At 41.1% G+C, this 144179-nt stretch overlaps 5 protein-coding genes across 5 annotated transcripts in view; 3 read left to right on the forward strand and 2 right to left on the reverse strand.

Annotated features, from left to right (window-relative positions):
• The first annotated feature begins 8379 nt into the window (after positions 1 to 8379).
• NDUFB6 (NADH:ubiquinone oxidoreductase subunit B6) lies at positions 8380 to 19828 on the forward strand. The gene is made up of 4 exons (XM_081238306.1): positions 8380 to 8677; positions 11019 to 11111; positions 16196 to 16240; positions 19650 to 19828. Exons 1-4 carry the CDS (start codon positions 8498 to 8500, stop codon positions 19716 to 19718), a joined length of 387 nt encoding a protein of 128 aa, XP_081094432.1. The 5' UTR covers positions 8380 to 8497; the 3' UTR covers positions 19719 to 19828.
• A 331-nt stretch (positions 19829 to 20159) lies between these two features.
• SMIM27 (small integral membrane protein 27) lies at positions 20160 to 21174 on the reverse strand. The gene is given in 3 exon segments (XM_081236321.1): positions 20160 to 20406; positions 20408 to 20487; positions 20796 to 21174. Coding segments are annotated over 3 exon segments (159 nt in total). The 5' UTR covers positions 20841 to 21174; the 3' UTR covers positions 20160 to 20372.
• Positions 20682 to 31017, forward strand: TOPORS (TOP1 binding arginine/serine rich protein, E3 ubiquitin ligase). Its single transcript, XM_081236320.1, has 3 exons — positions 20682 to 20841; positions 22334 to 22528; positions 27750 to 31017. Exons 1-3 carry the CDS (start codon positions 20839 to 20841, stop codon positions 30684 to 30686), a joined length of 3135 nt encoding a protein of 1044 aa, XP_081092446.1. The 5' UTR covers positions 20682 to 20838; the 3' UTR covers positions 30687 to 31017.
• Positions 31018 to 42645: 11628 nt separating this feature from the next.
• RIGI (RNA sensor RIG-I) lies at positions 42646 to 86366 on the forward strand (the record flags this gene model as incomplete). The annotated part of the gene is given in 26 exon segments (XM_081236626.1): positions 42646 to 42784; positions 48554 to 48688; positions 52981 to 53162; positions 54720 to 54864; positions 55896 to 56018; positions 57499 to 57600; positions 58367 to 58520; positions 59098 to 59356; positions 61618 to 61726; positions 61729 to 61776; positions 63431 to 63503; positions 63505 to 63548; positions 65907 to 66002; positions 66005 to 66060; positions 66998 to 67133; positions 67879 to 67886; positions 67890 to 67988; positions 67992 to 68027; positions 70574 to 70664; positions 73244 to 73411; positions 75110 to 75234; positions 75238 to 75261; positions 82797 to 82927; positions 82929 to 82938; positions 84504 to 84797; positions 84801 to 86366. Coding segments are annotated over 26 exon segments (2829 nt in total), but the record flags the coding sequence as incomplete, so codon positions are not given.
• Positions 86367 to 91259: 4893 nt separating this feature from the next.
• ACO1 (aconitase 1) overlaps positions 91260 to 144179 on the reverse strand; it is a 58951-nt gene continuing 6031 nt past the window's right edge. The window contains exons 2-21 of the mRNA XM_081237692.1: positions 129583 to 129701; positions 128380 to 128548; positions 127222 to 127359; positions 118842 to 118911; positions 118532 to 118715; positions 117864 to 118003; positions 116039 to 116210; positions 114989 to 115089; positions 113537 to 113653; positions 112283 to 112442; positions 110864 to 110999; positions 108374 to 108458; positions 107435 to 107591; positions 106130 to 106254; positions 104400 to 104504; positions 103547 to 103689; positions 100921 to 101068; positions 96359 to 96481; positions 92904 to 93089; positions 91260 to 91522 (exon numbers count right to left, since the gene is read on the reverse strand). Of these exons, the coding sequence (XP_081093818.1) occupies positions 91409 to 91522; positions 92904 to 93089; positions 96359 to 96481; positions 100921 to 101068; positions 103547 to 103689; positions 104400 to 104504; positions 106130 to 106254; positions 107435 to 107591; positions 108374 to 108458; positions 110864 to 110999; positions 112283 to 112442; positions 113537 to 113653; positions 114989 to 115089; positions 116039 to 116210; positions 117864 to 118003; positions 118532 to 118715; positions 118842 to 118911; positions 127222 to 127359; positions 128380 to 128548; positions 129583 to 129679 (2670 nt within the window). The 5' untranslated portion in view covers positions 129680 to 129701 and the 3' untranslated portion in view covers positions 91260 to 91408. The remainder of the gene's footprint in view (positions 91523 to 92903; positions 93090 to 96358; positions 96482 to 100920; positions 101069 to 103546; positions 103690 to 104399; positions 104505 to 106129; positions 106255 to 107434; positions 107592 to 108373; positions 108459 to 110863; positions 111000 to 112282; positions 112443 to 113536; positions 113654 to 114988; positions 115090 to 116038; positions 116211 to 117863; positions 118004 to 118531; positions 118716 to 118841; positions 118912 to 127221; positions 127360 to 128379; positions 128549 to 129582; positions 129702 to 144179) is intronic.

Here is a 144179-nt window from a genome sequence, read left to right on the forward strand (position 1 = left end):
GAAACAATAAATGCTGGAGAGGGTGTGGAGAAAAGGGAACCGTCTTGCACTGTTGGTGTGAATGTAAATTGATACAGCCACTATGGAGAACAGTATGAAGGTTCCTTAAAAAACTAAAAATAGAATTACCATACAACCCAGCAATCCCACTACTGGGCATATACCCTGAGAAAACCATAATTCAAAAAGAGTCATGTACCAAAATGTTCATTGCAGCTCTATTTACATTAGCCAGGACATGGAAGCAACCTAAGTGTCCATCATCGGATGAATGGATAAAGAAGATGTGGCACATATATACAATGGAATATTACTCAGCCATAAAAAGAAATGAAATTGAGTTATTTGTAGTGAGGTGGATGGACCTAGAGTCTGTCGTACAGGGTGAAGTAATTCAGAAAGAGAAAAATACCATATGCTAACACATATATATATGGAATCTAAGAGAAAAAAAAAGTCATGAAGAACCTAGGGGTAAGACGGGAATAAAGACACAGACCTACTAGAGAATGGACTTGAGGATATGGGGAGGGGGAAGGGTAAGCTGTGACAAAGTGAGAGAGTGGCATGGACATACATACACTACCAAATGTAAAATAGATAGCTAGTGGGAAGCAGCCGCATAGCACAGGGAGATCAGCTTGGTGGTTTGTGACCACCTAGAGGGGTGGGATAGGGAGACTGGGAGGGAGGGAAACACAGGAGGGAAGAGATGGGAACAGATGTGTATGTATAACTGATTCACTTTGTTATAAAGCAGAAACTAACACACCATTGTAAAGCAATTATACTCCAATAAAGATGTTTTAAATAAAAAACTCGAACAGAAGACAGCTGCATTTTCATAATGATGAACGGTTTTAATGTTAATTAAAAATTTTAAACAATACTTTTGCTTTTTAATAATAATAAGAATCTTATGTCAGATCTAGTAAGTAAAAAGTGAAGACAAAGTTTACCAATTATTATGTAAATTTGTGTTATAATCCATTGGGATGATTCACATTCCACCTCCCTCCCTTTCTCCAAAGCCATCTCTTTCATCCAAGAAACCCAACTAAAGTTATGGAGGAAAAAGACAAAATTAGTTGGGAAAAAAGAAAAAGAAAGGAAGAAAGAAAAGAAAAATTGTCCTGGCAGACCTCAGAAAATCTTGGGCTTAAGCACTTTGCCCTGATATTCTGTAAGATATATCATTTATGAAATGTAATTTACTAGGTTTAAATTAAGGAATGATCTCTTATATAATAATACTAGATCTTACAAAAACCTAGTTGTCACTCTAGTCCCCAAAAAGCACAACTGTTCTTATGACTACATGCTTACTCTGTTTTTTTCCTTAGTTTATTCCCTGTTGGTCATTATTAACTTTATAGTTTATATATATTAATAATATATTTTTATATATTTTATAATTTATATATGTTAATAATATACAGTTATTTATTATTTTTAAGAAATAAACCCGTGGGACTTCCCTGGTGGTCCAGTGATTGAGAGTCCACGCTTCCACTGCAGGGGACACGGGTTCCATCCCTGGTCGGGGAACTAAGAAAAAAAGCAGGGTGGGGGAGGGAAGAAATAAACCCGCATGATGTTACAACAGCGTTTTTCAATTTTTTTTTCACATTTTTTTGGACCTGCTGCGTGGCTTGTGGGATCTTAGTTCCCCAACCAGGGATTGAACCTAGGCCCTCAGCAGAGAGGCCTAACCACTGGACCGCTAGGGAATTCCTGTTTTTCAAATTTGAGTAATGTAATAATCCCTTTTAAAGGAGAGAAAACAAATTCTTGCATATTCCTAGAATAAAATAATTTTCATTATAACTTTACTTAAATATTCACAAACACGAATTACATATAACCTCACTGTCTATATTCTGCTTCAACTATGAAACAGAAATTAACTTACAAATTAAATGAGAACAAAAATATAACATGAATAAGATTCAAATAATGGATTTGTTTTAATAAAACAAAAACAATGATGTTGTGTTGAAAAATGGAAAGATGTGTTTTGGGGTTTTCTGCTTCATTGTATATTGCCTTGATTTTGAACATGCTGGAACACTGAGTTATTGAGTGTTGCTTTTTATTTTTCCTTTCAAACAATGATATTAATTTTAACCAATTTGTTGTTTTGTTGGGCTGATCTGCTTAATAGCACCCTTCAAATTGCAATAGTAACATAATATTCCAACAATAAGAAGGCATAATGAAAACTTTTTCATTTCGTCTATTTATTACCTTATTTACTGAATGAACTGTTGCTAGTCAATATATACAAAGATGGGATCTGTGAGGTGGCCCCATTTACTACCTCTCTACACATGGTTGCCTTTATTTACATAGTGTGTCATAATATCACATGGCCTCCACTTGGCAATTGTAAACACACATGCAAATTTAGGTATTTGGTTATAAGGTGGTTATTGAAACGATCTAGATAGAGTATGCTCACACTACGTTTTAAAAATTATCATTAAAATGAAAACAAAATTTAGAAACTCTTGTAGAGAACTGGAGGATACCTTCTTTGTTACAGAGATAATGATTTTCATTAATCACTCTTTCTAGGGTGATTTCTGATTGGCATCACTTGCCACTGAAAGTGCAGGCATCCAAATAGAAGTACAAACTTGAGCAATGGACATTGTGGTGGACTACTAAATGCTTAAGATGTCCAACAACTTAGTCTGCTCTACCAGTCTCAGAAGGAAATTAAGACGCTGTAGTCATGCCAACCATGCTCCATAGATGGAAACTATAATGTTAAACTAAGGTTTCAGCTCAAAGCTTTATCTGTGGCATACTGTGTGTGATATTCTGCCTCTGTTAGTAATGAACTTCACCATGAAGTTGCTCATTATATTAGTTTCTGTACACCCCTAAAACATTGGTTTTTTAAAAAAAGCTTCAGAATAGGGATTTGTAGGAGAATGCCCCCTCTTAAGCAGCTTCACAGATTTTTCTGATCAACATAAGCAAGCATCCTTTTCCCCTTTGCTCTTTTGGAAATAATGATGCCTTGCATGGTAGGATGATACAGTGTTTTTCTTTAAAGCAGAAGTACAAGATGAAAGAATCTTACTGGGAGATAAAGGAATTTGTAGGGAAATTAAATATTTTTTCAACAGTAGCCTTAAGCAGTACTTAAAATGAAGACAGCACAAGGGTTTTTAAATTTTGACTGAAGGAAGGAAAGGGAACTTTGATGTGGAATGCTCATCTCAATTCCTGCTGGCAGACTCAGACTCGTGTGTGTGTGTGTGTGTGTGTGTGTGTGTGTGTGTGTGTGTGTGTTGGGAGGGAGGGGAGGTCCTGCACACAGTTCAGCCTTCTGTCCCACACCACCTGAAGTCCATGGCCTCAATCTCATGTCTGCCCCAACTAGTGCACTCTTGCAGGGGTCAAACTGAACTGGCTTATAAAAACACAGCTGGAAGTATACACCCTTATTAGGCAGATCCAAAGTTGAAGAGGTAAGTTTACTGACAGAAGACAACTTCTCGCTTTATCCCCTGGCCCCTTCTTTTCCCTGTCCACCACACCTTAGCTCTTTCCAAGTTTTATGCGCTGGTTAATTAGACCTTATATAAAACCCAATTTAATTGATTTTATGATTTTTCAGAAAGTTAGAGTGGCCTCTTGTGGGAATATCAAGTAGTTAATTCAGGTGCTGCCAACCGTCTGATTTAGTGAGTCCATTTCCCAGGTGTGCTGAGCTGGACATGCTCCCCAGTTGTGCTTTATTTTTCTTCAACTCATCTTGATGGATTTCACAGCCATAGGTAAATGGGAAGGGGTGGAAATATGGTAGGCAGTAGCCAGTGGTATAAGAATATATTTTCAAAAACAATGTTGATTTCATTTCTTTGTTTTCCTTTTTAAATGTGGTGATGGTGGGAAGTGGGGGAAAGTGTGGTAGGGCTCCAGAGCAAGTCAGCATGAAGGCCCCAGATTCAAGAAACTGCCAGGGGTCTTTAACTCTACTCACAAAGGAAACGCTTATTTGGGCTCTCAAATGCCTCACTGCGGACCTAAACACAGCCCTTCTGGGGATAATTAGCACTCAGGGACTTACACTTGTTTTTTGCTGTTGTTGTTTGTGGCTTTAATTCTCTCTTAAAAACTTTTTTATTGGGGTACAGTTGATTTACAATGTTGTGTTAGTTTCAGGTGTACAGCAAAGTGGATCTGTTATACATGTACATATATCCACTCTTTTTTAGATTCTTTTCCCATATAGGCCATTACAGTGTATTCAGTAGGGATCTCATCATGACAGAGTTGAGAGCCTAACCTAAGTCGGCTGCATAAAGGCATAAATCTTTAAAATTCTTTTATTTGGAAGAATTTCAAACATATGCAAAATAGTATATGAGAGGAGAATAATCAACCCCTACTTACCTATCAGTAGGCTTCAAGAATTACCACTCATTACTAATCTTATTTCCGCCATACTTCTTTCCTCCCTCTTCCGTTATTTAGAAGTAAATCTCAGGCATCATATCCTCTCATTCATAAGTATTTTAGAAGGTATCTCTAACAGATAAGAACTCCCCTTTAAAAATATAACCACAATATCACCACCCATAAAAATGAACAGAAATTTCTTAATATCATAAAAGATTGAGGTAGTGTTCAAATTTCTCTCATTGTCTCCATTTAAAAAAAAAATTTTTTAGAGCAGTTTTAGGTTTACAATAAAATTGAGAGAAATGTATAGAGATTTCCCACATATCCCCTGTTCTCACACATGCGTAGCCTTCCCCATTACCAACACCACTCACCAGAACAGTACTTTTTTTTAAAACAAGGATAAACCTACGTCGACACATCATAATCACCCAAAGTCACCCAGTGTTTACTCTTGGTGTTGTGAATTCAATGGGTTTGGACAAATGTATAATAACATATCCATCGTTATAGTATCATACAGAATATTTTCACTGCCCTAAAAATCCTCTGTGCTCTCACTGTTCATGTCCCCACCACCCCCTTGGCAACCACTAATCTTTTATTGTCTCCATAGTTTTGTTTTTTAGAGAATGTCATAGAGTTGGAATCATAGAGTTGTAGCCTTCTCAGCTTTGCTTCTTTCACTTAGCTGTATGAAATTAATAGTCCTCCGTGTATTTTCAAGGCTTGAGAGCTCAGTTCTTTTTGACACTGAATAATATGCCATTGTCTGGATGTACCACAGTTTATTTAACCACTCACCTACTGGAGGACATCTTCGTTGCTTTCAAGTTTGGCAATTATGAATAAAGTTACTGTAAATATTTGTGTGCAGGTTTTTGTGTTGACGTAAGTTTTCAACTCCTTTGGGTAAATACCAAAGCACAAAATTGTTGGCTTTTATGATAAGGGAATGTTTCATTTTGTAAGAAGCCTCCAAACAGTCTTCCAAAGTAGCTGTGCCATTTTGCATTCCCACCAGCAGTGAATGAGAGTTCCTGTTCCTTCACATCCCTCTCCCACAGCATTTGATGTTGTCAGTGTTCCAAATTTTGGCCATTCTAATAGGTGTGTAGTGGTATTTCATTGTTTTAATTTGCATTTCCCTGATGACGTATGACGTGGAGCATCTTTTCATATGCTTACTTGCCATCTGTATATCTCCTTTGGTGAGGTGTCTGTTAAGGTCTTCGGCCAATTTTTAAATTGGGTTGTTTGTTTTCTTATTGTTTCTCTTAATCTATAGGTTCTCTCTCTTTCTCTTTCCCCTCCATATATTTTTGTTTAAGAAACTGAGTTGGCGTGTCTGAAGTTTCTACAGTCTAGATTTGTCTGAATGTATCATTTTGGTGTCATATAAGAAGTTTCTCTCTCCCCTATATTTCCTTTAAATGAGTGGTTAGATTGAGAAACTTGATCAGATTCAAGTTCAATTTTTTGTTTGGCAAGGCTACTTCACAGGCAGTGAGGCAGTCTTCCACCAGGAGGCGCAGTTGCTCTCTTTTTGGGATGTCAACTGCCTGATAATCAGGGGCATTGATTCATTAATAAACCAACGGTTGCAAAACAGTGATATTCTAACTGCATCCATTCTTCTTTTATTAGGTTTTTATGTTCCTTTGAATAAATTTCCCCTCATCAATTATTTTGTTACTTTAAGATGTTACTTTAAGATATAAAGAGGACTGAAAAATGCTTGATTTTTCCTGTACATATCAGTTTTCAAAATAATGAGTTGGTTCGCTAACACTATCAAGAAGTGACCAATAAGTTTTTTAAAAATCGTGAACTTATGTATGTGAATGTATTTGATATTTTTCATTCCACTGAAGTCACTATACTTATTGACCAACGTAAGTCTATTGAAGTTCTCTCCTGAATCTTTTTGACATGACCCTACTAGTCTTTAAAAACTTCCCTCCTTCCTGCTAAGACAAGCTGTTCCAGGCTTATTTTATATTTCTTAACTTGAACCTGAAATTAGCTATTTCTCCAAGGTGATGGTTCTCACAGTGTGATCTGGGAGCCCCTGGGAGTCCCTGTGATCCTTTCATGGGGTTTGTGAGGTCAAAATTATTTTCATATTAATACTAAGGGCTATTTGCCCTTTTTAACTTTCATTCTCTCACAGATATATACAGAGTTTCCCAAAGGTTACATGATGTGCAATATTATGATTGAATGCAGAAGCAGTTCTAAGAATTCTGCTGTCATTTATTAAGCCAGACATTAAGCAGATTTACAAAAATGTAAAACAATTGTACTCTTCTCACTAAGTAATTTTTGTTAATAGATACTTTGTTATTTTTAAATGTTTTAATTTCTAATTCAGTCAACATCAGTAGATATAACCCACATAAATAAAAACTCTTTGGGGCCCTCAACAATTTTAAGAATTTAAAGAGATTTGGGGGGCAAAATGTTTTGAGAACTGCTGCTCCGAAGAATCTTGGTTCCTTTTAATGGAAAATGGTATTTAGAGATCACAATCTAGGAGCTAAAGATGTTCATGGTTACTGGGTTGGCCATAGTTTTTAGGCCATTTCATAGGCAGAGTTAAGATAAAATTATATATTTATTTAAAGATAAAATACATCATGAGTTAATACTGTTTATTCCTGTCCAAATTTAGGACTACAGAGTTTTTATTTAAACTCATACAATTTACATTTGTATCTCCTTTCTCCCATAACAAAAGTCCCGGCATAAATGTTTATTTTCAGTGTCAGATTAACAATAGCACCACTACCATCACTAGCAACAATATGATCACTTAAAACAGTTTGACTTCTTTCTTTTTTTTTAGTTCTTTTTTCTTTGAGTTATATCTCTCTATGGATGTACAGTAATTTGATGGTTTAAAGTTACCTGAAATGGTGTGTGTTTTTGAAATTATGCCAACAAGCAGATCAGTTAGACCCATGTATTTTTTCTTTTGATTTTTAAAGGCTGCTTTTTATAAATTCAGAGAAGTTTAGGTTCTATCTCTGTCTCTTGTAGCCTACTGCCTTCCTCTCCCTACAAGTAACATTTTAAAAAGTCAGTAATTTTCCTTTCTGTTATTTTTAAACTTTAAGCAAATATATATATATATATATATATATATATAGTATTATTAGATATATTTAGTATATGTATATATATATATATATATACTTTAGTATTATTACCACCCTCCCCTTTTTGGATGAAAGGTAGTATACTATACACTTCTTTCCACAGCTTTTTTCAATTAACAATATATGTATTCAGGAGCTCACTCCAGTTGTATATAGGGCTCTTCACTGCATTATTTTACCATAATTTATTCAAGTAGCCATTTACTGAGGAACTTTGCGGGCAATTTCCAATTTTTTATTACATATGGTGCTGCAGTGAATAGTCTTGCACATACTTTTACCACGATATCTTTAGGATAGAGTTCTAGAAGTGGGATTGCTGGCTCAAAGTGTGAATGTGTATAATTCTGCTAGATATTGAGATTCTTTTTACTTCTGCAGTACAGATGAAGGAACAGACTGAGACAGCTGCTCAAGGTCACCTTACCAGTCACTGACAAGTCTGGGGTTTAAACTTAGATGTAACGGGTCTCCACAGACTCTGTAGGTCACGGGAAGAGGATTTGCAAAGTGGAGAGGCAAATGAATTTTGCATTTGGACGTCACATTCATTGAATCACATATTCTCACGCTTCCAACTCCCAGCACACCAGTTCTTCCTTATCAGAACCTCTAGTCTCTGAGCTCTCATACTTTCTCTCATTCATCACTTCCCTCCTCATCCGGTAACTGAGGCGTCACTGCAGCCACTGGTAATCTGGGCCAGTAAACCCGGAAGGCGTGTGGAGGGCTTTGCGCATGCCCAGCCACTACGCGCAGATTGGAGCCGCTCGGAGGCAGGACCGGAGTGACGTCACAATGGCGCGCCGCTCCCTGGCGTCCTAGCAAGGTCGCTTTGCAGAGCGGGAGCGCGCGTAAGTGACAAGACCCTGGTTTGGGGGCGCGCCGTATCCTGCTGCCTTGGTATCAGCGGCGACATGTCAGGGTATACGTCCGACGAGAAACTGCGGCTGCAGCAGCTGCGAGAGCTGAGAAGGCGATGGCTGAAGGATCAGGAGCTGAGCCCCCGGGAACCGGTGCTGCCCCCGCGGAGGGTGTGGCCTATGGAGCAATTCTGGAATAAGTTTTTGCAGGACGGGGCCTCCTGGAAGAATGTGGTGAGTGACGGCCCTCTCCCACACCCACCCTGACTCCCGCCCCGTCGCGGTCCCCGGACTGGCTGCTGGGACGCCTGCTCACTGTAGCCACATTAGGGACTGACTCGCTCTACCCCCGAAAGTTCCGGTAGTTCCCCAAGGGAGAATCAGATTCTACCGAGACTTAGGTTTAGCTGGGACGCTCTCTGGTCCCAGGAATCATGGGCTGGGAGTCAGGAGTCAGGAGTCCGGAGCTTGTATGGCTTCGGGATGGTCTTGCCCTTTGGCTGTCAAGTGTGATGAGAAGGAGGCGAATCTTCGCCTGGGTTTTACAGGACACTGCAGGCTTGGTTCTCTTTTGACTGTGGAGACCTTCCCTCAGAATGATGGCCAAGGATTCACTAGAGTTAAAATTCAATGATTTTAGTATTTGAAGACACTTGTCTGATTTTTGAGGTTGAGATTATAGAGACCAACTAACACTGCACTCGACTACCAGAAGGCACAATGAGCCTCTAGCTGGTAATACAGCTCTATGTAATGACCATAATAGAAGGGGTCCTATTGGTATGCTGAGTGAGTCATATTCAAGAGCCCCCTTTCTTAACCGCTACTACGTACGTTGAACACACGCTTTCATTTAAGAATGCCATTCCTGGACTTTGCAGAAAATCACTCACTCAAGTGCTGTCTTTATTTTCAGGGTCTCCTGACATTTTCTTGAGGTCGTTAATTAAATCACATCAATTATGAATGATGAATGCTGTATCTCAGAATTCCTTGCAACTTTGGCTAATAGTAATGGTAATAATATAAGTAACACTTCGGTGCTTACTTTGTGCCTGGCACTTTGCTGAGGGTTTTACATGTGTTACTTTATTTATTTTTTTTTACTTCCATAAGGTAGAAACCATTCCTAATCCTCGTTTTAAATATGTGGAAACCGAGACCTGCAAGAATTCAGTGATTTACCTGTGGTTCCAGGGCTAGGAATTGAAGAAGTTCACTTTGAAATCCATGTGTATCTTATTGTGCTACAAAGTCTGGTGCAAATTTTTCTAAGAAAGTGGTATTAGATACTTATTTATGATGGTAAAATTAAACTCTAATTCAAATCTTCTCTCTTCTCACCCTTTGTATCTCTGGCATTACTTAACTGATTTGGCAACCACTGGTTGAAAGTTGACATCCCACCCGTCAGCCAGTGATGTAAGGAAGTAAATAATCATTTGTTGGGCTTCCCTGGTGGCGCAGTGGTTGAGAGTCCGCCTGCCGATGCAGGGGACACAGGTTCGTGCCCCGGAGCGGCTGGGCCCGTGAGCCATGGCCGCTGAGCCTGTGCGTCCGGAGCCTGTGCTCCTCAACGGGAAAGACCACAACAGTGAGAGGCCCGCGTACTGCAAAAAAAAAAAAATTATTATTATTATTAGTTGAAATCTCTCTTACCTTACTTTGAGTTAACTTTTTTTTTTTTTTTTGCGGTACACGGGCCTCTCACTGTTGTGGTCTTTCCCGTTGAGGAGCACAGGCTCCGGACGCACAGGCTCAGCGGCCATGGCTCACGGGCCCAGCCGCTCCGGGGCACGTGGGATCTTCCCGGACCGGGGCACGAACCCGTGTCGCCTGCGTCGGCAGGCGGACTCTCAACCACTGCGCCACCAGGGAAGCTTTTCTTTCGTAATCATATCTGTTACAACACTTAGAATCTAGATTGTCTTTTCCCTGACAGGATAGGTCTGTTTCAGTCAAATTGGCTGCCATGGAAAAGTTCCATTTTTAGCTGTCTTTTGTCTTTCTTTTTAAAAATACTGTGTCTGAAGGCACCTCAAAGTGAGCTTGGAACACCCTTATCCCAGTATGTAAAATATTCTTTTTCCAGCATTAGTGCACTCAAGGTTGTCTGCCCTACAGCTAGAATAATACAAGTGTTGTTGATTATGGGTATCTGAAATTGATAGATTAGGGAAATGACTTTACCTGAAAATTCTGTAGTTCTGATTACTCTGGTTAAATTGATTAGAATTATTTCATTATTTATGCCATGTTTTATCTTAAACAAACTTATAATAAGGGTATTTTTAGAAGTCTTTTTAAAAACATTTATAAATACAGTACTATAGTTTTGCAAAATGCTGCTTCTCTTAAGCCTCCTTTGCTTTGAACTCTGTAGGTGTCACCTAGCAGGCACTATGTTTAGTAAGAATATTCGGTGTATGAGGTTAGCTACAGACTACATGGAAATACGTAGCATTTAGAGATTTTACAATAATAGTGATATTTTTATATCACTGATGCTTTTTTTTCCTGCTACAAATGTATAAAAAATAAGATATCTATTTTGTGTATGTTTTTTTCCCCCCAGATCTATAAGACATACCGACACAGTATCTTTGCTTTTACTCATGTACTGATCCCTGCCTGGATTATTCATTATTATCTCAAATATCATGTGAATGTAAGTGTGCTTTAAGTATGTATTTTTCAGAATTTATTTTTAATATTGTACAAAATTATTTCCTATGTGGCTATGCCTTACCCGGCTCTACTTAGTGGAAATAATCTGCCACTTATAACTGATTTTGAATTACTTTGAATCTTTTTAGGTAAAAGGTTTAATGAAACTTAGGTAATGTATGGTTTTTCAAAAAGTTGATCTTTATATTAGTTGTTTACAACTTGAATTGCATTTCCTCATGAAACAATGTTTAAATGATCAGAAATGTAGTTGACCTAATAATACTGGTGCAAACTCGGAGTCCTGAGTTGTAAGGGAGAAAATAATTTCTGCTCCTTTTTTTTGAGCACAGATCTGGTATAAGATAAAATTCACAATAGATAAAGGTTATCCTTGTCATCATTTCCTTTTCCTATGCTCTGTCTGGTTTTTCACAACTTACTTTCTTTAGAATTCAGCATGTCCAAAAGCTTGAATTTTTTTCACTGAAAGATCTTGCATTGAATTGAGTCTGTTGCCATATTTTAAAGGCTAGGGATACCCTGGTGTAGGGTGTTAAATCCCAGGCAGGCTGAGGAAGGAGTGCATTTTGGGGAGTGGCATGGAAGGGAGAGTGGTGGTAGTTGCCCAGCATGGAGTTTTGTAACCCAAAGAGTGAGGAGGGCATTCTTGTACCCAGTGAGGAGGCTTCAATCCTGAGTGAGTTGCTGAGTGGGTAAGGGGACAGGGGATTGGTGAGTGTACCTGTTTGGAGGGCAGCAGTGTCAGCAACCTGGTGTAGGATATTGGAACCTGAGCGAGGGGAGGAAGACATCAAGAAGGAGTGTGGTTTGGGGCAATGATGGAGTTGGCAACCCAAAGTAAAGTGTCAGAATCTGAATGAGGTAAGGAGGTTATTTATACTGGAGTGTGGTGGTGGAGATGACAGGAGATTGGTTATATACAGGAAGGTTGATCAAATGAGAACATATGTTGATGATACTGGAACCCTGAATTCTCATTGTCAGAAAAGGGAGTTATGCATATGGAATACAGGGAGAAAACCTTGTACTGGAATGGAAGAATTGGAAGTATTGTTGTGACTCATGATTTTTAGTATGTATTGATAAATACAGAAATAAATATAGCTGTAAATGCAGATTTACCTAGCTCTTTCCATTGATAGGGCCTGTGAGCATTGCTACCCCATGGTATCAATAACTAGCACATCTAGCAGCTGGGCTTACTTTCTAAATGCAGTTTTCCACTGAAAGGATCCAGAGCTCCTTGGAGAAATGGCTGATTCCAGGGCTGGGGCAGGGAAAGTACAAGATGAGCTTGTGCCAGAAAGTAAAGAAGTGTGTTCAAAGAATGATGGAGATGAATCAAAAGGACAGAGTCAGCTTGAAAAGACTCCCATTGGAACAAATTTGAGCAGCAAAATAAATGATAGTAATAGATGAGAGCCAGCTGGATAAATAAAATGCAAATCCATGAGTCCATGCTCATATAAATTAATTAATAGATGGATAGAAGAGAAAGCTTTTTTTTTGTACAGTAGAGTAAATAAGAAATGGACAAGAAAAGTCACCATTTGAGAATCATCATAGTAATATTTTATTCAGCCAGGGAACATCAAAAGTTGCTAGGGCCTCCCTGGTGGCGCAGTGGTTGAGAGTCCGCCTGCGGATGCAGGGGATACGGGTTCGTGCCCCGGTCTGGGAGGATCCCATATGCCGCGGAGCGGCTGGGCCCGTGAGCCATGGCCGCTGGGCCTGCGCGTCCGGAGCCTGTGCTCCGCAACGGGAGAGGCCGCGACAGTGAGAGGCCCGCATACCGCAAAAAAAAAAAAAAAAAAAAAAGTTGCTAAAATTAATCCCCAAATTCCTACCTTCAACATACTTATTTGTTACAAAGGGAAAAAGAGTAACTTTGTAATGGAGGAAACCTGGCAGACATCATCTTAATCAAGGAATCTAAATTACATTACCAATAATGGGACAGACTGAAATTGTGTACTACTTGATAGGATGCAATAAGAAGAAAACAATATGTTTTGCGATGTTCCTGCCAAAAATGTATAAGCTGAATCTAATTGATGGACTTTTCTGCATAATAATTGGCTTGTTACCTTCAAAAATGTCAAGATCATGAAAGTTAAAGAACCATGGAAGATTTGTTCCAGATTGAAGAAGACTAAAGGGACTTGTCAACTAAATGTGAACTTGATTCATGGGCACAATCTGCTTCGTCAAAAAAAAAAAAAAGAGATGACATTGGCAGTCAGAACTTTAAACAGCCTACACGATGGATGGAGAACTGGTTATATAAGGGGGGATTTTTTGATAACTCCAAACAGTTATGGAGACAAGTGATAAAATTTGAATGGGTTCTTCAGACTAGATTGAAGGTATTAATATATCAATGTTAATTTCCTGATCCTGATGGCTGTATTGTGATTATTTTAAGAATATTGTCCTTATTTGTAGGAAGTACACACTAAAGTAATAAACCAGTCAGCAATTCACTATGAAGTGATTCAGTAAAAAAAAGTTTGGGACTGCCTAACAAATTGTAGCTAATCCAGTTGAGGTTTGCTTTCCTGTAGCCTGATGAAAGGAGAGTGAAACAAATAACTGGGGTTCTCAGAAAATTCACTCTTATGTCACTTGTTCTCTGTTGACTGTGTGGGTTCTTTAAATTTCTGATTGCTGACAACACCTTTGTTTTCTTCACTAAGATTACCTCTGTTGATCATCAACTATGGAATGCCTAGTATGTCTTCCTTTATTGCTGTGGAAAGAATATATAAGACGAAATTCCTGACCTCAAGGAGTTTATAATAAAGTTGGAAGATAGGTATGATTTGGGTAAAAGTATGGAGGAGAAAATCTGTTCCAGTTAGAAAAACAAGGAGTTAGTAGTTAGCATGGTCTTGTTTACCGAAGATAGGATTGCCTAGAACTGCGAGTCTCTTGGCTTAGTAGGGTGGAACAAATAAATGGAAGGTCCTGAAAGCTAGGCAGAGGAGGTTGAACTTTACGTGGTAGGCAGTGGGAAGCTTTCCTTTTTTTTAGCTTTCCATTTTTAAGTAGGAGAGTGAGTTGATAAAGTGATATATTTAAACATAAAAAACATTGATATGTAGGGTGAATTGGAGGGAGGAAAGTATTGACATCAGGCAAATCAGCTGGAGGCTGTTGCAGTTTAGTAGATATTAGTTGATGAGAATCTGGTAGGGCAGAGATAACAGGAATGAAAAAGTAAAGTGAAGCCAGAAGATACTTTTTCAGGAAGAAATAACTCAAATTAAGTCGAGTTTTATTTTTAAGTATTTATAGGACTTATTAATGACCCTAAAAAGGAAAATCTTTTTAAACTTAAAAATCATACATCTAAATCAATTATGCATTTTAACTAGAATCCTAAAACTAATCTTTTAGAATCTCTAATAGCCTGATGATCTTAAACATTACAAATACTCTATATCAGAATATATGGATTGTCCCAGTGTTTTCAGAACTTACTAAATTTGACATTCATCTGTTTATACCCTGGGTTAATTTACCTTGTCATATCTGTATTTAACTAAATATTTCTAGGATTGAAAAAACACTTATCTCCTAAGAGAAGAAAATTTAACAAGCTGCAGTTACTGGGTTGACAATTCAAGACATTAATATGGCTGCTTATCTGAGGGATTCATACTTCCAGGTGATTTTTCCTGAGCCACAGATGGATATAGTTAAAGGTTTTATGTCAGTAGATGTCCCAAAGTCTCTCTTTTACCTTATTCTTTGTCTTGGTTTGGTTAGGCCTGCATCCTCTACTGTTGCACCTAGTTTACTTCAGCTAATACCTTTATGCTTAATTGAATTTAACATTCTCTCTGAAGACATTTCAGTATCTTCTTGCCTCTGGCCACAGTTTTTAGAGACATTTGAATGTCCTCACATTGTATTCTGAGTTTCTCTCCTGCTTTTGGCTCCAATTTGCCTGAGCCTTACATCATGCCAATAATCTTTTAAATTTTTTGGTGTTATCTTGTACAGATGTGTATGCTTAATAAGTACATTTATTTAGCACCTCCTATGTGCAAGGCACTGTTCTTAACACAGGGATATAGCACTGAACAAGGCAGATTGAGTTCCTGTCTTCATGAAATGTTTAGGGAGACTGGCAATAAGTAGATAAGCAAAGAGGTATATAATGTTATAGGAGGTGATAAGTCTATAGAAGAAAAACTAAGGGTAAAAGACTAGAGAATGACAGGGGCTGCTATTTTTATTAAGCTTCTTTGAGGAAGTGCTATTTGAAAAACACAAATGAAATGAGGATCTGGACCAAGCAGGTATTTAGGAGAAGAGCATTTCACGTAGAGGAATCATTAAGCATAAGGGCTCTGAGGCACAAGCAGGCCTAACTGATTGTATTAATACAAAGGAGCCACTGCAGCTACAGTTCAGAGAGAGAGAGAATCAGAGAGGTAGCCAAGGGCCAGATCATGTTCTTAGAGATCACAGCAAGGACTTTGGCTTTTTTTCTTTTTTTTGTAAGAATTATGAAACTTTGAGCAGAGGAGTAACAGGAGTGATGCATCTTGAAAGAATCACTCTACTCTGCCTGCAGTGTGGAGAATAGACTGTAGGGAGAGCATGAGCGGAAGCTGGGAGACTAGTAGGTGAAAAAATGATAAAGGCTTGGACAAGGGTGGTAGTACTAGAGGTGGTGAGAAGCAGTTAGATTCAGGATAAAATCTCCTCCTGCTGAGGAGTCAGGGTTTTGGGCCTTCGTAACTAGGAGAGTGAAAGTGCCATTTACAGAGATAGGGAAGAGTTTGGCACTGAGGGACATTAAGTGTTGGACCTGATTAAGTTTGCAATGCCTGTTTGATCAAGTAGAGATCTTAAGTAAATAATCGGATGTATGAGTCTGGAGCTTAGTGAAAGTTTGGGGCTTAAGTTAAAAATTTGGGATATGAGGGGAAAAAAAAAGGCAAAAAAATTGGTGCCAGCGTTTCTACTGAAAAAAAATCGGGATATGATCTATTTTATTTTAGAAGAAACTCTAAAACTATAATTAACAGAGCATTACTTTTATTGCAGACAAAACCGTATGCCATCGTTGAAAGGAAGCCCAGAATATTCCCAGTAAGTCTTAAAACATCTCTGGTTTTTCTTCTGTTTATTATATTTCTCTTTCCTTTCCCAAGTGATCATTAGACTAAAATTCTCCTTTCTTCTCACTGAAAGTTTAAGTGCCTGTTTTGTATATTCTTAAAAAAAAATAGGAGGAAATAATGTGAGGTAGCAATTACAGTTGAACCTGGGATATGGGCACATTTCTTTTCACCCTGGCTGTAAAGCTTGTGTGACCTTTGTAGTCCTAAAGTGAATTGAAGGTACCAACAGTTTTTCACTGGTGCCATTTCACGTAGGGTTAAGGACTTAGGGCACTAGCCTGTGCAGATACCTGAGCATTGTAACAGCAACTAAATTCCTCTGTTATTATTTCCGAACTATCATTTCCTATGGCAGTTAGACCATAACCTCTCCATCTGTGAATTTATAATGTCAATGTGTGCTTTAAATTTTATGTTATGAATATGTAGGCTATTATCCTAATTTAAAATAAGTCTTCATCATTAAAAGATTACTTATTAGTCCGTTGGTATTTTACTAGCTGTTTGTGAGGTTATTGGTTAGCAGAGTCAAATACATGTTATGTTCTTGTTCCATTTCTAGTCACAGATAATGAACTACCATCAATCTCTAAGTCATATAATTTTAGAAAACAAAACTCGATGTGGATTCTTTCTTCTATCACATGACATGGTCACAATAATCCATTGACGACTGCAACAGAAGGGAATTTTAGGGAGAACTACCAAAATTGGCTAACTCTTCCAGTTGGAATTCTGCTTTAGGAAATAGTAGGGGATTTCTTCTATATTTCATTGTGTATAATTGATGTGTGTCAGGGCCTAGGTAGGCTCAATTATCTTGTTGGTTTCAACAAGTTAGGTAATTTATTTATTCTTCCATTTATACATTTGTTTATTGTTTATTTTGCCATTACTGTTCAAAGGAAAAGAAGGAGGACCCTCTTTAGAAGACCATATAGTGATTCCATAGTATCTCTCCTACTTCCATATTTTTTGCCACTGTGGTTCTTTCCTGTTTCTGTACCATTGAGAAGCTGCCCCTTTGAAGACCTGAAGAATGCTCATCTGTACATACCTTAGAATAGGATAGACAGTAACAAATAAACCCCCAAATCTCAGTGGCTTAACAAAAGTTTATTTTCTATTGACATCACAGACTAGCATAGGTCAGACAATTATAGTGAGGCCATTGGGACTATGAGGCTCCAAGATCATAGGGAAAGAGAGGGCTGGATGTCTCAGGGGATGATTTTAAGGTCTAAGCTTGGAAGTAGCTTACATCACTTCTTTTCATGTCCTGTCGGCCAGAACTCAGTCTCATGATCCCACATGTCTTCCTGCTTTTTTATGTTTCTCAGCCTCCCATACCTGGAGTCTCTGCCACAGTGTATCCTTCTAGTCAACAAATAGCTCTTTGCTTCCTTCTTCCCACACATGTAACACAAGTCCCTTTCCTAGGGAGAAACCCCAAGGTCCCATTACATCACTGCAACCTAAGATCTTCAGATGATGTATAGTAATATCCATCAGGATTATTCTTGGAGATTCTTCTCTTGGAGATTTGAGGATCAATGGCAAGTGAACTGTATCCCTTGCCTCCCAACCACGCCCATTATTCAGCGATGGAATTTGGACAGCATAGCAGTCACTTGGCTCTGAAACCCCAGTGGTCAAACACTGTAAAGCCTCCTAACCCCTGTGTGTGGGAAGTTACTTGAACAGGAACTGATTTTGCTTCTGGAAAGAACACCTTTGTTCATTGTTCTTCCTGGTCCCTGGCTCAGTCTAGGGGGATTCTTTCTTTTCCACCATCAACCTAGACCACATCTAAAATGAGTACTGGGAAGTATGCCCTCCTTAGGGTTGTACAGCCTTTAAAGTCTACCTCCTGCTCACAGAAGTTTGAGGGCCAGAGGTTGTTTTAATCAGAAGCAGTCATAGGCTTTTATTGTCTGTATGTTTGGTTTCTTTGACCATCTAGTTCTCACATTTGGCAGGCATGGAAAGAAAAATACTTGGTAGGAGTCTAATCTTTTTGCTTCTAGTCAGTCCCACATGCCAGTATCTGTGGTTTCTATACATAGTTATCAAGTTGTTTCATTTCTTTATCCTTATTCTACTGCCTCTCTCAACTCAGTTGAGAGGCAGCTATGTGGAGGCCACCAGAAACACACTCTAGTTAAAGGCTACCTTTGTTTCAGTCTGATCTTTGCCACGGTGCTGGGTCTCTCTGTTTACTGAGTTTTATTGGGTTTCTGTTTCTCAGAATCTTTTCAGTGTTGTTACTATTTAGAGGTTCAGAAACAATCGATCTGATTTTCTAATATTGCAAGGTCCCGAAATTTTAGATTCTTATTTTTATTTCTCCTCTCAAATCAGCCACTTCTTACCTGAGCTTATGTTTCTTAAAATACACTAAGGCAGCCACTAGTAGTTAAACACATACTATAACGTTTTTTCAGGTACTTCTAGAACCTCAAGTTCATTAGACAGTCTGCTTCTAAGTTATTAGTGCCTTTTGTTTCCATCTTATAGCCTCCAATGCCAGTGTCCTTGTAGCCCCACTGCTAAGCCAGTGCCATGTGGTTCAATTTTTATTACAGCAGCATTAGTACCACTTCAAGTTATTAATTTCTATGTTAGGGTAATGCTAGCTGTGGTAACAAGTTTTCCCCCAAGTATATAATGGCTTAAACATAATACAAGTTTATACAGTCCTGAGCTGTACCAGGTCAGGGAATGGTAGGTGGTGATGGGGATAATTCTACTCTACTAAGTCAATTCATGGACTATCAGGCTGCTGTCTTAAACAGAGAGCTGAAATTAAAGCTAGGTACTTTGCCTAAAATTATACAGCTTGTCAGTGGAGGGTTCCAGGATTCACACTACTTGGTTCTGGCTTTAAAGTCCATGCCCATTCTGCCATACACACTGCATCTAGGTTTGGAGAGACACCTGAACCAGCTGCCCAAGGAAAGTTTGCATTCTGTTTCTAATATCCATTCTGAGCCAAATGGTAAACTGGTGACTGCCTAACACATTCAGTTGCTGGGAATACATTACCACCTTATATTGAAGTGAAGATGTTTACCTGCAGCTTTCTAGGGCTTCTATTTCTTGGGGCCAAGCAAATAAAGATTATCCTTTTATCACTTTGTAAAGACAACTTTCATGTCCTTTCTAGTCATTTTTGAGTGCAACTTCCCCTATTCTCTCCCTTATACCTTAAGATTTTGAATACTGGTTGCTCATCTTTAGACAGCTTCTATTTTGCCTGTGTCCCTTTTAAAGTGTGAATGCCAGAAGTGACCTCGATTTTCCAGATGAGGTCTGACCAAATGGAACTATCACCTCTGTAGACAAGATTTTTCACTAATGCGTCTTTGTTTTTCTAGGGTGATACAATTCTGGAAACTGGAGAAGTAATCCCACCAATGAAAGAATTTCCTGATCAACATCACTGAAGATTACTTTTAAAATTTCAAAGGTGTTTGAGCCCAAGTTTGTTGCTACATTACCACTTATTGAATCTATTTTCTGGAAAAGTAACTTTAATAAAGTTTACTCAGATATGTGTTGTCTGTTTCTTCCCAAACTGTACGATTCTCTCTGTACAATTTGAGACTCTTCGACTTATCTAACAATAAGTAAAAACTGGACATGCTAAAAAAATGGTATGGGCAATCACCTACTTTTTCTGGCCATTTTTAATTTGGAAAACAGCATGTAGAAAATTCTTTAGTCATATGACAGTTTTTTCTTAAACAGTACTTAATCTACTGTGATGTGAAGGTATACAATGTAATGAAATGTTGCAATAAACAAATAAAAGAACAAGTTCCACACACTTTTAAAGAAGGCTTTCTGAAGCATTTCAAAAGAAGTATTTTAGAAACTCTAGATTAAAAAGCCTAGATGTAGGTTGCTTTGTTATGTGAGAACGTAAAAGACAAATCTCTAAGTATATGAAAAAGTAGCATATTAGTGTTTATTATAAAGGACGGTATACAAAAATGAATTTCGAAGCTTTTTATTAAAGATTTTACTTTAAATCGAGACACGTGTCAGATAAGCATGAGGTAAAGAATTGTATATGCATGGAATCAAATCCAGAGGAATTACAAATTTTCATTCATCCCGAAGATTTTGTATATTCCTTAGCTGTCGTCGTGCAGCTACAGTTGATGCATAGATGACGTATCCCCAGGAGAGCAATACGACCGCGAGGAGCAACTAAGAAATGCAAGAGGAGGAGTAAAAGCAAAAACAAGTGAGTGGCACTTCCTCCTCCCCCCATCAAGTTGGTGGGAATTTTAGTGACAAACTCGTATAAATGTGGTTCCGGAAGCGAGTACACCAAGCCGCTATTACGTAAGGAGCGGAAGAGCGTGTCCTCCCGGAAGAGGCGGAGTCGAGGTGAGGGAGTGAAAGGCTTAATTCAGCAATGGATTTTGGAGTTTCTGGGCGCTGAAGAAATAGCGGGCTTTACCCGCGGGCCTCAGGAGTCGACCCCGTGGAGCCCCTCCAGGCCCGAGACCTACCGCTGAATAAATCCGGTCCAGGGTGCGGCGACTCATTGGCTTCATGGTAAGGAGACGGCGGTAGTCCGCGGGCAGGGGCGGAAGCCGCAGGCCCTAGAGTAACCTCCGGGGCGGTGGCTGCCGGGCGGCGGCGGCCATCTTTCAGCCGGGCGCGAGCGCCCGCCCACTCGCCTTCCGGCGCGTTTCCCCTCGGCTGGGCCGGCCTCTTCCGCCCGGAGCTGTGGGCGGTGTCACGTGACCCGGGGCCAAGCACGCGTTTCGGGAAGGCGGTTAGAGAAACGAGAAAGTACGTTCGAAGTGCTTTTTGCCAGTTAGAAGGATAGGCTTGACTCGTCAGCCGGTCTTCCTTCAGTTCCAGAGCAGTATTAATACGAGATAAGGTAGCGTCGTGTGCATTTAAAAGTTTATTTGGAAAAATAATCCACGTTTTAAATACTACGCCGACCTCTCGCGCTCAAAGAATTAATGTTTCCTCCCGGTTCTGTTCCCACAATGTAGGTAGTTCGTGTATTCATCTTTGATGTAAACAAGAGTACCACCCGCTTTTGTATAACTGACGAATCGTTGTGGGCATCCCTGTTAATTGAGCTTTTCTTCAAGAAATAAGTCTGAGAACGCAATGGCTTGTTGATGTCAGTGATACTCTTAAGAAGAAATAACGTGGCATGAATTACTCGGCAGAATGTAGCTGCCAATAAACAAGTGTTTATTGAACGTTTGTATGCTTAGGACGGTAGCACGAGCAAATATTAAACCGAAGGACAGAGTTTGGCACGCGGAGCCAAGTTCAGCCCTAGAATGTTCGGGACACTCACATTTGAGGCGAAGAATGGGGCAGAGCGCCGCTTTAGGCACCAGCCGTTATATCTCTGTAATCTCAGCTGTCGCCTAAACAGAGTTTTAATGCAGATTTCGGAGAGTGGGGAAGGGTAAAAACGTTATCTGTTTTGGGAAGATTTCAAGGCCCTATTCTCTTAGGTTGAATCCCTGTTTATCCCTATACTGGAGTTGATCTTTCTCTCTGAAAACTGTAGGCCTCTGATTTGGGTATTCCATGCGAATCCCAGTGTTGTTTCCTAACTCTGCAGCCGGAGGTAGTCCCTTAACCTTCGGGTAACTCAGTTCCTTTAACTATACACCAGATAGAGTTTTAGTAACTTCTCACAGAGTTTGGTGAGGTTTAAATGAGACCAAGCTAGTTATCGTGTCTTCCGGGTAAATTAGAAGCGAACTTTAAACTAGTGCCCCTGTAATCCCCAGAGATTGGCAGCAACCAGAGTAACGGCATAATAGCGATTATGCCTCGGTGGGTCAGGTCGCTCTCAGTCCAGGAGTGGAGGGGGTTGGGAGAAGGGCCGGGCTCGGGCCGAGCGCGCTAAGCCCCGCCTTAAGTGCCGGCGTCTTCTACCGCGCATGCGTTACGCAGGCGGGTGCTGTGTTTTGACTTGCTGGGGGTCGCGGAGTGGGTTTCGCTTTCTGCCACCGCTTTCTGCCGCCGCCCCCAAGCAGCCATTGGTAATGAGCGCTTTTCGTCACAGGGGTCGCAGCAGCCGCCGGGGTCTCCGCTGTCTCGCGAGGAGGGTGAAGCGCCCCTGCCTACTCCCGCTCCTGAGGGCCGGCGGAGAAGTCGCCGGGTTCGCCTTCGCGGGTCCTGCCGTCACCGACCCAGCTTTCTGGGCCGTCGGGAGCTTGCCACGAGCTCCCCAGCCGGGCCTGCGCCGGTATCCTCCGAGGTGAGTGAGATCGGGAACAATGGGGCGCCGGGGTCGGAAGGGCTGGGCGATCTGGAGCTCCCGCCTGCAGCTAGGCCCAGGGTCGAGGGAGCTGCGGTCCGGGCCTGAGGCGCCGTGGCTGCCTGGCAGGCCGGCGTCCCGGCGGCTCCCGCCGCGCACCTGTGGATCCGTGCCGGTGGGCGGGGGAGGGCTGCTTTCCGAGAAGCGCTCCCGAGGGCGCGAGCCCAGCCGTGTACTGGAAGGAGATTGGTCTCCGGGGGAAAAAGCCGACACAAAACACATAACGTTTGAGTCTGAGTCGTGGCATCGCCGCTGTCAGAGATGTGACCTTGGGCGGGCCCTTAACCTCTCTGAGTATGTCTGTAAAACCGGAGTAACGGTATTTTAGTTCGTTGTGATTATGTAAGGCACGCGGTGCTTACCTTAGATCCTGGCAGGTGGCAGTTCTCAACCAAAGGACTGTCGCCGTGACTGTTGGAGTTTGTACACTGTTTACACCCTGTAAGCCTGTGACTTCTTCATCCATCAAGTCAGCGCCGCTTTCCTCACGGCCTGCTGATTGGTAGACTGGAAGGGGGCAGTACTGAGATGAGGCAAATAGTGATTTGAGAGGAAAAGTGAATAGAATTTTTGGTAGGTAATTTTCAAGATTGTTTAAGATAAATTCAGAAAGAGTTACCGAAGATTTAAGTTAATAGCGGTGAGGGTTGGGCTTTTTAGCTTGTTTTTAGTCAATGACTTTGAAAGCTAGAGAGTCAGCCGAAGCAGTCATGCTTATCTGGAATGAGTGGCTTTAGAGGGGAATGGTTCCTAAGCAGTTCTTTTTATTGCTGCAACTGGAATTAAATTTCGTAGGGTCTGGTCAGTATTTAAGTTTTCTAGGGTCTGGTTAGTAGATCCTATAACTTCTGTTTGATTTCTTGGAATTGGTGATTAGATTGCAGTTCAGAGACGTACGTGATTTCTTTAAGGTCACAAGAGCTTGGGCCCAGATTGTTTTTAATACTTGGTATATTTCTAGTACATCCACTTGTGAATCCTTTTTAGCCACTTTGCTTAGATATATTAAGTACAATATTGATATTAATATGAAAATCATTTAGTTGTTATAGAATGTCATCTTTCTGGGCATTTTATAATCAGTTATGGATGATGGAAATGATCAAAATTAACTTTATTTTCACATAACATAGGAAAACAGTATTAAGTTCTTACTGCCCACCACGCACTTTGCTACGGGTTTACGTGGAATATATCCCTTCACACAGCCACTTTTTCAGGTGGGTACTGTTACTCAGCCTGTTTTAGAATTGAGAAAATGTAAGATTTTGTGAAATTAAATAACTTCCTCAAGATCACGCCACTAGTAAGTAAGTGGTTTTGATTCTCAGCCCTGGCTCTACATTAGAATTAACATCACTCCGTCAATGTAATCAGCCAGTGATTAAATTGTATATACAGTGATAATTTAAGGAATGCCATAGAAGAAGTCTGGTTTTATTAAATATTTAATTATGCAGAGCATTCCTACTTTGTATCCCTGTGCAGTTTTTTAAATGTCCGGTTTGTGGTCTAATTTAGATTCTAGCCTCCCGACACTTTATCACCCTCCACCTGTCCACCCCCACCCCCATCCATTTTCCCTAGATATTTTTGCTCGTTGATTATCTGAAATTTCCCCCAACATGTGATATGGAGGGTTCTTATCCCTGTTAAAGCCAACACATTTGAAGATTTGGGGGAGGGAAGGTTTTGCTTAATCAATTTATTCTAAAGATGGCAAACTTTATTTAGAATTTGGAAGGCAGTTAAGGAAAAGGGTTCAGAAGAACTGATTAACTTATCCCCTATGGGGAAATTAATTTGAAGTCCTAATTCCTAGAGTGCTCGGATAGAGAAACTTTTTTTTTTTTTTTTGCGGTACGCGGGCCTCTCACTGTTGTGGCCTCTCCCGTTGCGGAGCACAGGCTCCGGACGCGCAGGCTCAGCGGCCATGGCTCACAGGACCCAGCCGCTCCGCGGCATATGGGATCTTCCCGGACCGGGGCACGAACCCGTGTCCCCTGCATCGGCAGGCGGACTCCCAACCACTGTGCCACCAGGGAAGCCCGGGATAGAGAAACTTTTATCACAGGCTTCTTCTAGAACCTGAAGCACTAAATCTATCATCAGGTCCACCTTTGCTACCTGACCCGGAACTCTCCCGCAGACCTACAAATCTTAAATCTGTCTGCTAGCCATCCCTGTTCTATGCCTTAATTTGTATTTTTGAAACAGTTTTGTTGAGATATTTATATTTATATTTCACCCATAAAGTTCACTTCTTTAAAATACAAAATACAGTGGTGTTTAGTGTATTTATGGAGTATATTTGTGCAACTCTAATTGAACATTTTCATCATCCTAGAAAGAAACCTCAACACCCCCCCCCACCCCGCAACCACCAGTCTGCTTTCTATCCATTTGCCTATTCTGTAAGTTTCCTATAAAATACATACAACATGTGATCTTTTGTGATTGGTATTTTTTCATTTAGCATAATGAAAAAACGCATCCATATTGTAGCATGTGTCAGTACTTTATTCCTTTTTATTGTCAAATATTCCATTGTATGGAGATTCCATATTCATCAGTTGATGAGCATTTGGGTTATTTCCACTTCTAAGCTCTTAGGACAAACACTGCTATGACTCTTCACTTACAAGTTTTTGTGTGGGCATGTTTTTGTTTCTCTTGCATGGATAGGTGTGGAATTGTTGGGTCATGTGGTAATTCTACTTCATTTGAATTAGCAAATATTTTAATTTTAGTATTTAGTGATGATTTTGAAAGAGTAAATCCTTTATATGATGATTTATATTCATTGCCATTATTTGGTGTTTCCGATGAATACCATTCTTTGTACCGAAAGATATTCCTGTATAGAAATACAAAACAGGACTAATAATTTGTTCTTTTTTACCTACTGTGGATGATGTTACTCATCATTCTTTAGACTGGTGCTGTCAATTTGGTTAACAGACTTATAAAACTAGGGAAGGGAGGACTAAAGTTCCATTTAAAAAATTATAATTAGTTGAGATTTTGTTTTATTTGCACTTCAAGTTATTACCAAATAATTTTTTTAATGGATGCATTCTGGGTTGTAATTTTTATGTGAACTGGAAATATTCAGTAAACACTAAAATTCTGTATTCCAAAGAAACAAATTAAGATTAAATGTATTAACTTGAATTTCACCAGTCTTTTTAAAATTCTAATTACCCCTTTCTTATATAGAAGGGCAAACTAAAGTCCAGAATTAATGTGGATTTCTCCAGTTGACAGAGTTAGTTTTAGGTGAAACCTGGTCTTCAATCCAGATCTGATAATCTCTCCAGTGCCCTGTTCACTCTTCACTCCTTCCCCTAATGCACATGCACAGTCTCTTATCCTAATGGTTTTTATTTTAAAGATTTTTTTCTCCTGAGTAGGAGAATTTAAAAATATTAGAAGTAGGGGGAAATGCTGAGAAATTTATGTAATATTAAGGTTCCAGACTTTAAATATATTAGCAAAAATGCAATTAGTATTAATATATTTATAATTCTCTTCTATTTAAAAACAATGGTAATTTTTACATTTCCACTCTAGAAACAGGACTGGAAGTATTTGGAACCCCCTGAAGAAACTTGTTCAGTGTTAATTGGTTTCCTATTAAGTTATAGCTCTGAGAAAGCTAAGATGCCCTAGATGAGCAAGTTTAATTTGAAGTCTGTGGTGAAGTACTTATATTTTACAATAATATTGATAGGTTTTTATCGTGGGCTTTATTTGTTTTTGTTAGACCTAGGTATGGCCAATGAGTTTCTTGTTTAGAAAATTGCAATTCTATTATTTGACTAGATAGCAGTTGACTCATGATGGGCCTTTCTGTGATGGTGGAGAAAGATCAGTAATAGGCCCAGGAAAACATAAAGGAAGAAACTAATATTTAACATCTATAAAATGTTTAGTATAGAAAGCAGCTAAAGAGGGATTTTTAAGATAACAAGGCCAAAATGTAATGCAACTAGATTTCAGCTCTGGAAAATTCATTTTGTAAGTTATGGGTCTATATAAACTGACAAATCTAAAGCAAATTAATCTTTAAGATTCTAGTGATTCTTGTGAGAAAAGGTAAGGAAGGAGACTGAAAACATGATTTCAAGGTACTTAGTGACTGACTGGATTAAATAAAAAGGCGAAGAAAAGCTTCTTAGGGATGCTGAAAGGAGTCAGTGATGAACTGAATATAATAGTGTAGTAAGAATAGTGTAGTATAACAGCAGTGTAGTAATAATAACAGCAACTAACATTTACTCAGCAGTTGCTATAAGCCAGGCACTGCCCATGAGTGCTTTTATATTTTGTTATTTCATTTAATCTTCACTAACAGATCCTTTTTTGTGTGTGAAAGAATCTTCCACTAAAAACCACAGAATTGGTTCAAATAGGTGAACTTTCTAGTATGCAAATTTTCTCCCTAAAGCTATTTTTAAAGATACATGTATAATACTTACTCAAACAAAACAATTGAGTAGTCCGTAGTGTTTGGGGCATATGTATGCAAGATATAAAACCATGTGTAGAAATAACTCCAACTGAGAATTATGATATTTTTGGGTTTTGTTTTCTAGAGAAGGATGGCAGGGGCAGCAGGGAAGCACATAAATGGACATTTAAAAAAATCTGGAAAAACCATGAGAAAATGTTAGCTGCTAACTCTTGAGTGGAGGATACGTGGGTACTTGGTATATTTTCTTTTGCACTTTTTTGTACATATCAAATTATTTTTTAAAAAAGAAAAATAGAATATTATATAATATTTGAGAGCTTACTGTGGACCAGGCACTTTTTCTAAGGGCTTTTTTTTTTTTTTTTTTAACATCTTCACAAATCCTGTGAGGCAGGTTCTAGTATCAGTGAGCTACAGATGAAATTGAAGCATAAGGACGATAACTAGTAACTAATCCATAGTCACACTGGTAATGTGGCAGCAGGATTCAAACCCAGGAAATCTGACTTTAGAGCTTGTGCTTTAAGTACTGTATTACTATGCTATACTGCCCCTTTATGTTACAAAGACAATAAACTACTTAACTATTTTTACCAAAGTATGTTTCACAGTCATTTGCATTTTTTTCAGATTTAGTCATTTCTTTTTTATCAGGTTACTGATGTATTTTTTTCCCTTTTACAGATAATGGCATCAGCCGCTAAGGAATTTAAAATGGACAACTTTTCACCTAAAGCTGGCACTAGCAAATTGCAACAGACAGTACCAGCTGATGCATCTCCTGATTCTAAGTGTCCTATATGCTTGGATAGGTTTGATAATGTGTCTTACTTAGATCGCTGTTTACATAAGTTCTGTTTTCGCTGTGTACAAGAGTGGTCAAAAAACAAAGCTGAATGTCCACTATGTAAACAGCCCTTTGATTCTATTTTCCATTCTGTGAGGGCAGAAGACGACTTCAAGGAGTATGTCCTAAGGCCTTCATACACTGGTTCTTTTGCTACCCCTGATGGTCAGCGATTCCGCTATCGTACAACTATGACAAGGGAACGAAGTGCTTCTATTTATTTACCTAATAGTACCATGAATAGAAGAACAACAACTCCACCAGATAGTGGAGTAATATTTGAAGGGTTAGGCATTTCAGCAAGACCTAGAGATGGTGAAATTCCTCCATTTATGAGACAGATTGCAATAAGGAGGCCAGCTACTGCAGATGAAAGATCTTTGCGGAAAATTCAAGAACAGGATATTATTAATTTTAGGCGAACTCTCTATCGTGCTGGTGCTCGAGTTAGAAATATTGAAGATGGTGGCCGCTATAGGGATATTTCAGCTGAATTTTTCCGTAGAAATCCGGCTTGCCTTCACAGGTTAGTCCCCTGGTTAAAACGTGAACTCACAGTTCTCTTTGGAGCTCATGGATCATTAGTGAATATTGTCCAGCATATCATCATGAGTAATGTTACTCGCTATGACTTGGAGAGTCAGGCATTTGTGTCTGATTTAAGGCCATTTTTACTTAATCGGACTGAGCATTTTATACACGAATTTATCAGTTTTGCCCGATCTCCATTTAACATGGCAGCCTTTGACCAGCATGCAAATTATGATTGTCCTGCGCCTTCATATGAAGAAGGTAGCCATTCTGATTCTTCGGTCATAACAATATCTCCCGATGAAGCAGAGACCCAAGAGCTGGATGTTACTGTAGGTACTGTTAGTCAGGCACCATGGGATGATGAAACTCCAGGGCCATCTTATTCAAGCTCAGAGCAGGTACATGCTGCCATGTCTTCCCTTTTAAATACTTCTGACAGTTCAGATGAAGAACTTGTAACAAGAAGAGCCACATCTCAGATGCAGGGAGTACAAACCAATGACGACATAAATAATGACAGTGATTCTTCTTCAGATAATTGTGTCATTGTTGGGTTTGTTAAACCACTAGCTGAGAGGACCCCAGAACTTGTTGAACTGTCCTCTGATTCTGAGGAGTTAGGTTCCTACGAGAAAATGGAGACTGTGAAGGCACAAGAACAAGAGCAGTCTTACAGTTCTGGTGATAGTGATGTTAGTAGATGTTCATCTCCACACTCTGTCCTTGGAAAGGATGAACAAATAAATAAAGGTCATTGTGATTCTGGTACAAGAATCAAATCAAAGAAGGAAGAGAAACAGTCTGTATCATTGTCCTCTCCCAGAGACCTGAGCTCATCCATCAGAGGAGACAGAGTATATTCCCCATATACCCGCAGACACAGAAGGAGGGGAAGATCCAGAAGTTCAGATTCATGTTCCCAGAGTAGGAGTGGGCATGATCAGAAGAATCGTAGGAAGCATCATGAGAAGAAAAGAATGAAAAGCAAACGATCCAGAAGCAGGGAGAATAGCAGACCTAGAGGTAGAAGAGACAAAAAGAGATCAAGAACTAGAGATAGCAGCTGGTCAAGAAGAAGCCAAACTCTATCTCTAAGTAGTGAAAGCACAAGCAGATCAAGATCTCATAGCAGTGATCGTGGTAAAAGAAGATCACGGAGCAGAAATCGAGATCGTTACTATTTAAGAAATAATTATGGAAGCAGATACAAGTGGGAGTATACTTACTATAGTAGAAACAAGGACAGGGATGGCTACGAATCATCTTACAGGAGGAGGACTCTGTCCAGAGCTCATTATTCCAGACAATCTTCAAGTCCAGAATTTAGAATTCAGTCTTTTTCTGAAAGAACAAATGCTAGAAAAAAAAATAATCACAGTGAAAGGAAATATTACTACTATGAAAGGCATAGATCAAGGAGCCTATCTAGTACTAGATCAAAGACTGCATCTACAGGGCCTGACCGGGTGAGAAATGAAAAGCCTGGCGGGAAACGAAAATACAAAACACGGCATTTGGAGGGTTCTAACGATGTGGCTCAACCATCTCGGGAATTTGCTTCTAAAGTAAAGGAAGGTCATTACTCAAAATCTTCATCAAAATTGGATGGAAGCTACAAAAATGAGAGTGACAGCTTTTCAGATAGCCCATCATCAGACAGAGAGACAAAGCACAAGAGAAGAAGAAGGACCCGGAGCCTAAGTGTAGAGATAGTTTATGAAGGGAAAGCTACCGATACAACTAGACACCATAAAAAGAAAAAGAAAAAACATAAGAGGAAGCATAAGAAACACCATGGCGATAATGCTTCATGTTCCCCAGTTGTGATTACCATTGACAGTGACAGTGATAAGGATTCTGAAGTAAAGGAGGATACAGAATGTGACCTTAGTGGTCCTCAAGACCCTCTACGAAACGAATTTTTGTTTCCTTCCTTGGGACCATTTGAAACTAAAGATGTAGTTACAATAGAAGATGAATTTGGTGTCCTGGGCAAGGAGTGTGATATTACCACACTTAATAACAACTTGAATAATGCGAACAAAACTGTAGATAATATTTCACCCCAGGCAACTTCAATTGAACAGACTCTTGATGTAAGAGAAGAGAGCACCTTTGCCTCTGATTTGGAGAGCCAGCCCAGTAATGTCTCTTACCAAACTGAGTCATCAAGGCGATTGCCATCTCCACGGATATCATTAATGTCAGTGTCTCTTGGTAGAGACCATGATATGTCTTAAAACTGCCAAAGCGTCTCATTGAGAATTCTGGTGGTATAAAAAGTAAAAAAAAAAAAAAAAAAAAAGTCATCTACTGCAGTCTGTTTAAAGATGACACTTGGTGAAAACGCTTTTCCCCCTTAAAAATATTTTGTGATTTTTTTTGTGTGTGTGTGTTAAAAATTTGTAAAAATCATTATTTGTTCAAAAAATATGTATGTCCCACCCTCTGAGATATGCACTTTTAAGTGAAGAAAATGATATGCTAGCAGTTTATTTAAAACTTGGGATCCTTTTTAAATAAAAAATATAAAATTTAGAAGTAATTTCATAAAGCCATACGGTATTGACATATTTTTAAAGTAGTCGATGAGTATTTTTGAATTTTTTGTTGAGAGTTATTCTGGAAATGTGCTATAAGCTAGGAGAATCCCTTTGGACAGTCTTTATTTTTCTTCTTAAAAATTTGTATGATTCAAAACCATTTCTTCAGGTTAAATTGAGGAATTTTATCTGCACAGTTTATCTTGACATCTGCCAAAAGAAAAATTTAAATATTTCCTTTATATACTTGTTTATCTGGACTGCCAGTAAAGCAAATGTGTATTCAACAAAAGAAAAAATAAAACAGTAACACTTTAAAACAATCCAAAAATTTTCCTTTGCAGTATTGATTGTTTTTTAAATCAAATTATTTTAGTGGAGCTAAACTGTTGTAAATAGTTAAGGATATCCTTGTGTTATAAATACTGAATTTCACAGTTTTAATGGGAACTACATTTAACCTCACAGTTTTAATGATTATTTTAGTTCTTTAATCTGATTATGAAGAGTATCTTAATTTGCTGTCTTCAGCAAAATGCAGTTATGTAGTGTGTAGTATGTAGCTTACTAAAAACAAACCCTTGCCTGACTTCTTTTATATTGGTAGTTCTTTTACACAAAGTGGCTGTGTTTGTTTATGTTTTATTCTGGTTTAGAGATGATAAAAACTGCTGTACCTCTATAGCCTGACGTAGGATTGCCAGTGAACAGTAGAGCATGGATGAGATCTAAATTTAGCCGTCACTTTGCTTTGCTCCCATGTTCATTCATTGTTGAACAGAAATTGGAATGTCTGCTGTGTGTCTGCAGGTTTTTAGGGATTCAGTGATAGAACAAAGCAGGTATGTTCCCTTTCCTCATGGGAGATATATATATATATATATATATATATACATATATATATATAAACATTAAAAACTATAAGCTCTCTGGAGACAAAGTATAATTTCCTGTAAGAGCACACAGTGGGGGCCTAATCTCAGGTGGAAGTAGTGGTTGAACTGAAATCCAGAGAACAAGTAGATATTAACTAGGAGTAGAGTTGTCAGCAAAGGGGATGTGCAGAGATCCAAAGGCAGAAAGGGAGTCTGGCATATTCTAAGGACTAAAAGAAGCAGGCTTAGCTAAAGGACAGAGAGTGAGGGACCAAGCTTTGTAGGCCCCACTAAGAGTTTGTGTTTATCCTAAGGGCAGTAGGAAACTGGTTTGTAAAGTAATGAGAATCTAAAGTTGACACAATTTTAGTAAGCCCAGATGTGGAGAAATTGTGGGATGATTATAGCTGATCAAAGAATATACTTTGAAATTATGAAATGACTGTAGTTTTTCTTAAGTGCTAAAAATGTAAGAATGCTGTTGTATTCCACATTCTGCTTTTGCATGGTATTTTAGTGAACACCCATCTTAATACATGGCACCATCACATCATCCTCTTAGGTGTTCAAGCCCCAAATTTCCAAGTCTTTGATTCTTCGTTCTCCTTCAGCCCTCTCATCCAGTCACTAAATCTTGGTCACTAGATATTTTTCTAATATTTCTAATGTGTCTGTACCATCATCCAGTCTAGGCAGCCATGATCTCTCACCTGTACTACCATAATGGGTCTGCCTGCATCCACTGTTTACCTCCATCCATTCTTGATGTAGCTTTCAAAAGACCTTTAAAAACATTTTTTTCCCCTTTCATTCTACTTAAAATCCTTCAGTAGCTTCCTATTATTCTTAGGATATTTATTAAAAGGAAACAAAAGTCCAACATAATATGGATTACAGATCTCTGCTTAATTAGACTCTAGTCCATCTTTAGCTTTTCTCTCACTTCATTTGTGCTCTGGCCACACTAGCCAGCTTCAGGTCTGTGGAGGTGCTGCTCCCTACTAATTCAGAGCCTTCATGCATAGCGTTTTCTTCTGCTGGGAACTGAATTCTCTGGCTAAACTAGGTTAATGTTAAAGTGTTCCCCTCCACTCCATGATTTCCTCTCAATTACTTCCTCTTAACAACCCTGGACTCCTTTAGGGTATGCATCACAAGTTGCAGTTGATTACTAATGTCTTCTCTCTCACCAGTCTGAAAGTTCTTTGGCAACTGTATGTGTTCTACTATATCCCTTCTCTATTTTCTTTCACATAGGATATGCTTAAAGCGCTTATTGGGTGGACGTATAGGTGCTAGAGATTTTTAAAATTGGCTAAGACCTGCTTTCTGCTTTCACAGAGCTATACTTTCTATAAACTTTCAACCTAACTCTGCATTCGTTTAGCCTATTCATCCAAGTTTGTTGTCCATGAGACATTTTATTTTACCTCAGGTTTTCAGTGTTTTTGCGACTTATTTCTGTAAAGTAAATGCAACTAGGCATTTCCACTTGCTCATTCATTGGGCGAGCACTTGCTCAATCTCATACTCGGATTCACAACAGGAAAACTTGTTATTATTACTTCTTTGTCTAAATAGTCAAATTTGGCCTTAGTTCTTAGGGGAGGCAACCCAAGGGAAGCCCTAACCCATCTAGTCTGTAGTAACAATAGGTGGTGTGTACAGAGGAGCAGAATTTATGCAAGGTCAGCTGATGGCCTGTACTTGCTGGGGATTATTTTTACATCATGGGGAATAATTGCAGTCCCCTCTACCGTAGGCTGTGGACACCTGAGCCAGTCGGTAGTGCATCTCTGGACTTGGAAAAATTTTTCATAAGGTGCTTTGGGGTACTGGAAACCACCAGCAGCCATTGTCCCCATGAATTGGGGCAGGGGATGAGAAATGGAAAGGGGTTCCTCCACACAAACCAGATTTCATCAGGATTCAGAGCATGGATCCATTTCTGTTGTTTGTTTGTTTTTTAATTTATTCATTTATTTATTTTTGGCCACACTGCGCGTCATGTGGGATTTTAGTTCCCCGACAGGAATCAAACCCGGGCCAAGACAGTGGCAGCGTGGAGCCCTAATCACTGGACCACCAGGGAATTCCTGAGCATGGATCCATTTGTAACATTAAGCTCATTAGACCTGTGTACTATCGAAATGGTGACATTTTAAATTACTATGATAATGTAGAGACCAGAAATTGTATAGACACGTCTGGTGATTGGTGCTTTTAGGAAAACCCACACGGACATGTAAATCATAATCATTATGTAACCTACTCTCAGATGGTTCAGAAGATGCGTATATAGTTGGAGAGGAGTAATGATAAGTTGTGGTACAATTTAAAAATTGGTGAACGAGGGTAAAACATACAGAAATCCTTTGTACTCCTTGTAATTTTCATGTAAGTTTGAAATAGTTTCTTTTTTTTTTTTGCATTACGCAGGCCTCTCACTGTTGTGGCCTCTCCCGTTGCAGAGCACAGGCTCCGGACGCGCAGGCTCAGCGGCCATGGCTCACGGGCCCAGCCGCTCCGCGGCATGTGGGATCCTCCCGGACCGGGGCACGAACCCATGTCCCCCGCATCGGCAGGCGGACTAGCAACCACTGCGCCACCAGGGAAGCCCGCTATGGGTCATTCTTGTGCGCATTAACGTTTGAGAAGCACTGCCTGTGGATAGTTCTCATCAGCAAGCAAGCGAGCATGTTCTTGATTTCTTCCTCCAAGCTTGCCTCTCTTCCAGTGTCCCTGTTAATAGTTGGCACCACCATTCGTGCAGCGCCTCAGGTTAAACAAATGGGAGCTCTCCTTGACTCCTCTCTCGCATATCCTTCATCCAGTTCAACAGCAAATTGTGTGGGATTTTAAGGTTATATATCCAGCAACTTCACCACTTCCACTGCTTTGATCCTAGTCCGATATGCCATGTCTCGCACTGGGACTAGTGCTGTAGCTTCTTACCAGGTCACTGCTTCCCCCTTCCCCCTTGCAGTTTGTTTTCTGTTCTCCCTCTCAAAGTCCTGCAGTGGTACTCCAGCATATTTAGGATCAAAACCGTTGTCCTTTATCTTGATAAGTCTGTCAGGCTTTATGTGAACGGCCTTGGCCACCTCTGTCTTCCCTCTCCCCAACCCATTCCACCCCACAACCCTGCACACCTTTTCTTTTGCGGACCCAGTTCACTACTGCCTTCCCGCCTTGGCACCTTCTCTTGTTTTTAGGTGGAATGCTCTTCACCCAGTTGGCATGCCCTCACTTTGTTTGTGTCTTCCCTGATCAACTCATGTAGTATAAGTAGCCCCCGTTACTCTTTATTCCCTTATTCTGCTTTATTTCTCCTCATTGCCCTTACTACTACCTGGCATCTACCAAGACTTTCTTATCCAACTCCCACACTAGAATGTCACAAGCTCTAAACTTAACTTTTCCATTTTAGTCATGGTGCTACCATTTTCACAGTCATTCAAACCAGATACCTGGACTGTAGCCTTGATTCTTTTTCCTCTTCTTTCCTGCCGCCGTTCACACAATCCTATCACTAAAATATATCTCTTCTTCTACTCCCACTGCCACTGTCCTTATCTAAGCCCTCCTCTTCTCCTACTTGAGTCACCTCCCAACCGAACTACTCGTTTTGTGTAGGAGCCAGAGAGTTCTTTCAAAAAATGTGATGAGACTATGTTATTCTTTGCTTAAAACCCTGCAAGGTGTTCCCAGTGCACTTCATTCCTTGTATTACAAGGCCCCGTTTACCTCTTCAGCAGCACTGCCTACCATTTACCCCTCGTTCTTGAAGTTCCAGCTACAAGTGTCTTTCACTTTTTCTTTTTGACCTATTTCTGTTTCTGTCCCCCTGCATGGAATCCCCCGTCCCGGCTTTTTTTGAATAGTTGATTCCTTCTCATTCTTAAAGATTCAGCTGAAATGTGACCTACTCAGAAAAATATTCTCTTACCATTGTATTAAAATAGTTTTTTCCAGTGTCCATTATTTTCCATGTCATGACTCTGCTTGCTTTCTTTGTATTATTTCACATTTGGCAATTTCTTTATTGTTTACACTTTTACATCTTTATTGTCTGCTCCCTCCTCCAATCAGACTCTAAGCTTCTGAGGGAGACTGTTTTTCACATATCTCCAGATACCCAGTTCTTTTCACAATACCTGACATACAGTAGATACTCTGTAAATGCGTTGGATGAAGTAATGCCCAGGTGAGGTAGAGAGTCTGCTGAATCCTTTCTTCTCACCATTCTGTGACACTTCCCTTCTTCCCCGACCTTGGTCAGATTTTACATACAGATCTATCACATGACTCTATCTCTGGGACTTCAGTTCTTTGAGATTCTACACTATAATTGTTGATGTTTAATAAATCCACTGTTATTCAAAGCTCTGTTGTTTCCTACTGGTAACATAAAAGGAAGCGTGTCTTTTTTTTTTTTTTTAAGGAATTTTGGATCTGATTTCTTTTTCTCAGTTAAAAGTCTAAACCCAACTAGTGGCAGAATAGCTTGTATAAGTGATAAAAATGGACGAAATATAAAGAACAAGTACTTGAAGGCACTGAAAAAAAAATCAAAAGGCAGAAACTAGAGGGAATTAGACTACTGAAAGACAGGAACTGTACTGCATGAGAACTGCATTTATTTGGCTTTTCTTCTAAGTGTTCCCCCACCAGTCCACATGGAGGTTTGCAGACAAGCAGAAAATCACAGGCATTGAATTAGAAGATGAACCCTGGGGCTGCCAAAGTGACGATACTGAGGGGGAAAATTCTGAAAGAAAGGAAACACAAAGGGGGACCCCTAGAATTTGTATATAACCTTCACTCAAATCCTTAGCTCTCCTTGTGATGTATACATGGAGGGGAGAATCCAAGGGGCCCAGGTAAGCAATAGCTGGAAGGCTGGAAAAGCTCAACGGATATCTCAGCTGGGAAGGGAAGGCAGAATTTGGAATCTGAGTCCCACCAACTTGGAAAGGCAGTGGAAACATGTAGGGCTTTTCACTTGAAACTGCTCAGGGCCCTGCCTTAGCAGAAAAGACTATACCCCTGAATAGGGGAGTCACCTTTCATTAAAGGCAAAACTTTAATAGATGTGTGAAACCCAGCACAATGTGTGAAACGAGGCCTCTGTAATTTCAAAATGAATAGCTGGTAAGTTAGCATGCTAGAACAAAAAGCAACACCCTCCAGAGAAAATAATAGAATCCAGAGATTCTACAGCATATCTGTAATGTCCAGTGTAAAATAAAAAATTATTAGACATGTGAAGGAATCCATAGGCAAGAGAAAAAACAGTTACAAAAACATGCCGTGAGATAATCCACATGATGGAATTAGCAGGCAAAGACTTTAAAGACACTATTAGAAATATATACATGAACTTAAAGAGAAGATAGCTATAATGAACACAGAGTTTCTCAGCTGAGAAATTGAAAGTAGAAAAAAACAGTAGAACTCTTAGAACTTTTCAAAATAATACTTCAAATAAAAAATTCACTGGAAGCCTAAACAACGTATTGGAGGAGCCAGAGGGAAGTGACATCAGATGGAAAGAAACCAGTATCTACAAATGGGAATGAATAGCATCAGAAATGGTAAAAAAGCACAGGAAAATAGAAAAGACTCTCATTTTCTTATTTTATTTAAAAGACAACTGACTTTTTACAATAAAGCTTATAACATTGTATTATGTGGTTTATAATAAATAGAAGAGTAAAAGTTAGGACAATAGCACAAATGATGGGCTGGGGTGGATGGAATTACATGGTTGCAAGGATCTTTTACTTTATATTTACTTGATCTTATCATATTGATTATAAGTAGACTGATATAGGGGCTTCCCTGGTGGCACAGGGGTTAAGAATCCACCTGCCAATGCAGGGGACACAGGTTCGAGCCCTGGTCCGGGAAGATCCCACATGCCAAAGAGCAACTAAGCCCGTGTGCCACAACTACTGAGCCTGCACTCTAGAGCCCGCGAGCCGCAACTACTGAAACCCGCACGCTTAGAGCCTGTGCTCTGCAACAAGAGAAGCCACCGCAATGAGAAGCCCGCACACCGCAACCAAGAGTAGCCCCCGCTCACCGCAACTAGAGAAAGCCCGTGCACAGCAACGAAGACCCAACGCAAAAATAAAATAAGTAAATAAATTTATTTTAAAAATTTTTAAAAAAGTAGACTGATATAAATTAAAGATGCATGTTGTAAACAACAGAGCAACCACTATGTGTACACATATATGGGTGGGGGGAGGAAGAGAAAGCTAAAAGAAAAAGAATTTATAGCTAAGAAAGATAAAAGTAAAATATATATATTTGATTAACCCAAGGGAATAGAGCAGAGGAACAAAATCAGATGCAACGAACAGCAAAATTGCAGTTTTAAACCCATATAATAATTAAATGGAAATAATTTAATGCTCCAATTAAAAGGCAGAGATTGTCAGACTGGATAAAAAAGGAACACCTAACTATAAGCTATATACTAGAGGTACACTTTAAATATTAACAGGGAGGTTGAAAGCAATAGGATGGAAAAAGATGTACCATGCAAACAGTAAGCATAAGAAAGGTGTTACGGGTTTTGTAATAACACATGACGTAGACTTTGATATAACAAGTATCAAAAAGACATTTCATAATAATAAAGACATAATTATCAGGAAAACAACAATCCTAAATGTGTATGCATCTAATAACAGCTACAAAATTTATAAAGGAAAGGGCTTCCTTGGTGGCGCAGTGGTTGAGAGTCTGCCTGCCGATGCAGGGGACATGGGTTCGTGCCCCGGTCCAGGAAGATCCCACATGCCACGGAGCGGCTGGGCCCGTGAGCCATGGCCACTGAGCCTGTGCGTCCGGAGCCTGTGCTCCGCAACGGGAGAGGCCACAGCGGTGAGAGGCCCGCATATCGCAAAAAAAAAAATTTTATGAAGGAAAAACTGATAGAACAAAAGGGACACGTGGACAAATCAATAATCATAGTTGGAGATTTTAACACCCCCTCTCACTACTTGATATAAGAAGTAGACAAAATTAGTAAGGGTATAGAATACTAGAACCACACTAATAAACCAACCTGACGTAATTGAAATTTATCAGACATTATACTCAAGAACTGCAGAATACACATTCTTAAGTGTATCTAGAAGATACTTGATATATCAAGATAGTCATTATATGCTGGGCCATAAGGCAAGTTTCATTACATTTCAAAAGACTGAAATCTTACAACATATGCTTTTGGATCACAACAGTTTAAAATCAAGTCAATAACATCAAGCTGTTTAGGAAATTCCCAATATTTGAAAAATAAACACACTTCTAATTATCTCATAGGTTAAAGAAGAAATCACAGGGATATTAGAAACTATTTTAGATGGAATGACATTGAAAATACAATGTATCAAAACTGATGGGATGTGAGAACTTAGATGAGAAAAGGGAAATTTATAACTTTAAATGCTTATATTAGGAAAGAAAGATGTATAAAATTAGTGATCTAAACTTCTACCTTAACAAGCTAGTAAAAGAAGAGCAAATTAAACCCAAAGGAAGTAGGAGAAAAGAATAATTTTAAAAAGGGTGAGACATCATGACCAGATGGGATTTATCCCAAGAGTTCTAGGTTGGTTTAATATTCAAAAATCAATCAATGGGGCTTCCCTCGAGGCTCAGTGGTTAAGAATCCACCTGCCAATGCAGGGGACACGGGTTTGAGCCCTGCTACGGGAAGAAACCACATGCTGCGTAGCAACTAAGCCCGTGCGTCACAACTACTGAGCCTGTGCTCTAGAGCCCACGTGCCACAACTACTGAAGCCCGCGTGCCTAGAGCCCATGCTCCGCAACAAGAGAGGGCACCACAATGAGAAGCCCACACACCACCACGAAGAGTAGCCCCCGCTCACCACAACTAGAAAGAAAGCCGGCACATAGCAACAAAGACCCAACACAACCAAAATAAATAAATAAATAAATAAATATCAATGTTTAGTATGTTAACAGAATATATGATCACCTCAATAGATACAGAAAAAAACATCTGAGAAATTCAACACCAATTCATGATAAAAACTCTGAGCAAACTAGGAATACAAGAAAACATTAATCTGATAAAGGGCATCTAAGAAAAAACAACAGCCAACTTGTTTACCAAGTGCAAGCTTGTACTGCTTACCAAACCACAGGCCAATAAATCAAGAGATGAGGTGTTGGGGCAAGGAATAGCGACTTTATTCGGAAAGACAGTGGACTGTGAAGATGGTGGACTAGTGTACTAAAGAACCATCTTGCCTGAGTCAGAATTCAGGCTTCTTTTATACTAAAAGGGGAAGTGGGGCGTGGCTGGTTGCTGCAGACTTCTTGGTGCAGGAATCCTTTCTTCTTGCAGCTGTCAAGGTAGGTCTGGTCACATGTTCCTATAAACCTCCAACAAGACAAATGTTATTCTCTGTTCTGCAACTTTTAATCTCTATATGAATGGGAAAGTGTTGTACCTTTAAAGGTCAGAGCCTTGAGAATGGGCTATCCTGTGTATTTCAGGCTGGAGGCAATATTCTTTTTTTTTTTTTTTTTTTTGTTACGTGGGCCTCTCACTGTTGTGGCCTCTCCCCCCGCGGAGCACAGGCTCCGGACGCACAGGCCCAGCGGCCATGGCTCACGGGCCCAGCCGCTCCGCGGCATGTGGGATCCTCCCAGACCGGGGCACGAACCCGTGTCCCCTGCATCGGCAGGCGGACTCTCAACCACTGCGCCACCAGGGAAGCCCGGCAATATTCTTTTGAGTTTGAGGAGCCCTTGGTGCAGAGCCAGCATGACTAAGCACAGGCAACAGAGCACAAAGGTTAGAGCTAAAGGAATAGATTCAATATGGAGTCAGGTTTGTTCTTCTCTGTTACAAACTTTGTAATTAAAGTGAAACATTGTTTCCCTGCTGAGACAAGTAATAAGGGTGTCAGTTCTCACCAGTTTTATTCAACTTTCTGTTGGAAGCCATAGGAGGTGCCATAAGGAAAGGAAGCAGAATGAAAGGCATAAGGATTGGAAAAGAAGAAGTAAAAAACATGTATTCAAAAATGACATGATTGTTTACCTAGAGATTTTTAAGAAATCTATAGAATAATCACTAGAACTAATAAGTGAATTAGTGAATTCTATATACTAGCAACAAACAATTTGAAAATGAAATTTTAAAAATTCAATTTACAGTAGCATCAAAGAACATAAAATAGTTAAGAATAAATTTAACAGATATGTAGAAGATCTGTACTCTTAAAACTATAAAATATTGCTGAGGGAAATTAAAGACCTAAATAAATGAAAGTTTACGTCCATGGGTTCAAAGGCTTGACATTGTTAAAAATGTCACTTCTCAAGTTCATCTGTAGGTTCAACGTAATTCTGATCAAAATCCCAATATAGGGCTTCCCTGGTGGCGCAGTGGTTGAGAGTCCACCTGCCGATGCAGGGGACACGGGTTCGTGCCCCGGTCCAGGAAGATCCCACATGCCGCGGAGCGGCTGGGCCCGTGAGCCATGGCCGCTGAGCCTGCGCGTCCGGAGCCTGTGCTCCGCAGAGGAAGAGGCCACAACAGTGAGAGGCCTGAGTACTGAAAAAAAAAAAAAAAAAAAAAAAATCCCAATATAGTCAAAATCCCAGAATAGTCAATATAATCTTTACAAAGAAGAATAAAGCAGTATCAGCAACTAGATAAGTGGATCAGAATAGAGTTAGAAATAGACCTGCACACATACAGTCAACTTTTTTTTTGACAAAGGTGCCAGAGGCCATTCAATGGGAGAAGGAAGAGTTTTCAACAAATGAAACAGTTTGTGCGGAACAATTGGAAGTGCAGGAATAAAATGAAACCTTGACCTCTGCTTCACACCACAACAAAATTAATTTGAGATGGTCATAACCTAAACGTAAAAGCTAAAAGCACAAAGACTCTTAAAGAAAAGACAGAATATATTTATGACCTTGGAGTAGGCAAAGATTTACTAAAGAGGACACAAAAGGCAGTAAACAAAAATTTTTAAAACCCTATAAATTAGATTGCACCAAAATAGATTTGTGCTGAAAAGACACCTTGAAGAAAATGAAATGATAAGTCACAGACTGGGAGAAGATATCTGGAGTATACATATATTTGACAATAATGCACCATTTCACACCTGGCAAAAAACCAAACCAAACCAAGCAAGCGAACAAAAAAACTGACCGACGCGTGTATTTCCTGGATGTGCATCACCTGGAGCTGTCTCACCCTCCAGGAGGGAAGGGACCATGGGACGGCCATTTTGGAAGACAGGTGACAGTTCCCTGTAAAGTTAAGACACTTGGCCAGAGGACCCACACAACCTGGGGAAGGTGGTTACACACGCATTCATTTTCCAAAACTCAGAATTGTACATTAAAATCTGTGCATTTTATTTAAACTAAATTTTATCTATGTAAAAGCAAAATAGAAAGTAAGATGAATAAAATGAACATCAGAAAGCAATTCGCAGGGGTCCTCTTGGGTCCCTCTGGATCAGCGTGCGCCCGCGGGTGGGCGGACCCGGCAGCCAGAGAGGAAACGAAACCGCGCAGGGAACCTGCGCGAGCGGAGACTGGACGGCCGCCGCCTCCCACCCCTGATTGCAGTTTCGATTTTTCCTTGGCAGTCCTGGTTTCCCTGCAGCTCCGCCTCTCGGCGCTGGGTGCTTTTCTTGGACAATCCCTCCCGGCTCGCGGGGCTTTCTTGGGAGCTGAGCGCAGGGAGCGGAGCGCAGGTGAGGCGAGGACCTCGCGGGGAGCGGAGCCGCCGGCAGGACCGCCGAGCAGCGGCAGAATCTGCACACCTTCCGGGACCATGTCAGGAACATCGTGGACTCTACCTACGTCCTGAGCTACGTGACCCCCTGGTTTAGGGACGGTGAGTGGTTCCCAGCGGCGCTTGCCCCTTGGGGCAAGAAAACAGTTCAGGACTTATTTCCGCCTTGCTTTTCCCCTGTTTTTCAATCAATACATGTAGCTTGCTGGGAACACCGGGTTTGTGGCAAGATCTCCACAGCATTTTAGACTAGAGATTGTCAGAGTTTGAGGAGCACTTGGAGGCCCAGATGGGGAAACTGAGTCCCAGAGAGGTGAAATGACTTGCTTAGGGGGGCACATCTATTTAGATTTAAAGCTGGGGAAACAAGTCGCTGTCCATTTCATTTATTTCTACTAATACCTAGCGTCTCCTGTGTTTGTCTTTGGGCTGACATCAGAGATTCAGAATAAGATACAAGCCCTTCCTTAAAATACTTTAAAGTCCAAGGGTTTGGAGATGGAAGACGGTTGAGGACGAAGTACACAAATGATTGCAAAGTGCTGTCAGAACTCAAAGGAAGTTGAGACTTACTCTGCCGGATCTGGATCTTATTTGCACTACCAAATAACTGGAAACTTAAAAAATTTTTAATTTATATTTTATATTGGGGTATAGTTGATTTACAGTGTTGTATTAGTTTCAGGTGTACAGCAAAGTGATTCAGTTATACATATACATATATCCATTTTTTTCAGATTCTTTTCCCATATAGGTTATTACAGAATATTGAGTAGAGTTCCCTGTGCTATACAGTAGGTGCTTGTTGATTATCTATTTTACATGTAGTAGTGTGTATACGTTAATCCCAGACTCCTAATTTATCCCTCTCCCCTAGGGTTCCCTGTTGGTAACCATAAGCTTCTTTTCGAAGTCTGTGAGTCTGTTTCTGTTTTGTCAATAAGTTCATTTGTAGCACTTTTTAAGATTCCACATATAAGTGATATCATATGGTATTTGTCTCTGTCTGATTTACTTCACTTAGTGTGATAATGTCTAGGTCCATCCATGTTGCTGCAAATGGCATTATTTCATTCTTTTTTATGGCTGAGTAATATTCCATTGTATATATGTACCACATCTTCTTTATCCATTCCTCCGTCAGTGGACATTTAGGTTTCTTCCATGTCTTGGCTATTGTAAATAGTGCTGCTATGAACACTGGGGTGCATGAATCTTTTTGAATTATGAGAGGAGCAAGACTCCCTGGAGTGAATGGCTTTAGGCTTCAATTCAGGTGTTTCCATGTGGTTTATAAGTCCCTTGATGATGGATAATGGCCATTTTACAAATTTGTATTGAAGTGCTTTGTGGCAGAGGTGAGCAGAGGCTTGGGGAGAAGAGAAGGGAGGTGGTGCCTGGAAGGGTTGAGATGAGAGAAGGAATCTGCTCTAAGTGCCTACGTAGCTTTCCTGATGTGAGGTGGTTTTTGGAAATTGCATTAAAGCAGACAGGTAACTTGAGTGCTAATTGCTGTGCAAAGCCAAAGCACAGGTTGTGGAGTGAGGAGTGAAAGAATGCCACCAACACAAATAGACCCCTACTTTCTAGTTGTACTCAGAGAAAAGTAACAAGAGTAGCTTGGGCCCTTGGAGAATGGTAGCCATGCAAGACATCTGTCTCTTCTAGAAATCCTTGGGATGAGTGAAACCCTAACAATGCTAGGAATCCCATTCTTTCATGCACTCATGTATTGATTCAATTACCAGCAACTTAACCCCAGTTAAGGTGTGTGTTAGGCATTAGGCTAGCATTGGAGATAATTAACACATATTACTACACATATTATTTAATAGGAAGCATCCTGTTAGGAAATGAGGGTTCACTGGTGAGCTCGATAGAAATGGTTCCTGCCCTAAGGGATTAGAGTACACATGTGAAGGCAAGTAACAGAACAATGGTAATAAAGTGTGGTGAGTGGTTTGATGGAAAACCGTAGTGTGCTAAGGGAGCACATAAGTGGGATAGCTTTTAATATATATTAGTTTTAATTTATAGTTACAATACAATCACAATAAAAATACCAAAAGGTAAGTTAGAAAAGCAAGCTGAAGAACACTGTATAATATTTTCTTATTTTTGACTCTTAACGATACCATAGAGTTTTTATTTCAAGCCCTTCCCTGGAGGCAGCTGTTTTCATTTAGTTGGATTACATCTTTCCTGTTCATTTCTTTATATTTTATCACATAAACTCTGCTTTCTCCCCATCTCTTTTGGTTTTCTGTTAGATTGATAAAGTTCTCTATCCCCTATTTTTTTTCTTTTTTTTCTTGGCTGCTTTGGAAGCTCTGGATTCTATTGGTTAACCTTAACTGTGACAAATATATTTTATCATCAGGATTCAGTGAAGGAGCACAGACACTAAAGAGCATTATGGCTGGATAGAAGCTTTTTGACTCATTTTTTTTTGCCCTCATTAGAAGGCAGTGGGAGCTCATCCATACTCTCCTTATGCCCATACATTTCCCATACACACACACACAAATACACCAATATGTTTAAATTACACTAGCAACATCCACTATCTCTTACTATAATCCTTCTCTCCACATGTTGGATATTGTGCATGAGTTGCCTCTTGCGAAAGGAGCACTGCAGCCATGTTTCTTCTGGAGAGCTTGCTTGGTTACTGGGGTACCTCAGGGCTTTGCTTATTCACAAGTTATCCAGGATGTTTCAATGTAGACCTGGGTGTGGGCTACAGATTTTTTGCAATATGCCTTTGGAGTCAAGACTAACCCTTATCCTGGAAGGGTGCTGGTGGGCAATATTCTAAGCATTTGTCCATTCCTTCAGTAACATATTCTGGACACATGCATGAGCCGGACACTTTGTTGATGATTAGAAGACAAAGATGCAGATAAAATGAGTACAACATGCTCATGGTCACGGTCTAAGGGAGAAGACAGGCCTACACATGATTACTATATACTATGCAGTGTCAGCACTCCAGTCAGAGGCATGTAAATTAACTGAGAAAGCACAGGGAAAGACCAAGAAATTGGTCTGCCTTGGGGAGCTGAGGATAGCGTCACAGAGTGGCCAGGATGGCAAAAGGAGTGAGAGATACTGCCTGCCAAAAATGCAAGTTTCCATGCATTGAACTCCCAGTGCTTTTGAGGAAAGTAACACTACCTAGTAGCAGCAGATATTGGGGCCAGGCAGCATCACAGTGGGCCCAACCATGTGCAGAGTAAAACTCAACTGCCTAGGATATGGCGAGGCAGTTTACCTGGGAAGGTCTCAGTTGTGACTAGACGAATCTGGACCTCCATGTGGACTATCCATAATGGCTCATAGGTAGCACGTCTAGCAGAAGAACAAACAGCAGCGAAGCCTGGGAGCAAGAACCCAGCTGTAAGGACTAGGTTTAGGAAAAGGATTAACTATTGCAAAGGGTTGTGTGCCCAAGGATGCTGGGATAGGTGACAAGATAGGTTACTGTTATGGATTGAATTATCCCCCAAAAAAGATATATTGAGGTCCTAACCCCAGGCTTCAGAATGTGACCTTATTTGGAAATAGGATCTTTACAGAGGCAGTTAGTTAAGATGAGGTCATCCTGGAGTAGGTTGGGCTCCTGATCAAATATGACTGGTGTCCTCCTAAGAAGACAGCCATGTGAAACATAGAGGAACAAAGAGAATGGCATGTGAAGGCAGAGGCAGAGACTGTAGTGATGCGGCTGCCAGGCAAACAGAGGGGAAGGTAATGTGAAGAAAGAGGCAAAGAGTGGAGTGATGTGGCCCCAAGCCAGGGAATGCCAGCAGCCACCAGAAGCTGGAAGAGGCAAGGAATGCCTTGTCCCTTACAGCCTTCAGGGAGAGTGTGGCCCTGCCAGCACCTTGGTTTCAGACTCTGGCCTCCAGAATTGTGAGAGAATAAGTTTCTATTGTTTTAAGCCACCCAGTTTGTGGTAATTTGTTACTGCAGACACAGGAAACTAATATAGATGGCTAAAATTAAAAAGGTAGTAAAAAGTGTTGGCAAGGATGTATAGAAATTGGAATCCTCATAAATTGCTGGTAGGACTGTAAAATGGTGCAGCTCCTTTGGATAACAGGTTGGCAATTCCTTACAGTGTTAAACATGGAGTTACCATAGGACCCAGCAATCTCATGCCTAGGTGTATACTCAAGAGAGATGAATACATATGTCCACACAAAAACTTGTACATGGATGTTCATAACATTACTATTCATAAAAGACAACATGTAGAAACAACCTAAATGCCTATTAACTGATGAATGGATAGACAAAATGTGGTGTATCCGTACAATGACATATTATTTAGCAAGGAAAAGGATTGAATGATAAATGATACACAATAGATGAACCTTGAAAACATTATGCTAAGTGAAGGACCACAAGGACCACATATTATATGATTCCATTCATATGAAATGTCCAAAACCGGCAAATCCATAGAGACCCAAGAAGATTAGTGGTTACCTGGGGCTACGGGGAGGGGAAATGGGGATGACTGCTAATGGTACAAGATCTATTTTTACAGTGAGGAAAAGGCACTAAAATTAGATTTAAAATTCTAAAAACTATTGAATTTTACACTTTAAAAGGGTTTGTTTTAGTGTTGCTGAGAAGGAATGCATTCTTTCCTTTCTTCTTTCATTCATTCAGCATACCTTTGTTAAGTGTATATTAAGTACTAGGTCTTCTTCTAAACTCTGAAAATACAGAGGTTAACCAGCCAGACAACTGGCTTACTCCATTGGAATTTACATTCCATTGACAATGGGGAAAAAAATGGAAAATTATAAAATGTCAGGTCATGCAAAGGCAGAGGTTTGGTCACCAGCCCAGACGTGGAGTTAGTGTACAAAATCAGTATGACCACCAGCTGGTTGGTGGATAGTTTTCTGTTACCTGACCTCGCTGTGTTTCTCTTTAGCTTCTTTTGCTTTCTCTTTTCTGCTATATTTCCTACTCTCTGTTGACCTGAAGTGAATAGACTGACAGATATTTCTCCAGCAAAGATGGGTTTTTTCAGGGTCATCAGAGAATTGCGATCTGGGGTCTGCAACCGTGGCAGCCATGTGCAAGTCCCTGCAGGGCAAAGGGAGGAGAACCCTTTTTTTTAGAGAGGAAAAGGAGGCTGGGAGGACTGTAGTAAACAAAGAGTCCATGGCTTTTCATTGGCTGAGTCGTTGCCAGGAGAGAAGAGTCTGTCTTCTTCCTCTTGGCCTCTGCTATGTTCACAGGGCATGAGAGCGCCCCCTTCTGGTCTCCTGACTCTATTTAATTGAGATTTCTGTTTATTAATTTTTTTACACGTCTTAGCAAAAGCCTGGAAAAAGGACCATGAAAGTATCTCTGTTTATCCTAATTCTGCTTGCTGTGTCCTCTGTAATTGTTACTGATGGCATGAGTGGTCCTATCCTCACACTCTTTTAGTCCTGTAATTAATTTAGACTTTTGAACAAGAAGCTATCAAAATGTTAGAAGAAGCCTTTGTTCTTCACCTAACCCAGTGCTACCCTGACTTCTCCCTTGTTATGGGGAGACTCTTGCAAACATCTTTAAGAAACTCCTTTTCTTAAGGATTGCCCTCCAGCATGTTCCCAAACTTCCACAGCAAACTATTGAGAAGTTTCCAGAGAGGATGGGGGTGGGGGTTGGTCAAGAATGGGCGTGATTGGCCTGGGCAGAGACTTGCTGCCTTCCTGCAGTTGCTTTCGTTGCTGTGATTTGTTATACTCCCCAGTCCCATTTGAGAAGGTTGGTCTGACAGCCAGCCCTTCCAATGATTAATGGTTTTACTTCCAGTGATTCGTTTCTGCAGTTTGATGTCACTCTTGCTTCTGTTTGTAGATGAGGTGCAGCATATTCAGGCTGAGAAAAACAACAAGGGCCCAATGGAGGCTGCCTCACTTTTTCTCCAGTTCCTGTTGGAGCTCCAGGAGGAAAGCTGGTTCTGCGGCTTTTTGGATGCCCTTGACCAAACAGGTTAGTTCATTCTTTTTACTCACAAATCACAGTATATTACTCAACTGTTTCAAAATGCTGTAAAAGTGAAATACTATTAATTTATAAGTATCATAACATTTAGTTCATGTCTGTTAATCTAAGGCAATGTAAAGACTATTTTCAGGCAGATGCTATAATTGTCTACCTGAAATATCCAAAGGAATCTACAGAGAGATTATTATAACTAACGGGACAGTTTAGCAGGTTTATTGGATGTTAGATCAGTATACAAAAATTAGTGGGCTTCCCTGGTGGCGCAGTGATTGAGAGCCCACCTGCCGATGCAGGGGATGTGGGTTCGAGCCCTGGTCAGGGAAGATCCCACGTGCCGCGGAGCAGCTGGGCCCGTGCGCCACAGCTGCTGAGCCTGCACTCTGGAGCCTGCGAGCCACAACTACTGAGCCCACGTGCCACAACTACGGAGGCCCGCATGCCTAGAGCCCGTGCTCTGCAACAAGAGAAGCCACCACAATGAGAAGCCCGCGCACCACAACGAAGAGTAGCCCCCGCTTGCTGCAACTAGAGAAAGCCTGCAAGCAGCAATGAAGACCCAGTGCAGCCAAAAATAAATAAATAAAATAAATAAATTCATTAAAAAAAATTAGTTGTATTTCCACCCACTGGAAAAAATTGAAAATGTTATCCAAAATGAAATACCGTTTATAACAGTAACAAAAGTTATATTTAGGAATAAACCTAGCAAAAGATGTATAGAGTCTGAATGGAGAAAATGATAAAAGTTTATTGAAAAATATTAAAGAAGTCCTAGGGAGTTCCCTGGTGGTCTAGCGGTTAGGATTCTGTTCTTTCACTGCCATGGCCTGGATTCAATCCCTGGCTGGGGAACTGAGATCCTGCAAGCCGTGTGGCATGGCCCCCCCCAAAAAAGAAGTCCTAGCTAAGTGGAGATATAACCTATGCAAGTGGAGAGGAAGACTTGATACCATAAAAGTATCAATGTAGTATACCCTACATTGATCTATATATTCAATACAATTCTAAATAAAAATCCCGCATGCTTTTTCATGAACTTGACAGGCTAATTCTAAAATGTGTGTGGGGCTTCCCTGGTGGCGCAGTGGTTGAGAGTCCGCCTGCCGATGCAGGGGACACGGGTTCGTGCCCCGGTCTGGGAGGATCCCACATGCCGCAGAGCGGCTGGGCCCGTGAGCCATGGCTGTTGAGCCTGCGCGTCCGGAGCCTGTGCTCCGCAACGGGAGAGGCCACAACAGTGAGAGGCCCGCATACTGCAAAAAAAAAAAAAATAAAATGTGTGTGGAAGAATTATGACCCAAGAATAGTCAATACACCCCTAAAGAAGAAGAATTAAGTAGGTTGGAGTTTCCCTTCCTAGATATCAAGATTTATTAAAAGCCATAGGCATTGAGACAGTGTAATGCTGGTCCTGGCATTGAACAATTGACCAGTGAAATAGAATAGAGAGCCTTCAATCAGACTCATATATTTATAGAAACCTGATGTATTGAAGATCACTGGGAAAGGAGGATCACTCGGAAAGGAGGGGCTTTTTGATAAATTACAATGGGCCATTTTAAACAGGATAATGTTAAAAACCATGCAAACCCTAACTTTCGTATCCATGTGGGTACAAGTAAATTTGTATTCCTTACCTCATTCCATGCACGCACACCCACTCGCACACACACAATAAATCAAAAGAATTAAAATAAAGACTTAATTCTTCTTAATGGCAAAATTTTAACAATTTTATTTATTTTCTTTTTAAATAAATAGGCATATGGTGAGATTTGCAAACACAGAAATTATGGTTAGATGGGACCATATAGTAAAAGGATCCAAGTTTCCATTCAGAGAATTATAAACAGCAAAATATTTGTGTGAATTGGGTAGAAATGACTAACCTAGATTTCTAACAGAATTTTTCATAGGCTGTACCAATATCATTCCCAGGCACTCAATCATTTTGATTGCTGCAGTCAGGAGGAATGAGTGGATAGACAGATTTGGGCATTGTATAATAAGGGCTTACTGCATGCCAAGTCCTTTAAATGGATTATCTCATTTGATTCTCATAACTCTGGGATGTAGGTACTGTTTTCATTCCCATCTTACAGATAGGGAATTGAGGCTCACAGATTGTGAATTGTTTGTGCTTATAGCCTGTAAGGGCAGAGCTGGGATTTGAATTCAGATTCTGTGCTCATTTTACTACACCACAATGACTCTCAGTGGTACCTATTAACCTCTGATTATAATAGCCAACATTTATTGTTAACTGTAAGAACAAAAGAATGGAAAAGTGGATATAATCCTTCTGCTTTATAAATAATAGTTACTATTTACTGAGTGCTAGACATGCTGATAGGGGCTTTACAAAATTTTTACAATTTTAGAAAAGAATACGGAAGAGCATTTTTATGACCTTGGGATATGGCAGGATTTATGAGATAAGACACTAAAGCATTAACTATAAAAGATTGATAAATTTGATGACATTAAAATTAAGAACATCTATTTATCAAAAAACACTATACAGAAAGTGAAAAAACAAGTGACAAACTGGGAGAGGGTGTTTTCAAAATATATAATCACCAAAGTAGTATCCATAATATATTTAAAGGCTTCAAAATCAATTAGAAAAAGAAAGAAAACATTTACAAGGCAAAAGATGTGAACTGACACTTCAAAGAATAGGGAGCATGAAAGGTTAATAGACATATGAAAAGAATCTCAGTCCAGTTAACAATTAGGAAATTGTAAATTGGGAACACGATGAGATAGCATTTTATAAGTGTTAGATAGCAAAATTTAAGAGGTCCAACGGTGTGAAGTTTTCTTTTTTTTTACAACTTTATTGGAGTATAATTGCTTCACAATGGTGTATTAGTTTCTGCTTTATCACACAAAGCCCCGAGCTGATCTCCCTGTGCTATGCGGCTGCTTCCCACTAGCTGTGACAGAGCGAGAGAGAGGCATGGACATATATACACTACCAAATGTAAGGTAGATAGCTAGTGGTGTGGAGTTTTGAACAGGATCTTTAATAATGGGAAATCTTAAGGATCACAATAGGGAGTGTAAATGCTTCCACTGTTTTGAAAAACAACTGTCATCATCTTGTATGGTTCAACTCTCCTGTATCCTGTCCAGCAGTTTCACTCTTAAGTATTGATATATGCCCTAGAAAAACTCTTAACACATATATTCCAGAATACACATATAAGAATATGCATAGTATAATCAATTTGTAATGCCAAAAACAAGCAAGCAAACAAACAAAAATGGAAGCAACCCCAGTATCCTTCAAGAGGAGAATGGATAAATAAATTTTATGATATTCATTAGAGTCTGTTATACTGCAATGAAAATGTACGAGCATAGCTACAGACGACAACACAGGTGAAACTTAGAAATGTAATATTAAACTTTTTAAAAAGTCAGAGAAAATTGCATTTAGTAGGATATAATTATAAAGTTTCAAACAAGCTTAAACTAAACGTGTATTGTATAGGGAACTGAACATAGGCCATGCAACTATTCAAAAAAAAATCAAGAGTGATAAATCAAATACAGGATGGTGGTATCTTTTCAGGAAGATAGAAGGGTGGGAGAGAGGAGGCATACACCCACAAAGGTACTGGAATATTCTAGTTCTTAAGTCTGGTAGTAGGTTCATCTGTGCTCATTTTGTGGTTATAGTCTTTATAGCCTAATGAAAAGCGTGTGGGCCTTATAGTCAGACAAGCCTGGATATTCTGCTAAGACAATCTTAGGGCCAAGCATTCTTGGATTATTACAGTTGAAAATAATTTTTTCCCCTCAAATTTCCCATTATACTTACTATTCTTTTCTTGGAATAATGTAGGAGGTAAGCCCCTGAGGGGCAGGAATTAAAATTTCTATTTCTTTTTGCCCTTTTTACTACTTTGCACTGAGGAGATACTTAATAGCGTGACGGTTTGACTCATTTGAAAGGCAAATCAGAGGTTGAGGTGAAGTCCATGGGGTACCTTGGAAGGAAGATTTCATACTAAGACCAAATGTAAGACTTCAAATTTATCCTTAGTACTTTATCCTAAGAGATGGTAAACGTTGTGAGAGGACCTGAAATGTGGGGTGCCTAAAAGGAATACTGAATTTTCTTTTTGGAAGATCATAAATAATGGAGGTGATTTACAGATATGCTTTCAGTTCTCTCACTGAATATTCAAACATGATTTCTATGATATTAATCTCAAAGTATTTTTTAGTTGGTGTTCTAAAAGCCCCATTTTCTTCCTACTTTTCAGGTTATTCTGGACTTTATGATGCCATTGAAAGTTGGGATTTCCAAAAAATTGAAAGGTTGGAGGAGTATAGATTACTTTTAAAACGTTTACAACCAGAATTTAAAACCACGATCAATCCAAAAGGTATCCTTCCTGAAATATCTGAACGTTTAATTAATCAGGAATGTGAAGAAATTATTCAGGTGTTTTAATTAATATTAAATATTGAATTTGGGGGAAAAATTTAAACATGGGGAATGTCTTCTATTTTCTATGCTACTTTAGACCTGAGCAAGATCACTGAAATCTACAAAAGTCCTCAAATCTAAGGCATAATTACCTAGAAGAGTACTTTTAATTGTGATCTGAGTAATTTTTGTGTCACAAGTTTTTTTCAGGTTTGCCCTATTTTCAGGTAAAGTTATTTTATTACTTTTGAGAATAATATGTTATGCAAACTTAAATACAACCAACCAGTTTAGCAAATAAAAAGAAAAAAGTGGGCTTCCCTGGTGGCACAGTGGTTAAGAATCCACCTGCCAATGCAGGGGACATGGGTTCGAGCCCTGGTCCAGGAAGATCCCACATGCCATGAAGCAACTAAGCCTGTGTGCCACAACTACTGAGCCTGCGCTCTAGAGCCCGCGAACCACAACTACTGAGCCCATGTGCCACAACTACTGAAGCCCACGCGCCTAGAGCCCATGCTCCACGACAAGAGAAGCCACCGCAATGAGAAGCCCGCGCATCTCAAGGAAGAGTAGCCCCCGCTCGCCGCAACTAGAGAAAAGCCCACGTGCTGCTGCACGAAGACCCAACACAGCCAATAAATAAATAAATAAATTAATTAATTAAAAAAAGAAAAAAGGCTATGGACTCCAGTGGTTAAGTGTTCAGGCTCTGGACACAAATACATTTTGTTAATCCAAGCTCAACCACTTATTAGTGGTGTGATCTTAGGCAAGTTATTTAGTTTCTCTAAGCCTCTGTTTCTTCCTGTATACAATAGAAATAATAATAGTACCTTATTGGGCTTCCCTGGTGGCGCAGTGGTTGAGAGTCCACCTGCCGGTGCAGGGGACACGGGTTTGTGCCCTGGTCTGGGAAGATCCCACATGCCGCGGAGCGGCTGGGGCCGTAAGCCATGGCCGCTGAGCCTGCGCGTCCAGAGCCTGTGCTCCGCAACGGGAGAGGCCACAACAGTGAGAGGCCTGCGTACCGCAAAAAAAAAAAAAAAAAATAGTACCTTATTAGTACGGTATTTTTATAGGAATTGAATGAGATAATATATGTAAAGTGCTTACATATCCTTGGCACGTAATAATAAGTGCTCAATAAATTTTAATTATTGTGATTAATAATAAAAGTCATGTAAGTCCCACTACCCAGAAAAAAGCATTTGTTAATATTTTGTCATATCCTTCCAAATATACCTATGCCAATATACCCATATTTTGAATGGGTGTCAGATAGGTTCATTGTCTTCCTAATATAGCTGATGATGGTACATATAACATCTCAGAGGTGGTAAGAACACATGGCTTGACATGTTGATATCACATGTAGAGGACAAGGATGAAGGAAAGGGTATCTTAAAAGACTGAGTTGGATGGGGCAAGAACGGTCATGAAGGAGACCTAGTGAACCAAAGTACACAATGATTTTAAATTAGATAGTAGTTGAATTGGTATTTCTTCAGTAAAAACTCATAAAATGAAAACTTTTGAACTTGATCAATCAACTGCATTTGTCTTGCTTAGATTTGTTCCAACAAGGGGCTGATGGCAGGTGCAGAGAAAATGGTTGAATGCCTTCTCAGATCAGACAAGAACTGGCCCAAAACTTTGACACTTGCATTGGAGAAAGAAGAGAGCAAGTTCAGTGAACTGTGGATGGTAGAGAAAGGTAGGAAGGGTGGGAGGGTCTGAAAACATGCCCTTCCTCATAGTTCTACTTAGGGCTTCCTTCAGTCCTGCCTATTTTTCTCTCATTGTCAGAGGCATTTTCCCCTGCAAATACTCATGGTTACATCTCTAGTGAGAGACCAGCATGAAATTGAGTTCTGGAAGGCAGGTGGTTTTTTAATCTACAGAATTAGTTAGGTTGTATATAACCCCTAACAAACCACTCTCATCCAGAATTAGCCCATCCTGCCCAAAGCATCTGGGTAAGGCAGAGTCTGAGCTCGCCGTCTGGGTTTAGATTATCAGAGAAATAGCTTGAAAATTCTAGAGTTAAAGGTTCAAACTCCAGGACTCACCCCCTTTTCAGAGTAGAATCATGATGGACATTGCCTGGTTCTCTTGCCTGGAAGCCATCTGGAACTGAACTAGAACAGGATTGGAAAAAAGTATCTGTTGTGATTAAGTATCTGAGCCATCATTTGGCTTCCTGAAGCTAATAACATCTTCTCAGAGCATTATTTTAAAGGCTGAGTTTGGTAAACCATCTGAGCATCTGGTCTTAGCCTTTTTGTAGGCTTCTTTAAGATCACAAATTGTTCCAGAAATTATCTGTCTAAATACACATCTGATTTCTTGGGTCGGGTCAGGAATGGAAGACATGAGTGTCTGCTAAATCGTGCTTCTCTTTGGTTTGATTGTAAATCACGGGGGAGCTTGCTAAAATGCAGATTCTGATTCATTCGGGGCTCAAGAGTCTGCATTTCTAACAAGCGCCTAAAGAAGTTGCTGGTCCATGTTTCACACTTTGAATAATAAAGTTCTAAATGATACTGGAGTTCAAATTCCAAATTGAGATTTCAATTTGAAATCAAAAAGATTCCTTTGGCTGTTTTAAAAGGTGGAGGGAGTAGTTGTGAGAAATCTTAATGGAAGTTTATAATTTTAGTATTATGATCTCTTTGTAGGGCTTTCACCATCAAGATCGTAATCAGATAATGTAAAGATTCTAAGATGTGTCTTGGTCTCATAAAGGTGCAAAAGATGTCAAAATGAAAGATCTTGAGGATGATGAAATGAAAACTTTGGATGTACAGATTTTCTACAGGGAAGACCCAGAAAACCAGAATCTTAGTCAGAATTCATGCCCTTCTTCAGGTACTCAGCATCATTTGTTCTTTTCCATAACGATGCTCTTTAGGTATTTTGTGTGGGGTCATGTTTTGCAGTGCCAAAAGTCATAGCCTAATGAAAAGGTATTTAAGGAAAAGTAAGAAAGAAAAGAGAATTTATATTAAAATGGATACTTTCTCTGTAATTAGAAATGTCATTCTCTCCCTTCCATAGCTATTGCTAGCTTCTTCCTTTTTTTTTCCTTCTTTTTTTGTCTTCTTTTATCACTAAGTATTTGCATGCATACATTGAAAATGCAAATAGAGTCCTCCCAGAAACTCAATGTCTATGAAATCCAAAATCAGCCCTGCTTTCTAAAGAAATACTTCTACTCTTTGTGAGTCACTTGCTCAGTTTCCTCTCAAGATCTCAGGGCTGCAGTGTATGTTGATGAAATGTGTGCCCTGCACAGACGTGTGGAGCTGAGAGGTTGACTGGGGCTGAGATCCAGCCTGTGTTGTTTGGCAAACAATACACTGAGGGGCTGTGTCCTCCAAAAGGGGCTCCTTTCTCTAATTCTTACATAAGTTAGCTACGACCCTATAAGGCCCACTTTATGTTTCTTGAAGCATATTTTCATGAGGAGACCAGAAAGTTGCATAATAAGCCATAGTAAAGAGTTATTTAGAAAAGGGCATCAGGGAAACAATTAGGATCAATAATGAATAGTGTTAGAAGAAAGATGTGATTTGGGGATAACAACATAAGGTGAAAATTTATAGATTACTTCTGCAACCGAATGATACACATTTTTTTGTTATTCCAGAATAAAATCAATGAATGTAAATTGCTTTCATCTTTTCTGACATGTAAAGGTCCTTAGTGAACTCACTTAGCCTTTTAGAAATTCCCATTTTCTTTAAAATGGGTAGGTTGGACTCAATAGATGATTTCCAAGGTCTTTTCTAGCTCTTAATATTCTGTATGCTTATCTGTTAGTGAGAAAAGCCTCTGATTATTTTTTAAAACTTCTGATTCTATGAAGAGAGAATACCATGTGAGAGCCTGCAGAATTACAAAGCATGGTTGTTCGTCAATAAGAGATTACTTTGGGAGTTCAGTATTCACAGTTAGGTGTTTTTCAAAGATCTTGGAGGGGTTTGTGGTTGTTTTGTCTCATACAGCATTTCCTTTAACTGGTGGCCATCTGTCTTGCCCTGAATTAGGCCATTCTTGCTTTACTTTCTCCTTATTAGGCTTCCATGATTGTTTCAGAAAGAAATCTTTGTGGGTTTTTTTTTTTTTTTTTTTTTCCTTTTTGCCATTGGTACTTTGTCATTGGGGGAGAATTCTGTACTTCAAATCAGTGCAGAGCTGGAATGGTTAATTAGAGACAAGGATTCTAAACTTTCTTGAATGAGGCCTTTCTTTCTAGAGACAGAATTCTTGTCTGTTGGACAATACCTGTTGCCTTGATTCCTCAGAGCAGTCACTGTTTGGTAACTTAGTTTCTTTTGTTTTACAGAAGTGCCTCATACTTACAGCCCATTGAAGCCAAGAAATTACCAACTAGAGCTTGCTTTACCTGCTCAGAAAGGAAAAAACACAATAATATGTGCTCCTACTGGTAAGCCAATTGCCATTACCGATATAGTTTGTTTCTCTATTTGCTTCCTTTTTTCCCCTTTATTGAACACTGGGACACAATGGGCAAGTTTCAGTTTTTTGATTGTTCCATTTGTCTTTTGAGACAACCATTCTATTAATATAGTCTCAAGGTATTTAAGGAACATGAGGAAGGAAAGAAAAATGCCCTCTTTTATTTATTTTTTTAAATTTATTTATTTATTTATTTATTTTTGACTGTGTTGAGTCTTTGTTGCTGTGCGGGCTTTCTCTAGTTGAGGTGAGCAGGGGCTACTCTTCATTGAGGTGTGCGGGCTTCTCATTGTTGTGGCTTCTCTTGTTGCAGAGCACGGGCTCTAGGTGTGCGGGCTTCAGTAGTTGTGGCTCACGGGCTCTAGAGCTCAGGCTCAGTAGTTGTGACGCACGGGCTTAGTTGCTCCACGGCATGTGGGATCTTCCCAGACCAGGGCTCGAACCCATGTCCCCCTCATTGGCAGGTGGATTCTCAACCACTGTGCCACCAGGGAAGCCCCCCAAAAATGCCCTTTTTTAGCTTCCTGCAGGCCCTGACTGTCTGAATGCATATTAACTAGGACACAGCTTGGTTTTTCAGTCATAGTGTAAATTCTGCAGTCGTTAACCTGCCCACATCACCAATTTACTAGTCAGCTCAGTGGGTTTAGGGGAGCCTAAAATAATGTCCTTTCTACAGAAGTAGTTTAGTATACTATTAGTTACATGTTGTCTTTCTCTTTATATGTTAAAAGGTTGTGGAAGAACTTTTGTTTCACTTCTTATATGTGAACATCAGCTTAAAAAATTTCCACAAGGACAAAAGGGGAAAGTTGTCTTTTTTGCTATTCAGCTCCCAGTGTATGGGCAGCAGAAATCTGTGTTCTCAAAGCATTTTGGAAGACTTGGGTAGGTATAAGTTGGTCCAGCTTCTTTTTCTCTAGCTTCATGTAACTGATGTGTTTTCTGCTTTGTGTTGCTTTTGGAAAACCATGATTCAAAAATTTTATAGTAGATTAAGCTTTTAGATAATCTAGATGTAGTTCCTTCAGGGATTCAAGCCTTTTTTGTTAGATAGACCTGAAATCCTAAATTCCTTTGATTAGCTCTTGTCAAATGAGTAAATGACTTAAGATAACTTTTATATTTAAATGGCACACTTAACTTTTTAATGATTTTATAATTTATTTAATATTACTCTTTTCCTTACTATTTTCTTTCTCAGTGGCTTACAAGAATTACAGTCAGCCCTCTGTATCCGCAGGTGCCACATGGAATATATTCTACTAGCAATTCTTCCTAGCTTACATTTATTGATCACTTACTATGTGTCAGGCTTTGTGCTGGCACTTAACTTTTCTCCAGATCTGTTCCTTTTGGACTTAGGGAGAATTTAATCCCTCGATGTTCTGACCTGCTATTTCATATCTTTGTGGTTCCTCATTCACATCATGGTTGGTAATAGGAAATTTCTGTCATTTTCCAGGTACAAAGTTGGAGGCATTTCTGGAGTAACATATGACAATGTCTCAGTGGAACAGACTGTTGAGAATAATGGCATCGTCATTTTAACTCCACAGATGCTTGTGAACAGCCTTAAAAATGGGACTATTCCATCACTCTCCATCTTTACTTCGATGATATTTGATGAATGCCACAACACTAGTAAACATCATCCTTATAATATGATCATGTTTAATTATCTAGATCAGAAACTTGGAGGATCTTCAGACTCATTGCCCCAGGTATCTCTAAAGTCAGATGGATTTCTCAGAAGAGTTCTAACCTTCCTAAATCCTGTTTATTTACCCTTGTGGCCATATTGAGGATGTCCTTCTGAGATCCTGAGTGCACATTGTACAACTCATTCGTTAATTTTGATTGATGCATTCATTTATTCACTTAACCAATATGTATTAGGTGCCTCCATGTGTCATGCACTGTGCTAGGCACTAGGGTATAAATATAAAAAGACATAGTCCTTGCCCACAAACAGCTTAAGTTTTGTGGGGAGCAAAATATGTGAGAATTATGTTATAATTTATGGTGATGGCACATGATGGAGTGGTACAGAACAGAAATGACAGAGATCCTAAATGTGCTATGAAAGTAAGGCAAGACCTAACAGAAGTTAGGATAGGCAAAAACTAACAAGAGTTTACAAGGTAGATAGCTAGATGGTTTTCAGTAAAGGCTACTGTATGTCCAGAGGCAGAGAGTTATGGAAGAGCATGGGGTGCTCAAGAAGCTTGAAGTTCTTTTTTTATTCTTTGGCCGCACTGCATGGCTTGCGGGATCTTAGTTCCCTGACTGGGGATTGAACCTGGGCCACAGCAGTGAAAGTGCTGAGTCCTAACCACTGGACCGCCAGGGAATTCCCAAGAACCTTGAGGTTCTTGATATTGCCTGAGTGCAGAGCGTGAAGTAGTGAATAGCAGCTGGTGAGGCAGGATGGGAGAGAGGGAATGACTGACAGAACAAGATTCCAGAAGAGACCAGAGGGTATGGGATAGTCAGGCAAGTAGATGCATTAGTACGGGAGAGCAGATGAAACACCATTTTTGGTGTCATCAGAGAGGAGTGGCTGAGAAGAGTCAAGACAGAGAATAGATAGAGGCAGGAAGGGTAGGGAATCCCTGGCGTATAACCTCTCTTTTCTCTCGAATGTAGGAGAGAGAGATCGTTCACTGAGGATAATCAAGATGGGAATGGAGGAGGGAGCTCAGGGTGTACAGAGAGGATTTGAAATGGGAGACAGAACTGAGAGGAACACAGAAGAATCGCCTGGTCATATTGGGGCCAAATGAGGTTGGAAACCATGACTATGGTTTACTGATCTCACATTCGAGTTATGTTCTCTAACCTTAATAATAACCCGTTTAGGAAGCACAGGTTAAAAGAAATTCAGTATGGTGCCCACAGACAAAATTCAGTAGAAATCACATTTCTTACAGATTTTTCTTCTAGAACAAAATTGGTAGTTAACTAGATTCCTTGCTTGATTGAATGATTCAGTCATTCAATATTTGAGTGGCTATGAGAGGAAGGAATAAATACTTATTAGGAGACCATTAAACTGAATTCTTTACAAATGTTATCTTACTGAATTCACACAGCTACCGTTTTTTTAAAGTTGAAGTATAGTTGATTTACAATATTGTGTTAATTTCTGCTGTACGGCAAAGTGATTCAGTTATACATAGATGTACATCCTTTTTAATAATCTTTTCCATTATGGCTTATCACAGGATATTGAATATCGTTCCCTGTGCTATATAGTAGGACCTTGTTGTTTATCCATTCTATATATAATAGTTTGCATCTGCTAATCCCAAACTCCCAGTCCATCCCTTTCCCACCCCGCCTCCCCCTTGGCAACCACAAGTCGATTCTCTATGTCACACAGCTACCATTTTTTTTTAAGCTTTTTATATTTTGGCTGCACCACATAGCATGTGGAATCTTAGTTCCCCGACCAGGGATCGAACCCATGCCCCCTTCATTGGAAGCATGGAGTTGTAACCACTGGACCGCCAGGGAAGTCCCACGGCTACCATTTTAAATGGTTGTTGTTTCCCAACTTTACAGACAGCTGAAGATACTTGTCCAAGGACACACAGACAGTGTGACATGGCTGAGATTGGAATGCAAGCGTGTCTGATTTTAGTCCTTTTCCTTTTCAGTATGTTGTTCTACACATCATGGGGGAAACAAGGGTAAAGAAAAGTCCTGCCTTGAAAGGGTTTCCTCTCTTGGCTTCTATGCTGATTTGTGTTTAGCTTCTGAGTAGTGACTCCTGCATTTATTCAGTGCTTTGCCTAATGGGGACCTTTCCATTTTTGATGTCATGGAGAATGTCAGAAAAAAAAAAAAGTTCTTGCTCTTTATCTGAAGTTAGTTTAAAAAACAGAACAAAACCTACTTTAGCAAGAAAGAGTTACATGAAGGGTTGTGGAAACATCATGCTATTTCCCAGACATCTAACGGTTTGGAATGCTTCTCACAGGTCATTGGGCTGACTGCCTCGGTTGGCACTGGGGATGCCAGAAATACAGCTGAAGCCACAGAATATATCTGCAAATTGTGTGCTTCTCTCGACACATCAGTGGTAGCAACAAAGACAACTTGGAGGAACTGGAGGAGATTGTTTATAAGCCCCAGAAGTGTAAGTGGGATCCAGTAACAAGCCCTTTGGGACTTTGTTACTCGCTGCTATTCTTAGTTCAGGGCCATTTAGATGAACCCTGAATTTTTACCCTTCCTCTGTTTAGTGGAAAATATTTAACCCCAAACTTGGGAAGTAATCACATTTCCAGCTTCTTTCCCCAACGAAGTTCAAGAGTGGCCTGTAGAAAGCAAACATTCTTACTCTTCATCCCTGCAAAACTCTTATAAACCTACTGGCAGTGAGAGAGGGGTGCTTAGAAAATCATGTAGATGGCTCAGTCCTTCCCTGCTTTCCGTGCCTGAGGCAGACACTGAGTTCCCATTCATCATTTGAAATGTATCTGGTAATTTTGGTTGAAGTGAAATTATCTGAACTCATCATATTTTCCCTCAAAAGATCAGAATATGATTTTATTAATAAGATCAACTAACAAATGTTTCTTGAATACGAATGCTATATTAACCCAGCAAGGGAGACGGGTACAGAAGATGCATATGAGTTCATCGCCTTGCTCTCTGAATAGCATATGACTGCATGAGTAAAAGGCAGAACATACATACCTGAAATAGTCAGGGAGCTGCTTGTAATGAGTGTAGAGAAGGTACCCGGTCTACACTTTTTTTTTTTTTTTTTTTTTGCAGTACGCGGGCCTCTCACTGTTGTGGCCTCTCCCGTCATGGAGCACAGGCTCCGGACGCGCAGGCTCAGCGGCCATGGCTCACGGGCCCAGCCGCTCCGCAGCATGTGGGATCTTCCCGGACTGGGGTACGAACCCGTGTCCCCTGCATCGGCAGGCAGACTCTCAACCACTGCGCCACCAGGGAAGCCCTACACCTTTTAATATCACGTACAAATTTCTTTATAGTCCAGTCCCTGCTGCCCCCTGAGTTTCATCTCCTCTCACGTCCCATAAGCCCAACCAAGTCGCATTCCTTGGGCTCCTCAAACGGGTCGTGTGGTGTGTTCTGTCTCTAAGCTTTGTCCATCTGAGCATTTGCACATGACTGTGCTCACTCCTTCTTGCCTCTTTATCCCACGACACTCCCTCCCCGGGAAGAATGAGAGAGTCTTTCCCATGCTCCATGACACCTTGCACATACTGTGTCACAGCACTCTGTGTGGTCATTTGGCTGTGTATCTTTCTCTCCCCTAAGAAGGCAGACCTCTCTGGAGCACAGAGCCTGTTCTTTGCAGCTATCACCAGAACGCAGCATGTGGTAGATGATTAATAAGTTTCTGTGGATACAGTGCAAAAATGAATGTTAGGAACATTGTGAACTCTCCTGGGGGTTGGGTGGGAAGGGAGAAGATCAAAGAACAGAGACAGGGTTTAAAATGTGGCATTTTCAGGAACAAGATGCATATCAGCCTTGTCAGAGCAGGGCCTATGTGTTGAGTAACAGGAAAGCCTGAGTAAGAAGTTGAATTAGACCCAGACAGTGAAAGAGATGTTAGAATCAGTGCATTAAACACTAGGGAGCCGCTGCAAGGTTTCTGAGTATTTGTTTTATCATTCAGATGACTTGCCTGCGAGCTTGGGCCTAGGGTTTTACAGAGGAAGTAACAAAGGCAGAGAAAGGTTTGGAGAGGCATGCTTTGAACTATGAAGTGTGCTTCCTGAAAAATACTCATTTGCCTTTGATGGCTCTAGTTTTCAGGAAAGTGGAATCACGGACCACCGACAGATTTAAATGCAACATATCTCAGTTGATGATAGAGACAGAGTCTGGTAATGAGTATCTTTGAAGAACTTGGTACCATAACTCTCCGTGAGAATAACCTCATTTTGTACTCTCTCCATATGGGAACAGCCATCTGTTGGTCACTGGTGTCTTGCGCTCTCCTTAGTTCAGACAATGTCAAGACCATATCTAGAGGTTGACTTTCTTGATTATAGGTTATTCAGGAGCCTTCTTAGTCCTCCTTTATTTTCTTTTGCTTTTTTTGTCTCTTTTTAAATCCAAAGTAAATCCATCTGGACACGCACACCTGAAAAATACCGTATTTAAATCAATTCATTGCTTTCGTGGCCTTCCAAATTAGCTTTCCATCCTGACCTTCCTATTTATATGAATGAAACCACCATTCCCATGAAGGCTCAGATTCAAACCTAGGGGTGATCTTTTTTTTTTTTTTTTTTTTTTTTTTTTTTTGCGGTATGCGGGCCTCTCACTGTTGTGGCCTCTCCCGTTGCGGAGCACAGGCTCCGGATGCGCAGGCCCAGCGGCCATGGCTCACGGGCCCAGCCGCTCCGCGGCATATGGGATCCTCCCAGACCGGGGCACGAACCCGTATCCCCTGCATCGGCAGGCGGACTCTCAACCACTGCGCCACCAGGGAGGCCCCCTTAGGGGTGATCTTTGATTCTTTCTTCTTTTGAGGCTCTCATGAAGTCACTAAGTTCTGTTCTCCTTTTTAAACTTAATTAATTAGTTAATTAATTAATTAGTTCACCAGGTGTTGTGCCAGGTACTATGCTAGGTAATGGAAACACCAAGATTAAAGACAGTCTTGCCCTCAAGGAACTCACAGTCAAACAATGAGAATCAGATGCGAATAGTTGCCGTGCCGTAGGGCAGAGTTACACACTGGGCATCATGGGAGCATATGGGAGCTTAGGCGTGGACTGGGCTGCAGCGAAGACTTCCCGGGGGAGGTGATGCCTGAGACAGATCTTGAAATCAACCAAGTTAAGACGGAGAGGTAATCAAGTGAGGTCGAAAAGGCATCAGAGTGACTTCCCTGGTGGCGCAGTGGTTAAGAATCCGCCTGCCAATGCAGGGGACACGGGTTTGAGCCCTGGTCGGGGAAGATCCCACATGCTGCAGAGTAGCTAAGCCCGTGCGCCACAACTACAGAGCCCACGAGCCACAACTACTGAAGCCCGTGTACCTAGAGCCCTTGCTCCACAACAAGAGAAGCTACCACAATGAGAAGCCCGTGCACCCACAACGAAGAGAAGCCCCCGCTCGCCACAACTAGAGAAAGCCCTCACGCAGCAACGAAGACCCAATGCAGCCAAAAATAAATAACTAAAATAAATAAATTTATAACAAAAAGAAAAGAAAAGAAATGGCATCAGATGCAGAAGGAAGGAGAGAGTGCAGTGAATTTTAGGACCTGTAAGATTTCATGATAATTCTAACAAGTGATTAGTAGAAAGGAATGAGGCTAATGGGAGAGGCAAGGGCCAGTGAAGGGCCCAGTAGGCCAAGCTGAGTTTGAATTTTAGCCTAAAAGCAATGGGAAGCAACGGGTGATTTTAAACTGATTAGTCCTGAGATGAGGACACCAGTGAATGAAGAGAGCCAAACAGAGGTGGTGGAGATGGGGTGGTGAAAGGAGGAGGCTTGAGCAGACAGGAAGTGTTCAGCTTTAAGGGCTAGCTGGCTTTGGGTGGGAATGAGAGGGTGGGAGGGCTGGGGTGGCGTGGCACCTGTGTGTGCGCCAGCAGGTGGTACTGGTTCTAGCGCTAGGAGCAGCTTTGGCAGGCACAGGTGAGTTTAGAGTTTTGGAGATGTTGAATTCTTGATGTCTGCAAGGTAACTCCTGGTGTCTCGCCTTCTCTCACACTTAATTTGCTTTTCTCTTTCCTTTTCTTTCACAGCTTGATTTCAGACTTACTCTAACACCTCGTTTGTCCACCTCTGTTTCCCATTGAACCCCCATTACCTGGCTCGTGTGCCTGAAATTACCAGTTTTATCTCGTCAGTGTCCTGCTGGCATCCTTGTTCTTCCAGGCCGAGCTCTAACCTGCCCATTTGCGCCCTGCTCGTGCAATCTGGTTCTGCTTCTCTTGCCAGGTTTCCCCCTGTATGCTAGCTCTGTGACTTGGCGTAATGATTTTGCTTCTCTGAGCTTCCATTTCCTAATCTGTAAAATGTAATATCTACCTCATGGGATTGTGAAATGAAGTGAAATTTTAAATGTAAGGCATGTTGATTCTTGGTACATAGTAGGTATTCAGTAAATAAGCATATATGTACACAGACACTACTGAAAACTGTTTCAAGAGGAATATCTGTGTGCAGAGAGTAAGGAAGAAAATTAGAAAGCAAGGCATGCTTAGGACCTTAAATGACTGGCCAGATGGCACAATGAAAAACTTTTTTTTTTTTTTTCTTCAGAAAACTTATCTCAAATTCAAAATAGGAATTTTGGAACACAGAGATTTGAACAGTGGATTATCGCAGTTCAGAAAGCCTGCATGGTGTTTCAGATGCCAAAGATGAAGAGAGCAGGATTTGTAAAGCACTGTTTTTCTACACGTCACATTTTTGGGTATGTGACTTCTCTGGAAAAGCATATTTCAGTCGTGTCACCTACTGAGAGCTGCACTGTGGCAGCTGAGAGAGCATCACTTAGGAACTTGCCAGGTGGTTCTTATGAAGCAAACTCCAAAAGTTATCCCATTCAGCGTCTTCTTTGCTCTCTGAAACCTAGCACTAGAGGCAACGGGACAGAAACAAAGGCCGAGGTAGTATGCTGTGCCTCAGCATTCCCGTAATTGGCATAATTGGAAAACACTGGGTGGTGATGCACATTATTGTAGATACGTGACCAGTGACAGCCATCTTTAAAGTTCGGTAGGTGGGTTGTGTTGCCATATCCTGAAGCACATGTCTTCCTGCTTTTGGTCAAGCCACATGCTGAGAAATCCAGAGTCTCTGGTTGTTAGCTGGCTAATCAAGAAGGTAAGCAACAACAACCATCATCACCTCTGCCTGTCGTGCTATTGAAATTATTTTAAAATGCACTCAGTCAGTATGAATTTGTAGAATTTTAATGAATTTAATTGACTATGGTGTAAGTGCTCAGTGCCATCATTCTGAACAGGTGCCATTACAATTCAGTGATGGCTTTGGGTGTATAAAAAGGTTAAGCTGAATGTCTGAATTACATTTTTGTGTGATTTAATCTTTGACATGCATTTTTCTTGGAATTTTCTTTCTCTTCTAAGGTAGAATTCTAGAATCCAAAGTGATCCTAATTAATTAATGAGTCTAGCTAATTGAGGGGTTTTTTTTATAGTGTAGTTCTAAGGTTTTATTATAGTACTGTTAGAGACCATTCATCTTAAAAAAAAACTAAGTTGGAATAGATTTGAGACAAGTTTATTATTAAAATTAATTCTGTGTTAATTACAGCAAATTGAACTTGAATACAGTGAATGCATTAGACATTAGAAACATACTGAAACTGTTTTCACTTTCAACAGAGATACAATGGTGCCCTCATTATCAATGAGCATGCTCGAATGAAAGATGCTCTGGATTACTTAAAAAACTTCTTCAGAAATGTCCAAGCAGCAGGATTTGATGAGATTGAGCAAGCTCTCACTCAGAGGTTTGAAGGTGGGTGGCGTTTCCAGGAGAGGAAGCCAGTGGGGCCTGGAGACTCCAGTGGCAGCCTACACATATTGTGTCACACTTAGCGACATGTGGTTACACTCAGGGACTTGTCCCGGGCTTAAGAAGGTATTATACATGTCAGGACTATGACGCTTCAGGGAAATCTGGAGCTTATGAAAAGAATCTGCTGCTTATACTATTTCTTGTTTTGAAGAAGGAAAAAATAATAGGATTTGCAAAGGATACATCCCATCGAAATAGTCAATTGATAGTAGCATTTTTTGGTTTAACTTTTAGTAATTTTATAAAGGTTTAAAAAAAATTTTTAAGTGTTTTAATGATATTAAGACTGTAATTATATATACATCTTTATAAAGAAGAAAACCAACATGGCTTATAATCCCACTGCCTTCATATTAAGAAAAATATAGGAAAATATTAAATGAAAAATCTCTCTTCTTCCTCTCTCAAATGCTTTTCCCAAAGGTAATTACTGTTAATGTTTTTTTGCCTACCAAAGTATTAACTATACATATGTGTGCTGCTAAACACTGAACAACCAGCTTTCTGGGGGAAAAATGTATGCATTTATCAGTATATTTAATATATGCATTAAATTGATGGTTATTTCTCATAAAATTCTGGTCAGAGATTGGGAGATAAACTGTTTGAACTATAGCTAAAGGTTACAGTATGTTCTACATTGCTAGAATTTATAAACCTTTTGTAAAATGTTCCCATTTTGCAGAGAAGCTGTAGGAACTAGAATGTATTTCCATGGATCCCAGCAATGAGAACCCTAAACTCAAAGATCTCTGCTTCATCTTGCAAGAAGAGTACCACTTAAGCCCAGAGACCTGAATCATCCTCTTTGTGAAAACCAGAGCACTCGTGGATGTAAGCTTCTTCCTCTCTGTGGATAACAAATTGGCCCAGTACCATTTTATTGAAAAGATTGTCCTTTCCTCATTGCTTTGCAATCAAGCATCCATATATGTGTGGGTCTGTTTCTGGGCTCTTTATTCTATTTTGATTTTCTGTTTGTTTATCCTTACACTAATACCTCACTGTCTCGATCACTCTGGTTTATAGTAAGTTTTAATACCCATAGAGAAAGCACTTCATACTTTTTAATTATTTTCATCAATTTAAAAAATTTTAGCTATTGTATGGGTACCTACTGGTACCTCACTAGGGTTTTAATTTGCATTTCACTAATGACTAATACGGTTGAGCATTTCTTCATACACTTATTAGCCATTTAGATATCTCCTTTGGTGAAGTATCTGTTCACATCTTTTGCCCATTTAAAAATAGAGTTTGATTTGGGTTAATTATCATATTATTGTTGAGTTTTTGAGAGTTCTTTTTTCTGACAAAAATGTCCTCTGTCAGAAATGTGATTTGCAAATATTTTCTTCTGATCTTTTAATTCTCTTAACAGTATCTCTTACAGATTGAAAGTTTTAACTTTTGACAGAGTCCAGTTTATCATTTTTTTCTTTTTGTGGATTGTGCTTTTGCTATTGTGTCTAAGAAACCTTTGCTTACCCAAGAGCACAAAGATTTTTTCTATGTTGTCTTCTAGAAGTTTTATAGATTTACATTTTATATTTAAGTCTACAGTCCATTTTGAGGTGTGGGTTGAGTTTTTTTTTTTCTTTTAGCATGTGGGCATCCAATTGTTTCAGCATATATGGTGAAAAGACTATCCTTTCTCCATTGAATTGCCTTTGTAACTTAAAAAAAATCAGTTGACTGTATTTACGTGGGTCTATTTCTAGATTCTCTATTCTGTTCCATTCATTTATACATCTATCCTTGCACCCATCCTACACTGTCTTGATTACTGTAACTTTATAGTAAGTCTTTAAATCAGGTAGTATGAGTCTTCCAACTTTTTAATTCTTTTCAAAATTGTTTTAGCTATCTTTCTTTACCTTTCCATTTTTATTTTAGAATCAGCTCATCCACATCTACAAGAAAGTCTGCTGGAATTTCATTTGGGATTGCATTGAATCTATAGATAAAATTGGGGAGAAATGACACTGTAACAATATTGAGTCTTCCAGTCCATGACCATAGTATATCTCTTCATTTATAGAGGGCTTCTGTATTAGTTATCTAGTGCTGATAACAGATTACCCCAAAACTTAGTAGCAGGAAACAACAGACATCTGTCATCTTTTAATATGTATGGGTCAGGAATCTGGAAACAACTGGGTATTTCTGTCTCAGGGTGTCTCATGAGGCTGCAGTCAGGGTGCTGGCCATGGCTGCAGTTATCTCAAGGCTTGACTCAGAGGACCAGCTTCCAACCTTACTGTGTGGCTTTTGGCAGAATATGTGCTTAGCTCACTCACGGGCACCTCTCCACAGGCTGGCCTCGCAACATGGCCTCTGGCTTCCTCTAGAGTGAGAGATCAAGAGAGGTTGAGGGAGAGCACCTAATATGGAGGTCACAGTCATTTTATAGCTTCAACTTGGAAGTGATTCCCCCACGTCTGCCATATTTTATTCATTAGAAGCAAGTCGATAAGACACACTGCTATATTTAATATAGATAACCAACAAGGGCCCTATATAGCACAGGGAACTCTGCTCAGTATTCTGTAATAACCTAAATGGGAAAAGAATTTGAAAAAGAATAGATACGTGTATATGTATAACTGAATCACTTTGCTGTATACCTGAAAGTGACAACATTGTTAATCAATGATACTCCAATACAAAATAAAAATTTAAAAAAAGAAGCAAGTCAGTAAGTTCAGTTCACACTTGAGGGGAGGGGATTAAACAGGATCTGAATACCAGCAGGTGGAAATCACTCAGGGCTACCTTAGAGGCCACCTGCCACATATTCTTTGGTTTCTTTTATCAGTGTTTTGTCATTTTCAGCATACAGATTCTGCACATATTTTGTTAGACTTACACCTAAGTATTAATGCTATTATAAATGGTACTTCTAATTGTTTGTTGCTGGTATATAGAAATACAACTGATGTCTGTATATGGATCTTGTGTCCTGAGATCTTGCTAAATTCACTTATTAGTTCTACATACCCACTATTCTGAACCTTGCCTTTTTCACTTAAAAAATATCTAAGAGATTAAACCATATCAGATTACAAAGATCTATACCATTATAGTTAATTATTGCATAGACTTCAATTACAAGAAGCTTTTTTCCCTCAGGTTTATTAGTCTGAAAGCTACTTAAGTATACTTGTCTGTATACTTTTTTTTAATTGAAGTATAGTTAATTTACAATGTTGTATTTATTTCTGCTGTACAACAGAGTGATTCATTTATACATATACATGCATTCTTTTTTATATTCTTTTCCATTACGATTTACTTTAAGTTTTTTGCATATATTCAATATTGAATTAATACAGATAGTATACAAATAGTATCTGACTGATAATTGTTTGTATTTTCAGGCTTTAAAGATATGGATTGAAGAAAATCCTAAGCTCAGCTTTCTAAAACCCGGCATATTGACTGGACATGGCAGAACAAATCAGAAAATAGGTATTTATATATAGTGGATTAGATTTAGTATACTATATATATATAAGAACATATATAATATATTTGAACTCTTTCTTATTGCTTGTATTAGTCAGGGTTCAACCAGAGAAGCAAAACCAGTAGGAGATTATACATACATACATATATACATACATATATATATATTGAAACATATATATGTTGTACACAGACACACACACAGGGATTTAATACAAGGAATTGACATAGACACTTGGACTGGCAAAGCAAGTCTGAAGTCCATAGGGCAGGTGCAGGACCAGGTGGAACCCCACAGCCATGAGCTGTTTGGAGTCTCTGAGCTCAGGGATCACCTAAGCTCTCTTTTAAAGGGCTGACTTGATTAGGTCAGGCCCACCTAGGATGAAGTCCCTTTTGAGTAACAATGTCAACTGATTTAAGAACTTAAATTACATCTGCAAATTCCCTTCACAGAAGCACCTAGGTGAATATCTGGGGACTGCAGTTCGGCCTAACTAAGTGGACACATCAAAAAGCCATCACAGTGCTCAAATGCCAGAAATTTGTAGACTTTGCCTCCTTCTATAGGTCCTATAGACAAAACCAAAGTTTTTCTTTTAATATTGTTTGAGTATGTTACTCTCTTGCTCAAATTCTCAGCCAATAGATTAAGATTAACTGGAAACAGAAATGTTCTCTATTTTATTGTTATTCTTTAAACTATAGATACTTTATAAAATATTATATATTTTGTAATTTTTAAAAACGTCCTAGAGATAATCCTGAAATCTAGGTAGGGGGGTTAAAGGATGAAAGGCTGCCTCTGTTGTCACCCAGGAGGATTCTAGGTGGCCGGTCCTCATCCTGACATTCTCACAGCCGTGCTCCCCATGCCTCAGTGACCGGCAATGGCAGGTCCTTACTGTAGCTCTTATTTAGTGTTATTTATAATAAGCAGTCCCCTTGCTGCCAGTCCTCGGTCGTCACCCTTGCGCTTTCCCCTTATGCAAAATTTAAACTTCATGAATCTAAAAAGTAACGTCAGGTTTTGAAAAGTTGGCTTACCAAATGAAGTCCAACACCACATTACTGTGGTTGGAATTCAGAGTTCTCTGCCATATGACTCCAGCATGAGTCTAATTTGATTTTCAAACTTTGTTATTCCTCCACACATAAGCACCCAGAAACTATTTTCATACTTGTTTGTTCGTCCGTCCCTCCATTCATCCGTCCGTCCGTCCATCCATCCACCCGCATTCGTTTAGAACTTACTCTGTTCCAGTCACTGTGCATCTGCCAAGCAGCGTTCCCCTCCTCCTAAGACTAGACCACCAGGGAGGGGTATCCCTCCTCCAGACCCCGCAGCACCCAGTTCCGCCCCCATTTCATTGCTCATCACATTGAATTGTAGTTTCCTACTTATATCCTTCTTCCACAAACTAGGAGCTCCTTGTAGATAAAAATGAACCTTTTCACCATTCCAGCCTTATCTGACAGACCATAACTGCTCAATGAATATTTGATGAACAAATGAATAAGTTCAGAAATTAGTGAAGTATGGTATCTGTCTTGGGCATGTTTATTGTTCAGTAGAAATGATGGTGGAAAGAAATTGTTTTGGCCTCAGCAAAATATATCTCAAGATTTTGGCTTTCAGTATACTAGGGAAAAAATGGAACTTTTATAAATTCAGGACCTCCCTGGTGGAGCAGTGGTTAAGAATACGCCTGCCAGTGCAGGGGACACAGGTTCGAGCCCTGGTCCGGGAAGATCCCACGTGCCGTGGAGCAACTAAGCCTGTGCGCCACAACTACTGAAGCCTGCGTGCCTGGAGCCCATGCTTTGCAATAAGAGAAGCCCCCACAATGAGAAGATGTACACCACAATGAAGAGTAGCCCCTGCTCACCACAACTAGAGAAAGCCTGCACGCAGCAACGAAGACCCAACGCAGCCAAAAATAAAAAAAAATATATATATATATATAAATTCTATTAACTCTGAGGTGGAGACCACTGAAATTCTTTCCTTCTCAGTGTATCAGTGGCTGGGAACTGCATACTGCTGGATCCTAGACTTAAATTCAAAGCCCGATTCTGCTGCTAGCTAGCTGTCAGTTTACCATACCTCCAAAACGTCAAGATCTTCACCTGTAACAAAGGGGAATCATAATGTTTGCCACATCAACCTAAAAGGGCCTTGTGAAATTCCAGTGAGTAAGTAGATGTGAAACAGTCTTGTTAGCTGAAAACTGCTGTGCGTGTGCAAATGTGCTAAAATTAGCTGTTAATATTTTTGCAGAAAAGTCAATATTTGTTTTGATATACCATGACCAAAGCCACATAGCTAGTAGTTGCCACAGCTGGGATTTTAGGTCAGGCAGACTTGTGGCAGAGTCCAAGTTGTTGGACCGCACCTTAAATATCCTCTCAAAAACAAGGACAAGGATAGGCCCTATTGCTAAGGGTTGTTGTAAGATCATGAATGTAAAGCACTTATCACAGTACCTGGCATGTCATAAGCATTCCATAATTAATAGCTATTTTTTCAAGGGTAAAGTTCCCTCTTGGTGAGTTATACCTGCCTTCTGACTCTGACACAGGAATGACCCTCCCAGTACAGAGGTGTGTATTGGATGCATTCAGAACTGACGGGGATAAGATTCTGATTGCCGCCTCGGTTGCTGATGAAGGCATTGACATTGCTCAGTGCAATCTGGTCCTCCTATATGAGTATGTGGGCAATGTCACCAAAATGATCCAAACCAGAGGTAAGAAAAGCTTTCATACCATTACTAAAAGGCTGCCACTTTATCTGATTTGTGAATGTGTCTGTCATTCCAGCCTTTCTCCTTTACTGTGACCAATGGCACAGTGGACCCTGGTATTATTGGCCCTAAAGGTGGCTTACTTGGTCAGGACTGGGTGGCTACAGTTTTGTCCACTAACATATACTTATTTTGGTTCTTGTTCACAATGAATACTGATTACTTGACCGACATTGGCTGAAATATTTATGGAAGGATAATTCCAACTTTGATTGACGCTTTGGCAGTCACATATGGACCTTTCCTGGTTGTGCTTAGGTGCTGGTGGGCTCCCTGTATTCCAGAAGAGACACTCCAAGGAGTTGTGTCCCACTTGAACTAGACAGTCTCCTAACTGGTCTCTCTTACGTTTTCTAATTTCCATAACAATGGTTGCCACATCTTTTTTCCAGAAAAACAGCTCTGAGCATGTCCCTTGCCTGTTGAGAAACTCCAGTGTTTCCCCAATTTTCTTGATGTTAAAGCATTTTCAAAATCCAGCACCCACTTATCTTTCCAATCTTATTCCCCATTCTTCCATTTTATTCATTAGCCACTTCAGCCTACCTGACTTGATCATTTCTTCCTTTTTGAAGGAATTGTGCATGTACTGCTTCTGCTGACCTTTGTTTTTCCTTTTCTCCTGCCTCCATATCACCTGTCCCTAATTCTCCCAGCCAGCAATAATCTCTAATTTGAATGCCTGTGACCCTTTTATCCATCTTTCTTTTTTAAAAAAAAAATTTTATTTATTTATTTATTTAGCTGTGCCAGGTCTTAATTGTGGCATGCGAGATATAGTTCCTTGACCAGGGATCGAACCCTGGCCACCTGCACTGGGAGCACAGAGTCTTAACCACTGGACCACCAGGGAAGTCCCTATCCATCTTTCTTTTTTTTATAAATTTATTTATTTATTTTTTGGCTGTGTTGGGTCTTCGTTGCTGTGTGTGGGCTTTCTCTAGTTGCGGTGAGCGGGGGCTACTCTTCCTTGTGGTGCGCGGGCTTCTCATTGTCGTGGTTTCTCTTGTTGCAGAGCATGGGCTCTAGGCACACAGGCTTCAGTAGTCGTGGCACGTGGGCTCAATAGTTGTGGCTTGCGGGCTCTCAGGCTCAGTAGTTGTGGCACATAGGCTTAGTTGCTCTGCGGCATGTGGGATCTTCCCGGGCCAGGGCTTGAACCCGTGTCCCTTGCATTAGCAGGCAGATTCTTAACCACTGTGCCACCAGGGAAGCCCTCCCTATCCATCTTTCTTATAGCAGTTATCATTTTCCACCTATATTCCGGTGGTTGTGAACATATCTTATTTCCCCATTTCCCCATCTGTTTATTATTCATCTTTGGGGCCCTCACCGTGTCATCCTGAGGGTTCATGCCAGATTGTCTTTAAGCAGTATTTCTAATAATGGGCCTGTCCAGTCACACTGTACCATGGAGACCCCGAGGAAGCCTGCCTAAGGTGGGCTCCTTGTTTATCTGAATGTTTAATGTGCAGGTGCACACCTGAGTTTGACTTCACACCCTACCAGCTCAGCTTTTCTAGAAAGTGGGATTCAGTGAACCAAAGCTGAATTTTAGGAATACCCCTATTTCTCTCATATTCTCAGATTTATCAGAGTTTTAAGTCACAGACACCAAATAAAATATTTATTTTCTAATAGGCAGAGGAAGAGCAAGAGGGAGCAAGTGCTTCCTTTTGACTAGTAATGCCAATGTAATTGAAAAAGAAAAAATAAACATATACAAAGAAAAAATGATGAATGACTCCATTTTAAGCCTGCAGACGTGAGATGAAACAGTATTTAAAGAAAAGGTACGTCTTTGTATCTGTGTTACTCTTTCAGAATCTGACTATAAGTCACAAACAGTCCCTGTTTGTGAGCATGGCTGGTACCTGTTATTGTATTGCTCTGAGTGTTATTTTACTTTACTATTCCATTCCATTCCATTCCCCGCACTCTGCGGCTTGTGGGATCTTAGCTCCCTGACCAGGGATTGAACTGCGCCCTTGGCAGTGGAGTCCTAACCACTGGACTGCCAGGGAATTCCCTGAGTGTTATTTTATTTTACTTTTAAAAAATTTTTTTAACATTTCTATTTATTTATTTATTTAGGCTGCGTTGGGTCTTCATTGCTGCGCACGGGCTTTCCCTAATTGCAGCGAGTGGGGACTACTCTTTGTTGCGGTGCGCAGGCTTCTCGTTGCGGTGGCTTCTCTTGTTGTGGAGCATGGGCTCTAGGCACATGGGCTTCAGTAGTTGCAGCACACAGGCTTCAGTAGTTGTCGCGCACGGGTTTCAGTAGTTGTGGCACGTGGCCTCAGTAGTTGTGGCTTGTGGGCTCTAGAGCGCAGGCTCAGTAGTTGGGGCACATGGGCTTAGTTGCTCCGCAGCATGTGGGGTCTTCCCGGACCAGGGCTCGAACCCAAGTCCCCTGCATTGGCAGGCAGATTCTTAACCACTGCGCCACCAGGGAAGTCCCCAAAGTGTTATTTTAGAACCATAAGTTTATGCTTAAAATTTCACCCTGTAGTGAGCATCAGATTCATTCTGCTTTGAGTCTCAGTGAGTTAAAATATATTGTATTAGTGCTAATACCTGAAACTATGTTTTTAGATCTAAAAGGCAAACTGAGCTAGACTTGCCCTTAAGTTGACAGTTCATTATGAGCACTACACCCTAACACTGCAAGACACAGCTCTTCTTAGTCTTTTCCTCAAATATCTCTCTCTCTAACATCCAGAGTCCTCAGGGAAAAGCTTCCAGTGCACTGTGCCTGGGAGATGTGCCCAGTGTTGGAAGTATGTAGGTATGGATAATAGTGTAAACTTCGGAGTAGCACACTGATTCAGTCCAGCATCTTGGTAGTGACCTTAGTTTGATTGTAATTTCCTTTATAACACAGAAAAATGGGGGGCAGATTGGGGAAACGCACACATACACACACATACACATACACCCATACTTTCTGCAGACCATTTGCAGAGATTTTATCTCAGACTCTCTGGAAGCATTGAACTCTGCAGGTCTGGGGCAGGAGCTTTAACATTAGAATCAGTGGTTCCAATCCCAGTTCTGCCACTTATAAAATGTGTGACTTCAGGTAGTTCCTCTTTGAAATCATCATTCTCCTTGTTTGTAAAGTTGGGAAAATAACAGTATTTAACTCACAGGGTAGTTTGGGGGATAAAGGGAGACGTATGCATTGCTTCCTACAGTGCGTGGTATAAAATAAGTGCTCAAAAATGGGAGTTGTTACTGGACGGAGGCATGAGGCCTACTTTAAAACTTCATGAGGATGAGTCTTACAATTTAGTAGACCGATTCCATAGGGTTTATAATTTTGAAAAGTCATAATGTGTATGCTCAAAAAAGTATTGAGAAGCAATGAATGATCTAAAGCAAACTAATACTTAGTTTAGGAAAAAATTACAGTGTTATGTCAGCGTTGACTCATTTTAAAGAACATTTCTTCCTAAAGTTTGGAGAACAAGATATTTAAAAATACCTCTTCCACACTTTCACTGAACAGAATTGAAGGGCAATTCTTTAGTTCCTCTTAATTTCCCTCCTTAATTTTACTTAGGATAGGGTTTTTTCACTGAGCCACTTCTCCATTTTGTAGAATACAGGGACACTGCTAATAAAGGCTTTAAAACCACGTTAGCTTTGGCATAATTCTTTATCTCCCCCACTGAGTAACAAGGTGCTTACACTCACATGTGGCAGAAGCAATAGAGTAAAAGTCTTGAGGCAGACGGAGGCTGGAACAAACACACAGACATTCTTTTGTAGGCAGTACACCAGGCCATAGAGTGGGGTGAGGAGAAAATGGTTTAAATATCTGTTGAATTAGGCTATTTAATAGCATTTGGGATACCCCTAACACCCACAGATCAAAAACGGGCAGAGATGGTAAAGAATCAGCAAGGGCCCAGCACGAGTGCGGCCATGAGTCATTGGCAGCTGGCAATGCCATGGCAGCTGGGAGCTCAGAGTCTTGGTGTCGTCCCTGTCTTATCCTGGTGACCAGCCTCCACTGCTCTGTTGAAAGAGGAAGACCTTGCTTTCAAAGGCTTAGGAGAAGTATAATAAGTTAGGGAAAACCTTATGCTTTTAAAACTAAAAGGAATTATGATTCTTGGGGTAAGCCCCCTTTCTGTGGTGTTTTGTTAAGGGTTGGGCATTGGATCTGAGCACCTGGGCCCTTCATATCAAAGAAACTCTGCAGAAGAGAGGGAACCAGTTCAGAGGTCTTTAGGGAAATCCCTGGGTAGGGGGGAGGGAGACTGTACACTTTCTTCTCTGCACCCACAGCTGCATTGTCCATTGTCTACGTGTGGCTGACCTTCACCAGAGCACTGTGGCCCTTGGAGAATCTCTGGTTACTCTCCAGCCATCTGAACATGTAGAGAGCCCAGAATCATCCAAGAACTTATTTCTATGATGGAAGCTTCAGGATCTGGTAGTATTTCATTCTGGAGGAATAAGGTATAAAGGATATTTTTCACAGTTCTAGTTGTGGAGGGTCATTTGAAACCAAAATGAGGAAGCCTACTTTCCTTTCTTATGAGTAGAGAATAAGATATGGGTTGAAAGTTCAATCTGACGGAAGAACTTCCAACGTGATGTGTACCCATGACTGCACGCAATCGGGGTTTCATAGTTGTGCTCTTTCCACCTCAGTGCAGGGAGTTAGGCTGCTTCTCAACCACAGGTGGGCGATGGGGAAGCAGTGTGCTCTAGACTTAATTTGTGACTTTGGTTGAACCTCTTTATCCAGTTACTGAGTTTTACTTAGTTTTCAGTATAGCAGTAATAGTTAATTTTAATTTATTAGGATTTATATTTATTGACTTTATTGACATTTAAAATATTTGAGATTATTAATATTTAATTGAATTTTAGTATATAATTGAATATCATTAGATATAAGTCAATTTTTAAATTGGATGCCCAAAGGGCAAGTTTATATTTTTACCCTCTTTCCTATCAAATCCCCCCCTACCCTGAGCCTGCATTAAGTAGTGATCAGAACCATATCTGAGAAAAAGAAATTAAAATTGCTCATAGGGAAATATATATCATGTAACCCAGGAATTTCACTTCTAGAAACTTACCCAAAGGAAATAACAGGATTAAATATACATAATACAACAGTTTTACGGCAGTGAAAACTTGAATTGAAAATAGGAAGCATTAAGCATCCTTTATTCTTACAAAAACGATGAAGGTAATTTCAAGTGGGATGGGGTGGGGAGTTGGGGGAGAGAAAATCATATTTTGATTGTTTTCCTAACCTATATTCCAGGCCTAAATTTTTAAATATAAATCAAATTTTATTTGAATTTGAAGTGCTTTAGAGATCAATGGATTCTCTTTGGATGATCAGTACCCAATACAAGATATACGGGGGTGGGACATTCCCATTCACAGTGACAATAACTGTGGCTCATACATGCAGAACATGGGCTCTCCACCAAGCCCTGCAAATGCTTGTTTATTTATATCAACGGGCCTCACAGAGTTCCATGTGGTAGAGCCTCTTATTATGTCATGCTCCAGGAGGGAAACTGAGGCATGGAAGTTTTCAGTGTCAGTAGACCACACAGCTGGTTACGGGTGGAGCTGGCAGGGCCCATCTGTTTAACTACTACATCTATTGGCCTAACCAGAAATGTTTGAAGTGTAAATAAGGACAACTAAAAAAATTTTACTTAGAGATAGAAGGTAGATTAAGACAAAAGAAATGCCATGCTCTTGAATGGAACCACTGAATATTTTAAAGATGTGCATTTGCCGAAAATTCTCTTATAGGTTTATCATAACCCATAATCAAAGTATAAATGATTTTTTAAAATTTATTTATTTATTTATTTTTGGCTGCACTGGGTCTTCATTGCTGCCCGCAGGCTTTCTCTAGTTGCGGCGAGTGGGAGCTACTCTTCATTGCGGTGCGCGGGCTTCTCACTGCAGTGGCTTCTCTTGTTGCAGAGCATGGGTTCTAGGCGCGCGGGCTTCAGTAGTTGTGGCATGCGGGCTCAGTAGTTGTGGCTCACGGGCTGTAGAGCGCAGGCTCAGTAGTTGTGGTACATGGGTTTAGTTGCTCCGCGGCATGTGGGATCTTCCTGGACCAGGGCTCAAACCCGTGTCCCCTGCATTGGCAGGCGGATTCTTAACCACTGCGCCACCAGGGAAGCCCTAAATGATATTTTAACTTGATAAAATGGTTCCTGAGTTTATACAGAAGAATAAATAAATGAAAATAGCTATGACATTTCTGAAAAAATAACTCATGAATGGGTATTGCCCTACCCAATACTAAAGTACAAATCACCATCATTAACATTTTCATGGTTTTAGCAAAAGACTAGCCTAACAGATGAGGCTAACAACAAGGAGCATTAAAACTATGCCAGGCAGCCCTGAGCAATTATTAACTCATCTTACCTCCCAACAGCCCACAAAGTAAATGCTATTATTATTCCCATTTTGTATAATAATTGAGGAAACTGAGGCACTTGCCCCAAATCACACAGCTGCTAAGTGGTAGGAACAGGATTTGCACCTAGGCTATCTGGTTCCACCTGGAACACTTGATAAAAGAGAGGCAGCACCACAAACCACTGGGACAGAGCGGATCCTTCTACAGCTGATACTGTGGAAATCACCATGTTCTTTCTTCCTTTATGATGTTTCAAGTTTTCTTCTTTTATCATATCCTTCTGTTTAGAGAACTTCCTTTTGCTCTTCTTTTAGGGAAGGTCTACTGGTGAACAAATTCTTTTAGTTTCCCTTCATCTGAGAATGTCTTGATTTCCTCTTTATTTTTGAAGGATATATTGCTGGACAGAGGCGTCTGCGTTGACAGGTTTTTCTTTCAGCGTTTGAAAAATACTGTGTCACCTTCTTCTGCTCTCCCATAGTGTCTGCTGAGAAATCTGGTGTCATCCAGATTGTTTTTCCCCTATAGGTAAGGTGTCAGTTTTTTTCTGGCTGCTTTCAAGATTCTTTCCTATGTCTTTAGTTTTCTGAAGTTTAATTATAATGTGTCTTGTTGTGGTTTCTTTGGGTTTATCCTATTTGGATTTGTCCAGAATCTTGTATCTGTAGGTTTATGTTACATTATGTTAAATTTGGGAAATGTTCCATCATTATTTCTTCCAGTACTTTTTAAGCTCTGCTCTTTCCCCTCTCCTTCCAGGACCCCAGTGTCATAAATGTTAGATATTTTTAAATGGTCCTAAAGGTCCCTGAGTCTCTGTTTATTTATTTATTTATTCATTTATTTCAGTCTATTTTCTTTCTGTTGTTTACATTGGGTCATTTCTATTGTTCTGTCTTCCAGTTCACTGATTCTTTCCTTTTTCCTCTGCATTCTGCTGTTGAGCCCATCCACTAATCTTTTTATTTTGGTTATTGTATCTTTTAGTTCTAAAATTTCCATCTTGTTCTTCTTTATGTCTTCCGTTTCTTTGTTGAGCCTCTATGTCTGTTCATGTTTCAAGAGTGTTTGTGATGACTCATTGAAGCATTTTTATTATTGCTACTTTAAAATCTTTGTCAGACAATTCTCACATCTCTGTCATCTCCATGTTGGCATCAATTGGTTGTCTTTTTTTTCATTCAGTTTGAGATCTTTCTGGTTTTTGGTGTGAAGAGTGATTTTTAATCAAAACCCAGAGATTTTCATACTATATGATGAGACTTGGGATCTTATTTAACCTTCTGTGTCAGCTGGCTTCTTTCTGATATCATTCTGGCAGGGGAGATGGGGGACATTGTTTCATCACTGTCAGGTAAAGGTAGAAGTCTTGGTTTCCTACTCAGCCTCTGTTGATACCAGCAAGGGGAAGCTCCTTGTTACTGCTGTGTGGGGATGGGAGTTCTGGCCCCCCATGTGGTCTCCAGGGACACCACAGGTGAGGGGGGCTACCATTTGGCAGGACTGAAAATCCTGGCTTTCTCTGACACCAGCAGGTGGGAGTGTTGAGGTACTTTGTAACAGCCCTGCAGAGTGGAAATCTAGGTTCCACACTTAGCCTCAGGGTTCAGGGTTTTTTTTTGTTGTTGTTATTGTTGTTGCTGTTTTTTCCTGTGGTGTTTGGTAGAACAGCTGTTGTCTGAAAGTTTTCTGTCTTGCTGGCTGCCCCTGTCCTGGTGGCTGCCCCTGTCCTGGTCTTTTGGCTAGAGAGATAGGGTTTTGTTGAGATTTCTTTGTCTGTCCCCATAGTCATTTCTGATCGCCAGCTTCTTCAGCTCCATGTCTGGGATATAAGAGGCAAAACGAAAACCCAGGAAACTCACTACCATGTTGTTTCTAGGGTCCCAAGGTTCCTAGCTGGTCTGCCCTCCTCTCTTCACCCTACAGAATCTTATGTTTATTTTATATATAATGTCCAGGGTTCTTAGCTGTACTTAGCCAAGGCCTAAATTTTGAGATAGAATGTGGTCATCCTATACAGACATTTAATTTTACTGAAATTCAACAATACTCTCTGTGGTTGGAAAGGAAGAGAGAAAAAAGATTTTAGGCAGTGAGGGACTCTTCTGCCTACTGTTCCATTCAGTGGGTTTATGCCTTGAGAGTGGGTGTAATTATTCCTGAAACAGTTAATGCATATCATATGTCTGTTTGTGAAGGCTTTTTATTTTTTTATTTTTTAAAAGATTTAATTTAATTTTATTTTTGGCTATGTTGGGTCTTCGCTGCTATGCATGGGCTTTCTCTAGTTGTGGTGAGCGGGGGCTACTCTTTGTTGCAGTGCACAGGCTTCTCATTGCGGTGGCTTCTCTTGTTGTGGAGCGTGGGCTCTAGGCGTGCGGGCTTCAGTAGTTGTAGCACACGGGCTTCAGTAGTTGTGGCACGCGGGCTTAGTAGTTGTGGCACACAGGCTTAGTTGCTCCGCTGCATGTGGGATCTTCTCGGACCAGGAATCGAACCCGTGTCCCCTGCGTTGCAGGCAGATTATTATCCACTGTGCCATCAGGGAAGTCCCTGTGAAGGATTTTAAAAGTTTTACCAACTACTAAAGTAGAAAGCATGGTTCACATCACTATTTTATGGACATCTTTAGTGCTTTTATGGGCATCTTTGATGAAGATATTAAAAGACTAATTGGAGGCCACAATTAAACATTAACTAACAAAGAATTCTCCTATTAGGAGAATCAATAAAATTACCTATGAGATTTTTATGAACAAAGCCAGGTACTGTATGTTCATGGAAGTTGTATAGGAATGAATGATTATGTACATATATATGTATGTGTATATATATCCTAGTTATACTCAAATTACATATTTGAGGAGGTTCTTTTGTTTGTTTGTTTTGGTTTTTTGCATCTAGGTTTGCCAGATACAGATTCATGAAAAATTCATCAGGGATAATCAAGGAAAAGCAAAACCTGTGCTTGATAAGGAAAATAAAAAACTGCTCTGCAGAAAGTACAAAACCTTTGCATGTTATACAGCTGATATGAGTGATGGAGGTAGGCAGTCTTTTTAACAAATAGCACTGGGTCATTTTTTAGTACTCATTAAAGCTTATTATCTATCAGTGAGATATTTATAGTAAGAATATTATTATTCTGTTGTTATCATGGCCATGGTCCATGTATTTTTAAAAGGCTAAAAAGTTTAAAAGAAACCCTTGATGTTCAGCAATAAAGAAATAGCTTAAAAATTGCTGCACAGCTACTTAATTATATATTATGTAGCCATTACAAAGAATGGTTATGCTAAATGCACCATGGTATCCTGGATTAGATCCTAGAACAGATGAAGAATATTATTAGAAAAAGTGGTAAAACCTGTAGTTCAGTGTAAATCTGAAATTACTCCAAAATAAAGTTTATTAAACAAAATGATTAGGAAGCTTATATAGTATAATGAAAAACTTCTTACAAACTAATGGTAAAGTGGGAAAATTAATGAGGATAGAAAGTAGTAAATATGCTATGATCATAGCAGTGCAAAATAATAGCAGCAATACCACCATCACCACCACCAAAAAATCACTTATGTTTGTACAAAAAAAGGCTAGAGGAAGTATACTAAAATGTATTAATATTTTGCAGTGAGACACCATGATTTTTTCTCTTTCTACTATTTTATGTTTTCTAAACTTTCTTTTGGGGATATGGATCACTTTTACAATGGAAGCAAAATCTCCTTATTTTAAAAACATGACATCTGCAGGTTAGCTTTCTAAAACTCTTAGATAAGGGTTAGAAAAATCTCCAAAGACAAAAATTGGATGTAACTATTGCTGCCAGCTGGGGAGGGTGGAGGGCCTGGGCCGGGTCAGATGACGAGTTCTTACTTTAGGGTTCTGTTTAGTCTTCAGAAAGCTGAGTCTCTAATCAGTCCAACACTGGAGCAAGAAGCGTATTAGGGGTAATACTGGCAAGTTCCCATACCTTTCTGAGTCTTTTTCTTTAGCAGTAAAAGGAAGGTCCTTTCAGCTCCAATTTGGGTGATCTTCTGTTGAAATGGCCCTTTTAGACTATGTTTTCCCGAGGGACTGGTATGTAGGGTCTGCGTTTGTTCTGTGCACTGTGGTGTTTGTTCAGGTTTATTCTAACGTTGACTGGGGGCGGGGCCAGTGGACACATTAGTCCCTGAGCCTCTTCAGATACACATTGACCCTTTGTTGTTGTTCTCTGTATCCTTTGGATTCTTCCTGTCAGGGCCTCTGGTGAACTCAGGCTTCACAGATCTTCAATAAATACCCCTTTGTCTCTGAATTAATAAGGAGTATCTATTTTGGGGAGCCGGGTTGCCTGGAAACTTCTTAGTCCTCCCCTTCATGAGGTGTCCCCTGTCCCCTCACTTGCACCTCCACCTCCACCTGTGTCACTGGGGGTCAGGCTGCGTGGATTCTACTCTGGCCTTGAGGCAAATCCACATTTCCTTCTTATTCCATCTGTAAAAAAATTGGGATCCCGCCTTCTCGTCATCTCTGATTATTGTGGAGTTTTCTTTTTTTTAAATCACAATTATGTTCTGGTTCTAACATTCTGTTTTGTATGCTATTCGATCCTTTCATCTGTAGGAATGCCATTTCACTATGGTTGGAGTCGCTTTCAGGGAGCATTTTGTGAGTAAGTTACACCCCAAACCAAAGAGCTTTGGGAGTTTTGAGAAGAGAGCAAAGATCTTCTGTGCCAGGGAGGACTGCAGCTATGACTGGGGAATCTATGTGAAGTATAAGGTATTTGAGATTATAGTTATAAAGACTGAAAGTTTTGTGGTGGAAGATGTTGCAACTGGAGCTCAGACGCTGTATGCAAAGTGGAAGGACTTTCATTTTGAGAAGATCCCATTTGATGCTGCAGAAATGTCCACTTGAGCTCAGGACCTCAGTCTGCAGGGAATGGGTGACCTTGAGTGAAGAAGAAATTAGACCAGTGGGTGAATCACAAATCACTTGTACCACTGTCAAGATATTTTCCCTAAAGCTTGTACTGTACTGAGTATATATCACTTAACTTCTGTTGTTTTCAGCAGTTTGTACTGTATCACTTACATAAAACATCAGTGAATGAATCACAGCACTCAGTGAATCACTTTGTAGGTCAGTAGAGCTTGGGAAAAATGAAAAAGGCTTAACTTATTGCCCTTCTTCCCTTCAGAACCCACTGCCAGTGTGCACCGCTAGCCACTCAGTACACATTGAGATAAATGAATGAGTGAATGGAATGTTGAAAGGTTTTCCATGCTTCCCTTTCTTTCCTTAACCTACTGTAAACTGGCTTTTGCCCTTAATAATCTACTGAAATTGTTTTTGTCAAGGTCACCAGCGACTCTGGTGGCCCAATCCACTGGGCACGTCTTTGTCCTTCCCTCTGTTTGACCTCTTTGCTGCTTTTGGCCCTGTTGAATACTCCTTTCTTGGAACTCCCTTTTGGCCACTAGCGCTTCTAACTCTACCCCAGTCTTTTCTATTGGCTCCTTTTTGCTGATCCTTTACACGTTGGTAATTCCAAAGGTTCAGTATATAAACACATACATAGGCATAATAGTCACATACACTTGTGTTCTCTATGTGTGGCATCTGATCTTAAAATTCTACAGTGGACAATTTTTAGTAATGGGGGCATTTAAATAATACAGTACTCATTGAGAAGTTGATTTCTGTTCTTTTGGTTTACTGTACATCTTGACCGATTAATTTGTTTTCTTAACCTGTGCCATTGTTCCCTTCGAATGGTCATTTCAAGCCATTTTCCAGTAATAGTTGATGGTCAACATTTGGACTCTGCTCTCAGGTAGGTCCCTTGGATGATACTGAAGGGGCAGTTTAATTTGGCTGTCCTTTCTATTTCAAAACTTAGAATACATATCCAAATGGCATTCCTGTGTCATTTAACAAGGCTTGCTGATGCTCCAGAGCTTAGTTTGGGGTTTTCCAGACATGGAGACAACTATCTGAGTTTTACTGTCTCCATCCAGGCCAAGGTATTTTATGTTCCGCTCAGGATAGCCTCTATAGTAATTTAAGCATCTTCCTAAAACAGATTCAGATTAGTTGTTTGTAATTCACTAGGACCATCAATGGCTTAAACAAACCTCCAAACATCATAAAATGTTAATATGCTCAACATAAGGGGTCGCATAACTCTTCAGATAGCACCTATTTATATCTGAAGGCTTATTGGTGTCCAGGAGGCCACCCAGACCCCCAGATCAGTCCTGGACATCAGTGGGGTGACCTGCTGCAGCCACCTCTTCCTCGTTTTGATCTGACGAGAGTCAGAGAACTTGCCAGTTACATAACTTCTCCTAGGCTTAATTTTCTTCATCTATGAAACAAGGATAATACATACCTGTAAGGGTTAGTGGAGAGTTTTTAACTGAAATCACATATAAGTACTTGATATACAAAGTAGTTGTTTGATAATGGTTATTAATAGTATTCTTAGTAAGACAATAAAATGGGTTATTTAAGCCAACTTACTTGCTAATTTTTATTCATTTTCCATTTATATTTTATTAGAGTATTAACGTTCTGGTCACCAGTTTTAATATGGGCTTTGATCCCGCGCCACCAAGCAATTCACCAACGGGGTGTCCTACCATTCAACTCAATTCTGCCACTATCTGCCTGGAGATGGCGTCAGATCCCTACAAGTTAAGGGCTCAGTCCTACAAAACTGCCCCGCCTCTTCCCTACTTCAGAAGCCAAATTGTTATTACCTGTGCCTCTGACCAATTGAACACAGATGAGAGGTTACAGCAACCTCCTCTGTGGGCTTAATTTGCTAGAGAGGCTCACAGAACTCAGAGAAACCTTTTACTTACTAGATCATCGGTTTATTATAAAAGGAAGTAACTCAGGAGCAGCCAGATGAAAGAGATGCATAGGGTAAGGTTTGGGGAAGGGGCTCAGAGTTTCTGTGTCTTCTCCTAATCTCTACATGTTCACAAACCTGGAAGCTCTTTGAACTTTGTCCTTTGGGTTTAATGGAGGTTTTATTACGTAAGCATGATTGATTAAATCATTGTCCATTGGTCATTTATTCAACCTCCAGCCCTTCTCCCCTCCCCTGAGGTCAGGGGATGGGACTGAAAGGTCTAACCCTCTAATTACGTGGTTGGTTTTCCGGTAACCAGCCCCCATCCTTAGGGGTGGTCCAAAAGTCAGTCGTTAACATAACAAGAGACACCTTTGTTGCTCTTATCATGAAATTCCAAGGGTTTTAGTAGCTCTGTGCTAGAAACTAGGGACAAAGACCAAATATATATTTCTTATAAATCCCAATCTAACAAGTATCTCTTTGTATATGTGATTGCCCTTTTTGGATGCTGCTATTTAAGGACTCCAATATGATGTATACAACATCTACTGGAAATCTATTTGAGAAAAGTTCTTGTAAGTATCTAAATAATTCAATTTGGATGAAGGTGAATAGTACAGCCAACAGAAGAATGCAGTCTAAAGCTGAAACAAGAAAAATAATTTCCTTGTTTGACTTTAGCCTGGAGTCAAGCCATTGCAGGCATAGAGCATGGAAGAGAGTAGGCATTTGGTTAATATTTATTGAATGAAAGAAACCAGTAGGTAGGGTTTTAAGAATTGCGCACTCTTAACTGATGTCCAAATGCTGGTCGTTGGATTTCTAGGTCAAAGGCTGCATTTCAGAACCAGCTGGGGAGTCTTTTTCATGGCACATGCCCAGCCCCCTTAGAACATCCTGCCAGGGTGTGTCTAGCCACGTGTTGTACGTTTTGAAGTTCCTCAGGTGGTTCTGATATAATCTGATAACAACCACTTGATCTTGTTAACTCTGTGGTCCCCACCAGTGCTCACCTTGTGATATTTTCACCTGAAATGAAAAGTCACTTTCAGTCAAATGCCTGATTGTGTCACAAGGCCAGTAAACTGATTTCCACCCTTAAAACTGACATTATTACTTGAATTTAAAAACAAGCCATCAGGTCAGTTTTTCCTCAAGTGTGTCTTGTGAAACCCAAGTGCTGTGAGATGCTCTGAAGAAAGCAGTTCTGTGGGCAGATAGGATTCTATATTGTCTGCTGCCCCCTCTCCCCTCAAATGAGCGATTTCCAGTACACACTGCCATTGTGTGTCCTATGTCAATTCTGTGGTAATAAGCCCCGTTTAACCCGGTGGTTCCCAGATACCCTGACCCTGGACACTTTTTATTCATGGGACGTTGTTAATATCCTGTAGAAGCACAGTAGCAGATACTCAGCCCTGATGCTGACTAGACAACCAGAACCAAATTGGAGTATTAATTTCAGGATCATACCAGTAACTCTGTTTTATTATATTATGTAATAAAACTATAAATGCCACTCAACAAATCTGTATTTAAAAAGTAGATCTCAGTTTTGGGGATGCAAATTATTAAACCTGTTAAAAATATCAGCTGTAATTATATAATCTTTGTGCACAATGATTAGGCTGTCTGGGTGAACAAAAACTACTTGGATGTTAAATTCTGTTTGTGGTCGTGACATTTAACAACTTCCAAAGAAGGCAGCCAGTGGAACCTTGGCTCCTGTTTTTCAGAAGCAGCTCTCCATTGCTCCTCATAACCTGCAGGGTGCACCACACTGTCCTAACTCAACCCTGAAAGGCCAACTGTGCCAAAAATAAGGTTCTTCATTTAGGTGACTAGCAAACTTCCAGTGTGTTTAGCCTAGGGAATACTGGGAGACAAATCTCTACGACCACAAATTATTAACTGTGACCCCAGAGCTGCCGGTGGCCATATCCCTCGGCACACAGCCTGCCCCAGAAAGAGGCCATCACAAATGAAGGGCGAGAGGGGAAACGATAGGGAAGGAACCTGTCTGAGTCATAGATCCAATCAAGCCTGCCGCCATGGCCACACATGTTCTTCAAGTTCTTTGAGCCAATTTTTTTTTTTTTTTGCTTTAGGCTGTTTGAATTGTGCTTCTAACACTACAACTAAGAGTCATGACTAATATATCCTTCCCCTAGATTATTCTCCACTTACACAAAGGCTGTCCCATAGCCAGACACGTGTGCTTATTTGCTGCATTAAAAGTTGGTCAGTGAACTCACTGTGCACACCAAGGAGCGCTTGTTTCCCTAGGAGGGATCAGGCAGGGATGGATTTAGAAAACTAAGAACAAAGGAGATGGGAACCCCATAGAGAGGAAGGAGGGGCTGGGACTAGCATAGAGCAGCACACTTCTAATCTGGAGAGTAAGCAGCCCAGTGCCTTCTTGAGAAACCAGGTAAAAGGGGTTTATTTGTTCAGCCTCGTGGAGAGCAAGGATGGGACACTGGCTGAGACATTTTATTAATGAACAAGATAGTGTGTTTGGAGGTAGAGGATGGGAGTCCAGAAGTGAAGGGACCCCATTCCAGAAGTCATAGCTGCAGGAATCTGTTTCCCCATAAGCACTGATTGTGGGGAACCAGGCTGCTCCCACGCTCCACAATGGAGGGCTAAGGGGTAGACGTCTGTTTTCTCAGCCCTTCTTAGTGTTTTTACGCTAGGATTGATCTTAATTTGAGGGTCACAGGCTTTTCTTGTGCAACAGGGTTCTGTTTGTAATTTTTATTCATGAACAGAAGCTAGATCCCAGGATGTCAGAGGCAAGGACACTCAATAACCTGCCTTGTCCGTCATCTGGGAAGAGGTGGAGACAGGATTTGATCCTAGGTGTTATGTTGACCAGTGCACAAACCCTGAGTGCTAAAGTTGAGACTTAAAATTCCTTACAAGAAGATTAATTTGTAAGCTGTTAAGGTGCCCTGTTATGGACTGAATGTTTGTTGTCCCCCCAAAATTCATATGTCGAAGCCCTCCCCGACACTGACTCTGGAGATGGAACCTCTAGGGAAGTAATTAAGGTTAAAAAAAGGTCACGAGAGTAGGGCCCTTGTAAGAAGAAGACACCAGAGAGCTCATTCATTCGTGCTTTCTCTCTGTGCGCACGCACTAAGGGAAGGCCATGTGAGGACACAGTGAGAAGGTAGCTGGCTGTAAGCCAGGAAGAGAGAGAGCTCTCACCAGAAAATGAATTTGCTGGAAGCTCGATCTTGGACTTCTAGACGCCAGAACTGTGAGAAAATAAATTTTTGATGTTTGAGCCACTCAGTCTATGATATTTCATGGCAGGTGGAGTAGCTTAAGACATATGCCCTGAAATGACTTCAGTGATGAAAATGAGCAGATACCCTAGATGAAAATAAAAAAATTATGATCCATTCACCAGACTACATTATTGCTACTGCTACCAGGCTATTGCTACCTTCTTGTTTGCTCCCAAATGAGGTTCAACACAGCCATTTAACCTGCATATTACTGACGTGGTTACAAAAAGAGAACCCGAAGGTCATCCAGGCTTCAGGATCCTGCAGTCTGAGATGTGCTCTGCTCTACATATCCCCAAACAAGGGCCACACACACAGCAGAATTCTGTATCAAAGTCAAAAAGTTTTCCTTGAAAATAGATTTAATCGTATTCAAATTAGAAATGTTCTGCATCTCTCTCTCCAAAACCACATCTAAAGTTCGCTCGATACATGAAAAATTTTCTGGGGAAAATATTTGAATATAGTAAGAGAAACCTCCATATTTCTTCAGTGTTGAACTATCAAAAGGTACATAATCAAAAAATTTCAACCTCTGAGCCATCCACGAGGTGTTTGGATCATTCACTCTGGAGGAAAAGGCGGGGCGAGGAGATCACAGTCACGGCTAGGATTTGAAGTGTGAAAAAGTTCTTCTCTGCCTTGTCAGTTAACATTGGGACGGTATGCAGAAGCAAAGGACTCTCAAGGGAAAGGTTTCATTGAGCAGAGGGTAACAGAGGAACCAAAAATCGGACAGGAGACATTTGTGTTCAGCTGAACAGTACAGGCTAAGAGTGAAAAATCAACATATTCTGTGATCAGTAACTGTAAAGGGCTCAGCTCTCCCTTCCTGGCACAACTGACAATCCCACCATTCTAAGCTTCCAAATTCTAGAAAAAGATAAAAAGATTAACAAAAATAGAGCATGTAGAGACTGCTGATTTTGTGTGCAGAGCATCGGCACCGGAACCTTAGGGCGCCCTGGGCAGGAAGCGCCCCTGCGAGGAGGGGAGGGGAGGGGAAAGGAGGGGAGGGGAGGGGAGGGGAGGGGAGGGGAAAGGAGGGGAGGGGAGGGGAGGAGGGGAGGGGAGGAGGGGAGGAGGGGAGGAGGGGAGGGGAGGAGGGGAGGGGAGGAGGGGAGGAGGGGAGAGGAGGGGAGGGGAGGAGGGGAGGAGGGGAGGGGAGGAGGGGAGGAGGGGAGGGGAGGAGGGGAGGGGAGGAGGGGAGGAGGGGAGGGGAGGAGGGGAGGAGGGGAGGAGGGGAGGGGAGGGGAAGAGAATGCCTGGGGTGGAGAGACTGCCATGCCAGGGCCTGTGGGCTGCAGGCACTGGGCTTCCTTCCCCGCTGCGGCCAGGATGCCCATCTCCGAGGAGACCAGGGCCTACTTGGCCATCTTGCGAATCATGTAGTTGAGAATGCCCCCGTTGTGGAAATAAGTGAGCTCCACGTCGGTATCAAACCTCATGACAGCCTGGAAGGTCTTGCCGGTATCCAGCTGGGAGGACGAAGAAGCAGAGAAGAATCGCTGAGGGAGGAGGCAAGCCAGCCCTTTCCAGAGGCATCCTGCCCGGCCTGCCCTCAGGCTGCCCCTCCAAGTGTGGTCCACACCCCGGGAACAGGCGCACGCTGGCCCCAGCCCAGATGTGCTGAGCAGTAAGTTGCGTTTTATTTAACAAGATCCCCAGTGTACTGATCTACACGGTAAAGCAAGCACTGCAGAGAATAAGTGATGGAAGTGGGAGACACCTGAGAAAGAAATAGCCTCTCAGGGCAGTAGCTAGTAGTGGCGTTTGGGATATTTTTTAAACTTCCTCCAGGGACTGCCCGAGGATGGAAGTGTCGGCAGTCAGCAGATGTTTCGTTAAGGTTGTCCCTTAGGCACTGGCCCAGCTGCTCACCCTGGGACATAGCTCAGCAGCTTAGTCTGCCTGGGCAGCTAGGTCACCCTGGGACCTTCGTGCTGGTTCTTAATCCTTACCTCCTCCAGGGCACTGTCTTTTTCACCTTTGGGCTAATCAAAGTCGGCCGCCTGGGGCTGAGGCTCAGGGATGGGCTGAGTGTCTGTTCACAGGTTTATAATAAAAAGGTGTTTTTTTTTTTTTTTTTCCGGCACGCGGGCCTCTCACTGCTGCGGCCTCTCCCGCCGCGGAGCACAGGCTCCGAACGCGCAGGCTCAGCGGCCATGGCTCACGGGCCCAGCCGCTTTGCGGCACGTGGGATCCTCCCGGACCGGGGCAGGACCCCGTGTCCCCTGCATTGGCAGGCGGACTCTCAACCACTGCGCCACCAGGGAAGCCCTAAAAAAGTGGTTTTTTTTTTTTTTTTTTTTTTTTTTTTTTTGCGTTACGCGGGCCTCTCACTGCTGTGGCCTCTCCCGTTGCGGAGCACAGGCTCCAGACACGCAGGCTCAGCGGCCATGGCTCACGGGCCCAGCCGCTCCGCGTCATGTGGGATCCTCCCGGACCGGGGCATGAACCCGCGTCCCCTGTACCGGCAGGCGGACCCCCCAACCACTGCGCCACCAGGGAAGCCCTAAAAAGGTGTTTTTAAGGTAATGTGAAAATGCCCTATCGCTGAGCTTTCATTACTGTTCTCTGGGCTGAGATTGGGAGGAACAGGAGGCCGTGGGGCTGGCGGGTTTGGGAGGAAGGAAGGAACTGATAACTCTATGAGTAAACAGACTAAAGAATAAACCGACATAGTGTGGCATCACTGTGCTGGCAGGTCAGAAAGGTGCCAGTAGGACTCCTAAGTCTAAAGCACGTCTACTGAGGGATTTATTTTTCCTTCCAAATCCCACTGATTTCCTTCTAACAAGGTTTATGATGAACACAGGGCCTTTGAGCTGGGCCTGGCATGGAAAGGCGCCGACTTACCTTGACCTGGACTTTCATTCGTGGTTTGAGGGTTTCTGGAATGCTGATAGTGTATCGTTCCCGCCCTGTGAGTCCTAGGGTGTCTGCATTCTCCCCGGGGAGATACTCGAGGGGGATCACCCCCATCCCGACCAAGTTACTTCGGTGAATACGCTCGTAACTCTCAGCCAGGACAGCTCTGATTCCCTGATGAGCCAACAGAGTAGTTTGGACAGTTTTTCTTTAGTTACCTAGACACTTTACAAAGGCTTTGTAAGTCAAAACTCTTCTCACACCTAAATTCTTCATAAGTACCAATTAATCGTTTACAGAAAATGTTGCCCCCTAGTTATAAATAACACAGTAGCCAGGCATAACTGATTGCCTACACTGTGTAGGCAGCATGTAGGCGCTGAAATGAACTCTCCTCCCACCCTCCCCCAACCCTCGATGTAGACGCTATTATTGTGCCCCTAGTGTACCCTAGTAGTCAGTGGTTTACCCAATATCTGTCTAACCACACACTTAGCCACTGTGTGATACAATATTTCTCAGCAAACTTCCACTGTATCTGGAAACCTCAGCACAAAGAAACATAAAGAAAATTTATTTTTCCCCTTGAATTTTGCTATTATTGTAGGTGCATCAGCAGACACCGAAGATTTAATAAAAACACAACTTTCAGAACATACGACAGAGAAAGTAAATGATTATCTACTGTGTGCTGCTTTCATACTTCCTGTTTCAGGGATCAAATTACATTGAATATAATCTTGATATAAAGCTTCCTATAAAGTACATTTTACTGGTAATCTATAACTGGCAATGTACAGCAATGATCAATAAACCAGGATACTTGATTAACTAGAATATCCCATCCTTAAATATTAGTTAACTGTAATATAATAGTAAGATACCCCTAAAAGGTCTCAATATCTAGGGTACACTTTTAAGATCCTCTGAATCAGGGTTACTCAGGAAGCTTGTTAAAAATGTAGATTCTTGAGTCACAGATGTAGAAAACAAACTTATGGTTACCAAGGGGGAAGGGAGGGCAATAAACTGGGAGATTGGGATTGACATATACACACTACTATATATAAAATAGATAACTAATAAGAACCTACTGTATAGCACAGGGAACTCTACTCAATACTCTGTAATGGCCTATATGGGAACAGAATCTTAGAGTTATACATATGTATATGTATAACTGATTAATTTTGCTGTACAGCCGAAACTGACACAACATTGTAAATCTACTATATTCCAATAAAAATTAATTTTAAAAAAATGTAGATTCACAGGTACTACCCCAGGTCTACTGTATCAGAATCTCTAACAGGGAGCATGGGTGGGAGAAGATAGTGATTCTCTTAAGGTAGGAGAACCATGGCTATAGAGCAGTAGTTCTCAAACTCTGCTGAATATTAGAATCACTGGGGAGACTTTTAAAATCCCGATGTCCTGGCCTTTCCCCTTACCAATTAAACCAGAATCTCTAGGAATGAGATCCAGGCACAGGTGTTTTTTTAAAATCCCAAGGTGTTTCCAAATTTAAAAGCAAATTTATAGAGGATAGGGCAGATTCTTTAGGACAGTAGATATTTTGTATGGATTTATGTATGTATGTACTGTATACTTATTTTGGGGGAAGTGGTAATCTTTGTAAACACAGGTCATTCACGTCTCAAGCTCTGTGTAAAGGGTCGTGCAGCACTGCAGATCACAGCTGTCTGTCCCTCTCTGCATGAGGACAGCCCGGGGTTGCCTAGTGGCCAAGGCTGGGCAGCTACAGAATGAAGTGTGTATGGCTGTCTGGGCAGACAGAACTCAGAGCAGTTCTGTAGAGAAGTCTAGACGTGTATGGTCAGGCCCCTCAAGATGGCTGTTCTCTTGCTCTTTGTACATCCCCTCCCCGTCCAGTCCCTGCTTCACCTCCGCCCTACTCACATGAATGTGCTTGCCCCCTGCCCCTTAGGCCAGAACGGCCCCACCTGCTAGTTTATTAAAGGGAAACATCTGCTCTAGTGGTGGTGGTTAACCTGAGGGGCTGTGAGGCACAGGCCCCAGCTGCTGGTTTCCCTGGTAACTGATGAGCCAACCTGACATCAATCCCCCCTATAAATGGTAGCCTCCTCCTCCCCCAGGGGAGGGAAGATTGTTGCTGTGTCCTGTTTGCTGCACACGGTGGGGTGTTGCCCCAGGACCTTGCTTCAGATGTGTAAGAGCCCCCCTCTATAAAACCACTGATGTCTCTGTTGCTGTATCCGGGCTCCTTCTTTGGTCTCGTGGCTGGTGCAGCCCAGCGAGCCTCTAGAGAGCCGCTCGGTGCCAGGTCTCTTCTTATTCCCCAGATCTCACTGTCCCCACCTGACTGCTCCCTGCAGCGCCCAGCTCCCTTCCTAAAATCCTTTCTTCTGTAATTTCTTAGGTTCTTTTCAGCAGTTTCTAGAAAAGGCAGGCCTTTAACAAATTACCAACTAATAAGAACATCTCCCCCCACCCACTGCAAACTGATTGCCTAAAAAAAAAATAGGTGTGATGTTCAAAGACATTTTTCAGAAGCCTGGGCGTCTGAAGGGCTGCCTGCCAGACAGCCATATATATATATATTTTTTTACTGTACTTGTGGATATCAACTTACTTAGCGTCTGCCAAGTGCATTGATTTGCTCGAGCCATCGTTATTTAAATTGATATCAGCTAAGCTATTCTACCCTATCCTGAGGATTAAAGTCAGTCACCAGGCGTGTGCCCTGCTTTCAGGGCAAGCAAATGCTCGAGAAGTAAAAGCTCCTGCGTGGCCCCTCCCACAGGGACACCTGACGCAGGTCAAGCCCTGAAATGGCTGAAGGTTCCAAAGAGCTGACTGTCTACATACAGAGAGGGCTTCTTTTTCTATTGAGCCTGTATGCAGACTTTTCACAGGCAGTGATAAGCAGCTGTAAAAAGTGCATTCCCTGAGCTTATCCAAAGCTCAGGCTCCTTACTTTTTCCCTTCTGTGAACCTGACGATACAGGGGCAGTAGCTTATTCCTCACATTCACCTGGGACAAGAGCCTTGAAAAAACTTCAGGTGTTAACCTCTCAGAACGTTATGAAAACCATGAAACTTTCCCCATTAAAAAAAAAAAAAAAAGAAGACACATACTACACACTTCTGGATGGACAGACTTCAGGACCCTCCCCCCAACTGTTCTGTAGACACCCCCAAAGATCCACAGCTCCCAGGATAGCAATGTTTGATCTAAGGGAGGCCGGTGAACTCTAGATTACCCTTCACTCAGTGAAGTAAATCCCGATCTACCAAGAAGCAGGAGATGAGTAAACATTCCATGCTTTCCCGAGCTTGCTTTGCTCTTCTGCAACATCTTGGAAAGTAAAGCAAAGCATTTTATTTCTGGCCTCCCTCCCAGCTTCCCTTCCGGTTCAGAGGGGCAGCTGCCTGCTGGGATGTCTCTGCATCCTACTCACCAGTAGGAAAGGGCCCTTGGCCGCCCAGTCTCGGGAGCTGCCTGAGCCGTACTCTTTGCCGGCCAGAACTATCAGAGGAAGGCCCGCCTGCTGGTACCGCTCAGAGGCATCGAACACATCAAGCTGAGGAAGAGAAGAGGAAGGTTTTACAGACACAGTAAAGGCACAGAATGTGGACACAGGGCAGTGAGTCCTGGTGGGACATGCAGGGGCAGAAGTGTCTGTAGTCGGCCAAGCCAAGGTAGAGTCAATGGAACATTCAACCAGTCAGTTGCCTGGTCTACAAATTTCCAGTTAACTCCATCTATGTACCTCTATCACATTGAATTTTATACTCTTAAGTGAAATGCCTAATTGTCCTAGTTTTAGAAAAACATTCAAATCCTAGGGCATCAGGGGAAAAAAAGGAAATTAGATCAGTTTTTTTTTTTAAACTCTTCCATTGATTAAAATATTTTAAAGCTATCGCAGAGAATCCCACCTAAACCTGGGTTTTGACTGAGTACCAGAAACTCAGTGATGGTCAGTTGTGAAGGGTAGCCAAACAGAAAGAAGGTCACGTGTTCGGAAATTACATAAAATGCAAACTCTTATTTGTCACCCTTCTACATGGAGGTCAAGGTAGAGACAGTAGAAACACTGATGGAAGCACCAATCAATAAAGGACAGGAAAGGATTAAAGGATCTTCTAGTATATATGAGAAACATCTTACACAAATAGATTCATTTGTTTCTCACAGGAACTCTGAATATTCTGCTGAGCTGAGACTTCACAAAGAGATATCATTGCTGGTGAGTAATAAAACATTGTTTTCTCCTGGCTACTTAAGTCAGAAAATAAGATCTGTCCAAAAGGAGTATTTGATTTGAAAGGAGCTCTAGAAAGGTGTCTAATCAAATTCTCAAGTAGGCTTTCACAAATTGCTATTGCGGTGAAAGGATGGAGACTGTGGTTGATGTCACACGGCATCGCCTAAATCTGGGTAGGATTCTGTATGTCTTTAGCTGGATAGAGCTCATGAATATAGAAACTGTTTTAAAAAAACAAAAACAAAAAGACTACCTGATATTTTCAGAGATATCTATTAGTAGCTTTGTATATTAAGACTGTGGGAGTGTGGTTTTTTTTTTTTTTTTTGAAGTAGATTTGCTTGGCTCTGAGTGTTTTAGTAATTTTATTTTATTTATTTTTGCTGTGTTGGGTCTTTGTTTCTGTGTGAGGGCTTTCTCTAGTTGTGGCAAGCGGGGGCCACCCTTCGTTGCAGTGCGCGGGCCTCTCACTATCGTGGCCTCTCTTGTTGCGGAGCACAGGCTCCAGACGCGCAGGCTCAGTAGTTGTGGCTCACGGGCCTAGTTGCTCCGTGGCATTTGGGATCCTCCCAGACCAGGGCTCGAACCCGTGTCCCCTGCATTGGCAGGCAGATTCTCAACCACTGCGCCACCAGGGAAGCCCCAGAGTGTGTGTTTTTTAAAGTACTTTCAAAACTACCGCAAAGCTGACAATCCCATGGCAAAGCAGGTCTTGGAACCCAAGATGAGTGGGACTAAGCAGGTCTAGAATTGCCAGCTCCTGGCTTTTCTCATACATGAGCCAAACTGAGAGTAGCAAGCAGCTTATAAAGCATCAGCTCCTGTACTCTCCCGCTCTTCTGAAGAAAACATAAAATTTAGTGGTTTCTTCTGTTATTGTGCCTCTGTATCCCTAAGTATTATATTTAATTGGCCAGTTCTTCATTTCTCCTTTTTTATTATTAATTTCCTACTTTGATGATTTAGTTCTTTTAACCACCACGCTCCTTCCCCTCCCCCACCCACTCCTCTCCGCGGCCTTCTAATATCATTGTCATACGTTTTGATTATGTAAATGCCACTTATAGCTGAGCCACATAATATACTCTGATTTCCTTTTCTTGGCAATTAAAATTTTTTTTCCACTGGAATAAAATTTTTGCATGTGTGTTCACCTATTTCTGTGTCCCTACCTGTTCATTAATCCCCAAATGCACTGCCTAAAGTATCAATACAAGTCTTCTCTAAAGACATTCAAATCTATCAGGCAATCTAATTTAAAAATCTTTTTCATGGGGTGTCACTCCTGGAACCCAACATTCCTGTGTGGACTGATGGCTCTCTGAGGACATGATGCATTCCTATTCTTTCCCAAACATCCTGTCGATTCCCTGTATTTCTTTTTCCTGGATCCTACATCTTCCTCTTTCTTTGGTTTATTCCCTTGTTTTGGTGTAATACATTTACTAAGTAGCTTCTTGAGACTGGGTATTTTTAAAGTTTTTGAATATCTGAATGTGTTATTACTTTAATCTCACTTGGCTGGAAGTATGAGGGACACAGATTTTAGGGTCCCAGTAACTTTCCTCAGTCTGTTTCCTGGGTTGCTGTGAGCACGTCTGATCCCCAGGACAATGCACATAAGCTGTTTTTCCCTCTCTGAAGTTTCTAGATCTCCTTACCTCTGCTGTTCGTGCCGCGCAGCTTGTGGGATCTTAGTTCCCCAACCAGGGATCGAACCCAGGCCCTCAAGCAGTGAAATCGTGGAGTCCTAACCACAGGACTGCCAGGGAATTCCCAACTTTGCTGTCTTAATTTCATAATGATGTCACTTGGAGTGGGTCTTCTTTAATCATGTGGCTGGGCACTCAGTGGACCTTTGAATCTGGAATCTCAGATTTTGCAGTTGAGGAATTTTCTTGTGTTAATTCTCTAATAATTTCCTCTCAGATCTTGTCTGTTCTTTTTAGCATCTCTGTTCAGTCAGATGTTGGCCCTCCTCAGTTCAGTCTTTAATTTTCTTACATTTTCTAATTTCCCCTTTGTCTTTCTATATTCTGGAAGATATTCTCAACTAATCAACTTTTCCTGTGAAATTTTAGGGTTTTTTTTTTTTTAAGGAGCTCTTTCTTGTCTTCTGATTACTTTACAGCAACAGAAAATCATCTCTTATCACTCTGAGGAGGCAGTTGTTTTCCTTAGTTTTCTTCTACTCTTTGCATTATCTGTTGTCCTTTATATTCCTCTGTTCTTTGTCTGTCTTCCAAGTTCAAGGCCTGACTCAAATGTCTCTTCATCTCTCATTCTGTCTCCTTATTTAAGCTGAGGCACTAAGCAACCGACTAGGAGTTCTGTGCAATGGCAGGGCTGTAAATGAGGGAGATTCATTGTGACAGTCAGTATCCTGGAGGCCTCCAAAGTCTGTAACTTCAAGTCCTTCCCCTTCATCTCTTGGGGATTTTACCATTTATTTGTATCTTTTTCACTTAATAGTTTATCTTCCCTGCTATTCACTGAACAAATATCTCTTGGGCACTGACTTTGTGCTGGATCCTGGTGATCAGAGTATCTATGATGAATTTGCTTTACAAACATAGAACCAGTTACAAGTGAGGCAGTGTGTTTGGTGGTAAAGAGCGTTGACTTCGGACAGAGCCTCACTCCGTGGGTTTTAATCTCAGCTCCTCAGACTTGTGAACTTAGGGAGTTACATGAGCTCTCTAGGCTCCACTTGCCAACTTAAAACAAGGAGAATTATGGTACCGTCCTCAAAGGGTTGTTATGAGGATTGAACAAGTCAGTATATGCAAAGAGCTTAGAACAGCACCTGGGATGGAGTAAGTTCCACAGACGTATCTAGCCATTATCATTTTAAAATAATTTGTGAGGGTTATTTCTTAAGTAGCTTAGCCAGTTTTCATGTGGTTTCACAGCATTCACTGGGAAGGGGAGTGACCCTGAGGACCTGCTGCTGTGCCAGATGCTATGCTAGGTGTTTTACATGTCATTCCATTCAAGGTTAAGCCTCAGAGCCTTAAAAAGTAGATAGTATTTCTACTTCTCAAGTAAGAAAAATGAGGCTCAGAGAGGGAGATAACTTGCTGAGGGCTCCACAGCTGATATGAGGTGGAGCTGGGACTTGAACCCAGGCTTGTCTGACTTAAAGTGCAGGCTTCCCCACCTCTCATATGCCTGCCATCTGTGAACAGACAATTCCAGCTGTCATATGCCAACTCCAAATGGTTCCCATTAGGACCCAAGCAGGCCTGCACAATCCTCTACATTCCTTCTTTTCCTAGTGATACGGTAAATTAATTAAATGCTATTAAAGTTATATTGGGTTGGCCAAAAAGTTCATTCGGGTTTTTCCATACAAGGCTACCGAAAACCCAAACGAACTTTTTGGCCAACCCAATAAAATAGTACTTATTAATAAATATCCTCCACCTTAACCTGGAATTTCCCCTTCAAGTACTCTGAACTGACGAAATTTCACTCAGAGGTTTTTAAGCTCGACTCCTAGGAAACTAGACTTAGTTAAAGCATGAAGCAGAATCTCTAAGCAGGAAAAGGTTTCCCAGTTTAAAGGGCCTCTCCATCAAGGATGAACTCTATATACATGGACACCTGGCAAGAGGGACTGTACAAAGCAAGAGGTAGGATGAGCTGTGAAATAAAAATAAGACCAAAAGGAAAGTGATGGTGCAAACATCCAACCACCCAGAGCCTGAGAAATTCTGGCTTCTTAATGAAGTAGAAGACACAATACTCACAATTTCGCCAGTAGGCAGATGGACAGTCTGTGGTGCCTGCTTGTTCAAGAATTTGTTTAATAAGCGGATATTGGCAAATGTCCCCCGCGCCATGATGGCGTCATTACCTCGGCGGGAGCCATAGGAGTTGAATTCTCGTGGAGTCAAGCTGATAATGAAAGCAGGAGAGGAGCTGGTTTAGTGAACTGAGAGAAGATTAAACTTGGCTTACCCCAAGAAAAGAGAAAACCCACAAACCTAGGTGTTTCTCTAAGTCTGCTAAGTATTGTTCTCCAAGGCAGAAAAGCTGTTCCCATAGCTTCAACTGAGGGCAGAGTGAGAGGTGGCAGGTGGGATTGTGAATCAGTATGCTCCCAGCAGCAACCTACAGTCTTATAAATCTGAGTAGAGCAATCGGGAGGGACTTTAATAAGAGTATTTATTTTACTGATTCAGTAGGGTAGCCTATAAAGCTTCACAAAAGGTAAAATACTAAAAATGGGTTAAAAAAACAAAGGAAGCAAAGGGAATACTCAGGGTAGGCCAGTCAGGCGGAGCCAAGAATGGGGACACATAAAATACATTCTATAAACTAGACAGAAGTAGGTTCAAATTTGTCCCCTAGTTACCAGGAGCTCAGTGCAATGAAAAGACACATAACTGGCGACATGACTTAGAATTTTCATAAGATCAAAATCAGGGCAGTGCCAAAGAGGCAGATAGGAATAGCTATCGGTGATCCTAAAATCAAAGAAGAATCTTGTCTGTGGATCACAATGAAAGGACACTTTGCAATGTGAGTAACAACATCTTAAAATGAACATGGTGACCAGTTCACTGGGCTGTTTCTTATAATGCTAGGAAGCGTGTGGTTAATGATTTATTAGTTAGATCTAATTTGAAGATTGAGAGTCTATGAATGGGCTTCAGGAGTAGGTGAGTGTGTCTATGAACCCCTGAAATTATGTCCAAAATGTGCATGTGCATTTTTATGGGAAGGTATATCTCCTTTCATTCAATTCTCTAGAGTATCAATAATCACCAATCTAAAAAGGTGTTGGTCACTGCTCATTTTCTAGTTTCTTCCTCCAGCTTCAATCTTGTGTTTCTCTAGTTTCTCTGTTTGTTCTTAGAAGCCTTTTCTCCCATTCATTCACTCAACAACTTTTTATTGAGCACCAACTATGTGCCACCAACCTGTCCTGGGTGAACAATGAACAAAACCAATTAAGATCTCTGCCTTTGCAGGGCTTACGTTCTAGAAGCTGGAGACAAAGAAATTTTTTTAAAGAGCATCCTACACAAGTGTTACTAGATTGTGGTTAATACCTTAGGAAAAAGAAAAGGTAGACCAGGGCAAGGAGAACAGGAGTATGGTGGGAGTGAACTCATGGAGGAAGACTTGAACTTGGCGAGAGAGTTAGCTAAGAGGGTATCTTGGGGAAGGGCATCCAAGAGGAAAAAACAGCCAGCTCAACCAAAGGCTCTCAGGCAGAAGGGTACTTGGCCATGCTTGGAACATTCAATGAACAAGGTGGTGGGCAATGTGTCCTGAGCAGTGTGGGTGAGTGGAAGAGCAGGGACTCACTGACTCATCTTGAATATCATCTGCCCTTTTCTACTTGCTGATGGACTTGGGTCTCCCACTCAAAGCAGAATCATATATCCCTTTAAAATCTCACAATATGTATCTGTGTATAGGCAGTTCCCATACATTTTTAAAAAGTAGTTACCCTGCGTTAAAGAAAAATCTTGACACAGACCACTGTGCATCACCTCCTCTAGATGTGGGCTATCTTCTTAAACTTACAACACTTACATTTCTGGGGAATATGAAATATTCTTGGTCTGAATGAATAGACTGTCCCATAGGGTGCACTAGGAAAAGGCAGAGGTGAGTGAGCAGGACAGAAAGGGAAATTCAAGAAGAAAATGGGTTAGCCACCAGGCAAGTGAGATGAGGGGCAAGGCAGTTGTCCTCTCCCACTGGGGAAAAAAAAAGGTGTTGAATTTTGTTCCTCAGATTGGCTCTGGGCCCCATCCCTGAAGAAGCAGATTCAGGAGGTGCGGATGGGAACCAGGAACTTTTATCTCCCCAGACAACTCTCATGGAAAGTCCCATTTGGGACCGACGTTGATTGATAGTGGTATATTAAATAACAGTGGATAATACTGGTGTAATGCCTGTTAAAATTGGTATGTGACTGAAGGATTGCTGAATGGATGCGTAAACTGCAAATCCTCGAAGAGGATCTCTGTAAAGAATATGTCTCTCAACCAGGAAATATCAGTGCATTTCCGGTTCTAGCCCTGTCGAGTGCTTCAAGTGTAACCAGGCTCTGCCACTGGTGAAGAGCAGAGCCTTATACTTTAACAATCAGCCAAGCTGGGGGTAGGGATGACTGCTGAGTCTAATGAGTACACCTGCTCAAAAAGAAGGTCCTCATCCCTGCTGGGGTTCACGTGCTGATGGATTCTCCCAGGGAAGCTTCGAAGCAGCAAACAGAAAGAGCAATTGGTTTTCAAGCCCCAGGGTTCAGTGAAAAACCAAAGTGTGACTCCAAGGAGACCTCATGAAAAGAGAACTACTGGCCTCACTCTCTCCATTTCTGCCTTCAGGCCCTTCCCCCCCTTATTCATTACTTACCCTCTGTTAGTTAAGTAGCGAGCAGCAGGGCTATTTCTTGCAATATTTCCAGCCGGAGAGATGTGGTCCGTTGTTACTGAATCTCCCAAATTTAACAGCACGTAGGCATCCACTATAGATTTAGGGGGCTGAAGATCCAAAGTCTACCAAAGAGCACAGTAAGTCAGTGTTTGCCCAGGTTTTCTCCAACATGTCACCAGGGGAACCCCAACGGTAGCGGTCCATGGACCTGAACCAGATGACAGCCCTATACCAGCGCATAGAAAATTCTAGTTTTATTGGTTTTATCAGGGGTGTTTAGAAAAGTGAGGTGAATTTATGCAAAATATTCATATCTCACTCTTGAAGGGGGGTGAAGTATTGGCACTATCCCCTCAAAAGCAGCAGGGATGCTGCTGCAAACGACATTCTCTTTCTCCACATCCAGAGAAGGCCTCAGATGCTGAGGACAGCAGGAGTCCTCCCCGTTGCACCCAGGGCAGTGCAGACTCCTTGATCATCAGTTTCAGAGAAGATTTCCCTTATTTTTATGGATATAAGGTTTAAATATGGCAGGTCCCAGGGGATGTTCTCCTGGACAGTCCCTCAGACTTTACTGAGTCTTTGTCCAGGTGGTACTTGATCACCAGGGGATCTCTACAAAGCCACACAGAAGCCCTGGACAGAGAAACTGTAGGCCCACTCCAGCCAAATAACTCAGCTTCCCTAAACTCTCCCCAGTATTATCTGCTCGGGTTTGTAAAGGTTTTAATGAAATGGATAGTCAAAGCAGGGGTATTGGGTAGTCAAGTAGATTTTACAAGGCAAGAAACTTTTTGAAGAACTCATTTTGTTAAAAAATAAAAAGTCCTACCAGGTCTTCAAAGAATGGTGGTGACTTAATGTATGTAGATTTGGGATTCCAGTAATATAGCTTATCTGACGGGGCTGCTAAGGCATTCCAGCTCTCATTCACAGTCTTGGGGAAAAAAGAAAAAAGGAAGGGCAGATCTAATCACAGTCCATCCTAAGGAAAATTTAACATGCAAACACAAACATATATTCAAGCTAAGAGCACAGTGAAAACTGTTCTTATTCTAAATGGTCACACAACAGAGTTCCTCTATACTGAGACAACACCATGCTAAGTAATTTAAAAATACATGTGCTCTGTGATAGGCAGCCCCCACGGACCTGCCTTCTAGGATTCACACCCCTAAGTGATCCCCTCCTGCTGAGTAGGGGCTGGGCCTAGTGACTCACCTCCAGGATTAGGTTATAAAGAGACTCTGCCTTCTGTCACTTTCACCCTCTTACCCTCGCTTGCTTGCTTACTTGCTCAGATGGAGGCCAGCTACCATTCTATGAAGAGCAGGTGAAGAGACCCACTAGTAAGGCACTGGGGGCAGCCTCTAGCTGACAGTCAGTGAGGAGCTGAGGCCTTCACCCACAGCATGTGAGGTCCTTTATCCTGCCAACAACCACATGAGTGGTCTTAGAAGTGGATCCTCCCCCAGTTGAGTCTTCAGATGAGACTGCAGCCCCAGATGACACCTTGACTGGGGCCTTGTGAAGGCACACACACCCTGTTAAGCCGCACCTCCATTTCTGACCCATGGAAACTGTGAGATAAAAAAATGCTTGCTGTTTTAACTCACTAAGTTTGGGGGTAATTTGTTGCAGAGCAATAGATAACTAATATATATACTTATAAATATAATTTATGAAATAATAATCCAGATTGTACCCCAGGGGAAATTATGTATGCTCTGAAGATTCTGGGAAGTAGACCTCCAGGTCATAAGGACATTAGCTAGTAAAAGACAGCTGCTATGCATTCAAATTGGCTTGAATTAGCTCTACATGTCCATTGACTCAGACTTTGGAGAAATACATTTAACCCAGTATCTACCAAACTCCCTTGTACCATTTCCCAATGAGCAGCTTGTGGGATTCACAGTGCACGAATATGACCCCCGTGTGACTCTGCTCCCCAGTCTGCCCTCTTGTTTCAAACCACCAGCCCTAGGCTGAAGCCCTTGGGTCAGCCTCTCACAGAGACTAGGGAAAGTGGTAACATCCAAGGGGCTCAGAAAATGACGCTGAGCCCCATACATTTTCCCTGTATTTGTAAAATGCACAGCAAGTTTTTTTTTTATTTCGGTAGTTTGATAGGGTGGTGTTTCCTACTGAGTGGCTTTTATTTTTATTATTATTTTTTAAGCATGTAAATACATCTGAGAGGTGCATTCAACCATTTGATGCCTCAGTGACACACTACAGTGACATCAGGGGGTCCTCAACCATAGTTGATGCACGCCCCAGGCTGCCTGAGGAAGCGGGTAACTGTGGAGAGCTGGCCAGCAACCACACACAGCTGAGGCCTTTCTTCCTGAGGCTGCCGCTCACTTGTCCAACTCTGGGAACATCTGGGGAGTGTGGGGTCTGGAAAAATGTGAGTCTTAGGAGAAAAATGATGGATAACCACTTCCCCAATCATCTGAAGAAATGTTACTTTGTATAGTTGACACTGCCACTGGCCTCAAGGGTGGCAGAGATGATGCACAAGAGCAGCTTTCCCTCACAGGTGGGCTGGGACCTCACCTCTATTTTCTGATAGACCTCCTTAAACATCCCAGGGATGACATACTGACGCTCCACTGCCTGGATCTCGTCTCTGGTTGGCCAGATATCTCTCAGAAATACCTGTTGTCCCTTTGCATTTACCCCTGGGGAAAAAATTGTTTATTAGTGAGAAAAACTTCATCTCATACCCCATTTTCATCGCCACATACAGTCAGTCAAGTCTCGTTCAGGGTAGTTACGTTCTGTAAAGCCTACGTGCACACTCAGAGAATACTCAGTCACTGCCCCCAGGGGACACACGGGTTAGGCTCCCAAGAGCCTCCATCCACCACACTGTCGTCAACTGATCAAGACATAACCCTGTGTTATGTGTGTTTCTGTTTCATGACACCTTACTTCATACATACTGTTGATGCATTCATACTGAACTCGCGAGCCTGTCCAACATGAGGCCCGTCACAGCCTTCTTGGGCTTAGGAACACTACACAGCACTTTAGCACTACTCTTGGGGGTCATTTTAAACAGTGAAATCACCAACAAAAAGCACAAAAATGTGAAAAACATGGTGCTAAACAGAGCTCGAACAGGACACTTGTTTGCAGTATAAGACCTGCAATAAAAAGGCAGAATGTCGCCTTGTTCGACCTCAGCTGAAGGCAGGCATGGTGAGGGACTCAAGGTCTTCACACCTGCACCCCTCCCCGCCCCCACCCCGTGCACATCTGTGAGTGGCCATGGGAGAGTGATGAGCATTGATTTGGGGGTTAAAATCCATTTTAATGAGTAGTCAAATTTGCAAATACGGAATCCATATGTAATGAGGATCAACTGTATGTCTAAAGCTATGATCTCCTAAAAGTAAATTCCAGGGCACCATTTTCATATTATCTAATCTGCTTATTAGCATGGGTTGAGGAGGGTACAGCAAAGAGACCAGAGGAAAGGAAACACAGCATTCTGTCCCCAGAATTTCGAGAAGCTGCACTATGTGGATGTGTTCCTACAGAGGAGACATTAAAACAGTGCCTATCATTAGATTAAAGCAGGAGCTGGAAAGGAAGGGACTGGAGAAGAAGCCAGAATGGCAAGATCTGCATTACTTTGGGTATTTCTTTCCCTTTTGTTGTCCCTCCCCCTTTAGTAAATTCTTGTTTAACTATTTCAATTATGTCTTAGCTGTGTATTGGGGCATAAAGAAAAGACTCCTCCTCTGATCTCTGGAGGGTCTAGCCTTCATTCTTTATTAAGGAAAGCAATAACTTTCTCCCAGTAATGTTTTCAGATACATTGGAAAAACTGTAACCCCCCAAATAAGATCTTACCCAGTGGCTCTTTCTCAAAGTCGATCTTGATGGTCCCGGCAATTGCATATGCTATTACTAAAGGCGGAGAGGCTAAATAGTTGGCCCGGGTATTGGGGTGGACTCGCCCTTCAAAATTCCTGTTCCCAGACAGTACTCCAACAGCAACAAGGTCCCCCTGTGTGAGGCAAGGGGAAAAGCAGGTCGCAAAGAGAAGAGAATGCCTAGGCTCCATTTGTCAAAGTTTTCCCTTTAAGCGTCCCCTTCACCTGGTCCTCTCCCTGGGAAGAAGAGCACACAGGGTGACCCTGTGGGAGACACTCTGGGTCAAAAGCAGCTGAGAGACACATTCAGTGGTTTCTGCTCATGAGAAAATAGCAGGTTGGTCAGGAGGCAGCATCCTGGTTATTTTGCTGCTGGGGCCTGAAAACAGGCGGGGAAGACTGCAAGTTGAAAGCTAAAGGAAGCCACGTTGACTGACAGGGACTCTATAATAATGCAAAGCAAACCAAATAGTATTTCTCAACGCTATAGAATTTATGGGACAAAAATCAAGCCAATGCAATTTAGTTTACATTCATTTGTCTGACTTGGAACCAGTTTTCAGACAACAGGAACAAACGATTCTGGCGCCTTCTGCAGTCAAAACCACGTTTAGGGAGCACGCGTGTGCCAGGCGCTGCACTATGTCCTTCGTGTCCACTATCACCTTTATGCTCACAACCCTATGAAACAGGTGCTATTATTGTCTCCAGTTACAGTTGTGAAAACTGAGACACAAAGAGGTTAATTAACTTGCTCAAAGTTATACAGTTAATAAGTTTCACTCAACTCCGAAGACCGTACTCTTAACCACATCCCATGCTCCCCTGGACCTTCTTAAAATTACCAGCCTTTTGGTCACACATCATATGAAACATGACAACAGCTCTGAAGACCCACAAATTCCTCTGTAATCACCTGCGTGATGGCTTCTACCACAGCTTCAGGTAAGGGCCCACTGTTGCCAATGCAGGTCATGCAGCCATAGCCCACCACATCAAACCTAGATGCAAGAGAGAAGCACAGGATGGAGAATGACTCTCAGTGGGCTCACCTGCTGGTTACAGTTCCTGGAGGCCACTGACTTAAGTAAGTTTAGTACAGGGCTGTTTCTATAAAGCTTTCATTCTTGGGAACATTTTGATCTACTATTCATCCATTCTAAATCATTCAATTAAGAGTCCTTTTTATAATTTACTTTTTAAAAAAACTGAAGTATAGTTGATTCATAATATTATGTTAAGGTGTACAAGGTGATTGTCATATACAAACACACACACACATATTTTTTCAGATTATTTTCCACTATAGGTTATTACAAGACATTGAATAGTGTTCCATATGTTATACAGTAAATCCTTGTTGTTTATCTTTTTTTTTTTTTTTGGCCACGCCACGCAGCACGCGGGATCTTAGTTCCCCAACCAGGGATCAAACCCGCACCCCCTGCAGTGGAAGCCTGAAGTCTTAACCACTGGACCACCAGGGAAGTCCCATATCTATTTTATATATAGTAGTGTGTATCTGCTAACCCCATACTCCTAATCCCACCTCTCCCCCCAATCCCTGCTTTCCCCTTTAGTAACCATAAGTCTGTTTTCTACGTCTGTGAGTCTGTTTCTGTTTTGTAAATAGATTCATTTGTATTATTTTTTTTAGAGTCCACATACAAGTGGTAATATATAATATTTGTCTTTCTCTGTCTGACTCACTTCACTTAGTACGATATTCTCTAGGTTTATCCATATTGCTGCAAATGGCAATATTTCATTCTTTTTTATGGCTGACTAGTATTCTATTGTGTATATATATCTTCTTCATCCATTCATCTGTTGATGGACACTTAGGTTGTTTCAATGTCTCAGCTATTATAAGTAGTGCTGGTATGAACATGGGGGTGCATGTATCTTTTCAAATTAGAGTTTCTGTCTTTTCTGGATATATTCCACTGACTGCTGGATCATATGGTAGCTCTATTTTTAGTTTTTTAAGGAAGCTCCATACTGTTTTCCATAGTGGTTACACCAATTTACATTCCCACCAACAGTGTAGGAGGGTTCCCTTTTCTCCACACCCTCTCCAGCATTTATTATTTGTAGACTTTTTGATGATGGCCATTCTGACTGGTGTGAGGTGATACCTCATTGTAGTTTTGATTTGCATTTCTCTAAAAGTTAGTGATGTTGAGCATCTTTTCCTGTGCCTGTTGGCCATCTGTATGTCTTCTTTGGAAAAATGTCTATTCAGGTCTTCTGCCCATCTTTTGATTGGGTTGTTGGTTTGTTTGTTTTTGATATTGAGATGTATGAGCTGTTTGTATATTTTGGAAATTAATCCCTTGTCGGTTGCATCATTTGCAAATATTTTCTCCCATTCTGTAACTTGTCTTTTCGTTTTGTTTAAGGTTTCCTTTGCTGTGCAAAAACTTTTAAGTTCGATTAGGTCCTATTTGTTTATTTTTGCTTTTATTTCTTTTGCCTTGGGATATTGCTATAATTTATGTCAGAGAATGTCTTGCCTATATTCTCTTCTAGGAGTTTTATGGTGTCATGTCTTACATTTAGATATTTAAACCATTTTGAATTTATTTTTGTATATGGTGTGAGACAGTATTCTAATTTTATTGATTTACATGAGGCTGTCCAGCTTTCCCAACATCACCTGCTAAAGAGACTGTCTTTTCTGCATTGCATATTCTCACCTTCTTTGTTGAAGATTAATGACCATAGCTGTATGGGTTGTTTTTGGTCTCTCTATTCTGTTCCATATAATTTACTTTTATAAGTAATTTACTTTTTAAATTTATAAGAAAATTATAAGGAGTCTATCTGAATGATCTGGAATTTTTAAAAGTTGAAATCAGATATGCCATTTGATGTCTTTATTCACTACTCTTATTATATAATCCCAAGGACTTCTGACTTTTATGAGGCACATGACAAAAACCTATGTCATCCAAATTAGGTATAGTGGATTAATTGGAGAAACTGTATTTGGCAACAAATAACTAATTGACTTCAAGGAATCAGAACATTTTTAGGCATGGGTAATAATTATTTTCATACCAAAGGGCAGATTCCGTTGCAGAGCCAACAGTAGCCCATAGCACACCTTCATACAACTGAGAAAAGACGCCCCCTGCCCCAGGAGTGCAGCGCTACAGCAGAGCACAGGCTTGATATCAGCCCCTGCTCTCTTCACAGACACCCATGTCTGATGAACAACAGTACAACTGTACAGGAGGGCCCTGCTCTGTCGGAATGTGAGGGTTTGTCTGTTTACCATCTGACAGAAGACTACGCAATTAGACACCATCAGATAAGCTTACATCCATTACAAGGTGATTTAGCAAAATACCTGTGGAATACAATAAAACAAAAGCAATGGTGTAAGAGATTTCTCCCTCACCCAAGCTGAGACAGGTAAGGCATGACTCCACTTTCTCGCAGGTAGTAGGTGACCACACCACTTCCAGGAGATAGGCTAGTTTTGATGTAAGGCTTCACGTTCAGGCCAGCATCCACAGCCTTCTTTGCTAACAAGCCTGTGAAATGGTAAACACAGACACGGTGTGTGGGGCTGCCCACTCTAGGTGCCACGGACATTTCAGGAAAGAGACTGACTTCAGTCTGCACTTCCTGCACTGCTTGACAGAGCCCCCTTCATGTTGATGCTTTCTGCCATTTTTGTTGCCTGACAGAAATCAAAAGCTCGCTGGCCCAAAGTCATTTACATGTATTCAGTAAACTCAAAATTAGCCATGGACATGAAGAAAAAGATAAAAAGAGCTGTGCCTTTTTTTTTTTTTGAAGAGATAAACCTGAACCATTCATGATTATATTATAGAATGAGTTTTTAATTTTTGGAGGGAAAGCAATCTTTCTAATTATATTTTATTTAGATGAAAAATAATAGGAAGGGCCCCTTCTTAAAGTATATGAATTGTGTACTTGTTGGTGAGGAATACAGTCTGCCTAGAAGATAAAATCTAGTCCTCAGATATTTCTTGAAGTGGAAGATCAAGGGCTCTTGGGCCACTTGACTCTGGGCAAATACAGAGACTATTTATTACAGGGACACTGGGTGCTCTGACTTAGGACATATCAGGGAAGTAGGAAATAAATGAGGAGTCAGGGGTATAAAGAGACAAAAGGCTCCAGACAAGCTGGTGTCTTATCTTAAGGAAATTGGTTTGTCCAAAGCTTAGGTGGCAATAGATGAATTTCTGGACAAAGGTTTTCCTTACGCACTTGTCCAATTCATAAAGAAAGAACTGTTTGTGGACATAAGAGGAACTCTTAGGGATATTTTAAAATTTGGAAACTAAAAGGACACTAGAGTAATGAAACTCTGCATGTAAATATTAAATATTAAATAATTAAACAGAATTGCATATAATAGGTAGATAAGTTTTATTGACCTGTGCCCTGTGCCCTGTGCCCTAATTCAGATGCACTTGACAATGCATCTAAGACAGACTAAATTCTACTGTACAAAAAGGCCTATCAGGGGTTTTATGGAGAAAACAGTCTGTGAAATGAAAACAGTTTTTTTCTTCTAAAGTCTGACATAAGATTCTAGGCTTTACCAGAAATTCATCTTTCTTTCCTCTCTTCTCCTTATTTTCTGTGTTGATTCTAAAGACTATACTACTTTAAATACCTTGCATTCAGCATTATTTATTGTGTAAACATTTCTGGGCCAATTAATCTCTGCATCTGGAAAGGATAAGGCTCAGGGAACTATATGTAGAACTCAGTTAAGCCCCTGGGTCATGTCTTGGGAAATTTTCACCCACACGTCCACATGACCATCAAAGGCACTTACCTGCTCCTAACATCACAGATGGATTACTGGTGTTAGTGCAGCTAGTGATGGCAGCGATTACCACAGAACCGTGAGCAAGGGTGAACTCACTATTATTATAGATAAATGTCTTATGGTCATTATGATGGTCCAGAGCAACCTGGAATCCTTTAAATCCTTGCTATAGGAAGAAACAAAGAAAAAAAAATATATGGTCAAAAGTTCTCACTCTGGAAGAAGAAGAAATACTTTGGTAACTATAGTTTTAAAGGCCAATTCTTAACAAAACATAAACATCTCAGCTGGTAAACTCTGAAATGCTACAGAAAAATTAAATTTACTCTTTTTAAATCTTTATAAAAGGGAGTCATGATTTCTGAATCTGATTTTGCTTTGAAATTATTAACAATTATTCCCACCTCAAATACTGAAACACTAAAACTACAAATTTAGCTTAGTCTAATTAGAGCTAATTAGTACAGATGTAATGGCTACACTGAGGGCGCTGATACTAACCTTTATGGAAATTTAGAAAAAGGTGCCATTTTGGCCAGATTCAACCAATCATAAGCAATAAGGCTAACACAGTGCAGCTGAACATTTGGTAAAATGCTGACATCCGTGGATAAAATCCATCACAAATCTTATTCATTTGAAAAATGTTCATTGAAAATCTGTGTACAAGATACTATGCTGGGCACTTTGTGGGATACAAAGGTGACTGTGCATAAATCCTATCCTCAATCTACAGTCTAGTAAAGGAAATCAGACATGCAAATAGTATACAGTACCAACAATGAAATTAAAGGCTATGAAACACCATCACAGGGTTTCCGACTGATGCCATGAAGGTTCAAATGAGGGACAGATGACATTGTGCTATGAGATCTGAGGCCACATTGTGGAAGAGCTGAGAGGTTAGGGCATGCAGACGGGGAAGGGACACGCAGGCAGGGGATGGCATGAACAAAAGTACAGTGGCCAGAAAAGTTTGGGCAAGCCGAGTGAACACTGTGGTGAGTCATGTGAAAAGGAGGTATGCTTTTGAAAAGGAGGGTTGAGTTGTGTTTACAGGCAATCAAGTGCTCTAAGGAAGCTGCCTGGCTCTTAGCTAATGCAGAGGGAGGCATCGAGGACTATAGGATGGAGAGGAAACGCCCGCAGCACCAGGCTTCAGGAAGACTCATCATCAAGGGCGGTGAAGCCTGTGCACAAAGAAGCCAGTCATGGGGCAGGGTTGGGGAGGATTTCCACCCACCTCTCCCAGGTCCCTACCTTGGCTCCAAGGCAGCTCTCAAAGTCCTTTTTCATGTCAGATATGGCAACTTTGTCCTGAGGCCTTTTGGGTCCACTGCAGCAAGGCACTACTGTTTTCAAATCTAACTCCACAACCTGTGTACCCAAAAGAAAAGGAACCGAGGAATTGACATTTATACTCACAAAGAAAAAAACACAGCCATGCCAGAGAATTTAAAACACCACAACAATAAAAATAAACTAAACTACCACATTCAAAACCAAGGAAGTCAATGTCCATTTTACACTGAAGGGATGAATTTCCAAAGTTCCAGATGAGCACTTCGGTAGCGTGGGACAGGGAGAAGCCTTGCCACCTCTCAGAAAGACCAGGGTGGGCATTGTGGCTGCCGCCAGGGTCTTTCACTCAGCCATCTTTGCAAAGCAGCTCATACATCCTTTTTATTGCTTAAATTAGTCAATGAGATGGATTTTCTACTGAAATGATAGATAAACCATTGTAATTTTTCTAAGATGACTGGGGGAATGCAGCTATTAACTCATCAATGCCAAGAAATGGGCCCTAGTCTAATTGAATATTTCCTTCCCTCAATGTAATATGAAACAAAACAAGGATCCCACATCTGGTTTACCCTCCAATCTTGGCTGCTGAGAAAAATGTGGATTCAGTTTGCACCCTAGAAAATGAATGAAGTACATCGATGGGTAAATCAGAACAAATCGATTCGCTTGCACCTCCATTTCTTTCCCCATCTATAATAATGATGTGCTTATCAGCCTTTAAATAGCTCCAGTCCTTCTAAACTCCTTTTCCAAAGATCTTCCGCATAAGAGGAGTAAAGCAAAAAAGGGGAGCAGGGCTTCCCTGGTGGCGCAGTGGTTAAGAATCTGCCTGCCAATGCAGGGGACATGGGTTCAAGCCCTGGTCTGGGAAGATCCCACATGCCACGGAGCAAATAAGCCTGTGAGCCACAACTACTGAGCCTGCGCTCTGGAGCCCATAAGCTGCAACTAATGAGCCCACGCGCCACAACTTCTGAAGCCCGCACACTCTAGGACCTGCGTGCTGCAACTACTGAAGCCCTCACGCCTAGAGCCCGTGCTCCGCATCAAGAGAAGCCACTGCAATGAGAAGCTCGCGCGCCGCAACTAGAGAAAGCCCGCGTGCAGCAACGAAGACCCAAACGCAGCCAAAAAATGAATAAATAAAATAAATTTATTTTTAAAAAAAAGCGGGGTGGGGGGAGCATACTCAACCTAATGGCCGGGAAGAATGGGACAAGTTACGTTATTTTATGTCTACAATTCCTTATCTTTTTGATTTTTCAGGCTTTTAACACCCTGTTCTTCTGCGATAACTTGGCAGTGACTAATTTCCTACAAATACACCCCCCAAGGAAAAACATTCACAAATAAAACCACAGGCTTGAGAAAGAGGAAACACATGTTCAGTGAAAGGCACTCTCATACCTGGGCAAAGTCTGGGTCTTGAGAGGGGTCACTGAAATCCCGAAACATTCCTACAGCCTGAAGATACTTTTTAATATGCTTTACTTTTTCTTCATCACGACCTAATGGGCATTTTAAGAAGTAACAAGTAACAGATGTTAATATTTCCTGATTAAACTAATGCCTCTACCAGAAACTATACAAGTAATGGGCATTTCACTTAAACACACACCAAGAGCTCTGCTGATATTGCAGCTTTCAGGCTAACCATCTGACTCTCTAGCCGATGCTGCTGTTTACTAGGGGCCATTAACTGATCTGCTGTTCTATCGAAGTGACCATTTTCTGTAGAAGATTCTTACTTATAAGCGCTCCTCTCTCTTTGGTTATGGGTCTTAATTAAGAGGATCCTAAGCCTCAGCGAATTGTCAAAGCATACCTCCGACGCATCTGCCTTCAACTGGCCACAGGCCCTCAGCATTCCACATTATTCTTGTTATAGTAGTAATCCCCGCAGTCTCCCACCACAGATCACCAGCTGTGTGCCCAGCACCGTGCGCTAAACATTTTAAATGTATTATTTCATTCTCTAATCCTTTATCATGACCTTATGAGACAAGTACTGTTATTATCCTCATTCATGGATGGGGAAATAGTGGCTCAAGAAGATTAAATCACTTTCCCATGGAGCACAGGCCGTAAATGGCAGAACCAGGATCCGAAGCTGAGTTTAGATTTGAGTTCAGAGTCCTAACTCGTGATGCTATATCACCAGGAATATGACCCTGAAAGCTCTGCTGTTTCATTCTGATCAAGACGCTGGTTGCAGGAGATAATACGCACGGTTTGCCCAGTGGACACAGAGTTCTCCCAGTTCTCTGACAGTTAAATGAGACTGTTTGAGAGCTTGATTCTTGGATCCACAACAGATCAGCATTCTTTGTTTTTTGCCTCTTCATTTTAACTGAATTGTAAATTTAATCAAGGGACAGAGGCAGAAGGTAGTGCTGCAATTCTCCGCGTTCTATGAACTTTAGAAACGGCCTTCTGTTTTCAGGGTTCTGCACTTACCTGTCTGCACCAGGTACTTGATACTGACTTCATCAACCGGGAAAAAGGCAGCAGTGGCTCCATACTCTGGACACATGTTGGCAATTGTAGCTCGGTCGGCAATGGACAACTGGGCTACCCCTGGCCCGAAGAACTCAACAAATTTGCCCACTACCCCAACCTGGCGGAGGTGCTGAGCAACAGAACAATAGCAGAGTTTGAGACTTGATAACTTGTATTTAAAATGCAGAACTATCCCCTTGCAATTCTCATAAAGTAGCCTTGTGAGTAAACACAAAAAATGAATTAGCCCAACATATGTTTGATTACTTTTAAAAATAAAACTTAAAAAGTAAAGCCAACTAAATACAACATGGTATCTTGGAGTAGATCCTTGAACAGAAAAGGGATTGCTGAAAAAACTGGTGAAGTTTCTAGTTTAGTTAAAAATGTCATACAGATGTTAACTACTTCTGTTTCTGATAAATAAACCATGGTTATGTAAGATGTTAACATCTGGGGGAGCTGGGAGAAAGGTAACAGGAACTCTGTATTACCTTTACATCAACTCCCCTGTAAATCTAAAATTATGTTGAAACATTTCTTAAAAAAGAAAGAAAAAGTAATATAAAAACACAAATAATAAGAAAGGTTTTGCCAAATGAGAAAACTTCTTTCTAAAAATTAAATAAATTCTTTCAACTTGAATAAATTATGATTTGCACTTGTTGAATAAGCAAATGGCTTGTTTTCAAGGGTATAATGAACAAATATCCTGAACACAGGTATAAGTCAAATGTAACCAAAAGATCCAGGCAGTCTGACTCTCACACCTTTTCCATACAAGCCATCAGCCAGGGCTGGAGCCTCAGTGACTGGCTTGGCCCTGCATGAAATCAGCTGTATGAAGTGTGGACAACAACATGGACAGGCTCTTTTGGTTATGTGGAATTCTGCCAAATTTTGTGGGCACAGCCTATATTATTCCACACTTGAACGATGCGGACATCTCCGATGAGCTGTAGTGTTCAAATAAATCCGATTCCGATGTCCATGACTATTAAATCAAAAGTATAGTATCCATCCCACATACCCCAAGCCTCCAAACTATACAACCAGAAAAAATTGTGTGATAATAAAAAAAAAATTACTTTTCTAATAGTCTTTCAAAATGAAACTGCCTTCTTTTTGCAAAGCAAGCAAATCACCAAAAAGGATTATTTCTGACAAGGGCAAATGAAAAACAAAACTAACATTTTCCAGCTTGGAGAAACATCTGTTACAATAATGTAACTTATAATACAGAGAATGGAATTTTAAATAGTCAAAAATTATTCATAGAGTTTGTTATTTTCATATAAAGAAGAAACGTGGAAAAAATGTAGAAGTACAAACATATGCATGGAAATGATTTCTTATAACCTCAAGATAGTGATTATCTCTAGAAATGAAGAGGGTGGCTTTAGCCATAAATATTACATTTCACTTCTTAAAAAATATACATACAGAGAGAGCTCTGAAGCAAATACAGCAAAATGTTACCATCTGTTAAGTCTACATGGTGGGCATATAAATGTCATTTTAACTTCTGTGTATTTAAACTATTTCACAGTTTCAAAAAAAATTTTTAAAGAAAAAGATCCATGCAGCAACAGAAGAGTAAAATGAACATAATGATCTGAAACCTAACTGCAGAGTTCTCTCCTTATGTCATCTCTTTTAAAGTCATAAACGTACCGTTTCCTAGCATTTCTAGAGCACATGGAAACCAAGAGAGACTCCATCATGGACTTTCTTCCTATTTGTCACTGCGACTCAGACCACAGAAGAGGCAGCACATTGTTACCTTGGTGATGGTGAGCACGATGTCAGTGGATGTTACCAGGGGGTGGGGATTTCCCATCAGCCTGTAGCCAATCACCTGGGGAAGCACCATGCTGATTGGCTGGCCCAGCATGACAGCTTCTGCTTCGATACCACCCACACCTGTGTGGAAAGGCGTGACAGTAATGCTTTCCTTAGTCCTCACGATATCCCTCAGGCATAGTTCAGTGTCATTAACAAGTAGTCAACCCACTTATAGTGTTTTACTAGTATAGAGTTATATTTCCATAAAGAACAGTTATCTTTTCTCTATTTCCCTCTATAGAATTTTTAACAAATGTTTCTCAAAGTGTGGTCCCTCAAACACCTGTGTCAAAATCCCCTTGATTCCACACTAAAAAGGAGAGTGGGCTTCAGGAGTCGCTGTTTTTAACAAACACCCCAGCTGATTTTCGCTTATTCCAATTCCAGCTGCTTATTCCAATTCATTCTTCCAAACATTATACTGAGTGCCTAAAAGGCATGAGACACTTTTCAGGGTACTGGAAATTACTGGAAAACAGACAAAAAAACCTCTCTGATATTTGTGGTCACTCAAATTCATGCTGCTGGGATGTAAGGGTATAGAAGTAAATCAAGGTATTTACATAGAACAGCATAAGTGGAATAGGAACCCAGAAGAACACTCACCCCAACCGAGAACGCCCAAACCATCAATCATGGTAGTGTGCGAATCCGTGCCCACAAGACTGTCTGGGTAATAATATCCATCCTGATCAAATACCACTCTTGCCAAATACTCCAGATTCACCTGGTGGATGATTCCTGAGCCAGGAGGAATAATACGCATGTTGCGAAAGGCCTGAGAGCCCCACTAGGATTGAAAAATGGGGAGAACACTATGAATGCCAGATACATCTTTATGCAGCTCACCTCCTTGGCATCTCTTCCTCATACCCCACACAAAGAATCAACCAATGGAGCCAAACTCTGCCCATACCTTTAAAAATTCAAATCGTTCTCTATTTCTTTCAAATTCCAAGTCTTGATTCTTCTGTAAACTGTCTGCCCTGTCAAAGAGAAAAACTAAATGTATAAATTTTAAGGCGTAAAATGTTACTGGTCAAATTTATAGGTGATTATGGCAGTTTCATCTGCAGGCTTGCTGGGTGGTATTATGCATTCGTTAACATGGGAAAGAGGTAATTAAAGAAAGTAAAAAGAATAATTATTTTTTGGTTCAGGTGATTTTTATAATGCCTTTAAACATGGTGGGTAGAAAACATTAAGTGAATTTAAGTTAAAACTATTCTAATCATAAAGTCTGACTCTTAGGAACAGACTCAAGACATTTATGATGACAATAGCAGCTTAGATATTTAAAGAAGCTTTCTTTCTGTACTCCTTTCTTACCTATGACCTTGTTACAACACCTCTCTGAGCTGAGCCATATCTGGGCTGGCATTTTCATCTGTTTTATGTTGGGAGGTAGGGAACCAGTGATGCCAGGAGGCACAGGAATTTATAGAATCACAATCTCCTATCTTGCAAAAGGAGGTTTATGAGGAGGATGGTGCCGCTCAAGAACATCTGTAAAGCCCAGATTATATACCGAGGTTTGCTCCAAGTCATTCAGTTCATCAGGACTGACATGGACAATTCAGGGCATCAGGAAGCTTTTCCAGAATTTTTATAATCAAACTACATTGTTTTGAGTCAAGGTAGAGTAAGTCATAGTGACAACTCGGCATGGTTAGCACGCAGGAAGCACTTACAAACTGTCATGGGTTTGAGTGAACATAGGAAAGGATAGTGAAATTAATAGCTAAGACCCAAGTCAGACTTCACTAATTGATAGTTAACAATTATTGACGTTACTAGGAACTAGGCACTAAAGTGCTTTACATTTATTTTCTAATTTAGTCTTCAAAATAGCCCTTTGAGCTAGGAGCAACTAATATCCACATTTTTCAAAAGAGGAAACAGACACAGAGAGGGTAAGAAACTTGTTCAAGACCTCACAGCTAGTAAATGATGGAATTGGTATTGAAACCCAGGCAGCCTGACTCAAGAATGATGCCCTAAGACCCTATGCTGCCTCCCTGTAGTCGTACTTGCAGAAGCTGTAGCAGCAATGGTGGTAGTGGTAATAGCAACAACTACCATAATAATAATAACAGCAGGAGCCAAAGTGCAAGACTGCACGACGCGTCATAGGCTCTAAGTGCTTTACACACATGAACTCATTCAAACATCATAACAACCCCTCACGTAGGTACTACTGCAATGTATGGAAGAGGAAGCTGAGGCACAGAAAGATTAGTTAACTTCTCCAAGGTCAGATGCTTGTAAATTACAGAGTGGTCACCTGAACCCAGGTCTGACCGGTCCTGGAGCCTCTACCTTAACCACTATACCCACTTTCTTCTGTCACTTATTAATGATCTACAGAGCCTACCTGGTGCCACATGTTGGGCATACAAAGGTGCAGAAGGGGCATGTGTGCTGCCCAGCTGGAGCTCAGAGCCTAGTGAGAGACACAGAGCAGCAACCAGGCAACCATGAGAGTGTGATTATCAATGTCATGATACGGGAAGTACAGGGTGCCATGGGAGCACCCAGAAAGGGCCATGAACTCAGACCAGGGAGCCAGGGATGCCTTCCAGAAGGCAATGACATCGATGTAGTCTGGAGGGTGAGGGGGAGTCTGCCAGATGAACATGGGTAGGCAGGCACTCCTTGAGAAGAAAAAGACTGGAGGCACTTATTATTTACTCTACAAATACACATTCAGTTACCATGAGGATTTTTTTCTTTTCCTCTTGATGTGAATATTCTTCCAGATAAGTGTCAGTTGGTTTGATGGAATCAATTTCTGAGAGTATGTTACAGCAGGGGTTGGTCCACAAACTATGGTTCATGAGTCAAATCTGGCCCAATACTGTATATGTTTGGCGGTCAAGCAACGAATAATTTTTATATTTTTAAATGTTGGAAAAAAAATAAATGGAGACAGTATGTGGCCAGCAAAACCTAAAGTATTTACTGTTGGCCCTTTATAGTAAAAGCTTGCTGATCTCTGACATGAAGAATGAATGTCTGTGAATGTGTGTACGTGTTGGAGAAAAGTAAAAGAAATGGAGAAGGAGAGATCCTAGTGTAGTGGAACAAGGCAGTTGTTCTGATCCCTGTCCTGACCCCTGCTCAGCAGCCCCTGTGGACCCTCTGCATCAGATGCAGCTATTCTTGAAGGTACTCATCTCCACCTTCACACTAGTACACTAAGGGCTCCATCCTTCCAGTCCCCACCTGTCTCTTCAGGTCAAGATCCATAGTCCCAATGTATCCTGGGCCCCTGCCTCAGGAACACCTCGGGCACCACAAACACAGCAGGTCAAACCCTAATGTGTAACCTTCTTTCCTACATTTCTTCCTTATCCCTATCTGTCCATGACCTCCTCTTCTCTCACTTAGTACCTACAGCTATCAGAGTATTAATTCAGAGACAGCTTCCTCTCTAGTTTCTCTGTCAGTCTAGTCAACCTATCTTTTGTACTGTCACCAGAATCAGTTTTCCAAAATACAGGTCACAACCCATCTTGAATCTGTCAGTGGATCCCATTTTCTAAATAAAGTACAAATCCCTTGCCTTAAAAAACAAGGTCCTGGGGCTTCCCTGGTGGCACAGTGGTTGAGAGTCTGCCTGCCGATGCAGAGGACACGGGTTCGTGCCCGTCTGGGAAGATCCCACATGCTGCGGAGCGGCTGGGCCCGTGAGCCATGGCCGCTGAGCCTGCGCGTCTGGAGCCTGTGCTCCGCAACGGGAGAGGCCACAACAGTGAGAGGCCCGCGTACCGCAAAAAAAAAACAAAAACAAAAACCAAGGTCCTTCAGTCTGACCTCAGACTTCCTTTATGAGCCCTCTCCTATTCTCCAGTCCAAACTTTCAGTTTCAGCTGCACTGTGGCCCTCATACTCTCTCAAAGCCCACTTTCCTCATGCCTTTGCATGCTCTGTTCTCTCTGTGTAGAATGCCTTTCCAGCTCTTCACTCTTTGGTAAACATGCCTGGGGACCCAGATTAAGTGACACTCCTGGAAGAGCTCCCCTGACTCTCCAAGTTAGTGATTTGGTTCCTACACTTACTAACTGCATTCAAGCTGTGCATTCTCTAATCTCCCTACTTTTCTAGACTAACGTGCTTCTTGAATAAATACTGGCACACGACAGGTCTGTTAAATGGATTTAATTTTACCAAAAAAAGGGAAGGCATCTTGGAACATTATTCTTAATCATGTATGGCCCTGCCCCATCTCTTCTGCTGAGCTCTGAGCACATGTGGACTCCCAGTCATTATGCCTTGTCTCTTGTCTCCAGAAAGATTTCAGAGTTTCTCACAACAGAAGCAAGGTTGGAAGAGGACCATTTACCCCAGAGAATGCTGGGACCATCAGTTCGATATACATGACATAGTCACAGGACAAGCAGAAGCCAGAAATGCTTAGGCTGCTTTAAGATATGTTAAATTCTAGGTAAAAAAAAGTTAAAATTAAAAAAAATTAAAAAAACAACCCTATTTACTCACTAAAACAAAAAATCTTTCATGCTAACCTTGGCTCTTTAACTTAGTTCTAGTTATTCAAATGAATAAACAGACCTAGAATTCAGATTTTTCCACCACTCAGAACTTTCCTAGATTTACCCAATCTGGTGAGCTTTCAGTAAGATCTCTGAATGTGAATGGCCTCACACACTAAAGAGGAAATTTCTCCTTATTTATGTAAGTTGAAATCAGATTTGGATGTAGTTCAAAGTTTCTGAGTATTACATTTAATGGTACTCCAGAAATTCAGACAGTATTTATAGAGAAGATAGTTTTGACACTCATGAAATCTGGTCAGAAATTGCTATGATATTCTTGTTGGGATTTTAAAAAAGGTTATTTCTGAGATAACTTTGTAAAACATTACGATAATGCATTAGTTAGATCCTCGATTCCTAAAGATGGTGTGAAGCCAGTTGCTATTATTCACAGCAGGGAAAGAGCTTAGAAATACTTAACTGAGAAAATTCACCATCCCACCACTCCTTACTTCATTCTGGAAATAGCTGGAAATAAGCCCACAACACACAGTTCCACAAAAGCCGAGACATCACACTTAATTCCTTACAAAAATGAGGAAAGAGACTGGGAGGTCAAATTGCAAAACCAAACTCAAGAAATAAAAACAAAACACTAGCAATGAAAATACTTCTTGGGCTTCTCTGGTGGTGCCGTGGTTAAGAATCCACCTGCTCATGCAGGGGATACGGGTTCGAGCCCTGGTCCGGGGAGATCCCACGTGCCACGGAGCAACTAAGCCCATGCGCCACAACTACTGAGCTTGCACTGTAGAGCCCGCGAGCCACAACTACTGAGCCCATGTGCCACAACTACTGAAGTCTACACGCCTAGAGCCTGTGCTCCGCAACAAGAGAAGCCACCGCCGCAATGAGAAGCCTGCACACCGCAACGAGGAGTAGCCCCCACTCGCCGCAACTAGAGAAAGCTGTGCACAGCAACGAAGACCCAATACAGCCCTAAATAAATAAATAAATAAATAAATTTATTTAAAAAAAAGAAAATACTTCTCATAGAAGTGTTTCTCTTTAATTAAAAAAAAGGTGTTTGCTAAATTTAGATATCATTTTGGATCAAAGTTCACCCCTAGACGTTGCTATTTTCATCATAATGTTTTTAGTATTACAGTATAAATGAAAAAGGTCCATAAAAAATTGAAACCAGAGTTGATGGATGTCAAGGTTTAAGGAGGAAACCAAGTCACAATGAACTTGGTGCTGACTCAGATTCTTTACCTGCTTAATTGTCAGGAGTTCTTTTGAGTTTTGAGTCAAATAACTTTAGACATTAAAACAATTACAATTCTGTCTCCACCAGTACTTTCACCTTCCAGGCCAGGGAAATGAAGGTAAATCCATCAACACCAATGAGTCTTCAAGAAAAGGTTGCCCATGATTTTGTGAGGCTACTTTTTTTTTGGGCGGTACGCGGGCCTCTCACCGCTGTGGCCTCTCCGGAGCACAGGCTCCGGACGCGCAGGCTCAGTGGCCATGGCTCACGGGCCCAGCCACTCTGCGGCATGTGGGATCTTCCCAGATCGGGGCACGAACCCGTGTCCCCTGCATCGGCAGGCGGACTCTCAACCACTGCACCACCAGGGAAGCCCTGTGAGGCTACTTTTAATAATTTCTGAAGTGGGACTTTAGGAAACATACTTACTCTCCAATAGGATAATAGTTTGTGTCTTTTTAACTCTTCCCTTTGAAATCAAAACATTAAATTGAGCTCATGTGATTTAAGGAAAAAAAAAAAAAAGACATGTTGCCCAAGGATGGGTTTAGAATCCAAAGAAAAGGAAAGAGCTATCAAGTATCCAGTCTGTTTGTTCCAAGAACCATCAATTCAGGGGACAAAGCAGTTTTCTCTCTATTCCTGAATTTCTCTGGTTTGGATATTGGCAATACTAATTTGAGAATGACCAGTTTCTACATTTCTCTTGAGGCTGTATGGAACCCACTTAAATCCCCAAGGAAGCAAATAACTGTATAAAAACAATAGCTTTTTATTGTAAAAATAAAGAATAGTTACAGTTGCTTAGCAGTTTGGCACTTCTCTTTCCAATTTGTTAATCTTTGCCTAGAGTTTCATTGAGCTGAGATCACTCTATACATGCAATTTTTATCTAGCTCATTGAGCCAAGACATGAGCATGTTTCAAATGTTATTAAGGATTAAAATATAACTGTAAAGGTTACTTAATAATTCACTTTAAGGATGTACCATAATTTAATAAATCACTCTCCTTTGTTGGACACCTAGAATGCTTTTAAGTTTTCACTATTATAAATAATACTTTAATAAGCACTATTTAGTCATTAAGCTTTTGCTGAATTTCAGATATCTATAAAGTGTATGTTTAGAAGTGGAAATTCCAAGACAAAGGATATGGCACATTGCTTTCATCATTTCTAATTTGTAGTGCTATCAGCAGTGTATAAAAGTGTCTCCCTCATGACACATTTATAATTAATAACATTTATTTTCTAAACTATGTTGATAAGAGAAAATGGTATCTCAAGGATTTAATTTACCTTTTTATTACTTGTAAAGTTGAAATGGCTTTATATACTCTTTACCATTTGTATTTTCTTTTATTCTGAAATGTCCACTTTCCTTTGCCCATTTATTTGCTGGGTTTTACTATTTTTTAATAGATTATACATATTCTTTATATATTAGGGATATTAACTCTATTGAAAATATTTTTCAAGTTATCTCCTGGTAACTTTGAAGTCATTAAATCTATAGATTTTTTTCCCTTTGTTTCATTCACTGCTTCTAAATTTAGAAAGGTTTTTCTCATCAAGACATTTGACACTATATAATTAAATTTTCTTCAAAATCTTTGATGATTTAATTTTTTAAATATTAATGCTTTAAATCATATGAACTGTTCTACCAAATAAGTAATTTTCCCAGCATTGTATGCAGAACAGATATTTCTTTCTAACTAAAGTTCTATCTAAAGTTGGAAATAATTTTATTTAGTTATACTTCTAGGTTAAGATATCAGCCTTCTAGTAGTACCTGGTTGCCCTCCTTGTATCCAAATCCTCGTTGTGTAATCTTGCAGTTCCTGGAGTGTACTCCTTCACCCCTGACTTTGGGCTAAATTGTGCAGCTTGCTTTGATTAATGTGATTGTGAATAGAAGTGATACTATGTTAGTCCTCATCTAGGCCTCAAGAGATGCTGCAGGTTCCCACTTGCCTTCTTGAGCCTCTGTGATCACCACATAGCTGCTTTCTCCTTTAGCCTGGGCCCCCAAAGAAGCACACATAGAATGGAGCTGTCCTAGCTGCCCTACCGATGTGCAGTGCAGTGTAAGCAGTCAACCCAGCCAAGGCTGGGTGAGGCACAGCTGCCCAACTGCACTCAGCTGAGATCAGCTGAGCTCCCACCCAACTTGTAGATGTATAAGAAATAAATTCTTATTGTCTTCTGCTACTGAGATTTTATTGGTAGGATTGGTAGGTTGTTGGTAGGATTTTAGCAGGAAGAGAGAAGTGGATATCCTGAACAGTAGAAGGAAAAAAGGAAAAGAAAGGGATAGAGTTTATGGACACCCACGTGGAGAGGCAGAGATGGCCAGATATGAAATAGTTACTTGGAATCAAAAAGGAATAAGACTCCAGTGGTTGGAAAAAAAAAAAAAAAGCCAAACTCTTTTAAAGTCAAACACATACTTGTATTGATAAGCTCTCATGGCAGAATTTGTATGTGTTTTTCATCCAGACTTCAAGCTTAAACACAGGCTGTTCCCACCCAAGAAGTAAATAGAAAAAAAAAAAAAAAAAGACTGAATCCCCCCTGCCCGGACCCTGAAAAAAAAAAAGAACTTCAGGGGAAAATATTTATTAAGTTTCAGTTTTCCTGAATGTACTTTTTAAAGATTTTTCTTCTTAAATTTTTCAATTTTTTAATAGATCTTTATTGGAGTATAATTGCTTCACAGTACTGTGTCAGTTTCTGTTGTACAACAAAGCAAATCAGCCATATGCATACACATGTCCCCACATCCCCTCCCTCTTGAGCCTCCCTCCCACCCTCCCTAGCCCACCCCTCTAGGTCATCTCAAAGCACCGAGCTGATCTCCCTGTGCTATGCTGCTGCTTCCCACTAGCTCACTATTTTACATTCGGTAGTGTGTATAATGTCGATGCTACTCTCACTTCACCCCAGCTTTCCCCTCCCAGCCCGTGTCCTCAAGTCCATTTTCTATGTCTACCTCTTTATTCCTGCCCTGCAGCTAGGTTCATCAGTACCTTTTTTTGTTTTTTTTTTAGATTCCATATATATGCGTTAGCATACAGTATTTGTTTTTCTGTTTCTGACTTCACTCTGTATGACAGACTCTAGGTCCATCCACCTCACTACAAATAATTTCATATCTTTTTATGGCTGAGTAATATTCCATTGTATATATGTGCCACATCTTCTTTATCCATTCATCTGTCAATGGACATTTAGGTTGGTTCCATGTCCTGGCTATTGTAAATAGTGTTGCAATGAACATTGTGGTACATGACTCTTTTTGAAATATGGTTTTCTCAGGGTATATGCTCAGTAGTGGGATTGCTGGGTCATATGATAGTTCTATTTTTAGTTTTTTAAGGAAACTCTATACTGTTGTCTATAGTGGTTGTATCAATTTACATTCCCACCAACAGTGCAGGAGGGTTCCCTTTTACACACAAAAAAGACTTACACCCTGAGATTTTGCACAAAGCAGAAAACCCAAGTATTCATCCTAGTCTCTCACCTTCTGTTGAAATCAACCTGGATGGAATGATCAATGACAAGGTCAGCGGGACAGACAGGGTTTATTTTCTCTGGATTTCCTCCTAACTTTTTCACAGCATCACGCATGGCAGCAAAGTCAACCACAGCTGGCACACCCCTAAGAAAAGGGAGATTAAGCAGAAAACAAATCTGTTACACAAGTGCCATGGGATATTTCAGCCTCTGCTGATAATATTGGCAACGGGGTTGTTTCATCAGTGGTGCTAACAATGGATGTGTTAGAAAAGTGAAAGTGTCTAAACACATTCCCTTCAGCAGAAATCACATCAGTAATAAGTGCCACGACTGAGTGGTATCTCTACATGCAATTTTATCCCTGCATTGAAGTTCACAGCCAATATGGTCTAAACAGAGAAACTGTGGGAAAGCTGGCAATTAAAAACTCTGGAACTTTTTCTGCCATCACTGTTCCCTATTCATATGGTGGGCTGACAAAGACCTGGACAAGATATACGGATCACACCCTTCAACTTCAGACCAAATTTAAAGGAATGGATGTAATTCAGAAAAGTAGGCTGTGAGTCAAATTTATACTAAGTGAATGCTTCCTTTTTATTAGAGAATAAAATTTGGGTGATCTTCCTCTAAAAAAAATGAAATTTGCTCTCGAGAAGGAATAAAATAACACCATTTCAAAATGAAGCCATGATGGGGAGCAATTCCTGGGAATAGCAGGATGTGAACAGAGGCTTAACAGCAACACATCAGGCCTTGTGAACTATGTATCTCCCCTCAGGTGATACATATCAACATTCCAAGGACAGCTGTTTGAAACCTGGCTCCTTGGGTGATAGGACATAGGGGTGAAAAGATTCCGAGATAGCTCCACTCCATGCTGTTTCTTTCAACTTTTGCTAGTACACTTAGGACTAGGATCTTGAAGACCAAGGACAAAGATCTTTGCCACTGGAAAAGGTGGAGTGAGTATGCATCCTGATTTGCCTGAGATTATCTCTTCCCGTCTGGGATGACTGCCCCCTTTTGCTTTCAACTGTCTCTGAATGTTGAGTGAAAAATTATACAGTCACTGTGTTTTTTATTTTTGCTTTTAAGAAGCTTTCTTTAAAGGCTGACAAGGGATGCAGAGAAAAACAGAGTGAAGTGACGTGAGGCTCACGTGAAGTCCTGCAGGATGACGCGGGCAGGCTTAAACGGCACTTCTATGTTCTTATGCTGCATGACATTCCAATTTAGGATATTTTCAACATCATTTTTCTTCACCAAAAATTGATCACAGTTCCGAATGGCTGCCTCCAGGAGAACTCTGATAGAAAATGGTAGTCGTCCTAGGAGTAAAGGAGAAAGTATAACAAGACAAAACCCATGAGACATCTTATTATAACAACTCTCTAAAGCCAAACTCCATACAGACTTGATACAAGGCATCACACTATTCTTCCAGCAGGGAAAGAGTAAATTTAAACTGATCTCAACAGTTTAAAATATAAGACTATTGAATGGATTTAGGAGACATTCAGTACTAGAAAATACCAACAGCCTAGGCAAAAAGAAAATATTACAGTTAAATCTTTCATAATAAATGGTTGCCTAGCCTTGGAATCTAGTAACAGAATTTCCCTTAAGTCATCATGAAAGACATCAGTCTAGATAATTTACTGTATTACTGTTAGCAAGTAACACACACATACACACAGTAGTATTTCTTATGAAACCTAGTGTTTAAGAAATGAGAAAATAACCCCTTTACAATTATTATAATAAGACTAAAGAATAGTCAGATACATCTTTCAAAGGAAATAAACCCCTAAACACCATGTAGTATGGTCATTGGTAACTGTGTTTTCTAGAATAAAACAATGGTAATTCATAAGAAAAGTTATTTTGTTTATAAAAGAAATGGTCCATCCGGACACATGAGAATAATTTACCAGTATTATCCAGAAAAGGCAAGACTATAAAGGTAGAGAAGCACAGGAGTTGGAATAAAAAAGCCTTGTGTTTTCATCCTCTTCTGCTACCTACATAGTTGTTATTTAATCATATCATTTACTCTCTCTGGGCCTCAGCTTCCTCAGGACTTCTTATGTTTTTAAACATAAAATGATAGGGTTGTTATTCAGATTAAACAATATATATGTACAAACACTCTCTATACTAAATGTTACATATATATATAATCATTATTATCTACTTGAAAACGAGCAATGTAAGAAAGGTGTGTATTTGTGTGGTTAACCCAAGACCATTCAGCCACCTCTGCTACTCCCTCTTCCAACTCTCCTAAAGCCTAATTTACTTATTATGCAAATGATATTCCAATCACTATCAGAGCACTTATATCATAGAGCCATGTACCTACCATATCTTGAATCCTCCAATTTATTCAAATTGAAGAATTTCTTTCCTGGTTGTGCAGGATCCAAAGGCTCAGTGAGGTGTGCAAATGGGTTGCTCATGATTCCTGATGGCCACGTGTCCCTGAAAAGGACAGAGAACATTTAATTTCTACTCTCAAGGCTGGACTTTATTTATTCAATGAGTGTTTGCCCTCTTTAACAATTATGATACACATTCACTTTAAGAAATCACTTATTATCTTCTCAGAGTAGGGGAAAGGTGGGATATAAATGAATAGAAAAATGATACCCTTAGCAAAGAAAGTGGGCTCTGTGAAGCTATTTGTGAAAGCTAGGATTCACCTCTCAAGAGTGCATACAGTTCCAAACTTCTTTTGCCTTATCTGTATACAACTTTCCAAAATTCTTGCACTGGTAAGTCATGAGGAAGAAGGATGTGTTGCATGGTAAATCTCGAATATATGAACAGACCTCTGAGCTGGACTCATGTTTTGCTTGATAGGAGGTTAAGAGGTCCGGAGCAGGTGACATTGTGCAATCGTATAAAACTCGAACTCTGGAAGAGCAGACTTGAAAGCAGCTGTTTTCTGTTGTAACTGTCTCTGCAGCGTTTTAAATAAACCTGTTAGTTGGAAGTCTTCCCCACTCACTTTTGAGTTGGTAGCAAGAGTGAGTTCATATCAGGTAATCTTTAAGGTACACTGTGGTGGCATAAAGGCCCAAACTCCCCAGATATGTTTGGAGAGGACCCTCTACCCCAGCTCTGGGCAGAATTTCTCCTTATCTTTTTATAAATTATAAGTGGTGAACAAGAAAGGACACTGTTCCTGGCCTCCACCACACAGATAAACAGCGATTTCAAATAACTTAACTATATAACTTAGAGCAAAACACTCCGGGGTGGAAGTCAGAAGACTTGCTTTCTAGTCCTACCCCTTGGGCAAAAATCCTTTCATCGATCCATTCTCCAACAGTCTTAATTTTAAGATAATAATAGTAACATTCCCCTATCTAATCCAAGGTTTTTATGAATAAATATTCATAAAACCTATTTTGGGGGTGACTGATATGGAATGATCAACATATTACTATAAAATGAAAACAAAGTACAATATCTTACTCAACTTATGATTGGGTAACACCCTGATAAACCCGTTGTAAACTGAAAATATCGTAAGTTGAAATGCATTTAATATACTAAGCTACTGAACATCACAGCTTAGCCTAGCCTACCTCAAATATTCTCAGAACACTTACGTTAGCTTACATTTGGGCAAGATCATCTAACAAAGAGCCTATTTTATAACAAAGGGCTGAATATCTCATGTAATTTATTGAATACTGTACTGAAAATGAAAAACAGGGTAGTTGTCTGGGTACAGAATGGTTGTAAGGATGTCGGTTGTTCATCCTCCTGATCGTGTGGCTGACTGGGACTCATCACAAGAGAGTATTGTACCGCGTATCACCAGCCCGGGAAAAGATCAAAATTCAAAATTCAAAGTGTGTTTCTACTGAATGCCTATCGCTTTTGTACCAAAGTGGTCAAAAAATTGTAAGTCAAACCATTGTGAGTCGAGGACCGTTTGTACAGAAAACAACTGTTTGTGGGGAAAAAGTGACAAGTGGGCCTTGTCTCCATAGACAGGCCCATGTCTTCGTTGAGACACAAAAGAGACTGGTTCCTTTAAGAGGTACAGAGGCCTCGAAGTCAGGATTGGGAGAAAGACTCAGCTTCATTGTATATCCTTTGGTATTATTTGCATTTTTAACTGTACAAATATAACTGTTGTTAAACTAGTTAAAAACTTAAAAGAGATAGATGATGAGCACACCCACTGTGTCTAAAGTCCAGTGCCAGGCAGTTCTGGGGAGAGGCAGCTGAGTGAGAAGCAACCCCTGCCTTCCTGGAGTTACGAGTGCAGAGACAATGGGATGAGCCGGGCACCGGCAACAGGCGTGAGAGAATGAGAAGGAAGAGTGCAGGTGGTCTGCCGAGTGCCTTTTTTACTAGGAATCGCCCCTTTCCCCTAGTCCCACGTGGTTTTTGCAGGAGCTGCCATTTGGTGGGGGAGAGGGAAGGCCAACTGACTTCTCTAGGAATTCCGGAACTGAAACTAAAGAAAGCCTAGCACGGGATGCTGGGGCGTGCCCTAGATCATCTGCAGTAGAATTACCTGGGGCTCTTTCTTGTTAAAAATAGGCTGAGCTACTGAATCAGAAGGGACTGGGGGAGGCGCCAGGAATTCGACAATCTCCCAGGTGTCTCTAGCACGTGTCCAGTTTGAGCATCATTGCTGGACACCGTGGAGGGCCAGGTGAAGAAGGTACACTTGATTCAGAAAGCAGGGAGTTACCATGGAAAGTATATGTTTGAGAGGGGGAGTGAATCGCAACCAAAATACCACACGGTTCAGGAAGGGGGCCTGAACAAGTGAAGCAGGCAGCGCAGGGGCCTGGCAGCCTGGGCAACGTTTGCCCGGCTAAGGGAGCAGCAGCCACTTGGCTCCAGCCACAGGCTGCATGCTGGAATATGCCAGCCCAGTGTGGACAGAGCCAAGTTTTCAAGTGAGGCTGGCAATCTGGATTTCTACACGAACATTCTTGATTTATAAATGTCAGTAACTAGATTTTTCTAAACTGCTGAGTGGGCCTGCAGCACAATGGCCAAACCAAACACGCCTGAGGGCACTACCTGACCTGTGTTCTAACTTAGCCTGGCAGATGTTTTGGAGGAATGGGAGGTAACTACAGAGAGAAAACTCAGGCAGGAAACTCTGGAAGTGGTGGGAACCCCTCGCTGAACTGGGCACGGTGGGCTGTTCATATCTTTCAAAAGCCTTAAGTCACTGAATCATCCCTAAAGGGGCTCAGTTTGCCAAAATTCTAGGGTTAAACCAGTTGCCAAATTGTACCCATATTTGCCATGATGCAGTGAGGACACAGGACACAACGTGTCAGTTTGCTTCCCCGCACCTTATAAATGCCCTGGCAGAACTTTGGAAGCCTTACACGATTCCTGCTGTTCCTACCACCCTACAAAGCCAGCTGGTATTTCAGGATGGATATAGTGACCAGTATGGCTCTTGTAGAAAATGTGTCGTATAACGCACTCTCCATCTGCCTCCTTTTTTCCTTAGAGACTAGATAATTGTGTAGTTTCACTATATAAATGAAGGAAATTTCACTTGCAGAAGTTAGGAGAGAGAAGAGCCAGTGACTAATTACTAAGTATCAGCATGTGCCAAGTGCTTCATACCATCTTCTATAACTCTGGCAACATCTCTGTAAATTCCAGCCTATCATTACTCCCATTTTACAGCTGAGAAAACTGCAGCTCAGAGAGATGGAAAAACTCGCCTCAGGGCATACATCCAGTAAGAGGCAGAGCTAGGTTTTGAACTCTGGCTTTTTCCACCAGCCCCTTGGGGCTGCCTCTCCAGGTGTGGCCACTCCTGGTTTGAAGATGGCGCTGGCTGGAGGTCACCAACCAACCCCCAGAGCTGAGAAAAGCCAGGAGACGCATGGGCCTGAGAAATCCTCCTACAAGAGGCAGTTCTGAATACTAGAGTTACCTTTCCTTCTTTCTGGGGGTCACCCAGCACAGTGGCCTGAGCCAGGCATTGATTGTCACATGTCCCTTGCCACTCTGAGCCACAGGTCAGTGGAAAGCAACAGCAGCTGTGTTTTTGCAACCCCAAACTGGTTTTGCTTGGAAGTTGGGAAATGGACCTTCCCCCCACCACCACCCCCTTATAAGCCTGGAGGGTTCTGGAAATCAGAGCCACTCCACAGTTTCACTCATTCTATCACTCTTGTTTCAAAAGACCTTATAGGAGTTCCCAGTGCTTTAGTAATCCCAAGAGGGAGCCAAAACAACCACATGCCAAGGAGGGTATGAGGGGAAAGATCTTTGGTTTGGGAACAATCCAGATCCAAAGTAGAATCTAGGCATTGTGAATGTACCTAGGTCTGCCTTACCCTGGCCAGAATCCTAGCCCATCCCCAAACCTTGAATATTACCCCAAATTATCCCAAGATCTGTGATTTTGCTAGAAACGCCACCAACTGGCCAGGGAATCCTGTCTACTTCCACAACCACAGAAAGCACAGACCCCACTGTTTCAATTCCTTTCTTATCTGCATTGTTCCTGCCTTTTTTTCTGTTTTGTCTAATCCCCATTCAATACTAATAAAAGAGAGGAATGAGCAAACAGAGAGGATCTGCGGGGAGAGGGTGGAGTGTCATCCTAGATTTTTTCTCTTTTGGAAGAGGGAAGAATTAGTATGCATGGAAATATGTTCAGGTTGCTGCCTCTTGTGTTCCACAGAATAAGGTGGTACTGCATGGAGGCAAAGGAAAAAAAAAAGAGAAAAAAAAAAAAAGGAAAGAGGGGGAAATGATATCTTTTAAGCAGTGAGTTTACAGCTCATTCAGAACTTGCCCTTCCTGAACACTTGTGTTGAGAAGGCTAGGACTGCTGATATCTGCCTGGCCTCTGAATCAAGTGGGACCCGTGGACAGTTCTCAAAGAAAAGGAATCCAAAAACAGACACTTGCACCATCTCTGAAACCCTTCACTACATCTGTTCACATTCGGAAAGAAAAGATAATTATTTGGTAGCGAAACCGTGTCTCTCAAAGCTAACCCATCCTGAAATACCAGCTGGGTGACTTGGCATGATCCTTACAGATACATTTTGTGCATCGAAGAGTAGGGGTGGGGAAGGGAGTGCTGGACACCAGATTTTTAAAGTAAATTACTAAAAATAGTAAATAGTAGGCACAGGCAGGCAGATCTGAGACACTTAACACGTGAACTATGCTCCCAGTAAAAAAGGTTGAGGGAGTTCAGTGCTGGGGATCCTCTCCAGCCACAGACAGTGTTGCTGCCAACTGACCTTTGGCCTCAATTTAGGACACTGGCATGTGACTTGGAGAGGCACCTTCACTTGTACATGTGTGGCTTGGCACTGATCCATCACCACAGGCTAGGGACACTTTGATCTTAGATGCTAAGGAGGTAATGAGATACATCAGAGAATGGTGAGCCTACCTTAAAGAACCTTACCTAGGACTACATCAGGGGACCAACATTCCCCTGATGAGGAAATAGAAGCCGCAAAAAGAAGTTGATGGCCTGGGGTCACAGGATTATAAGTGGTAGAACCAGGAGAAAATATAGCTGATTTTCCCTCCAGTAAAAAAGCAGATTTCTGGCAGGGAAAACAAACAAACAAAAACACCTTAAAATCCTTCGTAAGTAGAGTTGAAAAAAGTACTACTTAGGCGTATCACAGTCTTCTGGCACTTTTGTGAGTTAGTTCTATAATCATTCACTGAACCTTCTGTGGTTCAAAATTCCAGAGAACTGACTGACAGCTAAACTTTGGGAAAACAACTTGTGGTTAAGTTTTTAACTGTCTGCTCTTGACGACTAGTTTATTCCAAGAGAGGCAGAGGAATGACAGATCAATTCTGTTGATGTAAATATCAGACCCACATACCATTCATATGCAAATGAACACAAAAAAGAAGAATACAGAGTAAAGTTAAGATATATAGATTGCCAACAGGCACATGAAAAGATGTTCAACATCGCTAATCATCCGTGAAATGCAAACCACAACGTCAGTGGTTTTGCAAATCAAAACCACAGTCTCACACCTGTCAGAATGGCTACCATGAAGACCACAAAAAACAAATGTTGGCGAGGATGCGGAGAAAAGGGAACCCTCGTACGCTATTGGTGGGAATGTCAATTGATGCAACGACTGTGGAAGAGAGTATGGAGGTTCTCAGAAAACTATAAACAGAACTACCACACGATCCAGCAACTCCACTGATGTGTATATATCCGAAGAAAAGGAAAACACTTATCTGAAGAGATACATGCATCCCATGTTCAAAGCAGCATTCTTTACAGTAGCCAAGATATGGATACAACCTAAGTGTCCATCAACAGATGAATGGATAAAGAAGATGTGGTACATATATACAATGAAATAGCGCTCAGCCATAAGAAAGAATGAAATTTTGCCATTTGTAACAACTGGACTTGGGGGGTATTATGCTTGGTGAAATAAATCAGACAGAGAAAGGTTATCACTTACCTGTGGAATCTAAAGAATAAAACAAATGAATGAATATAACAAAATAGAAACAGCACAGAACAGACACTTAGATCAATGGGACAGACTATAGAGCCCAGAAATAAACTCACATACTTATGGTCAATCAATCTACAACAAAGGAGGCAAGAATATGCAATGGAGAAAAGACAGTCTCTTCAAAAAGTGGCGCTGGGAAAACTGGACAGCTACATGTAAAAGAATGACATTAGAACATTTTATAACACCATATACAAAAATAAACTCAAAATGGATTAAAGACCTAAATGTAAGACCAGAAACCATAAAACTCCTAGAAGAAAACGTAGACGGAACACTCTTTGACATAAGTCATAGCAATATTTTTTGGACCTGTCTCCTAAAGCAAAGGGAACAAAAGCAAAAATAAACAAATGGGACCTAATTAATCTTAAAAGCTTTTGCACAGCAAAGGAAAACATGAACAAAATGACAACCTATAGAATGGAAGAAAATATTTTCAAATGATATGACCAATAAGGGGTTAGTTCATATCCAAAATATATAAACAGTTCATACAATTCAATACCAAAAAAACAAACAACTCAATTAAAATGAGACCTGTTATAACCTATGTGGAATCTAAAAAATAAAACAAATTAGTGAGTATAAAAAAAGACTCACAGATATAGAGTACAAATTAGTGGTTACCAGTGGGGAGAGGGAAGGGAGGAGGGCAAGACAGGGGTAGAGGTCTTTGAGGTATAAACTACTATGTATAAAATAAACAAGCTACAAGGATATATTGTACAGCACAGGGAATATAGCCAATATTTTATAATAACTATAAATGGAGTATAATCTTTAGAAATTGTGAATCACTGTATTGTACGCCTGAAACTTATATAATGTTATAAATCAACTACACTTCAATTTTAAAAAATACTTAGAAAAAAGATCAGAAAAATACATTAAAACAAAAATTTAAAAACAAAATTTTTATGTATGTATTTATTTATTTAGGCTGTGCTGGGTCTTAGTTGGGGCACCTGGGATCTCCGTAGTGGCATGTGTGATCTTTAGTTGTGGCACGTGAACTCTTAGTTGCAGCATGCATGTGGGATCTAGTTCCCTGACTAGGGATCAAACCCGGGCCCCTTGCACTGGGAGCATGGAGTCTTAGCCACTGGACCACCAGGGAGGTCCCTTCAGAAAATTTTAAAAATAGGTGCTCATTGTGGAAACACTATTAATCAGCTATAAAAAATGAGGTAATCCTACCATTTGTGACAACATGGACTTTGAAGACATTATGCTAAGTGAAATGAGTCAGAAAAAGACAAATACTGTATGATCATATCGCACTAATGTATAGAAGTAGAACCTAATTTAAAAAAAAACACACAACTCACAAAAAAAAAAAAAAGAAAAAATGCAAGTGAACAAAAAGAAGAAAATGAAAGTCATCTGTAATACCATGGTTTGGAGTTTCATTTAACATGACTTTTAAATGTACTTGGATTTTTAAAAAATGATTAGACCTCACATTGTTTTGTAAGTTGCTTTTTTTTCCACTCAGCAGTAGACCACAAGCATCTTTATAGAGCCATCATGTGATATTTTATATCACTTTTAACTACACCATAAAAATCTATCATTCAGATATATAATTTATTTAAATCTCTTATTAAAATACATAGGTTGTTTCCAAGTACTAACATTCAAATAATGCTTGCAACTTTTGTATACATTTCTTCGAATAGGTCCTTAATCCATTTCCTTAAAATAAACCCGTAGCTTTCAGTTCCTAGAAGTAGGACAGCTGGGTGAAAGGATTTGATATCTCCATTGGGTTGCACATCACCAGGTTGCCAGGGAAGGGCTGTACCAATTTTATGATGCTTCTCTGAAGCAGTGGGTAAATGAAGGTGCCTAAACCAGGCAACATAATTGGTCTTTACCTTTTGCCAAATTGAGAGATTGAAAAGCTAACCATGGGCATTTCTCTAAGTGCTAGTGAAGGTGAATACCTTTCCATCCCTCTGTTAGAATCTGAATTTCTTCTTTTGTAAACTCCCTGTCTGCCAGAAAGGGCAAACCGAGGGTCACTAAGATGGCCTCTGGTGACCAAATGTTCTCATCTCCTAGGGGACTTCACTGCACTATTCCTGTGGATGAGACTCAGCTCTGTAGTCCTGGAGAGGCAAGGACTGCCTGTGGCCTCTACCTCATCTTGAGACTTGCAGTCTGTAAGATTCCCCTTTACCTGAAGGGAGCCCTAAAATCTAACGCACAGTTTGACCCCATGCTCAGGTGCACTGTGAACCTAGTTGGTTATAGCAAAGTAAGTGACCAATTAGCTTACCTCACAGGCAAAATCCCCACTGGGGTCAGTGAGCTTTGCTACCTGTAACCCAGACCATTTCCAAGCCCAGACAGCAGTCTTGCAAATGGGTTTTGTGAGGGAGCCTGAGTACAGCATATGGATAGTACAATGCTAAACCACTGCTCTTGCTAGAGGATCGCCTGGGACTATACCCCAGCTGACAGTCATGATGCCTGTTTGGTACAGCCAGATTTGTAGAGATGTTTGGAATAGTCGACTGATTTTAGCTAAATGCCAACGATCAGATAAAATAGGAGTCACGTTTTCGGGTCTTTTTCCAGCCTTTGGAGTATATAAATCTAAGATTTAGCTGCTTATGCTGTCGGAGTTGAATCCTCTTAGGTTGTCTTATGATAGGGAAAGAGTCATGCATATGAATGGGCCCTACCACCAACCACAGGATTTCCACGCATCAGTGGGAAAGAGCAGAGGACAGGCGTAACCCTGGGCAGCAGAATTCCCCTCAGTAATGGGATGGGGAGAATAAAGTTAGGGGGGTGGGGTGGAGATTGTGTGTAATCAGTTTCCTGGAGAGTTTGGACAGTCTGAAAGAGCCTTCAGGTGATTAGTTGAGAATCACTGCTCTGTGGTCTAAAGTATGGACAACACGCCCTCAGAATTGTTTATTTAGGATATCTAAAGACACACAAGAGTAGAGTTTTTAAATCTATGCTAACAACAGAAAGAGGTTTCTTCTGTATTCATGTGGTTTACCCACCTCTCTTCCTCTCTTCTCACATTTTCCTAAATATACCCTCCCTGAATTTTCATGGCTTCCAACTCCAAAGTTAAAGCAGTATCACTGCATCTTTTAGGGTTTACTTCAGTTCACTAAAAAGATTAGCTGTGCTTCATTTTTTTCTGTTTAAAGAGAAATTAATTGGTCCCACCCCCAAACTGTTGTGTATCTAAACATCATGCTACTTATAAACAACTTTTTGTCAAAAGTGAGATTCTAAGGATGTCTATAAACAAGATTGAGGTCAGAACCATTCAGGCCCTCAAACCACCATGGCTTGTCAACTCGGTTCTTTTATGAAGCGGAGAGCTAGAAATATTAGTTCTTTGCTTTATTTGATGCAGATGCATCTGGAAAAATGGAATAGCTGAATAGCTCTGAATTTTCCCAGAGACCAAGTCACTTCTTTGATCTTCTTAGCTGTTCATAAAAGTATTGGAAAAAAAATACACACACACCAAAAACAACACAAAAAATCTCTTAAATGTGATACTTGTAACCAAAAGAATTTTCAAGTTGTAAGTGCAATTGTCTATTTGGGGAGAGAATGAAAAAGAAAAAAAAAAAAAGGAAAAAGAGTAGTACTGTTGTAGGAAAATTGGGGCATGAGAGAATGGTCATGTCCCAGGCCTAGAGTCCTTGGGATGGCTGGGCAAGTGAGTGAGCCATAGTAAAGTGAAAGTGGGTTTATTTACAGAGGTACACACTCCATAGAAAGAAGCAGCCCCAGGCGATGGGGTCCTCTTGGAAAGTGAGAGCAGCCCCTGAAATGTGGGGCTGGTTAGTTTCTATGTGCTGGGCAACTCCATAGCTAACGAGTGGAATATTCTGTCTTGGAGAGGGGACGGGGATTTCCAGGAATTGGGGCACCACCCACTTTTTGGCCTTTCATGGTTGGCCTCAGAACTGTCATGGTGTCTGTCGGTGTGTTGTTTAGCATATGCTAATATATTACAATGAGTGTATAATGAGGCTCAAGGTCTACGGGAAGTTAAGTCTTCTGCCATCTTGGACCTAGTTGGTTTTAATGAGTTTTTGTCGTATCCTCAGGATATGTCATTCTTTTAAAGGTTGTGCCTTGCACCTGTCCCTCCTGTCTCAGTGCAGAAGGAGGGTCTTAGAGAAAGAATGACTTTATAACAGTATAACCAAATCCATCAACACATTTTTCTTGGGCACTAATTAATGCAAAGTGCACTTTACACCACAAAAGTCAACAAGGCTCTGCTTTCAAAAAGCTTTGCCATCACACAATAACTTGTCACTTTTTGCTAAAATTTTCAGTTATCAGTCTGTTTTCACTAACTCTTTTGTCTCATCCTGGACCACTGACCAGAATGCTCCACATATATTCCTAGAGTTCTAAAAAGAGCTATAACAGTTTTTAAATGATTCAGTTTCATTCTGAATAAGCCACATAACCTTTCTGTGCCTCAGTTTCCCAGTCTGTAACATAAGGTTACTTGATGATCTAAAAAGTCCCTTCTGGGTGAAAAAATTCTGTTTCATTCATTTGTTCAACACATATTTATGTTAACTGCATGTGCCGGGAACTGTTTTAGGCACGAGGGATGCACCCGGGAACAAAATTGACAAAGCCCCCTCATGGTGCTTCCATTTCAGTGGAGGGAGATGGACTAAACAATAAACAAACATAGAAGCAGAACGTAAGACTGGGACCAGTTCTGTGGATAAAGCAGGACAGGGCACTAAGGAGTGTTGGCCATGAAGGGTATCAGGAGATCAAAGAAGGCCTCACTGATATGGAGCCACTTGAGAACAAGCTTGAAGGAAGTGAGGGGGCAAGCTCAGCGCAATCTTGAGGAGGGGTCAGATCATGTGCAAAGGTCCTGAGGTGGGTCTGAGGGAAGGCAAGGAGGCCAGAACAGAGTGAGCGAGGGCAGAAAAGGAAAAGATTGAGGTGGGGAGTAGCTGACTCTGCTACTCCCGTAGGAACTCTGACTAAGGACAAACTACAAAGTACTCTCCTAACTTTACACTTGGTTTAAATTGTACATTTCCAACATCAGGATTTAGGTTTCATAAGATATTAACTCATAATATGAAAACATTAGGTTGTCATTTAAAAAGTAGCTACTTCCTGAAATCTAACCCTTCTGTTTCCCTGAACTTCATTAAGTAACACTGGAAATTTTCAGGATGTATCATAAAAATGATCATGACTCACTCAGCAGATGTGCACAGCCACTGCCAAAGGTAATGGTCAGGATTTGGGGGACCAGAGCCATGACCACGGCACTGTCTGATCAAGCAGCCCCTGCCCCAGCACTGTGCTGTGCTCAGTGGCCAAGACAGCACAACATCATATGAAATTCCCAAAAGAGAAAACTTGCCTGACACATCCTTTAAGCTCATTTTAAATTAACTGCAGTAGCACAAACTCCAAAGAACAGAAATAGTTACCTTTATTTTCTGGTATCACTATGGGCTAATGTAAACAGTTTCACAAAAAGTCTTGGTGAACTTCAGATTTATTATTCCGGAGATGCACTGAGAAAGGAAAGTCATTGTGGGGTCATGAAACATTTGTCCAGAAAGTAAAGAAGCAGGGCAGGACCCCCTCAGAACCAGGTGTCCTGGCCAGTCCTCAGTTCCTGACCTCATCATCTCCTCTTTTTTTTTTTTTTTTTGCGGTGCATGGGCCTCTCACTGTTGTGGCCTCTCCCGTCGCGGAGCACAGGCTCCGGACACGCAGGCTCAGCGGCCATGGCTCACGGGCCCAGCCACTCCACGGCATGTGGGATCTTCCCGGACCAGGGCACGAACCCGCGTCCCCTGCATCGGCAGGTGGACTCTCAACCACTGCGCCACCAGGGAAGCCCCATCCTCTCCTCTTTTTTTTTTTTTTTTTTTTTTTTTTGCTGTACGCGGGCCTCTCACTGCTGTGGCCTCTCCCGTTGCGGAGCACAGGCTCCGGACACACAGGCTCCGCGGCCATGGCTCGCGGGCCCAGCCGCTCCGCGGCATGTGGGATCTTCCGGGATAGGGGCACGAACCCGTGTCCCCTGCATCGGCAGGCGGACTCTCAACCACTGCGCCACCAGGGAAGCCCCATCCTCTCCTCTTTAAGGCCAGTCCTCAGCCCCTTCTCAGACTGTGGGTCCCCTACCCTGCAGCAACCCACCATTGCCATCAGGGCTTCAAAAATGATGCCTGCAGAGACCCGAAGTCCTACTGCATCTAAGTCCTGAGAGTAGGGGGTGCGAGGGGGCAGCAACTGTAGTTGTTACTAGCATTACAGAGCAGTCCTGGTCCATAGCCATCCTTTAAGAGTGGCGTGATTTCCTCAAGCTCCAAACTCATCTCGTAGATCCTTGGTAACAAACTTTTCTAACTCAAATTTTAGGAATTAGAAAGAGTGTCACCACGAAAGGCTGGGTGTCAGGCTGCCAGAGGTCTCACAGGGTAGCGTTTCTCTCCATAAATTCACCATGTTTCTGAGGTCATCTACCCCAACCCACTTCAGCACTGCTCAGACTCGTGAATGATGATTCGTACTAATAAAGTTCCCAAAAGCTTGAGGTATAAGCCTATGTTTCTTGGTTTTCGAGAAGAAAGGCAGCTGCCGGGAGGACCTGAAGCTCCTGTTTTCTGACCAGCACGTTCTTTCCCCACAGTGGTATAGCCATGTGGTTAGGAGCTGGGAAGCTGCAGCCAGACTGCAGACGTGCTGAGAGGGAACTCAACCCCGATGGAGGGAACGTCCATCTGGCCTTAAGCCCAGCTCTTAAGCAATGATGCTCTAGTCCCATCTCAGCAGCCCACAGAGTGGCGTGGCATCTACATGCAATGGCCATTTCACTGGGTCAAAGATGTGACAAGTAATAGAGCAGCATTCGACCATGACACATCTACTACCTGGGCCTCGCTGGCTTGTCTGAGAAAAGGGACTGACCCAGATTCGTTCATACATTTGACATTGATAGACACTGATTTGACATTGATGGGATAAAGAGATGAGTCCCCTTGCTCTTCAGTCACACACAGACTGGTCAGGAGTTGATGAGACTATCACGCAGTCCATGCTACAGCAGCAGTGGATGGAGAGCGATAAAGAAGCACCTAGGGGTGCTGGAATTCCTTGGCAGTCCAGTGGTTAGGGCGCCGAGCTTCCACTGCAGGGGGCACAGGTTCGATCCCTGGTTGGGGAACTAAGAGCCTGCATGTTGCACGGTGCAGCCAAAAAAAAAAAAAAAGGCATCTAGGGATAGCACCTAATCCAGCATAGGAGGGGGTCAGGAAGACCTCCAAGGACCGGCAAGCCATGCACAAGTCTTCCAGAACTACACTGAGGGAGGGAGTCAGGGAAAAAATATTCTGGGCAGAGAAAACAGCACATGTAAAGGTGCGGAAGGGCTTCCCTGGTGGCGCAGTGGTTGGGAGTCCGCCTGCCGATGCAGGGGACACGGGTTCATGCCCCGGTCCGGGAAGATCTCACATGCCGCGGAGCGGCTGGGTCCGTGAGCCATGGCCGCTGAGCCTGCGCGTCCGGAGCCTGTGCTCCGCAACGGGAGAGGCCACAGCAGTGAGAGGCCTGAGTACCACAAAAAAAAAAAAAAAAAAAAAAGGTGCGGAAGTGTGATCCTGTGGGAGCTGTAAAGCAGTTCCATGTGGACGAAGGACAGGGTTCACAACGGGCAGGGTAAGAGGAGAGGGAAAGGGAGGGGCGGGGTCCACATCATGAGGGACCTCGCAGAAAGGCTCGGATTTATCCTGAAGACAAGGAGGCACATTAAAAGATTCTAAGCTGGAATCTTCAAGACCTGATTTGATTTTCAGAGATCACTCTGGTAGTGGTAAGAGCTGACTCGGGGGAAGGATGCTAGATTGGTGTCAGGGAGGCAGGTTATGGTGCTATTACAGTCATCAAGTCGGAAGAAGCGGGCAGGGGCAATAGATCCCAGGGAGAGTTAAGAAACGAGAATGGACTGAGGGTGGGTGAGGAAGAAAGAGAGATCTGGGATAGCTCCTGTGTTCCTCATTTGGGCAAACTGGCAGAGCCAATGACCACAATGGGAACCGGGATGTCGGTTTTAGACATGGGGAATTTGGGATGAAGAGGAACAGCAGGCAGCAGCATATATGCTCCAGGAGCTCAGGAGGTCTGGGCTGAGAGAAGTTTGGACAGGCATTCTGCCATGAGTGCTATATCACTCCATAGGCACTGCAGCCTGCTGATATGTGCCGAGTGCCTGTGGAGTGCTAGATACCTTATCCAAATTGTCTAATATGGTCCCTCAGCAACTGTGAGATAGGGACTACCATCCCATTATACAGATGAGAAGACTGAGGATCAGAGAGGGTAACTTGCCAATGCCCTGTGACTAGTAAGTGGCCAGATTGGGAGTGAAACCCAGGGCCCC

Source organism: Mesoplodon bidens, assembly GCF_964165515.1.
Source record: "Mesoplodon bidens genome assembly, chromosome: 6".
NCBI classification, from domain to species: domain Eukaryota; kingdom Metazoa; phylum Chordata; class Mammalia; order Artiodactyla; family Ziphiidae; genus Mesoplodon; species Mesoplodon bidens.

Bases quoted from the DNA above. Each gene is read 5' to 3' on its own strand.
- NDUFB6 (XM_081238306.1), top strand. From the start codon at position 8,498: ATGTCAGGGTATACGTCCGACGAGAAACTGCGGCTGCAGCAGCTGCGA. The intron at 8,678-11,018 runs GTGAGTGACGGC...TTTTCCCCCCAG, and splicing joins GGGCCTCCTGGAAGAATGTG to ATCTATAAGACATACCGACA. The intron at 11,112-16,195 runs GTAAGTGTGCTT...CTTTTATTGCAG, and splicing joins ATCTCAAATATCATGTGAAT to ACAAAACCGTATGCCATCGT.
- TOPORS (XM_081236320.1), top strand. The intron at 22,529-27,749 runs GTGAGTGAGATC...TCCCTTTTACAG, and splicing joins CTGCGCCGGTATCCTCCGAG to ATAATGGCATCAGCCGCTAA.